We start from the raw sequence: 144,179 nt of genomic DNA on the forward strand, positions 1-144,179 counted from the left end.
ATATATGCCCAAGAGTGGGGTTGCTGGGTCATATGGTAGTTCTATGCATAGTTTTCTAAGGTACCTCCCTACTGGTCTCCATAGTGTTGTACCAGTTTACATTCCCACCAACAGTGCAGGAGGGTTCCCTTTTCTCCACACCCCCTCCAGCACTTGTTATTGGTGGACTTATGAATGATGGTCATTCTGACTGGGGTGAGGTGGTAGCTCATGGTAGTTTTGATTTGCATTTCTCTAATAATCAGGGATGCTGAGCATTGTTTCATGTGCTTGTTTGCCATATGTATATCTTCCTTGGAGAACAGTCTATTCAGGTCCTTTGCCCATTTTTCCACTGGGTTGTTGGCTTTTTTGCTGTTGAGTTGTATAAGTTGTTTGTATATTTTAGAGATTAGGCCCTTGTCCATTGCATCATTTGAAACTATTTTCTCCCATTCTGTAAGTTGTCTTTTTGGTTCCCTTTGTTGTGCAAAAGCTTGTCATTTTGATTAGGTCCCATTGGTTTATTTTTGCTCTTGTTTCTGTTGCTTTGGGAGACTGACCTGAGAAAGCATTTCTAAGGTTGATGTCAGAGAATGTTCTAATCAAATAAAAAGTAACCAGCTTATGTATTTAGTCTTAATTTGAAAACCGCTAAGCTCAAATGAAAGAATTCTTTTGACTAAGAAAGGTCTGGGTTAATTTTTTTCCCTAAGTTTCCGGCAAAAATCGTAAGATTATGTCCTATAATATGCGTAGGGAAAGAGGTCTTCTATTCAGACCATGTTCTATGCTACAGTCAAGTCGATTTCAGAAAAATCACCTAAATCTCTACTGATCATATCCAGTTAGAGATCAGACCTAAATGGTTTGGAAAGTTCAGGCTCTTATGTAACATGAAAAATATCTCTCCCTCTGCTTTATATTTTCTTTCAAGGCCAGCATTTTTATGCCTTAATTTGAGAGGATGACTAATAGGACATGCTCTTCTTCCACATAAATCCATGAAGAAATAATGAAACCAGATCTTGAAACATGATCCCTTATAGTGCTCCACAAATCTGTGGTGAGAGATGACCATGAAATTTTGTTTGTATCAAAAAGAAATTCTCATTCATAATGTAATTTAAAAACCAAGAGTATGAGATTTTCACTTCTTGAAATGGCAAGTAGATAACAAAAGTTTTTAAGTAGTTTCTCAAAAAACATCAAAGGGACAACATGACAGTCATGAAAATAAAGGAAAAATTAAAAGCCCAGAAAGGTTAACTAAACTTCCAAAGCTGTATTGCCTTGATGACATTTTCTAATATAGAAAAAAATCTGAGAAATTAAGCTGCAGTTTGGGTAATCTCATAGGGCAACAGGAAAAAAAAAAAGTCCAGGACCTTTCTAATGTAGGAATCTGACAGTCTGCTCATTGAGAAAAAAAATATGCTTAGGTATATGCAGAATGAATGACAAAAATGATAAAAGAGACAGAAAGGAGGCATTCAAATTATTTTGTTATAAGGTATTTGCACTACCCATGAAATTGTATACAGTTACATGAAAATGGACTAGATTCATTTTAAATATATATTGCAAATTCTAGAGAAACAACTTATAAAAGCAATAATGTACAATTGATATGCTAGGCTAAAACAAAAGAAAATAGGATCATGAAACATGCTCAATTAGAACCACAAAAGGCAGAAAAGGAGTGAAAGGCAAAATTAGGAACAAAAAACAAGCAAATATGGTAGGTATTAATCCAACTATATCAATAATTACTTTGAATATCAATGGTCTAAATGCACCATTTAAAAGAGATTGTTAGACACAGAAAACAATCATATGGTTATAAAAGGGGAAGGGGAGAGAGATAAATTAGGAGTTTGGGATTAAAAGACACACACTACTATATATAAAATAGATAAATAACAAGGACCTATTGTAGAGCACAAGGAACTATAGTCCATATCTTGTAATAACCTATAATGGAAAAGAATCTGAAAAAGAATTCATAAACACACACACACACACACATATATATATCTGAATCACTTTGCTGAACACTTGAAGCTAACACAATTGTAAATCAACTATACTTCTATTAAAAAAAAAAGAGACTGCCAGAGAGGATAAAAGAATAAGACTGAGCTGTATACCAGAAGCCCACTTTAAATATAAAGATATATACAGATTAAAAGTAAATGGATGGAGCAAAATACATCATGTTAACACTAATCAATAGAAAGCAGGAATAGGTATATTAATTTTAGGCAGAGCATAGTTCAGAGTAAGGAAATTTATCAGCAATAAAGAGGGACATTTTGTAATGATAAAGGGTCAATTCTCCAATAAGACATAACAATCTTAACATGTGTGCCCCTAACAACATAGCATGAAAATAAATGAGGCAAAACTGATAGAACTCCAAGGAGAAATAGATGAATCCACCATTATAGTTGGTGACTTTCAACATCCCTCTTAGAAATGGGCAGACTCAGCAGGCAAAAGTCAGTAAGGATATAGTTGAATTCAACAACATAATCATTCAACTGTATATAATAGACATCTTCAGATTATTTCATCCAACAACAACAGAATACAAATTCTTCTCAAGCTCACATAGAACATTTGTCAAGACAGACCACATTCTGCACCATAAAACACAACTTCGCAAATTAATTAATTAATTATTCTTTATAGGAATGCACCTGTCCCATATGGAGGTTTCTGGGTTATAGGTCAAATTGGAGCTGCAGCTGCTGGCCTTCACCATAGCCACAGCAGTGCCAGATCCAAGTCATGTCTGTGACCTACACGAGACTCACATCAATGCCAGATCCTTTAACCCACTGAACAAGGCCAGCGATCAAATCTCCATCCTCATGAATATTAATCAGATTCTTAACCTGCTGAGCCACAACAGGAACTCCCAACTCAACAAATTTAAAAGATTGATCATACAATGTCTGCTCACAGACCACAATGGAATTAAACTAGAAATCAATAACAGAAAGATAGCCGGAAAATCCAACAAACTTGAAGATTAAACAACATGGTTCTAAATAACATATGGGTCAAAGAAGATATTTCAAGAGAAATTTAAAAGTATTTTAAATTAAATGAAAATTAAAAACTACTTATCAAAATTTGTGTGATCCAGTGAAAGGAGTGTTTAGAGGGAAATCTGTAGCCTTGAATAAATATATTATAAAATAAGAGGTTTAAAATTATTCTCTAAGCTTCCTTTTAGTAAACCAGAAAAAGAAGAGCAAATTAAATCCAAAGTAAACAGCAGAAAAGCAGAAAAGTGAAACCAATCAGGAGTTCCTCTGTGGCTCGGCAGGCTAAAGACCTGGCATTGTCGCTGCAGCTGCTCAGGTTGCTGTTGTGTTGCTGGTTTGATCCCTGACCTTGGAACTTCCACATGCCATGGGTGCAGAAAAAAAACAAAAAAAAAGTGAAACCAATCAAGAAAAACAGAAAAACAACAAAACTGAAAGATGGTTCTTTGAAAAGATCAATAAAATCCATAAACCTCTAGCCAGGCCAACTAAGAGAGAGAGAAAACACATTAATAATATCAGAAATGAAAAAAAAAAAGGACCTCACGAGAAAGAGTCAACGGACATTAAAAGTATAATCAAGGAATACCATGAACAACACTGTGCCCTCAAATTTGATAACTTAAACGAAACGGACCACTTCCTTGAAAGAAACAATCTGTATTAACTTACTCAATAAGAAATAGAATAACCTGAAGTGAAGTTAGTTTATTCACACAAGAAGAAATAGTCTGAATAGGCCTGTATTTATTAAACAAATTGAATCAATAATAAATAATCTTCTAAAACAGAAAGAACCAGGACCAGATAAGTTCACTGGTGAATTCTACCAAACATTTAAGTAAGTTATATCTATTCACTATAATCTTTTCCAGAAGACAGAAGCAGAGGGAATAATTCCTAACTCAATAAATGATGCTGGAATAAGATACACACACACACAAAGAATCTCGACACGGACCTTACACCACTTATAAAAATTAACTCCAAATGGATCACAGACTTAAATGTAAAATGCTAAACTATTAAGAGTCCTAGAAGATAACACAGGAGAAATCTAGATGACACTGAATATGGTAAGGACTTTTTAGATACAACATCAAAAGCATGATCTACGTAAGAAAGAATTGATAAACTGCACTTCATGACAAGTACGCAGTTCTGCTCTGTCAAAGACAATGTCAATAGCATGAAATGACAACCCCTGGATTGGGAGAAAATATTTGCAAAAGACACATCTGATAAAGGACTTTCATCAAAATATACAAAGAATTTAAAAAACTCAACAATAAGAAAATAAACTACCTGATTAAAAAATGGGCCAAAGACCTTAACAGAACCTCTCACCCTCACAGATGGAAAATAAGCATACGAATAGATGCTAAATATAGTATATTATCAGGGAAATGCAAATTAAAACAAGATAGTACTACAAACTCACTAGAATGGCCAAAATCTAGAACACTGACAACATTAAATACTGGCAAGGATATGAAGCAACATGAATTGTCATCCATTGTTGCTAGGAATGCAAAGTGTACCACCACTCTGAAAGACAGTTTTATAGTTCCTTATCAAATTAGACATACTCTTATGTAAGACATACTCTTATGATCCAGCTACGGTGCCCCTTGGTATTTACCCAAATGAAGTGAAAACTTATATCCATACAAAAACCCGCACATGGACATTTACAGCAACTTCATTCATAACTGCCAACATTTGGAAGCAACCAAGACACCCTTCAGTTGGTGAATTGATAAATGAACTGTGGCATGTCCAGACAATGGGATATTTTCAGCATTAAAAAGAAATGACCTATTAATCCACTACAAGCTATGGAGGAAAATTTCCTGCATATTACTAAGTGAAAAAATCTGAAAAAGGTACATACTACATTATTCCAACTGTATAACATTCTGGAAAAGGCAAAACTATAGAGACAGTAAAAAGATTTGTTTTTGCCAGGGTTAGGGAAGAGGGGTGTGTAAATAATCAATGGCAATCAAAGTACTCTGTATAATAGTAAGATGGTAGATACATGTCATTATATATTTCTTAAAATCCACAGAATATACAACACCAAGAGAGAACTCTTATGTAAAGTATGGACTTTGGATGATCATGATTTATTAATCTATGCTCATTGATTGCACAAAATGAATCATTGTCATGTGGGATGTTGATATGAGGAGGCTGTGTGTGGGGAGGCTATTTATAAACTCTCTGTACTTCCCACTCAATTTTGCTATGAACCTAAAACTATTGTAAAAATAAAATGTATTCATTTTAAAAGATTACATGATTTTTAAAAAAGATTATACGTGAAGAAGTATTTGTAAGGCTAACTTTTTTCCTGTAATAAGCAGTGTGCTTATAGCTAGTTAGTAAGTAATCCAACTAACTCCCCTCCAAAATGAAGGAATAAAACATATTCATGTTCAAAAAAACAATGTAGGAATTGATTTTTATGGATATAGAAGAAATACGCTGCATTTTGATAATATTTACTTATTGCATTTTTATTGTAATTTCAACAGATAAGACTGACAAACAACATCTTAATAAAATGTCCAGATTATACACACATGTTGTAAAATATAAGCGAGAACAAACTGAATAAGTAGATAGCCCACAAACAAAACACAAAATTTTCAGCTATTGGAATTGGCATATACTATGGGAGCTTCATATTTGTAACAGAAATGAAATCCAAGCTGGAAAGTACGTATGAGAAACAGAATTCTAAAAAGTGATGGAGTAAGTATGGAAAAAAAACTAAGTAGATATTTTAAAAATTTAAATAAAATAAATGAAATTAAAAATTCAATGGATAGTCAGGCATACCTTGGAGATATTGTGGGTTCAGTTCCAGAGTGCTTCAATAAAGTAAATCACACAATTTTTTTGGTTTCCCAGTGCATATAAAATTATGTTTACACTCTACTGCAGTCTATCAAGTATGCAATAGCATTATGTCTAAAACAATGCATACACCTTAATTAAAAATACTTTATTGCTATCACCTGACCATCATCTGTCAAGGCAGGGTTGCCACAAACCTTCTACTTGTAAAAAACACATTATCTGCAAAATGCAATAAAGCAAGATGTGATAAAAAGAAGTATGCCTATAGATAGATACAACTGAAGATAGAGTTAATTATTAAGAAAATAATCCATACTTCAGTCACAAATGACAAAATAGATAGAAAATATAGAAGAGGAGATATGGAGATAAAATGAGAAGACCTAACATATTTTGTTGCTGTCTCAGAATGAGAGAAAAATAATGGAGCAGGGACAACTTTTAGGACATAATGACAAATATCCAAAACTTAGGAAAGACAGTGATCTACAGCAAGAAATCCACATCAACGCACACACACAAACGTTCATAGAACCATTTTAACAGGCTCAAACAGAAAACATCACAAATGTCCATCAAAAGTAGAATGCATAAACAATTGAGGTATATACAGTTAGTGGGTACTACAAAGCAACACAAATGAATAGATATCTACTCCAAGCCATAACCATTAAGGATCTTGTAAACACAATGCAAATGAGAAAGACAACCATACAATGTGATTAAACTTGCACAAAGTTCAAGCAAACAAAACTTACTTGCGTATAGAAGACGAAATTACAAAGTAAAGTAAGTAGGTATTTTAGCCAGCAAATGGGGTTCAAATCCTTCTCTCTGACCTCTTCCATTGCCACATCTCTTACTTTCACTTTTAGAGACCTATTACACTTTTGGTTTTTTGGGGTTTTTTTTGTTTGTTTGTTTGTTTTGGTTTTTCAGGGCCACGCTTGCAACATATGGAAGTTCCCAGGATAGGAGTCAAATCAGAGCTGCAGCTGCAGTCCTATGCCACAGCCACAGCAATACAGGATCTGAGCCATGTCTGTGACTTACACCATAGCTTAAGGCAATGACGGATCCTTAACCCACTGAGTCAGGCCAGGGATCAAACCCGTATCCTCATGGTTACTAGTTAGGTTTGAAACCTACTGAGTCACAACCAGAACTCCCTATTCCACTTTCAGGGAGCCTTCTGATTACACTGGGCCCGCCTGGGCAATTTAGGATAATGTCTTTATCTTAAGGTCATGAGATTAGCAAACTTAACTTCATCTGCAATTTTAATTCTGCTATGCCATTTAACATAACATATTTATAGGTTCTAGGGGTTAGGATGTAGTTATTTCTGGGAGGGCTGTTATTAATCAACAAGTTACATTATTTATTTAAGTTTTGAAATACATTTTTATGTTACTAAGTCTCTTTTCACCTAAAGTCACATTTTGACTTGGAACAGATATTTATGTCACTAAGTCTCTTTACAATTCACCTAAAGCCACATCTTGAAGTTAAATTCATATTTGAAATTGATATAAAATATAATGCCAAATTTCATTATCATTCTTCCAGTGGTTTTACACATTTACTATGCCAATGTGGAAATTAAGTTAAATAATTTTCTCTTCCAGCTCAAAGCCAAATATAAAATCAAATTAAATATGTAGATATTTTGTAAAAGCATCGTGAAAATCTGGCATAGGTATAATATATACTGATATTATTATGATTCCTTAATTATAATCAAATTCTATATAGACAGTCATTGAACCAATTCAATAAAGAATTTTACTATGAAAAATGAAAGCAGTGGGACATAGGTATATACCTACATACATACATACATACAAATACACATAATCCAATGCTTATTAGTTTATAAATCTCCCTACATCTGCTATTCTCAAACAGCTGAAGTTCTTCTAGTCTTACTAAAATGAGTTAGAAAGTAACGGCCACATTATAATTTAAGACTCTAAGTTTAGAATCAGTTTGTTTCCCACATTTACTATGAATAATCATTGGAATAGCACTTAAGAACCCATCTCATTTGATAGTTCCAATCAAAAAGATTTTATCAAAAGCCTTTTTCCACAAAGTTTATGATTCTTCATAATAATATGAACTGCATCTCTGATTACTGATGAGACATCTCTAATATTATCCTGAATTTCTACATAAAAATATTAGTGCAACCCTAAATCTGAAATTCCTGATATTCCCAAATCCTTAACTAGCATTTAAAAAAATCTCCCTTTTAATATACTTGTACCTCATTTAAAACTTTATCACCTCTCAAACAAAAATATCAGTTTGTAGTTGACTTAGAACTCCAATTTGATAATGATTTTTCTCTTGAACTTAGTTTGAATCTCACATAAAAAAATTGCAAAGATCAGCAATTTAAATACACATTTTAGGTGAAAAATTCCATTTCTAGACCTTGTATTTAACTGTCATTCATGCTTTACTAAGTCATGTACAGAAAACAATAAATAAAGGTGCATGTTTCCATGGATGATGGCAACAAGTGTGCCAAGTTCTATTGTTTGCAGTCTGGGTTGGTGTATTAGGCTGCTTGGGCTGCCATAACAAAATACCTTAGAATGGGTGGCTTCAACAGCAGAAATTTATCTTCTTGTGGTTCTGGAAGCTAAAAGTCCCAGATCAAGATGCCAGCATGATCAGTTTCTGCTGAGAGCTCTCTTCCTGGCTTGTTGATGGCTGCCTATTCAGGCCTTTCCTTGATATGTGCAAGCAAAAGGGTGGATGCAAGCAAAATTATTATATACAATTTATATAATGTATAAATTCTTATATATAATTTATAAATTATTTATAATATAAAAGGGGAAGAGCTCCCATTATGGCAGAGTGGAAACGAAGCCGACTAGTATCCATGAGGATGTGGGTTTGACCCCTGCCCTCACTCAGTGGGTCAAGGGTTCTGCGTTTCTGTGGCTGTGGTGTAGGCCAGCAGCTGGAGATCTAATTCGATCCCCTAGCCTAGGAACTTACATATGTCATGGGTGCAGCCCTAAAAAAGCAAAAAGGCGGGGTAGGGAAGGATGGAGAACAAGTGCATGCCTGCTAGCTTTCTGGTGTCTCTTTCTTATGAGGACACTAATCCTATCAAGATCAGGGCCTCACCATTATGAACTCATTTAACTTTACTTCCTCAGAGGCCGCATCTCTAAATACAGTTACACTGGGCTTAGGGCTTCAGCATGTGAATTTTGGAGGACACAACATTCAGGGCATTAACAGTCAGCCTAAATGGCCATATGTAATGGTAACACATCTTCTAGCATAACCTGGGAGTCTTTTGGAATTATGGCAGGCCCAGGATTCTCTTAAAGTAACCCTGAAACACTGATTCATTAAGTCAGTTGTAGGCATAGTTTGTTAGTAAAGTATATCTCAATAGAGGGTCTCATCCAGAGAAAAAGGCTTCTGAAGATATGTCTCTCCCATAGGCCTTTCCTTCTGGCATGCAATCTATGACAAAGACAAGTCACCAAAAAAGAAGGTGACACACCGTTATGTGGAGAGTCTCCAAGTCCATCAAATTTGTTCAAATTGTATTGGCCTGAGTCACCAGATTGCACAGCATTTTGTGGTCATATTAGTAAACTTTTAAGATGGGTGTGATACACAGAAATTCTCATTCCAAGAGGATAATTGCTGTTTCCGGAGACCAGCAAGTGAAGGAAATAGGCACCAGGACAGAGGTCTGAGGAGCTGGTACTGCCTGGGTCCAAGAGGCTTAGCTGCTGCCGTCAGTTTTGAAGATAAGGATCTAGGGTGGTTTGAGATGAACTTCAGATTTATCTTGGATATAAAAAGAGGTCTTCAGATATGTTTTCTATAGTCAAGACCAAGCCTTTCTTTTGGCAGGGATGTGTGACATTAGAACTACCATATGTACAAAGCCCTGGGCGGAAGTCCCACTAAACTCCTACTGTAATGTGTCATCATCAGGCTTAAGGGAAGCTGGGGCTTCAAGTTTGTAACAGGAAGTGTACCAGCTTAAGGACTCATAGGCCCCTGTTACAAGCTCCATTTTACAGCTGAAGTGCAAATGGCAAGGAGAGAGGGAAAACTTTCCCAAAGCACTATTTTTATCTTTCCAGAATCTTCAGGGAGTTGTGCTGTGATCTGCTTTGTCTGCCAATCAAGAAAACCTAAAGACTACCTGAAGGTAAACTGGAGGGAATTTTTGAGTGTCTATGTGGGGCTTATTGACAACATTCATTACATTTTTGTATCATACAATTATAAGAAAAATGAATGTAAAATATTAAATGAAATATTTTTTATTAAACCTAAGGACAATCTATACTGCCTCCACTGTGAACCTAGAGCATAATCTGATCTTATATAAGTACATATGGAAGGAAAGGAGGATTGAGACCTTAAGTCACTGGTTGATTTTTCCATGAGTAGTTTTCTTGCCATGGTGAGATGGAAGGGAATTTGGTCCAGATTCTGAGACTGTGGAGTTACTCAGCCTGCAGTTGGATTCCTTACCACGGGGAGGCACTGTTAAGCTGTGGCAGTGCTCTGGACTCCACTTTTCAAGGATGCTGGAAAAAGAACCTGTTAAGTTCTCTGTTGGGAGCCCAAGGAGCACAACTGCAAACAACATGCTGCACCCCCACCCCCCAAATAAACCAAAATCAGCAACATCTGGGAGGCAGGTCCCAACAGAAGGCCCTTGGAATCCTTGTGTATTGTCCCACATATAAATAATCACTTAACACTCATGGATAGTTCTAGGCACTGGAGGTTTGTCTGAACAAAACATACCACAAGTCCTGCCCTTCTGAAGCTTCCATTTATCAGGACAAACTTCTGAACCTAAATTTAGCTCTAAGAAAAATAACTCAAACACATATTAGAAGTAGGCAGTGGATTTTAGGGCCAACGTTCACAAATTAGGGTTAGGAAAGTGGGTGGAACTGGGCCATAGCTGCAGGGTTTAGGAAAAGAGGTACAAGTTCATTGAGGTTGGCTTGAGAAACATCTAGAGTCTCAGAAGCATCAAGTTCTAAGGGATGAACTGTCAGGTAAGAACAAGATCAAAAGCTGAGTATGTACATAATACAGATACACAAGGTGCAGTTGGTGGGATGAGGAGGCAGAGCCAGAATAGAGCCTGAGAGAAAATACTGGAAAATAGTTTTTGTTTAATTAGCTATGGCCTTACCATAAGCAGGGGGTGGGGTGGGGGGATGTCATGAAGAAAATCTTGCTCATTTATGCAAGTACAATATTTGTGATTACATTTTATGTTAAAACTGAGCAGCTGCAGAAAGAGAATCTGACTTAGGATCCCACACTTTGAAATGTTCCCAGAGCAAGTTCTAGCCTTAACTGTTCACCTTTATTTGTTCTTTGTTTTGAATTGGATGACTATATTGACAGGAAGTTCCTGTACTTTCTTTATCATAGGACTTACCACTGGTTCCTTTAATTATCAGCCTCCCTTCCTAAACTATAAGTTCTAAAAGAAAAACTGCTTTGATGTCATTGTCCTTATATTCATGGCTGGCACACATCACAGCGCCTGACTTCATATTAGGCAGGGCCACCTTATATAGCTGTGCAGGTTGTGCACTGCCCAACTCCAGGGGCACCATACTCATAAATATGATGTGAATGGCACCCCTGAAGTCATAGAGTTCACAGCCTCACAAGCATTTATGGTGGCCCTAGACCTCATCAATGTTTATTAAATTAATGAAAATATTTTTACTGCTTATGATTTGTTGTCAAATGTCAGATAAATATGCCAGCCTGTGACACACATAAGAGTACATGGCAAGGACAATGTCACACTGTATAATAAATAAAATGGATTTCTATTTTAATCTTATACTAAAAGAGATGCCTTTGAAAATTTGTGATTACTGAGTGAAGTGACAGAACAAGAACACTTCATTTCAAAAGCTCAAAGTTCTAGTTTGAGAATAAGTAGAATCCAGTTTTCTGTGAAATGTATGATTTTAAAAATTAGAACTTCTAATATAGTTAAATGAGCAAGCTAGGAGATTCATTTACTTAGATGAACAAAAAGCCTGGGGAACAAAATTTATTATATTTTAATAGAATTTGATCTCCCTAAAACATCCTTACAAGGTAATTTTTATAGTTATATATACTTTGACAATATGGTCACCATTCTTTTCCCCACATTACACAGGCTACAAAGATAATGTAAAATACTTCATTCATCTAATGAACTTCAAGTTCCCTTTAACAGAAAGAAAATAGCAATGAGGACAAAGTGATAAATGTCCATATGTAATCTTACAAACCATAAACTAGGTGAAGTGACTGAAAACATAATCATTTCTATCTGTACATGAAGTTTGGAAATTTTGATATCTTACCACTTTGGGCTATGATTTCTGGCTCCTTTGATAATTCTAAGTTCATGCAAAATGTTAGCTCAGATATGTGTATCTTTAAAAACAATATCCAGAATTAGTATATTAATTTAATCCAGTAATGCTTATGAATGTTTAAATCTTTCCAAAATAAACCTTCATGGTCTTTTCCAAAATTGTGATTATGAAATGTAATGAGAATAAACTGAAGTTATTTTATTCATAAATACAATATCTGTTAGAACAACTTGACATGGGGAGCTCTTGAAATGTGGTGGCCTCAACTGGCCTATTTGGTGTTGAAGAGAAGTCAAAATATGACTGTAACATTGCATGAAACATTTTCTTTAGTGAATAAATGATGAATGTTATTATGGCTCTAAAATTTCATTTAAAGTATGTGCCTTTTTCAATACAAGTAGAGTGAAATTTAATTACTAAACAATACAAGTAACTGGGAATGAAAAAACTTGATCTCATAGCAAGGATCACTTGAGGCACTGGTGAAAAATTTAGACTTCAGCAATCAAATCCAGAACAAAATCTCAAATGGATGCCGCTGTGATAGGAATGCGATTATCAGGCAAGCTTTTAGGACATTACTGTACATGCTAAATCTTCAGAATTACTGACTTAAGAGAACATTTTTCAAGTTCATTTAATAGTTTTATTTATTTCACATGGCCTGGGAGGTTGACACACCTGCTTTTCAAACATGAAAATTCTAAGGCAGCCATGTGTACTTAAAATGAGACTCAGGTTTAGCTTTATTTAACTTGCAGTTAGATATGTTTGCTAAAATGATTGAATTCAATTTCCAAATGAAGGGTCAGGGTTTCAGGTCCTAGGAAGGGTCTGAGGTTTTACTCTGCTTGCAAGCTAACAAGTTAGCCTGCCAGAGTTTCATGGATGCTGGGAGATAGGGAACTGATGGGTCAGAGACCTCGAGATGGGGAAGCTATTCTGGCTTATCTGGGTGGGCCTGTTTAATTCCAGGATCCTTAAAGTGAAAAAACTTTCCTGGCTGGGGTCTGAGAAAGGGATGTGAGAATGGAATCAGGGCCAGAGAGAGGTTAGTTTACTGGCTTTGAAAATGGAGGAAGGGGATCATGAGCCCAGGAATGAGTTCAGACTTTAGAAGCTGCGAAAGGCAAGGAAATTAATTCTTCCCTTGAGTGCTCAGAGAGAGCACAGCCCTACCGACACCTCGATGTTAGCTGAGTCAGACCTTGGTTGATCTTCTGACATCTAGAACTCTAAGATAAGAAATGTGTGTTATTTTAAGTGACTAACTCTATGGCAATTTTTAAATTGCAACAATAGCAAATGAATACAGACAGTACCCAGACTGTCAGCATTTGGGTAACAGTTCCCCCAAATTCCAGTTCCCACAAAGCAAAGTGGGGAAAGCTAGTGGGGATACTTACACACTGGGTGGCCTTCAGTAGAGGAATCCTGAGTTTAGGAAACCTGTATGCCTGCCCCTAGCTCCAGAGAAACACACTATCTGTATCTCAAGGTCATGTGCTCTATGGCATCCTTGAAAATATTGTCTGAAAAGATTGTCTGTGTCTCATTTGCAAGATATGCAGAAACACAAGCAACCCATAGAGAACCGCTCCCCAACACAAGGTACTATCCAATTCATTACTCAAGCATTGCTGAAATATCAGAGTTTTCATCATTCAAAATGAGGGACATGGTGATCTCTTGTATAACAATAGGTGGTAAAATTAATAAAGATTGATAATAACTGTATAAGAAATGTCTGCTAATGTGATCTTCAAAAAATAAAATTCGTTATTCTAAAACCAAAATTAATATGAGGCTATGCTGTGTTTGTTATATTTATAATGTTAAACAGACACATACAAATATACCATCATTACTGAAACTGATAGAGGGAAGGCAATTAGTATTGCCAGTCTGGAATTTTATGGCAGCAAACCACTTTCCTACTTGAAACAATTGCTTTTATTATGGAATTTTTTTTTAAATAATGTGAAGTTTTTGAATAGTCTCACTACCATTTTATAGCAAAAGCAGACTGTGCTTTTTTACATAAGATTTATTTTTCTGTACAATTAAAAAATATATTTTTATTGAAATTTAGGTTAAAGTGATCCAAGTTGCAAAGGATATGAATTGTGTTTTCCAGTAAAAGCAGCTGAAAATATCAGTGTATGATAAACTTTTATGTTCTTCTCATGTTGATAGGATAAATTAAACCTAATAATTCATTTAAAGGAACTACTTTACATCCTCTAGATATTATTAAATGAAATAGTATCTGTAAATGAAGATATATTCTCAACAGAGGTAGGAAATACACTGGGTCGTGCAGTTTGCCTCATCAACATTATAGTCACCATAGTTACCACTATGATCCCTAAGTTACAAGGTGCTCCATTCTGCTCAGTTTAGCCAATGTTTGTGAAACTCCTTCTAACAAAATATATTCCCTTATCATCCAGGTCTGCTCATGGGGATGTCCAGGCAGCTCCATGCCCTCTATGAATTTAGGAGAAAACTTTCACTTGTCACTTAGACTCTCTGAAGACTAAAATATTTCTCAAGAGAGCAATTTAAGGATTGACCCTTTCTCACTTTAGAAAAGATTAAGGGGGTTGTGTTTCTGAAATTTATTTCTGATACCCTTCCCCCACTGCCACCATGCTGGTTAAGCCAAAACTCAAAACTACCCCTTGGTACTCTGCTTTGTGTTGTTCCCGCTGTGACTGCAGAGCCCATTTCTGCAGTTTTGAGCTGCTCCATGTGAGGATTTACCAATGAAGAGCGCTATCAGGAGACTGCATGGCTCAAAGTAGAAGGAAGAAAGAAGTTTAGAGAAGGAGGAAAGGCCTGTTCTGTGGGAACCCACCCATGAGCCTCTATATTATATTACAGCCTCTATCTTTGTACCCCAGCCATGAAGACGAAAGCTACTTTCTGCACTTACTACCTCTCTGACACCTCAGGTTCCCCTTTCAGTCTTTTCAGTTTTCTAATTATTTAAAAATAATGATTCTTTATTTTAAATTCTTTCTTTTAAAGTAAGCAGTCTACTTCTGTGTTCTGACTTGATCCCAACTTCTACAATTTCCCTATTCAAGTGAAACATCCCAGAGTTAACCATGGGTGGGAACACATAAAATCTTGGGGGAAATGGGCTCTAGGCTAGAGCTCTTCCACAGTCCACAGATTACCTCATGCTTGATACAAGGGGGTCACATGTTCAGTAAACATAAACTGAATACCAACTGCTTCTCAGGCACGATGTTTAATGAAAGGTGGAATTTGTTCCCAAGCAATTCACATCTAGAATAGTGATCGAGGCAAATCTAACAAGGCTATAAAATATAGTAATGTTAAGTTGCTGAGAAAAGCAAAAAGAGTCATGATACAAATACAGGAGACACCTAAAATGATAGAAAGCACCACCAGAGACTTCCCATGGAGTGCAGCCAGGACATAATCAGGCAAAAGATGAGCAGAAGCAATTTCTGGGAGAAAGAACCATGCATGCCTAAGCCAGGAGGTTTGCAAAAGCATGACCACTGAGAGACCTGAAAATCATTTCGCATAGGCTATGAGCTATAAGGCTTTTCTAAAGATGAGTCTGGAGGAGTGGGCAGAGACCAGATTATGAGGGGACTTTTCTGTCTTCCATGGAAGTTTGGTTTCAAATGGACACTATTAAAGACATTCAAGACAACTATGACTCCATTTTACCAATGCTGTTTCAATGAAACTTTTAAACAAAGTACTGTATATACCGAAAAGTATACAAATAATATAAATCTCAGATTGTCAAAAACTGAACATGCCAATATAACCAGAACCCAGAGAAATAAATCAGACATTACCAATATATCCAGAAGACCTCTCCTATACCAAAACCTAGTCATTGTCACCACCAAAGGAACCATTATCTTAACTTCTAAAACCATGGACTAGCTTAGCTTCCTTTTGAATTTCGTGAAAGTTAAATGAAGCAGTATGAAATTCTGTTTCTGGCCTCCTTGGCTCAACATTGCTAGTGAGATTTGTCCATGTTTTATTTATTCATTCTCATTGCTATGTAGTCTTCTATTGTATGAATATTCCACTATTTATTTACATTCTCTTGTTGATGGACAATTAAGTTTTTTCCAGTTTTTAATTATTTTTAAAAAACTGCTATGAAAACTTTGGTCCATGTCTTTTTGGTGGATTCGTGTACACATTTCCACTGGGTGTCTACCAAATAAGCGGACTTTGTGAGTATACATATGTTCAGCTTCAGTACATATTGCCAAAGAAGTTGTAGTAGTTCACATTTCCACTAGCTGTGTTTACTCCACACACTTGCCAAAGTTGCCATTGTCATTACTTTGCATTTTAGCCATTTGACAGGTCTTTAGTTATATCCTATTGTGGTTTTAATATGTGTTTCCCAGATGAATAATAAGGTTGGGCACATTTTTATGTTTTACTGGCTATTTGATTACTTGAACATCCTTCTTTATGAAATGACTAGTCAGGAGTTTCTTATTTGCGAGTATTTTTTTTAATCCATAGATTATTTTGAAGTGTTGTACTTGTCCAAATATTTGGTGATTTTCTAGATATATTATTGTTATTGATTTCTAATTGAATTGCATTGTGATTATAACATGTAACTTGTATGATTTTTCATCCTTTGAAATTTATTGAAACTTCTTGTATGGATCAGAATATATCCAAGTGCATGTTCCATTTGCATTTCTTAAAATGTGTGTTTTCAGGAAAGGAAATCATAAAGAAAACAAAAAGACAACCTACAGAATGTGAAAAAAAATTGCAAACATTGTGAGTGACAAGGCCTTAATCTCCAAAATATACAAACAGCTCACATAACTCAATAACCAAAAAACAAACAACCCAATCAAAAATTGGGCAGAAGATCTAAATAGACATGGCCACAAAGAAGACATACAGATGGCCAACAGGCACATGAGAAGATGCTCAGCATTGCTAATAATTAGAGAAATGTAAATCAAAACAACATTGAGGTATCACCTCACACCAGTTTGAATAGCCATCACCAAGATGTCTATAAAAACAAATACTAGAGAGGGTACGGAGAAAAGGGAACCTCCTACACTGTTGGTGGGAATGTAAATTGGTGCAGCCACTATGGAGAACAGTATGGCATTTTCTTAAAAAAGTAAAAATAGGCATTCCCTTTTGGCACAGTGGGTTAAGGATCCGGCATTGTCAATACAGCAGATCAGGTCACTGATGTGATACAGCTTCTAGCCCTGGCCTAGGAACATCCACATGCCACAGGGGTAACCAAAACAAAACAAACAAACAAACAAAATAAATAAATAAATAAAAATAGAGCTACCATATGGTCAAGCAATCCCATTGCTGGATGTATATCTTGAGAAGACAAAAACTCTAATTCAAAAGATACAAGCACCCCAATGGTCACTGCAGCACTATTTAGAATAGACAAGATGTGGAAGCAACCTACACATCCACTGATAGCTGAGTGGATAAAAAAAATCTGATATATATATATATAATATTTTTATATATACAATAGAATATTACTCAGCCATAAAAAGAATGAAATTAAGCCATTTGCAACAACATGAATGGACCTAGAGATTATTATGCTAAGTGAAGTAAGTCAGAGAAAGACAAATATCACGAGATCACTTATATATGTAATCTAAAAAATGATACAAGTGAATTTATTTACAAAACAGAAACAGACTCACTTCAAAAGAAACTTATGGTTATCAAATGGAAAAGTAAGGAGGGGTGAATTAGAAGTTTGTGATTAACAGGTACATACCACTATATATAAAATAAGTAAATGATAAGCAGTACAGGGAATTATATGCTATATAATTTATGCAATATCTTGTAATAACTATAATGGAAAATAATCTAAAAAAGAGTTTATATATATAATTTATATATATATATATACATATATATATAAAGTTCAATTTGCTGTACACCTGAAACTAACACATTGTAAATTACCTATACTTCAATTTTTTTTTTTTTTAAGGACCACTCCCGTGGCTCATGGAGGTTCTCAGGCTTGGGGTCCAATTTGAGCTGTAGCTGCCAGCCTATGCCACAGCCACAGCAATGCAGGATCAAAGCTGCCTCTGTGACCTATGCCGCAGCTCACGACAATGCCAGATCCTTAACCCCCTGAGTGAGGCCAGGAATTGAACCCGCAACCTGATGGTTCCTAGTCGGATTTGTTTTCGCTGTGCCACGACAGGAACTCCTTCAATTTTTTTGTTTAAATGTGTGTTTTATGGTTTCTGGCTGTAATGTACAAAAATATCAATTAGGAAAAATTTGTTCATAGTGTTTCTCATAGATCAGGTTATCCAAAACCAGATCCTGAGAAGTTTTCCATGTAAATTATTTATTAGATATCAATATCTATGAATAGGGTTAGAGGTGGGTTAAGATTATGCAAAAGGAGAAGTTAGATTGTATTGCAATCCCAACAAAGACTTGGACAATCCCAAAGTACTGCTTGGAATGTACATGGCTCATCAAGATTGTCTCTGGTGGACTGAAAAGACTCGATCAGCCATTAAATGTAGAACCCTTCCATGACCAATTCTTGGATATGGGCTACCCAGGATAACAGATATGCTCTTAGAGTTCTCTGTAGCCAAGGTGAAATATGAGGGAGCTAACACCTGAGGAAACAAGTCCTTCCTTGAATGGGCACTTGGGTGTTGAATCCTTGCATCTACCAGTGTTGTTTAAATCTGCATTCTTACTAATTTTTTATTTTACTTGTGTTAAGTGTTTATTTCATGTGTTTTGAAGTTCTGTTGCTAGGTATATACTACTTGATAAATTGGCCCCTTTATCATTATAAATTTAAGTTTTTAATCTCTAGTAATGCTTCTTTTCTTGGGATTTACTTTGTGAATAAAGCCACAACATCTTTCTCATATCTAAAGATTGTGTGGTATAGAATGGGAGAAAATCTTTGCAAATGAAGCAACTGACAAGGGACTAAACTCCAAAATATACAAATACTTCATATAGCTTTATATTAAAAAATAAAACAGGAGTTCCCATTATGGCTAAGTGGGTTAAAAACCAATATAAACTCCATGAGGATGTGGGTTTGATCCCCCGCCTCATTCAGTGGGTTAAGGATACAGTGTGGCCACAAGCTGAGGCATAGGTTGCAGATGCAGCTTGGATCCAGCATTCCTGTGGCTGTGGCATAGGCCTGTAGCTGCAGCTCCAATTTGACCCCTAGCTTGGGAACTTTCATATGCCACAAGTGCGGTCTTGAAAACAAAACAAAACAGAAAAAAAAAAACAATAAAAAATGGTCAGAAGATCTAAATAGACCTTTCTCCAAATGGATGGAGATGGACAGCCAAAAAGCACATGAAAACATACTCTCTATCACTAATTATTAGAGAAATGCAAGTCAAAATTACAATGAGCTATCATCTTACACTAGTTGAAATGGTCATTATAAAAAAGTCTACAAATGATAAGTTCTGTAGAGGGTGAGGAGAAAAGGAATCCTCCTATACTGTTTGTGGGAATGTAAATTGGAGCAGTCACTATACAGAACAACATGAAGGTTCCTTAAAAAACTAAATTTGGAACTACCATATGATCCAACAGTTCCACTCCTAGGCATATATCCAGAGAAAACTCTAATTCAAAGGGATACACACACCCCAATGTTCATTTCAGCATTATTTATGATAGCCAACACATGGAAGCAACCTAAATGTCCATCAACAAAGGATTAGACAAAGATGTGGAGCATATATTCGATGGAATATTACTCAGCCATAAAAACACATGAAATAATGCTATTTGCAACAATGTGGATGGACCTAGAAATTATCATACTAAGTGAATTAAGTCAGACAAAGACAAATATCATATGAGATCACTATGTAGAACTAATAAATAATGATAGAAGGAAACTTGTTAGAATCAAACTCAAAGATTTTGAAACCAAACTTATGGTTGCCAAATGGAAAATGATGGGGAAAGGTATAAAATAAGAGAATGGAAATGACACATACAAACTACTGTATAGAAAATAGATGAGTAACAAGGACCTACTGACAGCATGGGGAAACCTACTCAATACTCTGTACTGAACCATAGGGGAAAAGAATCTGAAAAGGAATGGATATATGTATGTGTATAACTGATTCACATTGCTGTACACCTGAAACCAACACAGGAATATAAATCAACTATACTCCAATGAAATTTAATTTTAAAATATTGTATGATGTACCTTTTTCAGTTTTTATTTCAACTAGTTTTTGTCTTCAAATTTAAAATGCATTGTTTGAAAATATGTAGTTTTGTCTTGCTTTCTTAGTCTGAAAATTGATCTTTTGAGTTTTTAGACCATTAATAGTTAATGTAATGATTGATATGGTTGAATTTTAAGTCTACCATTTTACTATTTTTTTCTACATATCCTATATATTAATTCCTCCTTTCTTTTTTTCTCTTTTTTTGGATTAGTCAAATATTTTCTTAGTGATCCATATGTCTCCTCTACTGGTATGTCTAAATGCTTACTTTAGTAATAAGTTATAGTCTATATTAAATTAAGGGTATAAAAAACTTATAGTAGTATAATTCCATTTATAACCTCTTTAATACATCGGCCTGATATTTTTTTTTGCTATACTAGACTTAGTATACGAAAAATTGTAAAAGCTCTGGCAGCTATTATCTTTTTCTGGGAGAGTTAAGCATACTTCACAGAGGAAGAAAGAATAAAAACATACTACCCTAATCCAATCACAGGCTGAATTTACTGACAACAAGACTGTTCTTTTTTGAGGTTCCATCTTTCTCTGTTTTATATTAATTTTTTTATTTTTTAGGGCCACACCCATGGCATATGGAAATCCCCAGGCTAGGGGTTCAGTTGGAGCTGCAGTTTCTGGCCTACACCACAGCCATAGCCATAGCAATGCCAGATCTGAGCCGCATCTGCAACCTACACTGTAGCTCATGGCAATGCTGAATCTTTGAACCCACTGAGTAAGGCCAGGAATTGAACCCACATCCTCATGGATACTAGCTGGATTCTTAACCTGCTGAGCCACAACAGGAAGTCTCTACATTAATTTTTAAAGAGTAGCCCAGTGGGGATCCCAAAGTAGAAGCTAGTGGGTTTACTAGTGTGGGCTGCCCCTTTTATAAGATATGAACAAATATCTAAGTGAAACACTGTCAAGTGTTGGGGGTCATTGCTCTGTCCCACTTTTCACCAGGATCTCAGCTCCATAAATACTGGCTGCTTTGTCAGTCCCAGACTCCAATTTTTGTTTCTCAAATCATAAGTTGCCAAACTCTCTGTTGGCTTCTCTGCTTCTTTTGTGTGTGTGTGTGTGTGGTGGGGTGGGGAGGTGGGGAGGTGAGGTTGTAGCCTGAACTTCAGGATTTTTATTTTTTCCCCAGCTTTATTGAGGCATAACTGACAGTTAAAATTCAATGTGTTTTTTTCTGCTTCTTCATTATAACTTTCTGACAGAATTTTCAGTCTTTTGCATAGTGCCAAGAAGTGGCAGATGTCCAATGAGGGATAGGAGCTTGTAAAATGCTGAGTTACCACTCTGTACTTCCTTTTGCTCAGTGATCTTAGCTACTTAATGAATATTTCTTATGAATTTTTTAATTTTTTCCCTGGTTGTTATCAGTGGCAACATTAGTCTTCCACAATAGCTCTATCACAGATAAAAGTGGAAGCTCATATTGCATTTTTAAAGATCTCCCTCGTGTTACTATAGAAAATGAATTTAGGGGAAACCAACTTGGAATAATAGGCAATAACCTGGGTGAGAACCGGTGATGGATAGAGCTATAATACAAGCAGCATGGCTAGAAAAATTCATTAAAATTATTTAATGAATGATTAGAACATGTAATTTTCATGGTTTGGTATGGGTATAAGAAAGAGAGTCTCTGGGAGCCTTGTAGGATTCTTGCATGAACACTGGGGTACATTCAGGTTTTTAACTATGGTAAATAATATTTCACATCTGGGGGTGACAATTACTGTTTTAAGTATGGAACTTGCTATGTTTGAGTTGTCAATAGGATATCTAGGTGGACATGGCCAATTGACAGTGGATTAAGAATTCAGAAAAGAAACTTTGACTAGAAATAGATTTTATTTATTTATTTATTTTGTTTTTTAGGGCTGCACCCAGATATAGAAAGATAATGGGGAGACCAGAGTATGTCAGTATCATTTTAACATACAAAGTGGATTAAAATCACCCAGGAGGAGCACCTACAAAGAAGGAAACAGATCAGCCTCAGATATAACTAACTTGCTCTGGAACCCCTTGGAAGAAAATAAAATGAAATAAAACCACAAGCATCAATTTCATGGTTTTACTTCTCTTAATTTTCTCATATTGCTGTCCTTCTCCATTACAGATTTCAATAACTGTTCCCCAAAATGTAGAACACCCTTTTTTTAATGAAAAGAGGAAAAAAAAATCTCAAAAGTGATGTGAGTCAAAGGAAAAGGGAAGAGTTTCCCATGGTTCTCTATTTTAAACAAAATAAACTGGCTGATATCACTTGGATAAACCATTACATGCCCATATTACAAGCCATGCTTATGACCTGGATTGACAGGGAAAATCAAACACTCTAGAAAACACACTACCATAATTTCAGGAGATTCATTTTAAAAAAGCAAAACTAAGTTAATAGAAATTTCATGAAATATATAGAAAGCAATAATGGCAAATATAGTAAGAATGTGTGACATTATAAAAAAGTGTATTGGTAACAAAAAAAAATTAAAACTTTTTGGTAAATAACAATACAGACTGCATCCCTCAGTGGAGCCAACAACCTCAACCATGTGCTTTGAATTGCTTGATGAAAAATAAATTAAATTCTATTTTAATTCTATTCATAAGGACATGTGGTAATTCTACACAGTACAAAGATGAAAGAAACTACCATTTCTAAAAAAAGATAAAAGTATTTAATCAAATTAGTAGGTGATAAATAGTATGGAAATATATATAGTATACTGTGGATCTCTTTGTTAACCAATTACCTTCTTTTGATAATATAATCTTCATTTTCCTTTAGACAACAAATCTGCCCACCTATCCATTTCTGGAATATGGTGGGCTTATATTGGCCCTAGAGACAAGCAAATGTCCTAGGCTGGCCTGCCAATGTACTGCATCTTCTCTGCCACAGCTTCTGATTCAGGAATGCTCAAGTAACCAGAAATAATAGTCAATTACATTGTTTCTCTGGAATATTAGGGAAGAATTATTTCTAGGGAGGCTGCAAAATGGAAGTACGTAAGCCTGGTTTCACTTGTGTTCATCTTGTCATGGCCCCTATGCATTCCAATTACCCAGAACAGCCCTAGCTCACACCTGTTGTCCCAGCATACTTAGCAATAACATTGTCCGAGTTTGGGTTAAAAAATAATATAATAACTTTATTATCTGAAGGAAACATACCTATGAATAAATTTTAAATGTAAGAAAGCAAGCCTGAGAGATAAAAAACAACCAGCAGATTCTTGACAGCATCATTCTTGCCTCCCTGAGCCAGGTATACCTGAGAATAAGTCTACCCTTAGATTATGCTGTTCTGTGTGTGTGAATAAATAAGTAACTCATTTTAGAATGTGGCTTAAATTGAACTTCTGACACTTGCAACGGAAACAGGACTAATTATTATTATATACTATGCTAGAAGTTTGCTTAATGATAGGACAAGGTATACATTTAACACAGAGATTCACTTACTCTTATCCCCAAGAATAAGAGTCAGAATCTTCTTTATTCTTAATTTCTTTACAAGAAAGTTCTTACAAGAGCCTAGAAACACTAACCATTCTTCTGATATAAAAATCACTAAATTCGGGAAGTTCCCATCATGGTGCAGTGGAAACGAATCCAACTAAGAACCATGAGGTTGCGGGTTCGATCCCTGGCCTCGCTCAGTGGGTTAAGGATCCAGCGTTGCCATGAGCTGTGATGTAGGTCAGATGCAGCTTGGATCTGACATTGCTGTGGCTCTGGTATAGGCCAACAGCTACAGCTCTGATTAGACCCCTAAGCCTGGGAACCTCCATATGCCATAGGTGCAGTGCAGCCCTAAAACGACAAAAAAAAAAAAAAAAAAAAAAAAAGAAAGAAAGAAAAGAAAAAAGAAAAAACCCACCACTAAATTCAAGTTTAAGGGTATTATTTATTTTTAGTGATTTTCAGCAATCTTCTGCCTGAAATATCACTCTGTCTTTCATTATTAAAAACCTATACTCGTCTTTAAAGATTTATAAAATAAACTTTATCTCCTCAAGGATGCCTATTTCAACAGCCAGGTGGGAGAACATGAACTCCTCTGTGCCTCCAAGAATCAGAGTTCTATGATCTCTATCATAACACTTACCATGTTATTTTTTAAATCAGCTTTATTAAGATATGGTTTGCATATATTAAAATTTACCCATTATAAGCATATAGTTCTGACAATACACATACAGTTTTGACAAATGCATAGAGTCATATAAGTACCACCACAATAAATATATAGCACATATCCATCTCCCCAAAGTTTCCTCTGGCCTCTCTGCATTCCATCTCCTCCTTCCACCCCAGTCCCTAGCAAACACTGATCTCTATTTTAGGATGCCTTTTTCCTTCTCTAGACTTCAGATAAATTGAATGAGAAACTACATAGGCTTTTGTGTCTGGATTCTTTCACTTAGCATAATGCTATTTAGTGTTATCCATGTTGTTAAATGCAGTGATTTTTTTTTTGTTCTGAATGATATTCTTTTGTATGGATATATTATGATTTATCTCTTTACCTACTGATTCAATGATGGACTATTGGGTTGTTTCCAGTTTGGGTGTGCTTTACAGAAAAGTAGTTTGCACACTTGAGTATCACTTAATTTTTCATTGCTGAATACCTCACATATGGTACAAAAATGTACCATATTAATAATAGGGAACACCGAATACAGAGGTATATGGGAACTATCCGTATTATATTCAGAACGTTTATGTAAACTATTCTAAAGTAAAACATTCATTTAACAAAATGGGTCAAAGATTCATACATACACTAAATAACATTTAATGTATGTGTATATGTATATATACACACACACACTCACATATATATGTGTGTATATGTATACTTGTATATATACATGCATATGTATACTTGTATCAGAAGAATGGCTAGTGTCTCTAGGTTCTAGAAAGAGAGAGAGAAACTTTCTTTACAAACTGCTGGACTCCATTAGCTAAAATTTTGGTAAGAATTTTTGCATCTAGATGTATGATAAATATTAATCTCTAGTTTTCTTTTTTTATAATATCTTTTTCTCATTTCAGTAACAAGGTAACTGTGCTATGGTTTCAACCAAAGAATCTTCATTATATCCTTGAGATGATAAGGGCCTCTTTCCACTTAAAATTTACCATAAAAAAAAACCACATAGCAAACAATGTAATACAATAACTTCCCTCAAATACCAACTTGTGTAACAAACTTTGTGTAACATCTTACATCAATTTAACCTGAAGGAAAATGCAAAAATTAAGCTGCATAGGTCACTGTCAGTATATAAATCATCCACAGAAGGACTTAGACCACTTGTTTTGTTTTGTGTTTCCTCATTGCTCTTTACTTGTATTCACCCTGCTTCTTCCCTGTTCTTTTTATCATCCATTACCTTCTAAATATTACCACTCTTACATGTAAATTGAAAAAATCATCATGTAATTATTATTTTTAAGGAACTCTTTTTGTTATATCCTCTTTGCAGTAGGGAAATTAAAGAGAAAAAAAGAAGAAGAAACCTATTCAAATAATTTGATAGTACATCTGTTGGTTACAATAGTATCCAGTTATTTTAACTGTGAGTTTTGACTATATAGTTATGTCAAATCTATACTACTGGGTGAAGACTGGAAGGGGGCATAAAAAAATCTAAAAATCTGCTGAGGTTCAGTGTGCTGGAGTTAACACCATTTATATTTTCTCTATTATTATAACCTTGCCTAATAAATGTATAAAAGAAAAAATTGAAAAAATATCCTACAGTTTACAAGTGATTTTATCTTTAATCTAGTTTGTTCTTTTCTAATGATGTTTTTGGCTCATTCCCTTGTTTTCACATCATTTTAAAAAATATCAGTTATAAGGTTAACTATTCTTAACACTTCTTTGATAATTGCATTGACATGAGTCAACAATACGCTTGGACTGATGAAAAAACTGTGCACTGACAATGATTGGGTAAATCAAATAAGGTTTATTTATCATGAAAGGAAATCAGTGCAGAGTAAATGGCCAAATTACCTGAGCTCTAAATCCTTACTAGGCAAATGCACACTAAGGATGAGAATATAAAAATGACAGTAGGTCCCTTCAGACATTACGGAAGTCTATAATTTCCTGTTCTGTGCAGGGTTTTATATACAAAACCTGAATTAAATCTGAATGTAGTTGTGTCTGGATATGTAAGGGTTATAGACCCACTGGGGTCAGGAGTTCCTCATCAAACTTGTGTAATACACAGAAAGTTCAAAGAGACCACTGTAGTACAGGATACTCAGGAATAGACATCTCTGTTACTCCCAAACTCCACAGAATAATTATAGCCATGCCCGAGAATATCCCTCAATTTCATATGCTATGTAATTAAAATAAGGATCAGTTATCTCCGTGTGACATGAACCTGTTCTTAGACCTTATCAAGTATACATCCTCAAATATATTATCTCAGAGTATCCCAACATCAATATTTTTAATTTTTCCTAGGTCAATCCTCAGACTTCATGTTCTAAAAGTTTTTCCTCCCACTAAACTGCTTGATAATAATTCACTTTCTCAATTTCATGATAGTCAATTAGAACAGTTACAGTTTCAAGTAAGCTGAGATAACCAGTTAACATGTGACTTACAAAGACTTCCAGAAACATAAACAAAGGAATGTCAGTTTTCTCTTGAGTACTAAAGCTTCAGCTTATGAAAATGTTGAGATTTACATTTGGTTTTTTAAACAACTAAGCATAACACAAGGACAACCAGTTTTGCTTTTAGTTCACCCAGGGATAGAATCACCCAAGATAAGAAACTCATGCATCAGTTCATACAAAGGATTATTTGGAAAAAAAAATGTTTAAATCAATAAGTTTCAAAATATTCTTAGAGCATTGTCAGTGAGGTAGAAAATCTGAATGAGTAGATGCTGAAAAGTATATAAATATGCATAATCAAAAAGCTTTCAATAATTAATTATAGCAGAGCTGATTAGAATAAAATATTTTTCTTTCTATATAAATGTTATCTTCCTATGTGCTGTGATTCAGGAGAGATTGTTGAATGGGAATACATAAAATAAAGAAAAAACACCGTAGGAAATGTGAATGTAATTAATTCATGTAAGAAAAAAAAAGTAACTTAAAAAAGCAGGCACATGAAAAAATGCTCAACATCACTAATAATTAGAGAATTGCAAATCAAAACTACTATAAGGTATCATCTCACACCTGTCAGAATGGCCATCTTTAACAAGTCAACAAATAACAAATGTTGGAGAGGGTGGGGAGAAAAGGGAACCCTCCTACACTGTTGGTGGGAATGTAAATTGGTATAAACACTATGGAAAACAGTATGGAGGTACCTCAGAAAACTAAATATAGAACTACCATATGACCCAGCAACCCCACTCTTGGACATATAGCCAGACAAAACTTTCATTGAAAATGATACATGTACCCATATGTTCATTGCAGCACTATTCACAATAGCCAAGACATGGCAACAACCTAATTGTTCATCAACAGATTAAGAAGATATGGTATATATACACAACAGAATACTACTCAGCCATCAAAAGAACAAAATAATGCCATTTGTAGCAACATGGATGGAACTAGAGACTCTCATAGTAAGTGAAGTAAGTCAGAAAGAGAAAGACAAATACCATATGATATCACTTATATCTGGAATCTAATATACAGCACAAATGAATCTTTCATAGAAAAGAAATTCATGGACTTGGAGAATAGACTTGTGGTTGCCAAGGAGGGATGGAGAGGGAGTGGAATGGACTGGGAGTCTGCGATTAATAGATGCAAACTATTGCATTTGGAGTGGATAAGCAATGACATCCTGCTGTATAGCACAGAGAACAGTATCTAGTCACTTGTGAGGATAATGTGAGAAAAAGAATCTGTATATGTATGTGTGACTGGGTCACTAAGCTGTACAGGAGAAATTGACAGAACATTAAACCAACTCTAATGGAAAAAAATAAATATTTAAAAAGAAGAAAAGCTGGTATTGCAAATATACACAAATAAAAATAAATAAAAATGCAAAAAAACCCCAAGAATTCATGTAAAGTTTTGCTTATCACAGTAGACGCTCAAAAGATGTATTTTCGTGAGCTAGGATTATCAAATAAAATATTCTATAGTCTGTCGATTAAGTTGACATCAGGTTGGGAATGTGGAAAAGCAACAGTTGAAACTGCTGAAGTCTTATCTGACCACAGTGGAAAGAATGTCCTGCACAGTAAAGGATTTTGATTAGAGGAGTTATGAGGTTAGAGTATTTGTGAAATTCATCTTAGAAAAAAAGGTTTTTATTTAATTAATAAGAAGTAGAGAGGCCAAAAAGAAAAGAACTACACATGATTAAGCTCTTGTCTACCCTGTCTTGAAGACTGAAAAGTGACAAGCATTAGCAAACTTACAGATACAAGAGGAAGCACTTTAGGACGTGTACATAGAAAATATGGAAAAATTTAAGATCCTGCCAAGGTTGCCTGGAAACAGGCAATATTGAGGCCATGGAGTCAGTGAAAATGTATAGGAAAAAAAGTATATCTGCATATCTGCTGAAATGTTAAAAATGCTGCCTCAAAGTACCTTAAAGTTGTTATCTTTTTAAATATTGCATCATTCTAAGTGTAATGCAGGTCTTCATATTTTTATATTTTATCAGTAGGACTTGTGTATATTTTAATGAATCTTATAACTTGTCTCTTCAGTCAAATGGACATTATATTAGAGAAGTTAATTATGAGAGAACTAAAATGCTTCTTCCTTGAGACTTACATTCCTTAGTGCTTTTAAATAATTGAAAAGCATGTTTTCAATATTAATGGCATTTCTTTATAAAAGCCAAAAGCAAATCAAGTTGCAAAAGCCTCAAAAGGAACCAGTGGACAAAAACCATAAATGACTTGGTCAAATTGAACTCCTGGTTGTTCCTGGGATGTTATTAAATTAAATTAGTCCAAGGAAAGAACAAAAGTCAAATCCAATTAAATCAGCAAATATTTCTTAAGAGTTTGTTTTGTACCAGACCCTGTACTGAGCACTAATAACTTCTATAATGTAGAACATTCATTCAGAAATGAGTTGTACTAAAGCAATATTCTGCAAAAGATGCTACTTAACAAGTTTGCTGTTTTGAGTCTCAGATTAAGAACCGCCTTAGCAAGGTAGGAAGTACAGGTCCAGATCCAAAGGGGCCCACCTTCACACTCAACTAAACTATACTTAACTCCTTTATGACTTATAAGACACTGCTAGCATGTACCACAGCTCACTACATTAATTTTTACTATGACCAAATATAAGAAATATTATTTATTCCAAAGTTTTTTAAAAGTGTGAACATAAGGATGAGTAATTTTTAAAAAACTTGCCTATGTAACAGATACTATACACTTAACCTTAGAAGTAAACTATACACCATGGTTTGTTAACACTGACTTTTCTAATACACCATGTTATCTTCCTGACTATATTGAGTGCTTAATATATGCCACATCATTAGTGAAAGAGGAATATGGAATATCCTGAAACAAGTATACTTATAATTGTCTCTCTTTAGTTCTTACCAATTATTTCTCTCATTAGCTATCTCAGTTCAGTTGCTCCTCTTCTCTAGTTTCAAAAAGGCTTTGAATTAGGATATTTATTTATTTTAATAAATATTAAAATATGCAAAAGTTGTACTTTCTACAAATGCAATTTTTCATGTCGACTTTTAAAATAAAATGATAATCAATGATACTATTAATAAGGCTTTACTTGTCTATATTATGCTCTGCACAATCCTTGCTCCAGTTCTTCATGACCATGGAATGAATTCATCCTACAAATATCATAGCATAGTTGCTATGCTCTGTGTTGTATCTTCATCTGCTTATGTAATATGTTTTCTGTGTTCTAATCAAGATCCTTTGATAAGATTGTTTTTATCATACTCTAATTTGGGGGATAAAGTTTCAACTGCAGACTGAATCCTGGGTAAAAACAGATAAGCAGATATACAGAAATGTGAATGTTACCATACTTCTTGGGTACCATAATGTAATATTCCCTCTGGCTATCAGAGCCTGGGTGTTCTCTATTTTTCTGTTTCAATTCCAATATTATGTGAGCCTTGCTATTTCAAAAAAGAACCCACATACCTCTAGGTAAAGATGGCTGAGTATGTACATTTATCTCTGTTCCCTCCTGAAACTCCATTAAAATGACAGTAAAGGAATTGAAAATTCTATAAACCCAGAGAGAAATTGAGAATGGGAGAGGGGATAACAACAGATAAGAAATGGCATCCAATTTTTGAAAGGGAAAGGCAGAAGAAAGTTATACCTCATTAAAGGAAGCTAAGGAAGGTAAAGCCTAAGTGTTATAGAGGGATATATTGATGAGCAACAAGTTTATTTGCAGCATATTGGAGGATATAGGACTGGGTGCTAAGAGCTAGTGCAGAGGACTGAGGTAAAGCAGTCAGGTGAATACCCCAATCATAAAACTTTCAGATGCTAGAGGCTTTTCTATGGAGAAAACAAATATCAGAGAATATACATTCTTAGAAGATAGGAAAGGCATGTAACTTGAACCTGAGAGATGCCTACAGACTACAGATTGAGAAATATAGCTGCCGCTATGAGGGTCTCAAAATACCACCCAAATACTAACAAACAGGAAACTAGACTTTTCTGGAGAAACTGAATATGCACAAATAAAATGCTAACTGATGAGGAAAACACAGTTCCTCACCTAAATTACTCCAGAACTCTGTCCAGTAAACCAAATCTGGCCTGAAGCCTGTTCTGTATATAAATCTTTACTGGAGATCAGTCACGTCCATTCATTTGCAACTGTCTATGGCCGTTCTCATATTACAACAGCATAGTTGGAGTGGTTGTAACAGAGAACATGCTGCCCATGAGACCTAAAATATTTCTCTTTGGCACGTCTCTGAAAATGTTCGCCAACTGCTCTAGAGGAAAGCTCTTTCAATAGTTCCCAGGTATAACAAAATAACAACTGATTTTGTTTAATGCCTTAATATAAAGAGATGAACAAGGATCACCATACATCAGAAACAATTTTCTAACACAGAATATGTAGATTAAAAACAAACTACCTGATTGAAAAAAAGAAAAACTTACCACAAAAAAAGCAAGATGTAAGTGATACAAGAAGAAAACTAAAATTAAAATGCTATCTATATAACACTGTGCTAAAATAAGAGGTGGCATTTCATGAATTAAAGAAGTAGAAGTTGAGCAAAAGGAGTATCAGAAAATAATAAAGAGTTAAAAGTTTTAAATCTGATAGCTATACAGTAAGAGTATTGCTTATCATTCTAAATGTAATAGTTTACATCTACCAACATCAAACTCCCTCTCCACCCCACTCAACACTGTAAATCAACAATACCCTAATAAATTAAAAAAAAAAAAACTGATGGCTAAAGTAAGACAGTAGCTTTTAGTAGATATTATTTTCTCTTTCACTATTTAGGCTGGGATATAGGCAATGTCTCCATGCAAGAAAACTCTTTTGTTCTCATCTTCTTGCCCTTCATTTCCTGCTCTACTCTGTCTACCTTCTTCCTTTTTTCCTGTCTACAAAACAGAGTAGGGTCCTCATTTTAAGAATTGTACCCAAAGAAGATGGAAAAAGCCTCTAAACCTGATGACATCACTGAGCTTGTTTCAGTTTTGGACTGCCTAGACCCAGACCTCATGCACCATGAGACAGAAAAGGAAAAAGAAAGAAAAATAATTTTCGTTTAAGCTACTTTGTTATTTTATTTTATTTGTCTTTTTGCCTTTTCTAGGGCTGCTCCTGCGGCATATGAAGGTTCCCAGGCTAGGGGTCTAATCAGAGTTGTAGCTGCCGGCCTATGCCAGAGCCACAGCAACACAGGATCCAAGCCATGTCTGCAACCTACACCACAGCTCAGGGCAATGCCAGATCCTTAACCCACTGACAAGGTCAGGGATGGAATACGCAACCTCATAGTTCCCAGTCGGATTCGTTAACCACTGAGCCACAAAGGGAACTCCCTAGCTAATTTGTTATCTTTAAAAGAAATGAAGAATGGGTTCCTAAATCATAGATACAGGCTAGAAAAGAAAGTCAAGTAATCTTCTAAAAAGCAAAAAAGAAATACCATGACATGGAAAAGAGAGGGCAAGAAGCTAAGAAAGTTCAAGGATCAATGAGGCTGCCCGATATCTGTTGAATAGGTGTACTACAAAGAAAGAAGTGGGGAAAGTGGGAGATAAATTATTAAAGAAATAAACCAGGGAACATCCCACCTGAAGGGTATGGTCTTTCAAATGAAAGAAGTCTTTGACTGCCCAGAATAGTAAATGAAAATTTTCATAACACCAAAAATTAAATGAAATAAACAGAAAATTCTAAGCATATGAAACCAGAGAAATAGTAATAAGGCTGGAACCACGCTTTTCAACAACACCTAATAAAGTAATGTCATCAAAATGTTAAAAAATTATTTTAAACTATGAATTTTATACAATATGAACATTAAATCATTTTTACACTTGATTTAACAAATAGTACGTACCAAGTTAATTACACTAAAGCTGCAAACAAATAATTTTTAAAGTCTGCTCTCATAAAGATTTTATTTTAGTGGGCAGAATATAAGCAGTAAACAAAATACTTAAGTAAAGCACAGAGAATATCATAGGATGACAGGTAATAAAAAAATCAATCAGGGAATTGAGATTGAGTGGTTTGAGGAACTGTGTGCAGGTTTTCAGGATGTAAATTTATTGTTCAGGAAGACTGTTCTGAGAAGATTACACTTAATCAAGGATTTGAAGTAAGTGATAGTGGCATGAACCCTGAGGTGGGAACATGTCAGAAATGTTCCATCAAGTACAAGGAGGCTGGTATGGCCTAAGAAGGGTAAGCCAGAGGGAAAGGTGTTAGCAGACAAGACCAAGAGCAGATCATGCAGGGCACTGTAGGCTATGGGTGGGATTTTGGCTTTTACTCTGAGTAAAATGGGAAGCCACTGAAAACTTTTGAACAGAAAGACATATTGTGACTTAGGTTTTAAAAGGATTACCCAGCTGCTTTTTTTTGAGAAGTGACTGGACGAGAACAAGGACAGAAACAAGTAGAAGGTGATCAGAATAGTCAAGGTGAAAAATAACAGTGGCTTGTTTGTATCAGAACACTAACCAGTGGGGATGGCATGAAATGGTCAGATTCAAGATCTCTTTAGAAGGCCAGTGGGGTTTGTTTATGGATGGATTGCATGTGGAGCATTAAGACAGAGAGGAGTCCTACATGTATGAACAATGAGAAGAATGGAATTGTCTTTTAATGAATTAGTGGGGAGCACGTTTAGAAAAGGCAGATTAATGATATACCCAGATATGTGAGGATTAGAATAGTCTACCTCCTGGAAGATGTGCTATAGCAAAGGGGAAGAAGTAAAGTGAGAAAGATGGAAATAGGCAATTAGTAAAAAGGAGATTCTAGACAAGGATAAAATAAAGTCCCAGAATGACACGAAGCACAAACATTTGAGAGCAATAGTTGAACCCAAAGAGAAAGGCTAGACAACTGAGGGAGAAAGGAATCTGGGAAAATAAAATGTAATCTATCAAAGTACTGAGAATTATGTTTGATCCCTAGGAGTAAAAAATGAGCAATAGACTCTTGAAAAATCTGTTGAAGCATTTTGGAGAAAAATACTGATATATATTCAGAAAAACAAGCAAATGTAATAACAAGGCCATTATTGGTGTCAGAAAAAAAAAAGTGATATGAGAAAGGATGTTAAAATATACTACTTGATTTAGCTGACAATGTTTTGATTAATTTTATTGAGAAAACGTGAAAAGTATAAACTTCCCATTTCCATCACATTGTGTCCTGTCTACTGCTCTTTTATCATCTGTAGTCCTGTATCATGTATTTCCTCAACTAGAATGTAAGTGTCATGAGAAGACAAGGTTTTGTCTTATAAGTTCCCAGAGCCTAGAAAATACTCAGTACATAGTAGGTGCCCAGAAAATACTTACTGAAAAAAAAAATGAGTAAAGAAGATGTTAGGAAAGCTTAAATGTTAATAAAGTGATGCTGGAAATGTCTTAATGTGATAAATTAAGAAACAGTGTAAGCATATTAATTAGAAATTTGAAGGCAAATTCTAGAGAGAATATGGAAATGGATTAAAAGTGCTGTTTCTGGGGAATGTGACTGCAATGAGAGGTGCATAAGGAAATGAGAATGGGAGAAAAATGAGAACACGGTTTTCATTAAAATATATATTTGATTTTAATGATATGCGTGCATTAACTTGGTAAAAATAAAATGAATTTGGAATTTTTTTAATTTAAAATTTACAAGATTCTAAGTAAGTTGTTAGATCTATAATTATCTACAATCTTCCAATATGGAAAGTTTTCTCTTTTTTTTCCCATGAAAATTCAATTAAAATAATAACAGTAGAATAATCAAGAATTTATACCATTAAGATCTAATTGTTTCATGCTGTAAAATTCTATGGCTATTCACTTAAGATACAACATAATTACTAGGCAAAAGTGTGTAATCGTATGTGTTTATTTTCATATTAGATTGAGTTTCAATCAAATTTATTGGAATTTTTGGTTCCTAAAATTATTCCTTGATACGAGAATTCACTTAGAAGTTTGTAGCTTTCAAGCCCTTTTAATGCAATACCTAATTAGATTAGACTCTTTGACCAATCGTAGGGAGACAGTGTAATAATATTTTGTCACACGGGATTTTGAGTAAGAAACAAGTCTAGTGTTAAGGCTTGCACTTTAAGCAACTTAACATTGCTGTCTTTGTTTCAGATTCATCATTAATAACATGACCATAATACATGTATATTTCTGTTGTAGGGATTAGATGAGAAAATGTATCAAAGAGCACACAGTAGTTATGCACAGAAAACATGTGACAAGTAATATCAAAGAAATTTTCTCAAAAGTTGATAAAGAATGTAATACATACAAATGATAGATGAGGACACTGAATCTCAGAAGTTGTATTTGGTCCATCCTAATGATTTCCCATGGCTAAAGGAAAGCCATATTGTTTTCACTCTTACTGAGCTGTTCCTGTCGTTACAAACCTCTTACAGAAATTTCAATCTAATGGAAAAAAAATAAGTTTTGACACTCACAAGAGGTTGAAACTTGCTGTGTGGGTCAAATAATTTGGTCCACAGAACTGTTTTATCCAGTTTGTTATTATGTTTGTGTAATTTTTAACTCCTTTGGATGAAACCTATTAGTCTCATATTTACCACAGTCCCATTATCCACTTGAATGCTGACTTGACCTTTCTGTCATCTGTCTGGGCCCTGAAGTCATTTAAAATCGTCGCTTACGCTCAAGCAACAGCCCACTTTTATTCTTCTAACTCCAATGCCACTGCTCTTTTATGCCTGTTACATAAGATACATTGGAAAAGTATACTGCTTTCAAGCCTTCTTGTACCCAAAACTGACAGAAATATTTAAGATATGGGCCAGGAATTTTTATCACATAGATAAATCAATAACTTGAATTACCACTAAGTGAAATTAAGCCTGAGGGAAACTTGTTCCCAAAATACTATCAAAATCTTGACCTCATGATATTATTTTCGTTACAGATTGAGGTAGTTTGGTAATGAAAGGCAGCTGTGCTACAATGCTGAGGAAAGCAGAATATAAAACACTTTACCAAATTATCTGCAAATGTTTCTCTTAGTTGTGTGTGGCACTGCTCTGATGTTCATGATACTAACAGTATTTATCAAGAATTCATTACATATGCTAAATGCATCACATAAATCCTCTCATTTAATCTTCTTAACAATCTGAAGAGGCACACACACGAGTGCTGTTAGTCCCATTTTAGAGATGAGAAAACTAATGCTTACACAAGCTAAAAAACTTGCATATAATCATACAGTTGACACGAGCCTCAGTCATTTGAATTCCAAGCCTGTACTTTAACTACTTTGCTAACTTGAAAATATAACAGACACTGTTTGGAGATGTCTATTGTTCACAGTTTCTACAAGTCCAATTTAATGTTTTACTCAGTGGTGAAATGACTAAAGTTACTCTGTGAAAAACATATCTAGAGAAAATAATATCCTATGCTACTTAGTTGAAGGATTATCATCTGTCAACAGCTGTGAAGGATCAGGGTTACTATATTGAGGACTTGCTACAAGATAATGGAACCAATGTAACAAATAGCTGCAGCTTAAAAGTCAACTTAGTACCTAAAACCATTATATGTGAAACAAAACAACATCCTACTGTTACACACAATCCTGTTACCCTTGGACTATTTCTTGCAGTGATACCCAAATAATAGAACTGAAAATGCTTTCAGGTTCCCCAGGCTTTTCTGAATAAAAGCCTAAGGAAAACTGTACTGTGGCTTTTGCAAAAAATAAATTAACTTTTTATTTTTAATGTCCACCCAGAAAAGACAGATTTATTGCAGTAGAGAAAGATTACCAGGAAAATATTCCCTCTTTCTTTTTTTAAATTGCTTTAATTATTTTTTAATTGTTATTTCCCCATATTCCCTTTCTTATTGGCAAAATATGTCCATAAAGCCTTCTTTCAGTGCATTCTTGTCATATATATATATACACACATATATATACACATATATATACACATATATATATACACATATATATACACACATATATATACATATATATGTACATATATATATACATAGAGAGAGAGAGAGAGACTGACTTTATTTTAATAAGGAATTCAGGAGCCCACATTTTCATCCTAGTACTGCCACCAAACAGCTGTGGGATGGCAGGTGTCTCTGGGAATTCCTAGACATCAGTTTTCTCCACTTTTAATTACAAGGTGACTTTGATACCTCTTGGATTCTGTCAATCTCTAAAGGTCAAAAATTCTAATTCCTATAAGAGAACCATCAAAATGATTTAGCAAATCATGATAAAATGATAAAGTAGTTTTTACCTCAGGTTAGAATAAGCTAATCAGGACTCTGGAAGGCTGGGGAGGATATCATTAAAGATTTATTTGAATCATTAAAAATACAAATAAATTAGGAGTTCCCGTCATGGCACAGCAGAAACAAATCTAACTAGGAACCATGAGGTTGACAGTTTGATCCCTGGCCTTGCTCAGTGGGTTAAGGATTTGGCATTGACTTAAGCTGTGGTGTAGGCCACAGACGTGGGTCGGATCTGGCATTGCTGTGGCTGTGGCTGTGGCACAGGCTGGCAGCTGCAGCTCCAATTCGACCTCTAGCCAAGGAACCTCCATATGCTGTGGCTGCGGCCCTACCAAGCAAAAAATAATAATAATAATAATAATTAAAGTATAAAAGGCATTCTCAGATGGTCCACCCACACGCCCTGCATGGATACGGATATCTAATGCTGTACATGGCTAGGGCTTCCTACCTCAAGCATGTTGGTCTTTCCAACCAAGGACTTATGACAACTGGAGTATGCCAAACAGAGGAGATGGAGAGTTAATACCTTCAGAGATATATATAGAGAGAGGATAAACATCCCAAAATCTTCATTCATTGGTGGGACAATTATGAAATGTGTTCTATATAGGCTCTTAGAGGGTACTCAGGGAACTTAAGAACTACTTTCCCATAAGAGTACACCACTCATTAATACATTCTTCACTGGATTTCCTCCTTTGCTTGTTTCGCTTCCCCATGCTCTCTCTGCCTTTCCTAGGATCACATTCCAAATGAATCATTTCTACCCACATCTTTATCTCAGGATCTACACTGAGGTCAACTTCATCTAAGATACATGCTCTGAAAGGCAGTCCTTAATTCCTTAAATGTTGGACAATGTGAGAGAAAAGTAATGTTTCAGATCCAAGGTATAAATCATTAATGGCTGCTAAAACCAGTGTATGAAAGTTTGGTGAGTAGCAAGATATTTACATCATTCTAAACTATCTCCTGCAATACAATGATCAAGTTCAAAGGAGAAAACAGTAACTGTACAATGAAGACATGGCAAACACCACCTTGAGGATGGTAGGTATAACAATGTCCCTCCAAAGATGTCTATGTCCTAATTCCCAGAACCTCTGTGTGTACCTTATATGACAAAGGGGATTTTGCAGATGTGATTAAAGTTAAGAACCTAGAGAAGGGAGATTATACTTGACCCTTGAACAACATAGGAGTTAGGAGTGCTGACCCTTTGCACAGTTTAAAATTCAAAAAAATTTGGAGTTCCCGTCGTGGTCCGCAGATAACGAACCCAACTAGTATCTGTGAGGACATGGGTTTGATCCCTGGCCTTGCTCAGTGGGTTAAGGATCCGTCATTGCAGTGAGCTGTGGTGTATGTCACAGATGCAGCTTGGATCCAGCATCAGTGTGGCTGTGGTGTAGGCCAGCAGTTGCAGCTCCAGTTCAACCCCTAGCTTGGGAACCTCCATATGCTGCAGGTGCAGCCCTAAAAAGACAAAAAATAAAATGAAATAAAATTTAAAAAAATCAAGTATAGCTTAACAGTCAATCCTCCATATCTGTGGTTCTCCATCTGCAGATTCAACCAACTGTGATTCATACAGCTCTGTAGTAAATACTTACTAAAAAAAAATCCATATATAAGTGGACCTGCTCAGTTCAAACCTGTGTTTTTTGAGGCTCCGCTATGTGTTGGATTATCCAGGGTACATTCAATCTAATCATACAAATCCTTAAAAGTGGAGAATCTTTCCCAACTATAAGAAGGAGATATGACTATAGAAAAAAGAACAGAGAGATGCAACGCTGCTGGCTTTGAAGATAAAGAATGGGACCCTAAACCCTTTGGAAGGAAAATTGCCTACCAACACCTGACTCTTAATATACAGAGTTGCAATATAATAAATGTGTATTGTCTTAAGGTACTTATGATGTTAAAACAGCAGTAAAAAAACAAACATATTAAGTGACCAAAGTCAACAAAAGCAGGTGTGGATAAAAATCAACATCATGTGAACCCCAATGTGATATTACTACTATGGTCCTTGTGTTATAAAAGTCATAATGTGAATCTAATCATAAGAAAACAATGACAAACCCAAATCTAGGTACATTCTATAAAATGGCTGATCTGTACTCATCCAAAAAAAAAAAACCAAGGTATTAAAAGACAAGGAAAGATGGAAACTTTTTCATGTTAAAGGAGAGAAAAAGACTTTATAACTTTATGTAACATATGATCTAGGGGTTGATTTTTCTACACAGAATATTATAGGGACTATTGGTGAAATATGAGTAAGATCATCAGAGGAACTAATATGTACCAGTGGTAATTTCTTTTTTGATAATTATAATTGTGAGTGTCCTTTACCCCTAAATATTTCAGTTTTTATATCTACTATATGAATACAGAAAGAGAGTACATGACAATATTTGGGGATTAAAGGATATACAATAATTCTCTGTATTATTGTTGCAATTTATATATCTGAATCTATGTCAAAAATTTTTAAAATAAATTTTTAGATATATTGATTATAAAAATACATGAGATAATATATAATGAATATTTAGAGGTAATCAAGATGTCTGCTAACCCTAAATTGTCCTTCTACAAATATTTAGTACCTGCCATGTACCACATTCACTTCTGTATTAGAAATATAACTATGAAAAAAAAATATCAAAAACCTCAGCCTTTATTAAACTTGCATTTTGTGAGATATTATGGTGTCAGTGCACTGGGCAAGTCATTTATTCAAGTGAATAAATCTCAGGTTCTCAATCACATATTCAGTAGTTTTTAATATTCTTCCAATGAAAATGGAAAGAAATGTTTTGGCCTGAATATTGTCCCTCAACCAGATTCCCACAGTTGTGACCTGTATTTGAATCATTCAAAAATATTTCTGGATATCCAGAGTTCCCATCGTGGCTCAGTGGTTAACGAATCCGACTAGGAACCATGAGGTTGCGGGTTCAATCCCTGCCCTTGCTCAGTGGGTTAAGGATCTGGCGTTGCCGTGAGCTGTGGTGTAATTCACAGACAGGGCTCAGATTCTGCATTGCTGTGGCTCTGGTGTAGGCCAGCAGCTGTAGCTCCGATTCGACCCCTAGCCTGGGAACCTCCATATGCCGTGGGAGCGGCCCTAGAAAAGGCAAAAAGACAAAAAATATATATTTTTTTTCTGGAAATCCAAATTGTGATCTTTTTTTTCAAATTGATTAAAGTAAGAGTATATGTTTTATCATGGTGTTTTCTGCCTTGCATCAAACAGCTAACCCCCAAGTGCATTTGTTCCTTTCTTCTTCTTCTTTTTAATGGCTGCACCCATAGCATATGGAAGTTCCTGGGCCAAGGATTGAATCTGAGCCACTGCTGTGACAATGCTGGCTCCTTTAACCCATTACACTGGGCCAGGCATTGAACCCCCACCTATGCAGTGACCCAAGCCACTGCAGTCAGATTCTTAGCCCACTGGACCAGAGTGGGAACTCCCAAAGGCATTTGTTTCTAATTCTATAATGTATTATATATATCCTGGATTTTTAAAATTAATGTTATTATTAGTTTAGTATTGTTACTTTATTATTACTATCTTTCATTGTGGAAAAATTGCCTCACCATCATGTATAGTTTAAATATTATCCACTTGGCTAAGGAAAAAAAAACAATGCAAATATAATTTTTAAAATGTATTTTTGGGGAAAAGTCATTGCTAGGTATGGAAGAAGCATCCACAACAAAACCAGTGTTACAGAGGGTTCAGAAAAGAAATTGTGAAATTGAGGAAATTATAAGAATAGGTTTTTAAAAGGCCAAGCATACCATAGAAAAGTTAGCTATATATATGTATGACTGGGTTACTATGCTATACAGCCAGAAATTGACACAGCACTGTAAATCAACTATACTCTAAAAAACATTAGATGTGTGAAGCACAAAGGAACTGTGGACAGAAGAAATGAACATGGGCTCTAATAGGTAACGAAAAATGCTTATGCCATTCCTGCCAGGTTACTGCTGAAACCTTTGCTGCCTTCTTTGGACTATGGATGGAGGAGCAGAAGCTATTGCACTTAAACACCAGACAAGCACCTAATGTCTCTACTTACAGAGTGTTTGCATATAAATGTGTATTTAGGGGTAAGTGTGGTAGGGTACTGATTTCTCTAGAAAGAAATATGCAACCTTCTACTGTTGACACAAAGGTGAATGCCATTTCTCTGTCCACATCGTCTCCCACAGGACACAAATCTATCTAAATCCTCAGAGTGACATCATCAGAGCCATTATCATCACTGCCACGATTTGGGAGAGATTTGACAGTCACTGTGTTCAGCCCTTTACATGTATATCTTTGTATTATAAAGCTGAAGAGGACACCAACTTCGTTTTTTTTTTTTTTTTTTTTTTTTTTTTGCTTTTAGGGCCGCACCCATGGCATACGGGGGTTTCCAGGCTAGGGGCTGAGTAGGAGCTGTAGCCACTGGCCTATGCCACAGCCACAGCAACATGGGATCTGAGCCATGTCTGTGACCTACACCACAGCTAATGGCAACGCCAGGTCCTTAACCCACTGAGTGAGGCCAGGGATCAAACTCGCAACCTCAGATTAGTTTCTGCTGTGCCACAATGGGAACTCCACCATCTTCAGTTTTGAGCAGAGAAACCTGACCTGCAGAGAAATTAAATAATTTACCCAGTGTCACACATCTACTGAGAGCCAGAGTCAAGAGCCAAACAGGCATCTAAGAGGTATAAAGAGATTCTTCATACACTGCCCTTCAACAACAGTGTGTTCTGAGGGTATTAGAGGAAATGTACCAGGTGAATCTCTAAGCCACTGATCTGGAGCCCTGGCATACCAAGCCTTGAGTTGGGCCTGTATATGAGTTCCACATCACGTGAGATAGTAAATTTGCTTATTGTCTTCCTTCATTTGCATTTATGCAAGGTTTTTATCACCTGCAGCTGAAGATAATTACTCTTCCTAGATTTCCCTCATCATCCTTTCTTGCCTTCCCTCAACTCTTCCTTCTCTGTAGAGATGAAAATGTAGATATGGTCTGGACATCCAGTCAGGGTTACCGAGAATAATTTTGATTTCTTTTACCCATGTTTCAATTCCCTTGTGTATTAATAGCACACAGTAATATTTTACAGCATTGGAGCATGTTCTTCACTTACTATGGACACCATCTGCTCCTGCTCCCATCGCCAATCTGCATGCTGCTCTCTATAATACAATGCGCATGGTTCACTTTCAATACTATCATTATTCCCTTCTTATTTTATTCTCTGCAACATGGTAAGATTTTACAATGTTTTATCATTCTACTAGCACATCTTGAAAAATGAGAAACTCCTTTGAGTAAGAGCATATAAAGTTTTAATGCTTTTAAAATTTTTATTTTATTTTGATTTCTTGGCTGACATTATCTTACTGGGTTTTATTATAGACTTTAGTCTTATTCAGTGCTGACACACATTGCAGTGTGGAGACTTTTCATTGCAGAATCCTAGTTAACAACAGAAACTCACCATACATTTCATTAAAGGATTACAAACATTTGCATGCTTCATATAGTTCGCTAACTTTTCCAGGTTTCTTCATAAACACATAAAATGTTTACAGACAGATCTTTCAAAGGATTTTGGTTGTGGGGTGATTTTTTTCCCTAAATTTTCATAACATCTTATAAACATATAATTTTCTATATTTGGTAAACAAAGTAGAAATATATGGGCTGTTATGCAAGTAGTAGAGTCATGCCAGACAACTGTGTAACTTTTAAAGCAAAATCACACCACCTACCTACTACTAACACCTTATAAGTAAATAAAAGTATTATTTTTTCATACTCAGCAAACACTGAAAATTAATTTCAAATTATTTATGAACAAAAGCATGCACTGATAACTCAAACCCTGAGTAATTAGATGACAATTCTGCAAAAAGCAACCTTCAAACTATTTTCTCTTTGTGAAACTTCATTCTGACAAAGATAATGATTGATCAAATTCTTCTCTTCAAAGGTGAATTCTAATAACACAATTGTTATACAGTGAGGCTACACCACCTATTCGAAATTCTAAGCTCAAGATCCAAACATGATTTTAAAGAATTATTGTATAGTGTACCTCGACCATAGGGTATTTACAACTTCTTGCTTGATTTTTAAATAGCCTTTCTGATCTCCCTGTGAGAGTTTAAAACATTTAGAATGAGAGCTGTGAAGCCGGTGCTTCTCGGCTCTTCCCAGCAGACTATGATCTGAGCTAGTGGTTTTCAAAGTGTGGCCCCCAGAGAGTGTCATCAGTGTTTCCTGGAAACTTGTCAGATATGGAAATTCTCTGACCCCATTTCAGACCTATTGAATTTGAAGCTAGAGGATGGAGCCCAGCAACTTGTATTTTAACAAGTCTTCTAGGGATTATGATGCACCTTCAAATTTGAGAACCTCTGATGTTAGACAACTTAATTAGTCTTTGTCCATTGTCTTGAATTCCAAATCTGTTTAACTCCGAAAAGCTGTTAGAAATCTGCAGTCTGCATTCAACTTGAGGTATTGCTGACTAGTTAGATTTTGATTATAGTTTATTGAGTTTTAGAGTATTCTTAGTAAATGTCATCCCTATCCTTAATTACGTGTATTATTTAATTGCTTCTTATAACTGCCGGCAAGAATCAGTCTCAAAATTTCCTTCTAGAACTTTTAAATTATCCATATGTTGCACATTCGCTTGTGCTGCTACATAAATGGAATATACACACAGCAGATAAATCTGCCTTTTCTCCCTACCGCCTATTTCTTAAAGGCAAATTCATCTGCCATTTTTCTACAAAAAATAATTCAAAACTGCTTTGCGTTACAAGTTACTTTTACTTTGCTTCTCACCATATTCCTAATAGCCCAACAGTGCAGGATTTGGAGTGATGTTACCACATTTTGAACCTCAGCCAGGCTGCCCACTTGAGCTCTGAACAGTAAATTCTTTTTATCAGGTTTTGCTCCTTGATTTCAGTCCATAGTATTCTACATTCTGAGAGCCTCACACATATTTTCATCGAATTACCAGTTTTAACATTATAGACATTGATTTTACTTTTCCCGGAATGATTTGATCACAGTAACAATTTATGAGTGTAGAATTAAGGACAAATTGCCTCTCAAAGCCACAAATTAATACAGTCATACCTATTGAATTTAGGCATGTTTAGAGAACTTGAAATCAAGTATGTATAGATTCACGAGGTTAATGTACTTTACTTCTTATTGGAGACTTCTACTTCCATAAACAGTTACTTACTAGTAAGGGGTGTCATGTGCTACTTACTAGTAAGGGGTGTCATGTGTTTCAAAAATCCATATTTTCTTTTTTCTTCATATCCTGAATAAAAGAGAAATCAAAAGAGTAGCAAACTTGGAATACAAATATCTGATTGTTCTTCCATATTGTATACACATGTTTAAATACACACACACTCAAAGAAAATTTTGCAAAATACTGCCACCCTGGAATTTCCTTTAAATGCTTAGTCACTTATATTAACTCACTGCTTACAAAAGAATTTAACCAAAAATAAATAAACATTGGCATGGACAAGAAAATCATAAGGACATTGATACAGTCTGTACTTTTTTTTTTTTTTTAGATTTACCTTCAAGGTTCTCACACATTTCTTAATCAAATAAGGTAGAGGGATGCTGTCAAATTAAACTTGTTAGGAATTATTCAGCTAACTTACACTTAACTCAATTACACCTGCATTACTACTGAGTAGTGAAATGACCTGTTACTGTTGGTAATAAAAGAGGGGACACTTTAAATTCAAAATGTAATGGAGTTAAATTTCATGAGCAGGAAAGTATAAAATAATTATTAGAGAAATGCAAATCAAAGCTGCTATGAAATACCACCTCACACCAGTCAGAATGGCCATCATTAGTAAGTCTACAAATAACAAATCATGGAGAGGGTGTGGAGAAAAAAGTGTACCCTCCTATAATGTTGGTGAGAATGTAAATTGGTACAATCACTATGGAAAACAGTATGGAGGTACCATATGATCCAGCAGTCCCACTTCTGGGCATATATCCAGACAAAACTTTCATTGAAAAAGATATATGCAACCCCTATGTTAATTTCAGCCCTATTCACAATGGCCAAGACATGTCAACAACCAAAATGTCCATCAACAGATGATTGGATTAGGAAGATGTGTTATATATACACAAAGGAATACTACTCAGCCATAAAAAGGAATGAAATAATGCCATTTGCAGCAACATGGATAGAACTAGATACTCTTTTCCTGAGTGAAGTAAGTCAGAAAGAGAAAGACAAATACCGTATGATATCACTTATATTTGGAATCTAATACATGGCACAATGAACCTATCTATAGAAAAGAAAAAAACTCACAGACATGGAGAACATACTTGTGGTTGCCAAGGGAGAGGGGAAGGGAGTGAGATAGACTGGGAGTTTGGGGTTAGTAGATGCAAACTATTGCATTTGGAGTGGATAGGCAATGAAGTCCTGCTGGGTGGCACAGGGAACTCTATTTAGTCACTTGTGATGGAACATGATGGAAGATATAATGAGAAAAAGAATAGTATATGTATATATAACTGTGTCACTTTGCTGTACAGAAGAAATTGACAGAACACTGTAAATCAACTACAATAAAGATAATAAAATGACATTTATGTTTATGTATTATACTTATATTTTTATATTTTATAAAGTGACATGCACACATGAATAACGTATATTACATATCAAACACCTGAAACTTAGGAGTGAAGGGTCCTTTTATAAATTTTCTAGTTTTTCCCCAAACGCATTCATCCTTACACATTAATTTATCCCTTACATGATTCTCTCACCCAATATTTATTATTGATCCTTAAAACTTGGACATGAATTCCATGTGTAGTACTGACTAGTTAGTCATCACTATTTAAAAATAGAATAAAAACAAGGAAAAGTATCACTTTAAGATGGAACCATTGAAAACACGTAGAATAAGTTTAGAAATGTCTTAATGGTATTAACATGATGTTTCCTTTTTAGGTAAATGTTTTACCTAAAAAATGTTTTACCTAAAAAAAAATGTTTCCTTTTTAGGTAAAAAAAGGTCTTTTTACCTTTGTTTCTTTTTTTTTTTTTTTTTTTGTCTTTTGTCTTTTTGTCTTTTGTTGTTGTTGTTGCTATTTCTTGGGCCGCTCCCACGGCACATGGAGGTTCCCAGGCTAGGGGTTGAATCAGAGCTGTAGCCACCGGACTACGCCAGAGCCACAGCAACGCAGGATCCAAGCCGCGTCTGCAACCTACACCACAGCTCACGGCAACGCCGGATCGTTAACCCACTGAGCAAGGGCAGGGATGGAACCCGCAACCTCATGGTTCCTAGTTGGATTCGTTAACCACTGTGCCACGACGGGAACTCCTACCTTTGTTTCTAAATGAGATAAACTTCATTTTAAATTATAAAAAAAGGAAACTGAATACAAAAGAAAACTTGTTTCATGTCAAATAGATGATTCTTTTCTATAGGAATTATCATATCCTGAAAGAGTCCTCTAAACTTAATAGATCATGGAAAACAGAAAGAGGCTGGAGTTATGTATTTTTTAACTGTGCTTCAATTAAGACGATATTGATCCACTCCTTGCTGTGAAAGATGAGACTACTAGTGTTGATTTTCTCCCACATATCCATGATATCTATATTATTTTTATATTATAATGATTTATAAATTTTATGTTTTTCCTGTAACTATAACTCCCACAATTTGGTATTAATTTCATGATAAAGTGATTTAATAATTGTATTTATTTATCCACTTCTTTTCAGGAATCTTCATTTTAATCTTTTAAACTGTCTGAATTTCAAAATTGTAATGAGATGCAAACTATCTTCCCAATACATAACAGAACAAAAAGGACTTACAGGTATTCTACTTAGGTGTTTTATGATTGAAACAGCTGCTTGATATTGAAATGATCCCTTGTACCTAACAATACATTTTTCAGTTAAAACTTCCTTCAGAAATGTGTGGGCACTGGTCTGAATTTTTCTTCTTCAAAGTGATTTAATTTTCCTCCCTGGATGACGAAAGACTTATTTTTTATGCTTCCATTTCAATCATTTAACCAGGATATGTGTTTCCTAGAATATGGTGCTTTTTTCCAACTTTAGATTGTTCCTTCATTTCAGGGGGAAAAAATTATATATTTAAATCCTTGTTAATTTGGATTCTCTACTTTGGTATAGAAATTATTTTTATTTCGAATCATAGTTATCTACCTTCTCTGTACAGCAAAGGAAATCATAAAAAAAGACAACCTACAGAATGGGAGAAAATAGTCGTAAACAAAGCAAACAACAAAGACTTAATCTCTAAAACATACAAACTCATACAACTCAACAACAACAAAAAAAACAAAAAACCCAATTGGAAAATGGGCAGAAGATCTAAACAGACATTTCTCCAAAGAAGACAGCCAAAAAGCACATGAAAAAATGCTAAACATCACTAATAATTAGAGATATGCAAATAAAGATTACAATGAGGCACCACCTCAAACCAGTCAGAAAGGCCGTCATCAGAAAGTCTACGAAAAATAAATGGTGGAGAGGGCATGGAGAAAGGGAACTCTCCTACACTGTTGGTGGGAATGTAAATTGGTACAACCACTATTGAAAACAGTATGGAGGTTCCTTAGAAAACTGAATTTAGAACTAACATACCATCTAGCAATCCCACTCCTGTGCATATATCTGGACAAAACTATAATTCAAAAATATACATGCACCCCTATGTTCATAGCAGCACTATTCACAAAAGCCAAGTCTTGGAAACAACCTAAATGTTCATAGAAAGATGAAATGATAAAGAAGTGGTATGTATATGCAATGGAATACTACTCAGCCATAAAAAATAATGGAAGAGTGCCATTCACAGCAGCATGGATGCAACTAGAGATTACCATACTAAGTAAATTAAGTCAGAAAAAGAAGGACAAATATAATATGATTTCATTTATATGTGAGATCTAAAATATGGCACAAAGGAACCTCTCTACAAAACAGAAACAGACTCATAGGCATAGGGAACAGACTTGTGGTTGCCAGGATGGGGAGGGAAGTGGGATGGACTAGAAGTTTGGGGTTAGTAGATGCAAACTATTACATTTAGAATGGATAAGCAATGAGGTCCTACTTTACAGCACAAGGAACTATATCCAACCTCCTGTGATACACCATGATGGAAGATAATATATAAAAAAGACTGTATATACATGAGTAGAAATTTGCATATTATAATCAACTATACTTTAATAAAAATAAAAATTAAAAAGTTGTCTACTCTCTACATCTACTAGGTTTTCTGTAATTGTTGTAATCTTTTTGTAGTTTTATCTGCATTGACTATGATTCTTTCAGCCACCCCTCCATGTTAGTAATTTCATTTTTCAGTCATTTTGATTTTCTCCCTTTAGGATAGTTATTCTTAATTTAATCTGTTCTGTTTGGTTCCCAATATGTTTATTTTTTTATGATCTGCAACCTTTATTTATTTATCTTTTTAGGGCTACAACTGTGGCGTGTGGAAGTTCACAGGCTAGGGCTTGAGTCAGAGCTGCAGCTGCCAGCCTACATCACAGTCACAGCAACATGGGATCCAAGCCATGTCTGTGACATTTACCACCACAGCTCAGGGCAACACCAGATCCTTAACCCACTGAGCAAGGCCAGGGATTGAAACCATGTCCTCATGGATACTAGGCAGGTTCATTAACACTGAGCCACAACAGGAACTCCTGCTACCTCCATTTTAATCATGTATTATTTAATCATCTCATCTCTGAGATCTAGTTTTTTTGAATACATAAATTTATAATGTAAAACATACATGGGGAATGATATTCCCTCCTTGGGTTATGGTTTATTCTAAGTTGGTTAACTTATTTCTTGTGTCACCTCCTTCCTGCCTTTCTTCCTTCCTTTTCTTCCTTTTTCCCCATGGTTACCATGCCATTTCTTTTCATCTTTTTAGTACTCAGTTTCTCTAGATGTGTTTTTTTTTTCTAGTATTGTATAGGTGACTTCTTGTCTGTCTCTGCTCTCACCATGCCAAAGACATATCTATTCAACTTCGAGCAGCTGCAGTCACAAGACAGGTTATATTCTGCCTTCTCACACCACTCTATCCCTTACCTCCTCCTGCTACCATAACTTGAGATCATAGAAGAGGAAGAAAAGTTTAATTCCTCCAGTGATCTGTTTTTGTTAAAATTACTCAGCCTCCACTCACTCTTGGGAGAGTTTGTTAAATGATGCCTTGTTAGGGTCCACTCCTAGAAGACAAAACTTATCAAAGATAAGCAAAGCTGGACATCTGTTAAAGCAGTAAAAACATATTTATTATCTACTGACAGTAGGGAAAAGAGCTGAGCTCAATTCTGATTTGTGCAAGGGTGACTGGGTCTTTTAAATAGAGATTGAGGGAGAGGGAAGGGGAACAAATGAAGGTGGAGGCAGGCACAGGTAAAATCACAGAAGTAAAATTACAAAGGGTTAGTAAGTGAAAATGTGTGAGGGCCTCTTTAATTGTTACCTGGCACTTATGAAAGTGAGGATTCTACCCTCCTACAGAGGCTGGGAGACAGAGTCCCTATCCTTCCTGATGGTCACATTTCAAAGAAATGATTTTCAGGTCACTGATAAAGGTACTTCTGAGGCATAGGAGACATATATACATTGCCAAGGGATAGAGGAAGGAATCACAACCACATATCCTTTTTAGTAAATGTTCTAAGAGAAGTAGGTCAGGGGCCTATCTTTAGGTATTGGCTAGGACAATCCGTTAATTCATTTGACAGCCCTGAGATTTCTAAGACTAAAACTCAAAAGGGGGGTTGGGTCATTCCAGGAACCACCTTGGGCTGCTAGAAGCCAGGGTTAGGGTTGGCCAAGTCTTTTAGTTTGGGGATTTGGATGGAGGGCTGTGCTCAGTGTTTTTGCAGTTCTCAAACTTCAGAATTCAAACTGCTCTCAGTTTAGCAAGGCCTGGAAATTTCATTCCCATTAAGAAGGGTCAGCTCTCTGTTTCTCTTTCCTCTCCTTGAGGAGCATTCTTCCTAAGTCCATAGTCACAAGATGGTCACAATAAGAATACTCACTTTCTTTATTTCCAATCTGGGGAAAAATATTTCCCAGAATAGTTTTCAACTTACCAGTGTAAATAGAGTGCCTTCAGGATGGCAGATGGGTTTCTGGAATAAAAGTTGTCCCCCTCAGAGCTGACCCAGAATTCTCTTTTTCTTTCTTTGGCTAGCACTGGATTATGCCTCAGATAATACTGAAATTTACCTGATTCTTGTTCTCCCAGAAAACAATGCTTAAGAAACCCTCTATACTTTTGGGACCCTAGAAATGGCTAACTGCAAAGTACCAAGCAGCCTTTGACTTTCGAAGATAAGACTCACTTTCATAAAGACTTTCCTTAACAACACTCCTGTTTTATAGAAACCCAGGTTTTCTCTCGGTTGAGAAGGTCCTCTCTCATACATGTTTCCCCATTGCAAAAGGGTGAATACAATTGTCTTAGTTCATTTTGCCTTTCACATTCTCAACTTATACATAATACTATTTGTAACTTTCTGTTCTTAAGGTTTTGTATTTTACCTTAAATATTTCAGGGAAAGATTATGTGCAGAGGTAACCTGGAAATCTAGTTGTAGCATTTGAATTGTTATGTTCTACACTGGCAAACAACCTTTGAAGATGCAATGTCAACCAGCCAGGCAACCCTAACTGTTAGCCTGGAACATGTGCTCTTAATACATACTTAAATCTTGTTAATGATGAGTCACTCAGGCATTCAATTATTAGAAATAAAAAAATACACTGATGTAATGCAGTGAGTGTCATAAATGAAGGGGCAGGAGGACTTGGGGAGAGAGCAATGAGTATCATCAATGAAGGGGTTTCTTTCCCATATATTATGAGAAGCGTGATTCACATTTGTCTCCTCTCCTCTCTCCCAGCTTATATTGCTCCTACTGCAGTGGCTTGCTCAATGTAAGTACCACAAACATATTTCTAGCTCAGATATTCCCCATTTGTTGTTCAGCTCCTGGAATTCTCTCCCCTGGATATCTACAGAGCTGTGCTCTCTGAATTTCTATACCCAGTTTAGAAAGATATTTCCTTATGTCATAAAGAAAATAGAGACATTTCCTTACCATCAAAATCCCTTTCTCATTTACCCTGACTTTTTATCTCTTCCATAGTAGGCACTAAACGAATGTTTGTTGAATGAATACATCTTTTGTACTTACCATCTGTCTTTTCATCTCCATTAAAACTTCTCGAAGTCAAATAAAGGACACTGGGGTGATTAAGCATTTAAATTGGAGTAGTATTTCTGTATCCTATAAACCCAATTAAAAGAAAAACTCTAGAAACTAAAAGTGATAGGTAGTGAGGATCTATTTCTTAAGGATGATTTAAAGCTTACACCAAAAATCTAATTTTAACCCTACGCAACTTTTATGTAATGACAGAAAATCTGGATTTGTAGGAAAGTATTTAGGTAGATAAGAATTTGATAGCGGGTTCTATTCAGTCTGGCTTTCTCTATTTAACATATTTATTTCTCCTTATGGAATTATTAATATTTTAAGATTAACAAACCATCAATAAAATGAAAAGGCAAGCTACTGAATGGGAGAAAATATTTTAAAAATCACAAATTTGAGAAGGAGTTAATATCCTAAATTTATAAAGAACTCATATAGCTCAATAGCAAAAAAAAAAAAAAAAAAAAATCCAATATTTAAAATGTGCAAAAGATCTGACACCTTTTTAGATATTTTTCTAAAGAAGGCATACAGGAGTTCCCGTTGTGGCGCAGTGGTTAATGAATTCAACTAGGAACCATGAAGTTGCGGGTTCAATCCCTGCCCTTGCTCACTGGGTTAACGATCCGGTGTTGCCTTGAGCTGTGGTGTAGGTTGCAGACACAGGCCGGCAGCTACAGCTCTGATTTGACCCCTAGCCTGGGAACCTCCATATGCCGCAGGAGCGGCCCAAGAAATGGCAAAAAGACAAAAAAAAAAAAAAAAAAAGAAGGCGTATAATGGCCAACAAGTACATGAAAAGATGCTTGATATCAATAATCACTGGAAAAATGTAAATAAGAAGCACAATGAGATATTAACTTCATGGTCTTTAGAACGGCCATTCTCAAAAAGACAAGAAATAACAAGTGTTGGCAAGGATGTGTAGAAAGGGAAACCCTTATGCACTGCTGGGAATATAATCTGATGCAGCCACTATGGAAGAAAGTATGGAGATTCCCCCAAAATTAAAAACAAAACTACCATATGATCTAGCAATTTTGTTCCTGGATATTTATCTGAAGAAAATGAAAACACTACATCAAAAAGATATATGTACTCCACGTTCACTGTGGTACCATTTACACTAGCAAAGACATGGAAACAAAGTAAGTGTTCACTGATGGATGAATAGATAAGGAAAGTGTGGTATATCGATATAATCAAGTATTATTCTGCCATTAAAAAAAAAAATGAAATCTTGCCATCTGTGACAACATGGATGGACCTTGAGGGCATTATGCTAAGTGAAGTAAGTCAAAGACAAATATTATATCACTTATATGTGTAATCTAAAACAAAACCAAAAGTAAACAAACAAAAAAAACTCATATATAAAGAGAACAGAATGGTGTTAGCCAGAGGCAGGGAGTAGAGAGTGGGAGAAATGGGCAAAGGGGGTCCAAAGGTACAAACTTCCGATTATAAAATAAGTAAATTACGGGTATGTAGCGCACAGCACAGTGACTATAGTTAATAATACTGTACTGCATAATTGAAAGTTGCTAAGAGAGTAAATCTTAAAAGTTCTCACCATAAGAAAAAAAAAAGTTGTAATTAAGTTTATGGATAGTAACTAGATTTATTGTGGTGATCATTTCACAATGTATACAAAGATCAGATCATTATGTTGTACACCTGAGATTAAACTAATACAATGTATAGTATAATATCAATTATACCTTAACTTTAAAGTAAATAAATAAATAAAGGACAAAGGACAACAATAAACATTTTGAGAAGTAGGGTTGTTCAGCTTTCATGGCATTTCATCCCAAAATAACACTCTGGGATATCTCATAATCACAGACATCCTTGATTAACTCGGCAGTGGGCAATGCCAAAGATCTGGCACTGCAACATCACTAAAAGGGATGTCGTAAGCTGTCCTCCCTCATTCTACATTTACAGAGAACTGTCTACGATTTAAAGTTTATAGCCAAAATCTAATTTTAACCACATATAACTTTCAGAAAATAACAGAAAATCTTTGTTTCTAGGAGAATATCCAGAAAGCCAAAAGTGTGATAGAGAATTCCATTCAGTCTCTTTTTCTCTATTTAACATATTCATTTTTCCTTCTGATATTATTGGTATTTTAAGATAATTTTTTTCTAAATCTAGGAAAAAATCATAGTGAATGTAAACTAATTTTTGGAGAGAAGAAAAAGTAGGTGACATTTTTCTTTCTTCAAAGACAGAAAGACATGATCACTCATATTAAGTGTAATACATTTCTAATTACAGTTTTCCTTGATGTAGGCTACCTGATGCAACTAAATTTCTTTTATTTATTTATTTTTTTGGCCATGGCGTGCAGTTGCTTGATGTGGAATCACAGTTCTCAGGGATTGAACCCAGGTTGCAGCAGTAAAAGGCCTGAGTCCTAACCGCTAGACATCAGGGAACTCCCATTAAGACCATTTTTTAAACTTTATGGTAAATTTCACATATTTTATGAAGAGTAAAAATGCATCATAAAAAAGTTTTACTAACAGAACACTTGCCAAGATAAAATTGTCGAATGATTCCTTGTAATTTCAATGTTGCTATCAGTATTAACTGAACTCCTGAAATCTAAGAAGCAAGGAAGATTTTGAAATAGCAGTGCGTCCGTTTTAAAGGACATACTTTTTATTTTTCTCTGAACAAGTCTGTTGTAGGAATTAATGAGGGCATTTGTAATGCAATTTGTTCTTCCTCAGAGAAGGTATTATCTCTTAAAGGAGCAAGAATAAGATGTAACTCTATTCATTAGTTCCAATTCTCACAAAAGTTGTGAGAACTCTTTAGACAAGGGTTTACAGAAAGAACATTACATGGATAAAAGATTTTATATCCCAAAGTGATTGAGGATATAATACAGGCTATAATTTTCATCCCTTAATAGGACTTGTCATTCAGGAATATAAATTCTATACAAATATGAACTAACTAAAACTTTTAAGCTACTCTTACGGGATCCTCAAGTGCTTTGGCCTTTGTTTAGAGCTATGCAAACTAATGATATTAAGGTAAGAGAAAAATCCATGGCTACTTACTATACAGCTGCCAAAAATGGTCTCCATTATGTTTTATTAACTTTAAGGAGGCACAGCTTATATACTATAAAATTCATCCATTTAATATGTATGATTCCATGATTTTAGTAAATTAACAGTGTTGTATCCAATCATTTGTGATAGAACATGATGGAAAATAATATGATAATATAACTGGTTCATGTTGCTGTACAGCATTAATTGACAAAACATTATAAATCAACTATACTTCAATAAAAAAAATTTTTAAAAATGCTATATAACCATCTCCATATTCAATGTTAGACATTTCTATAACTCAAGGTTTACTTCATTCCCATTCACAATTAACCCCAACTCCCATTCCCAGTCTAAGGTAACCATTGACCTGTTTTCTGTCTCTGTCAAATTGTTCTTTAAATATTTTATATAAATTCAATTATACAACATGTAATCTTTTGCACCTGCCTTCTTTTACTTAGCATGATGTGTTTGAGGTTCATTCATGTTGCATGTAAGTGTAGTTTCTTCCTTTTCATTGTTGAGTTTCATTGTTCCATTACATGAATATACTACACATCTGTCCTTTCACCGGTCTGTGGACATTTGAGTTATTTCCAGTTGTTGCTATTATGACTAATGCTTTGAATACCTACTTACATATCTTTGTGCAGATTTTCATTTCCCCTGGGTAGATCCTTAGGAGTGCAACTGCTAGGGTATATGGTAAGTTTATGTTTAACTTTTTAAGAAATTATTTTCCAAAAACTGGAAACCACCAATCACAAAGGTTCCGGTTTCTGTAAATAGTATTTTCTGACTTTCGTGCTATATGCATTCTAGAAGGTGTCAAGTATTATTTTGTTGTGATTTTAATTTTTATTTTCCTAATGAGTAACGATGATAAGCACCTTTTCATCAGCCCATTTGTATTCTTTGGTGAAATGTCTATACAATGTTTTTGCCCATCTTCAAATGGGTTATTTGTCTTGGTATTAAGTTCTAAGATTAGATATATAAATACAAGTCCCTTATCAGATATATGATTTTCAAATATTTTCTCCCAGCCTGTAGCTTGTCTTTTCATTTTTTCAATGGTCTCTTTTGAAGCAATAAAGTTTTGATTTTATGAAGCCAATTTATGATTTCTTTTTCTTTTATGGATTAAGCTTTTACTGTTCTATTGAGAACTCTACCTAATTTAAGGTCAAACATTTTTTCTATGTTTTGTTGTAGAAGCTTAATAATTTTAGCTCTGAAATTTAGATATATGTGTCATCTTGAATGAATTTTTATACATGGTGTGAAGTTCATTCTTGGCATGGGGATATTCAATTTTCCCAGCCCTGTTTATTGAAAATATTTTTCTTTCTCAGTGAAATGTCTTGAGATCTTTGTTAAAAATCAATTAGCCATGAATCTAACAGTTTATTTCTGAAATCTCACTTATATTCCAATGGTCTATATGTCTAGCCTTATGCCAGTACCACACAGTTTTGTTTTTTTTTTTTAAGGCTGCATGTGTCACAGGAATGCCAGATCTGGGATCTGAGCCGCAACTGCAAACTACACCACAGCTTACAGCAATGCCAGATCCTTAACCCACTGAGCAAGGATTGAACCCATATCCTCACAGACACCATATTGGGTTCTTAACCTGCTGAGCCACAACAGGAATTCCAACACAGTCTTGATTACTGCTGTCTTGTAGTAAGTTTTGAAATAGAGAAGTGTGAGTCCTCCAACTTTGTTCTTTTTCAGTAATGTTTTGGCTATTCAGGATCTCTCACATTTCCAAATGAGTTTTAGAATTAGCTTGTCAAGTTCTAAAATGATTCCTGCTGAGAGAGTCATAAAGACTTCACTGAATTTGTAGATCAATTTGGGGAGAATTGCCATCTTTACCATATAGAATATACTCATCCTTGAATGTGAACTGTCTTTCAATTGACTCAGATATTCTTTGTTTTTATTTTTTTATTTGTTTTTTAGGGCCATGCCCATGGCATATGGAAGTTCCCAGGCTAGGGTCGAAACGGAGCTACACCTGCCGCCCTGCACCACAGCCACAGCACCACAGGATCTGAGCCACGTCTGCGACCTACACCACAACTCATGGCAATGCTGGATCCCTTACCCAAAGAGCAAGGCCAGGGACCAAATTCACCTCTTCATGGATACTAGTCAGGCTCCTTACTGCTGAGCCACAATGGGAACTGCCTGATTCAAATATTCTCTCTGCAGATATTCTCTCTGTATGGTTTTTGGTCTACAAGTCTTGTGCTTTTTTTGTTAAAATTTATTTCTATATATTTTATTAACTTTGATAATATTGTGAATGGAATCATTTTCTTAATTTCATTTTGTATTGTTTGTTATTAGTATATAGCAATACACTTCAGGTTTTTATTTAATCTTATATCTGACCGCCTTGCCATTCTCATTTCTTAGTTCTAGAAGTTTTTTGTTGACTCCTTTGGGTTCTATAGAGAGAAAATATTTTCTACATAGACAATTATGTTACTTGTGAATAAACATAGCTTTATAGCTTTACTTCTTTTCCAATCTGATTTTTTTGTTTTGTTTTGTTTCACCTTATTGCATTAGCTAGAACTTCTAGTGCAAAGAAATGATGAGAACAAGCATCTTGTTCTGTATCTCCTCTTAGAGAGAGGGCATTCTATCTTTTACAATTAAGGATTATGTTAGCTATGGGGTTTTCATAGATGCCCTTTATCTCCCTTATTGTTTGAAGCCACCATGGCACATAAAATATATATTCTTGTCTAGACTTACTTTTCTCTCTTGCCCTTAAAATCATCTGTCAGTGCCAGCCCAGGCAGTTACCATGGGCTTTTTGAAAACATGGGTAGATATTTGATGAGAAGGAAAAGGGATGTTGCTACAAGGCCAATGGAAAAGATTACTAAAGTCCAAATGTTTTTTTTAATATATTTTGGTATATATCACTGTAACAACTTGCTATATTACAAAATCTGAATGACTTTGTTAAGAACTTGGGGCTTTTTAGAACACTATCCATAGCATTGTATTTAGTCATGTGCCTCAACTAACTCTTCATTGAATATTATATAAGCTGGATTTACTTAGCTTTTTCCAAAATTTATAGTTATAAGTATTATTTTAAAATATATAAAAAACATTTATTATTATAAAGCTGAAAAACAAGGCACATATGTACAAAAACAAATATGACTTCATTTACATTTGTAAAACTAGGACCCTTAATACACACAGAGACATACACACATGCATAAAAATATCTATAATTTTTTGTGTTATTCTTTACAACTATGCTTAAAATGTATAATTTATTTTAAATGGCTTTAAATGACAACACTTTAAAAAAATCAAACAAGATATAAGTACATACTGTGAAAATTAAATAGACAGTGCTAGTTGTTTATATTACCCTGACTCTCATACTTTTCTTGTGAAGACAAGCTCTTTTATTCAAGATACCCATGTATACTTTAAGAATGCCTACATCCCCAGGCTCCTTTGCAGCTCAATGAGCCCTTGTGGCTTACCTCCCACAAACAAGACAAAAGCAGAAGTTACTGGGTGGGTTTCCAAGAAATTACTTCCTAGATAAAAAGAAAGAGTCTCAGAGAGGAGGCAAATTTGCCCTACAGTTTCACTCATTTTTCTGCTGCTTGGAATGTAAACTAAATTTGGTGAGGTAGCCATCTTCATACTGACAAAAACTAAGCCTGCACTTCAAGAGATGCAGAGCAGGGAGGAAAAAGCACCTCAGTTCCTTGAGCAGATGCACTGGCTCTTGCTTGCCATTAATCAGCTCCTGTTTTGTGAAAACAAAGAAGCAAATCTACTTACAAGAAATAAAATCTTGCCTGCCCTATCAGTAAACAAAGGATCATTATAGTCACCTCCAAGCCAGTGAGCCCTGAGGGAACTCAGGAAGAAAACAAAGAATACCTGCCATCTTGCAGCCACCAGACTGCAGCCACTCCCTATGGTGTACCCTGAGGGAACTCAGAATGTGGAAACACAGGACACTGGCCCCAGAGAGCTGAGGTGCATATCAAAGGAATGATTTCAGTGAGCCCAGACGCTTGGATCTTCCCACAACTAGAAAAGAACTAAATTCCTTAATTTGAGATACCTGGTTTCTTTCAGTAACAGTATTTTTTTGTTCCTACTATTTGCTCTTTGTTACAAAACCCATATATTCTAGTGCCTCCCCTGACCCCCTTGCCTCCTGGGAAAGGTTTCCTCAGGGTTACCTGAGATGCTGCCTCCCAGGCTTAAGTCCTCATCTTTCCCCAAATAAAACTTAACTCTCGACTTTTAGGTTGTACATGTATTTTTTTTTTTTTTTTTTAGTGGACATACTTCAGATTTGGTTAAGGAACCATAGTAAACTTCTGTTACATGCAATTGAATATTCTCCTTAAATAAGACACCTTCCGTCAACTGGCCCTCGGTACCCCAGTCTCCCTTCCCAGAAATAACTGAGACTATGTGTTATTACTGTAGTCTTCCAAAGAAATTTTATGCATTTTATTTCATTTTAAAGTGATGATAAGAATTTTATTTATATCTTCAAATTCATGGTGCATTTTGAGGACACTGGATTACCTCCCAGAAATGTTTAATATAACTTAAATCTTATTTACTTTCTATATAAAATTTAAAATGGAAATATATCAGGCAATTATATCTTGATTTGGAATATGATCAATGAGTTTCCTAGTATTTTTTAAGTCTTCCTTTTTTAATCTAAAAGGAAGGCCTAGTGAACAACTCAGAAGATAGTTAACAACACAGAGAACTTTTTTCAAGACCAAAATCTTTGGGAAGAAAAATTTAGTACTAAGGACTTGAAGAAAATATACTAATTCTGTAATATTTAGGACTTTAAAACATTCTAGCAATAATGATTTCTGCTACCGGCTATGCAAAAAGTACCTGTGTATCAGACTAACCTTCCAACAAACTATACAGGCTAGATAAAATATATAGAAAGCAATTTTATGAAAGCATCAAAGAACAATAAAGACAGACAAAGAGGAATCAAGATCCAGGAAACAAGAGACAAGGAAAGAGACTGGACATGCATTTGCTACTATTTTTCCTCTAGAGGACTTTGCTTATCTTCTTTGGGTCTCAAGGCCTAATCAAACTGCGGTGGCAACTTGCATTAGTCTCACTAGGATGAAGAGGCAAACAGTGGAGTCCAGACCTATAAAGACAATCAATACTCCAGATGCCAAGACCCCAGAATTTGAGAATATCAAAGAACTCTAATCCATAAGGTTGTTGATCTGCACTCAACTTTTCCTTGAGAAATGAGTGGAGTGAGAGTCCTTAAAAACCAATGAAAAAGCAGAGACAAAGATGATGTCAAGCATATATTTGGGCACTCTCACATTGCTTGGGAGACAAATATGGGAGTCTAGGGCCTCTGAAATGTTATACCCTAAGAATAAGGCAAACAAATGTAAATCAAAATTTCCAAAGCTTAAAATACAGCCTTGAGTCATAACGATATATGATGAGATTGAGATTGTGTCCCAGGCTGAACAAATGTAATCTGTTCCCTGTGAACAGATACCTTCAAGATAAAAGCTGCATCCTGCTTGGATAAAAGATAGAGACCATCTATTTTTCACTCTTGAGGTCAAGGAGACCCCTGGAACTACACACTCACAGAAAGGTTCCTCAGGGGTCAGAGAAAGGAGGGGCATCAGACCATAGTACATCCTCTCAACCTCCCAGAGACCCTTGTGCTAAAATCCATCCTTAGGGCAGGGCCCTGAGGCAGGTCCAAGCAAGATGAAGAAAGAAGAAAGACCAGGAAGCCAGGAAGGACTGCCCTCATCCAAGTGATTTAATCCACTTCCAAAGTGTATGTAGCTCTCTCTCTGTTGCTTTTTCCATCTCTTTCTCTCTATCCCCCTCCACCATACTCCCCAGCCTGCCTGTGCGTTCTTTGCACCTATCTTCTTTCTTATTTCTTTATAAACCTTGCCTGTGCAATTTCCACACCTATCTTCTCTCTCTTCTATCTTTAAATAAATACTTATTTGCCTCACTACCCTCAGTCTTTCTGCCAAGTTATTTCTCCAAAGGGACAAAGTTCTGTAGACTTACATCAAGTGGTTAGGGTTCAGCATTCTCACCTGACAGCCACCCAAGAACAAGATGATATGCTTTGATTCTAACTGCATGTTAGAAAACACCAAATTCATTGAGTGGCATTTCACCCAATATTATGACTCATTTTAGGAAATAAGACAAAAATGACCAAAAGCCAAGAGAAAAAATTGTATACAAACAAATAAAAGTGATATTGACTTTAGCAGATACAGATTTTAAAATAACTATGATTAATATATTCAATAAAATAAAGGAAAATGTGGAAATTTTCACTAGCAAGCTGGCACATATAAAAAGGTGAATCATATAGCAGTTTTATAACTGAAATATACTAAAATTAGTTAATAGATGGCTTAACTACAGAATAAACAATCCAGAAGAAAATATAAGTGAACTAGAAGATAAATCATATTTTAGATGAAAGCACAGTGAAGAAAAAGTATGTAAACATGGAAAAGAACATGAGGCATAAAGGATATGATTATTTCAAAGAAAAAAAAAGAGAGAATGGAACAGAATTATTATAGACAGGATGTTGATTTTCCTACCCTGTTTCATAAACTAACAAATGAGGCTCAAAGATATTAAGCATTATTCCAAAATTACATAAAATTAGCATCTGAAACAGTCTAGTTTCAAAACAAGGTCTTACTCCAAAGTTATGCTCTATTCTAAGCCATGGTACTGTGATAGATTTGAAAGTGATTTTTGCAGTTTTGCATTCTACCAGACTCCCTGATGTGTCATACTTTTAAATAATTTGCACATGAATATATGCTCTGGGAAAAAAGCATACACACAAAAAGTATCTCTCTGCCCCCCCCCCAAAAAAATTCCATGTCCTGTTAGGGTCTACCCCTCTCTTGGTACTTCCCTCTAATTTAGCCCTGACAAACCCTATTGCCATGGAATCTCTTCAATTTACTTGAATCTAGTGTTTCCCAAGCTTGTTTGAATTCAGATTTACCCTCTGACCCCCTACACAAATTTTAATGACATAAATCCAATAAGTAAACAATGTATCATGAAAGTTAAAGGCTTATTTTTTCTTTTAATCTATCTTGAGACTCCCTTAACAGCAACTTCTTTTTCAGTGTAACTCTGTCACTTTACTTCAGAGACTCTCCAAATTTCTCCAATGAAGCAATTTTTATTTTTCCAAGAATTATGATATCTTGGGGTAAAGCAAAATGGGGGAGAGGAGACAAGAAAATAATATTGACTAGAAAATCTATTTAGGCGGAAGCCATGGATTCATGACTCTCTCCACTGATAGTCTTGACAGCTGGTAAGGAAAGAAGATTTTAAAAGAACAGTGTCAAGTTAGACAAGTGGATTGCAATTAACTTGATGGTTATGTCTTTGCTAGTCTTCAAACTGCCTATGTCTCTCTGTCCCACCCTCGATCTTTCATTATAATTTTGCACAACATTTTAAATCCTCTGGAAAAATATACCTGAATAATAGAGATGACCTGAGATGTTTCTGTACTCATACTACCTCTCTACACAAACACACAGCCAGCCTTGGGACTCCCTTTTAATTCATTTGTTTAACAGAGGAAGAAATTACTGTAAAAATCTTGACCATGTGTCAGAATTTTTTAAATTAAAATTTCAACTATTTTTTTAAAAGTTAAAGTTATCATTTATAAGAGAGATTACATTTTAAAATTCAATTATCACAAAATAATCCAAAGCTTCAAATGAGAGTCATGAAAAAAGAAAGTATGGTCTTGCCGAAATGAATTTCAATAGACACACATTAAAAAGTCTAAATTAAAACCTGTCTAGGTAAGACAAAAGGTCTAAATTAAAACCTTTCTAGGTAAAGAGAAAAGTTGATATTCAAAGTCAGAAAAGGTAGTCTTTCCTCAAACACATTTTTAAAAATGTATCAGTCAAAAAAGAGTCAAATCCAGAAAATAGCTTCAAATGCATTGTAATCCACAGGAAAATCATGAGCAGAATCATTCAAATTGACTCCCTTTCAACTCATAAGACAAAATAATTATTAGTGATGAATAGTCTGAGTCACCTGTTCTCCTAAATTAAACACAATGGCCTACTTAAGGGGTACATGCATGCACGCACACACACACGCACACACGCACACACACACACACACACACACACCCTAGCAAAAAGATTTGAAATTTTTATCTGCCGTTGAAAGACGTAGTGAGGAGGATAATATATAATTGACAGTTAGGAAAAGTCAATGAACCATATCATGATTGTTGGTAATGAAACCCCTCTGCAATTCATTCTTTCAATTTAATTATGTGCACTTTCTCAATAAATACTAGTTTATTACCCACATCTAGGAAACAAGCATTTCTCAACTAAATTAGATTCTATACTGAGCTTTCTTTGCATCTCTATTATATCAAACTCATTCAATAATATTTAGAAACAGCTATGTTTCAAGCCCCATGCTCTCTGTTGGGGGATTCAAAGAAAAACAAGACATGGGTGCTGCCAGCAAGGAGTCCTGATCTGCTGAAATCTACTGAGTTAATCTTAATTGGAATTGAGGTCACACTGCATTAGAAAATGTTTTAAGAGGATGTTAAATATAAAAGGAAACCTTCACTTTTAGAAAATTTTTGTTTCATGAATATTGCCTAACAATTTTTTTAAAAGATATTCATGGGCTTTCAAAGTATGAGTTGGTGCAAGTATTTAGTATATTTTGTAATCTGAATTACAGAGGAATGCTTGATTCTTACTTTTTTCCCCAGCTATCATGGAAAAAGGCATTTGAAGGTGAATGACTAGCATCATGAATAAACTCAATTGTTCAGCAGACAGTTCTTTAATTATAAATCTTTAAATGTTTGGGAGGACTGCATTTTACTTGAGTTCCTTTCACACAAAGACAAATTATAAAAATACAACTTTTGTGTCCTAAAATTAGGGGAAGATATTGCTAAAGAAGGCCAAATAGCAAATTCTTTTTTAAAAAGTATACATAATGGTACATGTTTATATGGTGTCTTTTCCATAACATTTAAAATCATATTTATGCAGTGAAGATGGCAAAGTGTCTGACTATTAAAAATATATTCTTTCTGCAGTACAAACCACTTCTACAAAGTAATGCTGGATATGTTTCAAGTCAGTAACTCTAATGGCATTCTTCAATTTCTCATATTACCAAGCCCTCAGAACAAAAGTGCCACTATCAATAGGGTGCAGATTTTCTCACCAACTCATTTTGATTTCCACTGAAACTTTTTCTTCACACTTTCATGGACTTTCTAAAAAGTCTTCAAGCTTTTAAAACATTGGATGTGAAGACTAAAGCCAGCAGCTATTTATTTGGGAAATAAGTTATCCTAATCTCTTACAGCCATTTCCACACCACAAAAATGAAGAGAAGAAATGAATAACAACAATGAGAGGGACAACTGAGCAGTGAAAAAATGAAGCCCAGTTTGGAGGGAGATAGTTTTAGATGTCCAAATGAGGATTTAATGGAAAATTCAGGAGTGTCCCAAACTAGGTATCTAGTGTGCAGTTGTTAAAATGTAATAGGCTGGCCTAGTGATACTGGCTTAGGAATATATAATATCAAAGTCTTAACAATGCAAACTTATATAGGGAACACATATTTCTAACCAAAGTATCAAATGCATTCCTCATATCCTTCAATACTTACTAACACATACTCCCTGCTTGCATCAGAGTCCCTAGGAGGGCATGTCACAAAACAGACCCGTCATCTTCAACTCCAGAGCTTCTGTTCTGGGATGGGGCCCCCAAACTTGCATTTCTAACAAGCTTCCAGGTGTACTGATTGGTTGACATTACAAAATACTACCGTGAATGGGTGGCTTAAACAAATAGAAATTCACTTCTGGAGTCTGGGAAATACACATAAAGGTGCCAGTAAGGTAGGTTTCATTCTGAGACCTCATCTGTTGGCCTGTAGGCAGCCACCATCTCACCGTGTGCTCATATGACTACTTTGGGCACATTCAGAGAGAGAGAGAGAGATCTCATCTGTCTGTTTCTCTTCTTATAAGGACACAAGTTACAGCATATTAGAGCCCCAACCTTAAGACCTAATTTAACCTTAATTACTATCTAAGAATCCTACCTCCAAATAGAGTCAGAATGGGTGTTAGGGCTTCAAGATATGAATGGGGGAAGGGGGACATGGTTAAGTCCCTAATACCATATGCTGCTGTTGCTACCATGGTTTAAGAAACCACACTCTGAGAATACGTTAGGTACTGCAATGAATATAAAAGTATGTTTGCAAAGGATATTGCCCTCAGTAAGTTTCCACCACAGCATTTTCAGGACACAGGTCCAACAAACATTAAATATTTAGAAAGCACAGTAAGACCATATAAAATACTTAATGTTGTGCATGTGTCAAAAAGTAAATTATATATATGAAAATACCCAGGTTATTACTCTTTCTTGGGTGTGTTCCAGGGTTAAGACTTTATTATTTTTTTTTTTTTGTAGAGTTTTTGGATCACAGTGATATAAAGGGAGAAGTTACAGAGATTTTTTTTTGACATACTCCCTGTGCCAACGCATTTATCACCTCCCTTATTATCAATATCCCCCACCAGAGTAGGGCACTTGTTATAACTGACACTCACAAACCATTATTCCCCATAGTTTACCTTAGAGTTCACTCTGTAAATATGTAAAATGTAAAATAACACATATCCATTATAACAGCATAAAGAGTATTTTATTTTTTTTGTCTTTTTGCCATTTCTAGGGCCACTCCCACGGCACATGGAGGTTCCCAGGCTAGGGGTCGAATCGGAGCTGTAGCCACTGGCCTATGCCAGAGCCACAGCAATGCAGGATCCAAGCCACGTCTGCAACTTACACCACAGCTCACAGCAATGCCAGATCCTTAACCCACTGAGCAAGGCCAGGGATCGAACCTGCGTTCTCATGGATTCTAGTTGGATTCGTTAACAACGGGAACTCCGAGTATTTTAACTGCTCTAAAAATCCTATGTGCTCTGCCTATTCATCTCTCCACCTCACCACCCCTGATCTTTTTACCATCTTCATACTTTTGCCTTTTCCAGAACGTCACGTAGTTGGAACCATACAGTATGTAGACTTTTCAGACTGGCTTCTTTCACTTAGTAACATGTACTTAAGTTTCCTCCATGTCTTTTCATGGTTTGATAGCTCATTTCTTTTTTAGCACTGAATAATATTCCATTGTCTGGATGTATTACAGTTTACTTACACATTCACCTACTATAGGACATTCTGGTTGCTTCCACGTTTTAACAATTTTGAATGGTGCTGTTATAAAGATCTGCATGGACCTTTTGGTGTAGACATAAATTTACAACTCCTCTGGGTAAATACAAAGGAGTGTGATTTCTGGATCCTATGATAAAAGTATGTTAGCTTTTTAAGAAACCATTCAACTATATTCCAAAATAGTTGTGCCATTACATGTGAAGCAGCAGTGTGTAAGAGCTCCTGCTTCTCCATTGCCTCACGAGCATTTGGTGCTGTCAGTGTTCTGGAGTTTGGCCACTCTAAACAATGTGTGGTAGCACTGAATTGTTGTTTTAAGTTATATTGCCTTAATGACATATGATGTGGAAACATCTTTTGATATACTTATTTGCCATCTGTGTATCTTCTTTGATGAAGGGTCTGTTATGGTCTTTGGCTCATTTTAATCAGGTTGTTTGTTTTCTTACTGCTGAGTTTTTAGATTCCATTGTCTATTTTGGATAACAGTGCTTTGTCAGATATGTCATTTGCAAATATTTTCTCCCAGTCTGTGGTCTGCTTTCTTCTCTTGACATTGTCTTTCACAGAACAGACATTTTTAATTTTAAGAAGTCTTTCTTTTATGGATTGTGTCTTTGGTGTTATATCTTAAATGTCATCACCATACCTAAGGTAATCTAGATTTTCTCCTATATCATGCCTAGGTATTTCATAGTTTTATATTTATGTCTATGATTTGCTTTGAGTTCCTTTTTGTGAAAGGTGTAAGGTCTGTGTTTAGATTCATTTTTTTTTTACACTGGATATCTAGTTCTCACAACACCATTTCTTGAAAAGATGATCTTTGTTCCATTGTACTGCCTTTATTTCTTTTCCAAAGATGAGTTGAATATTTATGTTGGTCTATTTCTGAGCTGTCTTTTCTGTACCATTAATTTGTCTATTCTTTCATCAATAGCAAACTTTGATTACTATAACTTTATAGAAAGTCTTTAAATGGGATAGTGTCAGTCCTCCAATATTTTCTCTCCTTCAATACTGTGTTGACTATTTTGTCTTTAGCCTTTCCATATAAACTTAAGAATCAGATTATCAATATCTGTAAAAAACTTCTATAGATTTAATGTAATCTAAGTCAAAATCTCGAGATCAAATTGGTAAGAACTGACATCTTGACAATAACAAGTATTCCTATCCACAAACATGGAACCTATCTTTATTTCTTTGATTTTGTTCAGAATTTGTAGTTTCTTTTATAAATATGACAAAATATCTAAGATCTACATGTAAATACTTCACTTTTGGGGGTGCAAATGTAAATGCTACTTCATTTTTCATCAAATTCCACTTGTTCATTGCTGTTTGGGGGGATTTTAATTGTAAAATATTGGTGACCACTGACATTAATTATTTCTTAGAATCCTAATGCAGGAAAATCTTTAATTTTTGGCTTACAAATAAGAATCTACAATCACCCTCCATATTACAAACTGTTAGTGCCAAATAGCAAAGCTCAAATGAGTTATGGACAGAAGTTTTTCTAGTTAGATGTGTATTCTGTGCATTTATTCAATATCATCAAGAAATCATTTGTCAGAATTTTGCACTTTAGAAGATTATTTAATTTGTATAACAGTTTAACTGTAAGTACTTCTGGTGTATATAAATATGCTTTTATGATGCTTTATTTCCCTTTTGTCCACTCTTAGCAGAAAGAACAGATATGATTTTCCTTGCAGTATTATTTTAGTATAATAAATAACATCTATGATTTTATAGTTATGACGTACATATACGAATTACTTTTTTAAGGTAAACCTTAAATATATACTAATGCACCCCAAGGATTATATCAGTAAACTTTATTTTGTAGCCTTAGTTCATAATGAGTAAAAGTAGGTATGTCTTATTTATTCTACTTCATAATTAAAAGAATAACCTATCTTGCAAATGACATATAAAATTAAAAAAAATGACACTCAAGACTTTTATGGGGTGGGGGAGGAGAGGATAATATGTTAATCTATGTGCTCAGAAAAAATCCTCATCTCATTTTAATGGGAACACTTTTACAAGGCATGAAGAAAACCTGTGCTTCTTGGAATTCCTCCTGGAATATATTTCCTGAGGTGGTTAACTTCTATAAACAAGTTTCTACTGAAGATGCTATCATAAACAAAATGTTTGTGAAGGGAGCCGTGATGGTACAAAAATGTATAGATGTTTATTCAACATGAGAATACAACTGATAACATTATTGCCAGGCAAAAGCATAGGGACTAACATGTTTAGCACCAATACTGACTGAGCTTGTTCACTAGGAAGGCATATTGTAATGATATGATAGTAGGTCTATAAAACAAAATATGAAGTGTCTCTTGTTTTCAGCTGTGAGATTGTAAGAATGCCATTGGAATTATCTGTTTCTAAAGGCTAGGAAGATCTCATCCCTGGATATCCATTTAAGCACTATTCCATGAGGGTTTTTTCTTAGAAATCTCACTCATTTTCTGCTGTAATATAGAATTCTGCATTTTGGGGTTTTCTTCAGTCAGTTTTATTAATTTTTTCCCCTAGAAAATGTCATTGCTAGAAAGAGGGATTCAAATTTGTGGCCATAAGAACTTCTTTTTATATTTAAAAACTCCTTTGTGTATGTGGTTATATATTTTTCTTACTCATAATCTCACATACTTCAACTTTAGTTCTTCATTCTAGGCCAGCACTGGCAGTTTTGTATAATTTATTGTTCTTTTAAAGTTTTAAGTTCTATTAATTTCCCATTTTCCAAGTTATTTATTTTAATTCTATCATAGCATTATCTGCTCTTTCAAAAAATTTTACTATTCTTCTTAGTAATATATATTTTAACATTTTCAAAAATTTTGGAATTAATTTTTTTTACTTGGGTCAAAAATTTAAATTTGCATAGGATAGAGTTGTACAGTGAAAAATCTTCCTCTTTCCCATGTGGTTCACAACCCACTTCCTCCCTGAATGCCGCTGTTAATAATTCTTGTGTATCCTTCCAAAGATTTAAAGGCAAAGAGTAATAAATATAATTATCTCCTCCCTTATCTAACAAAGGAACTTCAATACACTGTTTTTCAGTTTGCTTTTACTTAATATTATTTCTTAGTGATCTTTCTGTATCAATATATAAAGAACCTCTTTATCCTTTTATCCAGTTTTATATTACTTATGGGTTTCCATGATTAGTTTAACCAGTATTCCATGGACAGATGTTTTTATTGTTTACTGTAAACAATGGACAAATAAAATCTTTTAACATAGTATATCTGTAGGACAATTCAACAAAGTGGGGCTTGATCTCCAAAATGTACAAACAACTCTTACAACTCAACAATAAAAAAAACTACCCAATCAAAAAATGGGTAGAAGACCTAAGTAGACATTCTTCAAAAGAAGACATACGGATGGCTAGCTGGCACATAAAAAAAAATGCTCAACATCACTATTAGAGAACTGTAAATCAAAGCTGCAATGAGGTACCACCTCACACTGTTCAGAATGGTTATCATTAATAAACCTACAAATAACAAATGCTGGAGAGGATGTGGAGAAAAGGGAACCCTCCCATACTGGTGGTGTGAATATAAATTGGTAAACCACTATGGAAAACAGTATGGTGGTTCCTCAGAAAACTCAGTATAGAACTACCATATCATCTAGCAATCCCACTCCTGGGCATATATCTAGACAAAACTACAATTCAAAAAGATGCATGCATCTCTTCCCTATGTTCATAGCAGCACTATCCACAATAGCCAAGATGTGGAAACACCCTAAATGTCCATTGACAGATGAACGGAGTAAGAAAATGTGGTACAAATAGAATACTATTAAGCCATAAAAATGAATGAAATAATGCCATTTGCAGCAACATGGATGCAACTAGAGCTTATCATACTAAGTGAAATAAGAAAGAGAAAGACAAACAGCATATGATATTACTTATATGTGAAATCTAAAATGTGACACAAATGAACCTATTTACAGAACAGAAACAGACTCACAGTCATGGAGAACAGACTTGTGGTTGCTGAGGAGGTGAGGGGAGGGGTGGGATGGACTAAGAGTTTGGAGTTAGCAGGTGCAAACTATTACATTTAGAATGGATAAACAATGAGGTCCTATATAGCACAGGGAACTATATCCAATCTCTGGTGATAGAACATGTTAGAAGATAACATGATAAAAAGAATGTATACAGAAGTATGAGTGGGTCACTTTACTGCACAGCAGAAATTGATACAGTGTTGTAAACTGACTATAATTTTACAAAATTAAAAATTCAGGAAAGTGAAATTGCTGATACTGTCAAATTGTCCTCCAGTGAATTATATAAATTCCAACCAAAAATGAATGAGAGTGTATATTTCCAAATAGCCTTGCCAAAACTATGTATTTTCATTTTTTCCAAACCAGGAGGTAAAACGGATATTATTTCAGTGCATTTTAATTTACGTATCATTTTAGTGGTTAAAAAAAGAGTATGTTTCCATGTATTTAAAATCCACTTGCATTTCCTTTTCTATGAATTATCTGTTTAAGTCCATTAGCCATTTCATGGCAGTGGTTAGGATTTAGATATTAAGGAGAATTCCTGTTACTTGTGAAAATAACATGCAAATATTTTTCATAGTCTGCTGTCTTTTAACTTTGCTTATGGTATTTTTTATCTGTTATGCAGATATTTTAACGGTATGTACTTGAATTGCAGTTCTATGGGGTTTCTAAGATTTGGCCAAAGTAGAAATAGCGTGCCCAATGCTTGGTTGTAAAAAAATTCTCCCAAGTGTTTGTCAAGTTTGTTTTGGGTTATATTTTGCATATTTAAAACTGTTTTCTTTCAGAAATTGGTGTATAGTATGAGCTAGAAAGTTATTTCTTCCTCCACAAAATTGCTGCCTTATCAAAACATAATTTTTGCTTCTTTTATTTTATATGAAATCCCTACTGGCATTTTTGTCGTCCTCCTCCATTTTCAGGCTGTATCTGGTTCCTCTGGTAATAAGGGAGGAGAGGGCAAGAGTAATAAGGGATCCAGAAAGGCTTCACTTGACAAGTACCCATGTGTCACTGGTTTTCCCCGGCCGTGACAAGTACTTAAGTCTGACTCTATCTAGGATGTATTTTCTGTAGCTCTCCTTTAACTTTGAAGCTGGTAAGTGCTTCTTCACATTTGTCATCTTAATATCTTTCCCATCCTCCTATACTATATTTCTTTTTTCTTTCTTTTTTTTTTTTTTTTTTTTTTTTGGCTTTTTGGGCTGCACTTGTGGTATATGGAGATTCCCAGGCTAGGGGTCTAATCGGAGCTACAGCTGCTGGCCTACACCACAGCCACAGCAACACCAGATCAGAGAAGCATCTGTGACCTATACCACAGCTCACAGCAATGCCGGATCCTTAACCCACTGAGAGAGGCCAGGGATCAAACCCATAATCTCATGGTTCCTTGTCTGATTCATTTCCACTGAGCCATGATGGGAACTCCTATACTATACTTCTGCTTAGGTTTTCTTGCCTGTCCAGAAGGTTCTTTAAATTCAGAAATTTTGTTCTCCTTATGTTGCCCATATCTGTTCCTCTGATAAAGCAGATGGGTTCAAAAGCAAAACATCAACAATTGTCTTTTTATTGGATGAGAGGCTACAAGTAATACAACTCATTTTTTGAAAGTTTCTTCTCCCCAAACCCTGTGTGCTCATTTTGAAACTTATTTTGGGAATAAGTGACATTGAAATTGCATAGTTCCATTTAATGACCTTTTAATGTCCTATAGTATAAACTATTTATCATCTTATTTCCTGTATTCCCTTTTTACCTGAGCATTCAAAACTTATTGATACATTTTAAATATTCTACCATGACTGTGGTTTTCTCCATTTTTATCTTCTATTTATTTACTAGTTCCCTACTGCCGCTGTAACAAATCACCCACGAACTTAGTAACTTAAAAAAATACAATTTTATTATCTTAAAGGCTCAAAAAACTGCTGTTTTTTCAATTCTTTCCTATTCTCAGAAGACCTTTCCCACTTGAAGTTCAATTTTTTCCTATGTTCATGAAACTTTTTTTTTTTTTTTTTGCTTTTTCCTTTCCTTTGACTTGGCTTATTCTCTCTTTATGGAATTATTATACATATTGGATTTCCTGGATCTGTCCTCCAGCTCTCTTATCTTTTCATTCATCACCTTCATTTCATTAAATTTTTCCTCTGACTTCTGAGAAAATGTCTCAGGTCAACATTTTAAGTTAATTATATGGACTTCTGCAGCATTGAGTTTGTTGCTTCCTGCCTATTGTATTTTTAAATTTAATCAGCATGTCTACTGATTTGTAAAGGCTTACAGAGGTATATTAAAATCTCTCACTGTGGTTGTGGTTTTGTCAATTACCTTGAAAATAATTATTTTGGATTTCTGATTGATTCCCTTCCACAGTAAAAAAAAAAATAACATGGTTCATTTTAGGCTAAACATTAGAGATTTTAAAATGTTTTTCCTCTTTTCTAATAGGAGAATATCATGTTGGACTCAGCAACATGATGGAATATTTACACTTTTCCTTTTCTCCTTGCTCATGCTTCAGATGAGAGATTTTACACAAAATCTTTGTGTCTATTATTCAAATGTTGTAGTACTAGACAAATGAGAAAGAAGTTCATGTTTTGTTATTGTTTTGCTTAAGTGGAACTTCGAAAGAAATCTAATGCAGATAATTGTATTACTGTGGAGTGCAATTTATTTTCAGTATTTTATATGTAGGCACCAAGGGATGAAATTCCCTAAAACTTCTTGGGATCAAGATTTCCTCTTTGCCAACCATTCCAGGTGAAACTGTCTCTTGGCTCACCTAAGTCTGCGTTTAGGAGACCTGCATTTGGACAAAACGCCAATATCCTTTAGAAATGTGGAGGTAGTAATCACACAGGGGCAGTATCTTTTATTTTCTTTTGTGCATTTGTGTGTGTGTGTGTGTAGTTTTGTTACGGAAGCCTCACACTGAAACGGTCTCATTGTCTGGGTTTCTACAAGGGCTCTTTGAACAACGTGACCATCATCTTTGTGAGGGAAACAATAGCATTCTCTGTACCATGTGGACTTGAGAATGCTACGCACTCGTTTTGTTTTGTTTTTGAGGGCTGCACCTGTAGCATACAGAAGTTCCCAGGCTAGGGGTCAAATTGGAGCTATAACTGCCAGCCTACACCATAGCCACATGGGATCTGAGCAGTGTATGTGACCTACACCACAGTTCATCCTGAACTCCCTGAGCAAGGCCAAAGATTGAACTCACATCCTCATGGATTCTAGTTGGTTCATTACCACTGAGTCACAACAGGAACTCCAGAACACTACCCACTCTTACTGTGTGGTACCTTAAAGTTATTCCTGAGGGTGTTCCTTTATTCAAACTAATGGCTAGAAGCAAATTCGTATGCTCTGCTGAGTCCATTATGGAATCTTGTCCACTCTATATATTGGCAAAACTTTGACTGTATTGAAATTTTAGCTCATTACTAACCAAGCAGCATCAAATCTTCAGAAATTACTCAATATTTCTGGCCTTTAAATGGCAGAATTTGCTGTTTTCATATTTCTTGTATAATTTAAGCAGAATTTTAAAAGGGAGGCGAGGTAAACATGGGCTCAAATATATACTGAAACCTAAACTAATTTGTTTTAAAAGTTTAAATTTTCTTCACAAGTGTGTTTTCATGTCAATAAATATTTATTCTAATATTTTAATGGTGTACAGAGAATCTAATTTGTCATTTAAAAAATCCAGGCTAATGAGTTAATGATTATTTTTATGAATTTTCAACAAGCCAAGAAGGACTTGGATAGTTATAAACAATGTATCACCTCTCTGCAACAGTGTCAACAGAATAAAAAAGTGACTCACACAAATTGTTTCCTTCCACAACAAATTTCATTCTCTTTCTATGCAACTGTATGTTTGAGTAAAGCTGTAGCTAGAATATAAGTTGTATTGGCCCTTATTTTTAAAAATACTGCTCAGATAGAGAAATTTGAAATAATTATCATTAATAGCAACAAACGTATATTGCCCCAACTATTAGGGATGTGCCACTAAGGTAGAGGGACTGGATCTGGATGAATCATCTTGCTACAATCAAATGTATTGAGAGCATAAGCCATTAATCCAAACTTTCTTTGACAGGTTAAAAAAAAGGATATATGCCAAAAAAAATCATCTTCCCAATGCCTTCTAAATTTAAAAAAAAAAAAAAGGATAGCAATAGAGGTATTTGGAATAAACAATGCACACTAGGATTACAGCACTGTGACTGTTTGTAAAAGACAAGATTTCAGACTGATTAGGATAGTGGGGCTGAGGAAAGTGACCTATTTGCAGATACTGGTTCATTATGGGAGTTGAAATTGGGATCACATTATAAAGAGCCAAGAAAAGAGCAGCTTGGCAAACTGTTGTGTGCATGTGTTTCACATGTGTATATGAATACTATGACCAGGCCTTATGGTAAAAAGAAAAGGGGTAGGGGCAGAGGAGGAAGAAGAAAAGGAAGGGAAAGGGTAAAAAGGATGGAGGGAAGCAATACTTATCTCCCTTTATTTACATTACAAAGCATGTTTTACTATTTCCAATGGCTAGCTATATTTATAATGTTTCTAACATGTTTGATCAATTCTACTTTTTTATTATATCTAAATTTTAGATACAAAATATCCAATCAAAGCAGAGCCTGCATTAGAGAATTTGAAACAGATATTTCTTGTAGCAGTTGCCTGGATGAACTTCCAGGACTCTGCTTTCTTTAAAAACTGCCTGACTGCTGGCAACTTCCCCATATGTTATGACCTCAACTTTTTAGTAATACTTGAATGATCTTGGGGTGGAACCAGAATCAAAACTAGGCCAACCAAATACTTTTCCCCTAGTGGTTACCAGAGGGAAAGAAGGTTGAGTTACGCAAATTGAAGCACTCATATTGATGAAGTGCCTAAACTCTTTCTGCAGGGGTCCACTGTGCTCCATGGTTTTGCTCTATGCTCTTTCTGCATCCTGCTAATTAATTACCTTCTATTGGTGATGCTAGCCAGAGTTATTTTCTGTTACTTTTAACTGAAAGATTCAGAATTCAATTTACTTTATATCGCTGATGTTCAGAACATTTTGTGGCAAAACTGTAGTCTGTGTATAGTTGCAAATTATAAAATGACAAAGAAATCAAATGGTAAGATTTGGTTCAAAGAAATATATAAACTCTAGAACGTATCACTAAACTAAGCACTTCTAAGAATCTCAAACATTTTGCTTTGTTTCTCTCTGAGGATTCAACACCTACTTGTAAATCAATGACTGCTGGGGACCCAGTCAAAATGTATTTCAAATATGTTATCACTGGATTTTTTAGGGGAAAAATCCATCCCTTTAGGAATCTTAGGACATCAAAATACATTTTTGTATTACTTCATATTTTCAAAACCCTTAACCATAACTTATAAGTTAATCATGACTGTGCTAGTTAATATCGTCTCAAATAAGTAACTGCATACACAGAAACAAGAAGAGAGAAGTGTCTTTAACCCAGGTTTTTTGTTTTGTTTTGTTCTGTTTTTGTCTTTTTGCCTTTTTAAGACTGCACCAGAGGCATACGGAAATTCCCAGGCTAGGGGTGGAATTGGAGTTGTCCAGACTCAGGGGTTAACGAACCTGACTTAGCCCAGGTTTTTAATCACGATCACTGCTGCCAAGAGAACTCCTAGCATGTACCTGCTAGGCCTGTTAAATTGAATCTCAATTATAACAGTTTCCTTAGAACTTGACAAATACCCTCAGTTAAAATTCAAGATCACATAATATCATGGGAGTCACTTGTCCAAATGTATTTTAACATGACCTAACACACAAGGTGCTCTGAAGAACATGGGGGTGGTGAGTCAAGAGCAGATACAGTGTGTGAGAATTACAGGCACTCCTTTGTCTCCAGCACTGACTTGTTCTCAGAGAAAAATACTCACGAGACTCTGCCTACCTATATCCAGCATTATACTGGGGGGAGTTACCAAAGAGTCTCTAAAAGAGCTTGCTTCCTTTGTGATTTGGTATTATGGACTTTGAAACTAGAGAAATGAGAAAGGGAGGGAGGGAGGGAGAAGGAGAGAAAGAGGGAAATTTTATTAAATACTTGGACTAGTCACACAAATAGATAGCAAGGCCATTGTCCTTTTACCATATATAACTATTTCCATTTTTCTCAACTTGTGAAGAAAACATTACTTGTGTGACATATCCAAGCTCTATGTAACTGCTAGTGTGACTGTGGGAATTCCAAGATCATCCTTAGACTGACACTCCTCACTCTCCTTATATTCTGTAAAAGCTTTTGCTATTATAATTCTGAATAATATTCAACTCAAAAATCTCACTGTTTCGCAAGAAATGTCTATTTCGTGACCATGAATCTATAGGTTAGCTAAAGGTAGTTTTCAGGTTCAAGTGACTTATCTGGGGACCCAGAGTGAAGAAACATCCCCTACCTATAATGAAGTGTTCTCATGCAGAGGCAGGAGTATAACAAGGCTGACAGAAACTCTCGGTGCCTCTTGAAGCATCCCTTCAGGACTGCCTCCACTTAAAACTGGCACATTGTCATTCCCCTCCACATTTCATAGGTCCCTCGGTCAAAGTAAATGACATGGTGAACCCATCATCAATGGGGCAGTGAAGTACACTCTTCCTACAATGGGGTGAGGGAGAAGAGAAAAGATCTTCTAAACAGGAATGCAATCTGTCATAGATTTTCTGCCCAAGACACTCCAGAAACCTAATATCCTGCTGAATTTTCAGGTGAAGACCGGGAACCATAGGCAATTGACAGATGTGAAATGATACTTTTCAACAAAGGAAAATGATAAGAGGATTTGGAAAGTTGTGTGAGCTTTGGTAAGATTATGAAATGTTACAAGTTGAAGGGATCGGTGTACATGTAAATGACTAAAGCCTCCTCTCATTCTGGTATCCCGATCTGATAGCTCCTCAATGTAAAGTTTATTTTCTTTAGCATATTATCAATGGTGTTTATCGAGTACATCCTAAGTAATAACCCAGAGTATTTTGAAACTTGAAATTTAAACAAAAATAAGTGACATGTATTCAGCATCTTATCATGCCTCCTTTCTGAATGATCAAATTGACATTGGCATTCATTTCCTCAAAAGGTGATGTTCAGGTCCCAGGCATTTTTCTCGGAAGTGTGTCAGTTAACAGGACAAGCATACAGAGCTGAAGTTTAGTATGCCACTTATTGCCATTTTTATTTTTCCCTGGTTTAATTAAAGCTTTCATTGATGGTGAAATTATTGGTCCTGGAATGATCCTTGACAATGTCTGAAAAGAACACTTAAATGCATTGTTATATAGAGCTTTTGCACTAGCTAGCAAGAAAAGAATAGCTATTACATTGCACACGACAACTAAAATTTTATTTGGTAGCAGCCTCAAGGAATCTAACTCAGAAGATACTAAAATGTCTTTAGAGTCCTAGTTTACTGACAATTTATCTTTCCCTTTTTGTGTGTGCAGACTACTACATCTATCACTTTATTATATGTTTTATATCTACGGAAGAGAAAAAAATACTGTGCATTATCTCTACTTTGTTAGTAGAATTTTTAGAGTTATTTTCATTTCAACAACAAGGCAGTGTTATTGAATTTTATTTTTTGTCATACTGCAGTGTTTTTGTTTTCAGTAACAGATTTTTAAAAATTAGTTTGACTGGTTGAGGGTTTTTTGAATGTTGTTACAGCCACTCCACCCCAAGGTGCTACTTTTTCCTTTGGTGAGCTTAAAAAATATTTTCTGGCTCAGATTTACATTCAAAACCCCAGTTATCTTCCAATTCCAAGTATATTGTTATTAAATATTTCAGTGAATTTCTCTGAACTCTACATATTGTCTCTTGAGACTGGAACATTCTAAGCAAAGTTAGAGTTTGCTACTGGATTTGTAGTGAAGCAAAGCAGAATGACTGTGGTTTAAAAAGACACATGGAACGCCACCAAATTAAAAATGTGAAGCTGCCAACCTCCTGCTCTCCTTTTCAGAAACATGTGCGGCAGGATTAGATAAGCTACTGTCACCTGAGTGGTTTCTTCTAATTAAGGCAGAAGTCCCCAAAGGCCACAAGTGGCCATTTCTGTAAGGAAACCAGGAACAGAAAAGCTCCATCATATCTTCAGAGTACTGACTTCCTTTGTGTTCCACTAATTTATTTGGAGACCCAGCTCGGCATGTCCAGAGAGCTTGTCTGACAAACCTACCCCTTGTTCAAACTACCTTGGCTGGTTTTCCTAACACATCTTTAGTCAGAAAGAGAGGCAAGAATGTAAAGTTTAAAGTAAGGGGTTTGGGTTGAGATCCTAACATTTCCGCTTTACATATCCTTTTTTAGAAAACATGTTGGGGCAAGGCTCACAGCTGCAAAATCCAAACGTCTGCCTTGAACGGCTGTTTAACGTATGGAGTATAGAAAATAGATTCTAAGCTTGACTGTGAACTCTGCCAATGCGTGATCTTTATCATACTGCTTATCTGTGCCTCAGAGTCCATGTTAATAGAAGCAATGTTTTAACAGTATTCACTTTATAGAGCTGTGATGAGGATTCAATGAAATGTTATATAAAGCATTTCAAATACGTGAAGAAGTGAATAAGTCCTAACTTAGATTAAGTGAAATTATAACCCATCCAGGAAGGAAGAACAAAATGCAATAAACAACAAAAATATTTGTCTCTAAGTTATATATTTCACTTAATGAGAATTGAGTTGGTCAGGGCAAAGGGAGATAAATTATATTCTTGGCTGACCATCTTTTCTCCTTTGAGTATGGTGTTCATAACATCATGCATGAACTTTTTGACAAGTTTGCAGCTTGCAGGTGCTTTTATTCTGAAAAACAGTGAAAGGACTAGAGCCATGCAGTTCAATAGAAATATAGCATGAGCCATGAAGGCTCATGCTGTATTTTAAATATTTTAGTAGACACATTTAAAAAAGTATAAAGGACAGGTGAAGTTTATTTTAGTGTATTTTGTTCAATCTAATATATCTAAAATATCATACCTCCATGTAACTCATAGAACTCATAAAAATTGTCAGGGTATTTTACATTTTTTTCCTCTTCAGAATCTTATGTGACAAGACACCATCAAACTCCTGGAAGAGAACATAGGCAAAACATTCTCTGACATCAACCTTACAAATGTTTTCTCAGGTCAGTCTCCCAAAGCAACAGAAACAAGAGCAAAAATAAACCAATGGGACCTAATCAAAATGACAACCTTTTGCACAACAAAGGGAACCAAAAAGAAAACAAAAAGACAACTTACAGAATGGGAGAAAATAGTTTCAAATGATGCAATGGACAAGGGCCTAATCTCTAAAATATACAAACAACTTATACAACTCAACAGCAAAAAAGCCAACAACCCAGTGGAAAAATGGGCAAAGGACCTGAATAGACTGTTCTCCAAGGAAGATATACATATGGCAAACAAGCACATGAAACAATGCTCAGCATCCCTGATTATTAGAGAAATGTAAATCAAAACTACCATGAGCTACCACCTCACCCCAGTCAGAATGACCATCATTCATAAGTCCACCAATAACAAGTGCTGGAGGGGGCGTGGAGAAAAGGGAACCCTCCTGCACTGTTGGTGGGAATGTAAGCTGGTACAACCACTATGGAGACCAGTAGGGAGGTACCTTAGAAAACTATGCATAGAACTACCATATGACCCAGCAACCCCACTCTTGGGCATATATCGGAACAAAACTTTCCTTACAAAAGACACATGCACCCACATGTTCATTGCAGCTCCATTCACAATAGCCAAGACATGGAAATAACCCAAATGTCCATGGACAGATGATTGGATTAGGAAGATGTGGTATATATACACAAGGGAATACTACTCAGCCATCAAAAAGAACAAAATAATGCCATTTGCAGCAACATGGATGGAACTAGAGCCTCTCATCCTGAGTGAAGTAAGTCAGAAAGAGAAAGACAAATACCATATGATATCACTTATATCTGGTATCTAATATACAGCACAAAGGAACCTTTCCACAGAGAAGAAAATCATGGACTTGGAGAATAGACTTATGGTTGCCTGGGGGAAGGGGAAGGAGTGGGATGGAGCTTGGGGTTAATGGATACAAACTATTGCTTTTGGAATGAATTAGCAATGAGATCCTGCTGTGTAGCACTGAGAACTATGTCTAGTTACTTATGATGGAGTATGATAATGGGAGAAAAAAGAATGTATACATGTATGTATAACTGGAAAAAAAATTGTGTTGGGGAAATAATAAAAAAATATATAAAAAAATAAAAATTAAGACTTCATGAATGGTAGATTTATCAAAAGCAAAACATTATAATAAATTTTAATCAGATAGTTACACACCTAAATTATTAATTTATGCAATAATCAATATTCAGACTTTGTATTAAGCTAATTTGTTATCAAGAACCTTAATTCATAAATGGTCAACTTTGTATCCCTTGTCATAATATTTTGCCTTCATGTAGACCTAAGGAGGAGTTCATCATTAAAGATGAGTGCTGTAAAATTAAAAAAAAAAAAAAGAATCTTATGTGTATTTTCCACTTATAGCACACCTCCATTCTGACCAACCAGCCTCACTGAAAGTGCTCAAGAGCCACATTTGGACAATGGTTACCATATTGGACATTGAAGCAATGGAGGATGAGGAAGAAGAGTTGGGGTGAGAAAAGGAATATGAGCCCATCCAGTGGTATTCACATAATTTTGTAACCAAATACTTGCCTACAAGCTGACTAATATCAGAGGATCACTTTCAAGGTTGCTGTAAACCATATTGACCAAAGATTTATGTATATCTCCAAAGAAAATTTGACCATCTTATAAGACACTGATTAGTTGCAAGGAAAATCGGAGAATGTTGCCTAGTTAATAAAATCATTTGTAAGAGGTATAACAGCTTGAAACTCCTCACTTTTACCATGAAGAGTCTAATTAAAAGGGAAGACATTTCCTTCAACACAATTTATTAAAACTGTTGAATTCTCTTCTAGCCTTATCTTAGCATTCTATTCAAAATGTACCAATGAGGATGGCTCTGTATCTGAGGCTGTGTACTGGGTGTTGCATATAGGGATATTGATCAGTTTTATCTTGTACTCTTAAGAATTGCACATTTTATTGTATTAATGCTTCTTACAGTAACTATCATATTAAATCAGAACTTTAACATTATGATTCATAAATAGTATGAAACTTGGCATCCATAAATCATAGCACTAAATTGGAAGTTTAAAGATAAGATTTATAAACTAACATACTAAATCACAACTTTAAAATTTAGGATTCATTAATAAGAACTTTTACATGCATGATGTATAAATCAAAGCACTGTACCTGATTCTTGGAAGTTAATGCATGTAAATCAGAATTCTGAAAGTTAATATTAATAAATCAAGGAAATGCATTTTACTTGGTAAATTCCTTTTTTAATGGAATAGTTCCTACATTACATAATGGACACTATCTTCTGAAAAATATGTATCTCAAGACTTCCTTTGAGAGCCATTTCCAGAACATCTTTCTTGTTTTATTTAAGCTCCTTTCTCTTGTGTGGGCATGGAAATATCTGATATGTGTCTTGTTTTTACAAATTCTCATACTCTAGAAAATAGTAATTAAGTCATACTACAAGTTTTACATCTCTAGGCTAAAAATAGTCACAAAATTTAGCCTTTGTTCACAGGAGTTTTTTTATACATCTTTGATCAATTTTAACATGTGTCTGTAAGTCCTTTTGAAGGTAATGTGAGCAAACCTGGACAAAAATGTTCTTACGCGGGCCCTATTAACACAGAGTGTAGTGGGTGAATTACTTCTGGACCCTCATATGTCATGGCTGTTTGTAACAGTCCATTTATATCTCATGGCCAAACAACAGGAGCAGCTTGGGTCTCCTAGAGTAATGTGTTATTGTGACCTCAAAGAAAGTATTGCTTCACTCTCTTCATGCTTAGATTCCCTGGGCTTGTGAGCAGCCCAAAGCAAACTGAATTATATCTTTTCCACTCTATTATAACAGTTCTTATTAAAGTTACTAAAGACCTCCACGCTGCCAAAGACCAAAAATCATGTTGAGTTATCTTAACATGAATTTTCACCAACAGTTGGCACTGTTGGTCCCTACATCATCAATATCTGTGACACCTCCTTCCTCCTACCTCTTAAGCAACTCCTAATCTTTATGGCACCTCCTATCATAAGACTTGTTAGCTTAAGTATTATTGATTCACATCTCATTCTCTCACTCTATACATCTTCTCATCTTGTCCCATAGGATCCACTACCACTTACATGTTGATTACTTATGGAGCTCTTTTCAAAAATCTAGGAATATTTGCTCAGTATTTCTTCCTTGATATACTATTGGCCCTTTGAAATCAACATGCTCAAAATGAGATTCCTTATTTCTTTCACCAAAGCAACTTCACTTTTTAAAATCCTAACACCAATCCTTAAGTCTAATCAGCTAAGATTTTCTGATTTCTTCCATCCATTCCTGCTCTCAGTTTAGGTCTCCCCTCCCTACCCCACCCCCATTAATTCTTCCTTGGACTATCCTAAAATTTCATAACTGCTACTCGGCATTCCAGAATGGAAATCTGATCACGTAACTCCTTGTTTAGACATTTCCTCTTCCATCCTCTGTTTCTTATATAGATGGCCCTAATGAGCCATCTGCTTCCCACCATTTTCTACACTTGAGTGGTTTTCAATCTGGGGAATTTTGCTCCCCAGAGAATATTCGGCAATGTTGGAAGATATTTTTGGTTGTCACAACCAGGAGACAGTAGTGCTATTGGCATCTAGTGGATAGAGACCCTTCAGTATACAAAAGAGGCCCCCACAGCAAATAATAATCCAGTTCCAAATGTCAACAGTACAGAGGTTCAGGAATCTTGAGCCTCACCAATAGATTGGAACTACTGTGTAGATCTGAGCCTTTGAATATGCCATATATATATATATATATATATATGCTATGTCCTTTGCCTGAAATGCCCTTTTCTCACTTAGACTCAGATGCAGTTACTACCTTCTACAAGCATAAGTTCAATGTTTCTTTCCAAGCATCAGTGACCTGCCAACACAATTTTGTGGAAACAACATACATGGGATTCAGAGTCAGAATGATGTTGGTTTGAAATATGAATCCACCTTACTAGTGGTATGTACTTAGGCAAACTAGCCCCTTTGAATCTCAGTTCCTTCTTCTCAGAATTGAGAGTAGAAAATATTAAACCAACAATTTTATCATTAAGATTTACTCAGATATTGATGCAAAGGAAATCTAGCTTCCCATAACCTAGTTTTACAGGTTATCATCTACACATTAAGTAAACAGGAAGGAGCAGCTCACAAAAAGGAAGAGCATTCTTCAATAAAGGGGATACAAATAACTGGACTCCCAAACTAGACCCTCCTAAGATGCTTTCAAGGTCTATTTGCAGGGCATTACAAAGTAAGGGACTAGTAAATTGTGTCTAATATCTATCATGATCTATACTTGGATAATTGGGTTGTTCCAGCAAGGGAGCTGCATGACATCTGATACATCTACTTTTGAAAATATGCTAGTTTATGTGTATTATATAATGAAACATAAGAATTCACAGTTTAGTTGGAAACCCAGGACTAGAATTCTAAAATAAGGAGAAAATAGAACACTATAGCTTATAATCAGCTGCTAAAATGATTGCACAGAAAAGTACTATACACTTTTCCATACATTTTTTTTAAGGTGAAAAGGTAGTACTTGCAACTAGTACATGAAATGGAAGATAGTATAGTCATCATTATGTCATTACTTGAGTGTGTTTGTGTGTTTGTCTTTCCTCTCCAACAGATCTTTTTCCAGCTAATCTTATAGCATGGAAGATGCAATATGCACACTTTAGAGCATTCTTATTTACCAGAGTTACAAATATAAATTAATCAGAATGATGCAGAACTACTAGGAAGACATGTACAAGTGTATTTGAAGTAATTCTCAAAAATGTGATCATGATTAATTCTTCCACTGAAGCTCCCACAACAAATATCTACTTGAGAATTTTGGAGTTTTTTTAAAAAAAACAAAAAAAAAAAAACTTGTGATGAATTCAACATTACAGTAAGCAGAGCCGTCCTGTCTGCAGTAATGCTCTTGCATCATCTGAGCTATTCCCAGAGGAAATAATGGGTGAAAGGAAAACCAAGTAAAAAATAACTTTTTATCAGATCTACTGTAAAAGGCTTTCCTGACATCAGGGCATATGCAGATTTCCTTGATAACTAAATCACTTGGAGTTAGGCTTAGTAATTTTCTTTCTTCCCACCACTTATTTTCTCTAAGTAATTTGACATCTGAATATATACTTTTATGCATAAAATTACACATATTATAAGGAAATACAGCCTTCTTACCATTTTGAACACATCACAAGGTATGCCTCTTGAGAGTTTAATAACATATTTGTGACTCCAAGATAATCATTTATTATAAAATTTGAAAAAGGATCAGTTCTCATACTTAAGTACTTTTTATTTTATATCAATTAAGTAATGAAACTTTGAAACATGTATAATATTACTATGTGAAACTGTCTGAAGCTATCTGATTTTTATCTTTAAAAATGGCATTTCTTATTATCAAATGAGAAAAAAAAATTAAATTTCCCACCCTGAAGATTTTGTCATTTAACAGACTCATACAGTCTAGAATCTCAAAATATAAAGTGACATGCTTCTATATAAATTTATAAAAAGCCTTTTGCCATAAACATTATTTTTAAATGAAAGGTGAATTAAAATTCAGGAGAAAAAATTAAATATTAGTACAAACAAAGGGTTACTGGTTTACTACATAGATGTTCTTAAAAAATAGATGAAAATTACATTTTTAGAAATACTGTATGGGGATATGAATAGGTAATTCAAAAAGAAAATAAATACGGATGGTTAATAATGTAATAGTCTTAAATTTACCACTTATTTAATAAGTTGCAATTGAAGCAATAACATCATTTAATCTTCCAAATTGTTAATTTTTAAATTCAATTGTACTACTCAGTATTGATGGGGATGTGAATATAAGTGAATGGTAATTTTATGTATTTCTGATAAGCATATAAATTAGTACATCTTTCTAGGGAGAAATTTTTCTTTAAAATGATCATATCTTTTGACATACAAAGTTCCTAGGAATTTATCCTAAGAAAATAATGATATCCACAAGATGTTCATTGCAACATTTAGTATCCACAATCACAATGTAAATATCCAAGAAAAGGTGATGATTTGAATGAATATGGTATATCCATGAGAAGAACTACTATGCAGACAGGAAAAAAGATATTATAGAAATTAACTGACATAATAAGATGCTCATAATTCACAGCTATATGTGTAGAAAAATATCCAAAAAATGTGCTCCATGATCTTGTGTTAGAATCTTTGAGTCATAAGAACTGCTTAAATTTAGATAGGTAATAAAATGGTATTACAATGCATTCCCAGTGAAATGAAGAGTCACAGAAAACCTCTCTTCTCAACAGCTCCTGTTCAGGACTTAGGAATTAACTGGACAATAGTCCTTTACAACTCAGGACGGGCAACCAGCTTCAAGGAATCAGTTATTGCATCATTCCTCCAGAAGTAGGCACCTATTCTCTTCTGTAATAATTCTGCCTTTCCAGCCTTCCCTCTTTCTCTTGTTGATATTCACTTTTATGTGTAATTCATTCAAAACTAGTTTGTTTTATTTTTTAGATTCCTCATGTAAGTAATATCATACAATATTTCTCTTTCTCTGACTTACTCCACTTAGTATAATACCCTCCAAGTTCATCCATGTTGTTGCACATGGAAAAATTTCATTATTTTTTAAATAGCTGAGTAGTATCCTATAGTGTATACACACCACATCTTTATCCATTCACCTGTTGATGGACACTTAGGGTACTTCCATCCCTCTCTATTTCTATTTCTTATTTGTTGTTTCATTTTCTATATCCTCTACTTCTATTGCTATTACTGCTTTTGTTTATGTGTCCCTTGGTGTGTATATTTTTGTGTTACAAACAAAACTCCCTAAGTGAGAGGATCCTACTGAGCCTGGCAGTTAGCAATCAGGATAGCATGCCCATATAGGGTAGAGTTCTTATGGCAAGCTACCTATTCAGCTCCTGGTCCAATCTTTAGCTGGTTACCTTTGGTTTCAGCATTAATTTATGATTCAATTAGTTTTGTCTAGGACAATAAAGTCACATGACTCAAAGCATGGTGGTTTATGCAGAAGAAGCTATTTTTTCTCTTTTTCTTTTTCTTTTTTTTTTCTTTTTTTTTCTTTTTAAGGCTACACCTGTGGCATATGGAGATGCCCAGGCTAGGGGTCCAATTGTTGCTACAGCTGCCAGCCTACACCACAGCCACAGCAATGCCAGATCCGAGCTGTGTCTGTGACCTACACCACGGCTCACAGCAATACCAGATCCTTAACCCACTGAGCAAGGCCAGGGATTGAACCAGCAACCTCAGAGTTCATTGTCGGATTTGTCTGCTATGCCATGATGGGAACTCCTAAGGTATTTTTTCTTGCTTCTTTCAAAAGAGAGTTGTAGACCTGGGGACACTTAGAGTTATCTTTCTATGTTAAAATTACAGAATCCATAATATAAAATCTATAACACAGATCAATTTTGTTCTTATTAACGGTACACTTTTCTAATATTAACCATTTTCATTATTTGCCTTTACAGAAAAAAAATCAGTAAAAGTAAGTTTTGTTTTAGATTTTAAATGAGTTGTTCTAGTCTCCTGCCTAAAGGCTACTACATACCCACTAGCGATTATTTGCAAATACATGCTTCTTCAAAAACATCCACTCTTATCTCCCATGTTATTCTATCAGCTATATCTCCCTCCCTTTCCATCCTGATCCCATTAAGAACCTTGTAATTAATTCTTGGTAAAGTCAGAGACTTCTAAACCCTAAAACACTCCCTTTATCTACTTGTATTATGTTTCATTCTTCCTTTCTCTAAAAAAAAAATGTATGTATTACAACTAAGCAATTACCTAGGTTGTATGCATAATCTTAACAGAACTCAGTTTTGAGGCCATATATGCTAAGAGTACTTTATCTTTTCAAAATTTGATGGTGCTTTTCTATTTTAACTGTTTCTTCATTCTCAGAACTTGGTCTTTCTAACTTTCTGTCCTGGCTTCAGAAATGTCTCTAAAAATTCCTTTATCTGTAGGGATATTATTTAATGTCCTACCTAATAACTACCCTAGTCTTTTTGTTTGTTTGTTTGGTCTTTTTAGGGCCGCACCCACAGCATATGGGAGTTCGCAGGCTAGGAATCTAATCAGAGCTGTATCCCCCAGCCTATATAACAGGCACAGCAATGTGGGATCTGAGCAGAGCCTGTGACCTACACCATAGCTCATGGCAATACCGGATCCTTACCCACTGAGCGAGGCCAGCAATGGAACCCACATATTCATGGATACTAATTGGGTTCATTAACCACTGAGCCACAACAGGAACGCCTATTTTCATTTCTTAAGCCTGCTATTGTGGTTCATTTTCTTCTACTTTAACATACAATGAGTGGTGTTTTTTTTTTTTTTTTTTACCTTTTTCCCCAATTAAATTGATCTTGATCTTTATAGACTTTCCATAATTCAGATCACATATATTAGCATCAACTCTACACAAAAGTAACACTTTGAACTAGAAACTCTGAGGCATAATGGTCCTGCTCCCTGCCCATTAGAGGCGGCAAGGAATGTATACAATTATAATGGGGGAAGGGGACAAAGAAGAGAACAGAGAGCTAAGGGTGTACTAGAAATACCAGGAGAAAGTGGCAGAATTAGTGAGGGAGGCAGCATAGAAGAATCTGAATACAAAAATTATTGATAAGGAATATTGTATTTCTTATTTATATCTCACGTATATAATGAGAGGTATTAAATAAATTACTTTAAATTGAAATTCACTGATCCAGAAAAATGTCTTATCAGAATGTCAGTATGGGGAGAGAGTATAGAAAACTGTTTAGGATGGAGTGAGTCATAGTCAAATGCAACAGAATGAAGACTAAATAAGGAAAGCTCCTCAGAGAAGCCATTAAGAAGAAACTTCAGGAATATACATTCAGTGGAATGCAGATATACAAATGCCATGTTGCCATGTTGTAAGACAAATGAGGGAAGAATTGTTCCCCAAGCAACTGAGTACATTGATAGTGAAAAGAGACAAGAAAGCATAGGGGAGGGAGTAGATAAATGGCATGAGAATGCCCTAAGAATAAGAATGATGAAAATCAGGGTGACCAACAGTTTTGGATAGCTTAAAGAACGAACTGAGGTTTTTGGAAAAATACTATCAATAATAAAAACTTTGTTTATCAACATATTCAAAGTATGTATATAAATAAAAATAATAAAGAAAATTAATAAAGAAATGAAAGAGAGGCGATTTCAAGAATCTTCATATTTATTGTGAAATAAAATTAAAAACTTCATCCTGGGGAAAATACAGTCTTTTAAACATACATTACTGCAAAAAGTGGACACCCACATGTAAAAGAATGAAAAGAGAGTGCATCATAAAAAACTAAGTTGAAATGGATCAAAGACTTAAATGTAAGAGCTAAAACTATAAATGTCTTAGTAGAAAAGATAAAAGCTTCATGACAATGAATTTGGCAATGATTTCCTGGCTAGGACACCAATAACAGAGGCAACAAGAATACAGAGAAGCAAATTGGACTATATTGACACCAAAAACTTTTATGTTTTAAAGGACACAATCAACAGATAAGGACATGCAAGGAATGGTAGTATTATTTGCAAATTATATATCTGATAAGGAATTAATATGCAAAATATATAAAGATGCCTAGAAAAAATTAAAATAGGCAAATGACTAGACATTTCTCCAAAGAAGGCATATAAATGGCCAATAAGCACACAAAAAGAAGCTCAACATTACTAATCATTAGGGAAATGCAAATCAAAACCACAATGAAAATTATCTCACATCCATTAAGATGACTATTATCACGGAAACAGAAAACAAGTTTTATTAAGGCTGTGGAGTAACTGGAAACTTAGGCACTGCAAACAGAAATAAGAATGGTGCAGACATTATAGGAAATGGTATGATATTTCTTCAAGAAATTAAAAACAGAATTACCATATGATCCAGCTATTCCACATAGCTGTGTATATACATAAAACACAGCTGTCTGTGTATATACGTAAAACATGTGGAGAAATTGCCACCCTTGTGCCCTGTAAGTAGGAATGTAAAATGGTGCAGCCATTTTGGAAAACAGCTTGGCAGTTCTTAAGACAGTTCAACACAGAACTACTGTATGTGTATGTGCACAAAATAATTCTAAGCAGGATCTCAAAAAATAGTTTTACATTCACATTTATGGCAGCATTATTCACAATAGCCAAGATGTAGAAGCAAACCAAGTGTTCATCCGCTACTGAATGGATAAGCAAAATGTGGTATATAAATACAATGGACTACTACTCAGTCTTTAAAATGAAGGAAATTTTGACACAGCTTACAATATGGATGAAATGTGAGGATATTATGCTAAGTGAAATAAGCCAGTCACAAAAGAACCAATAAGTAAAATGATGGTTATCAGGGCCTCAGAGGAGGGGAGAATGGGGAGTTGTTTTTCATGGTCTTAGAGTTTCAGTTGGGAAGATGAAAAAGTTCTGGACGTTGGTTGCATAACACTGTATGTATTTAACACTGCCAAAGTGTACACCTAAAAGTGGTTAAGATAGTAAATTTTACGTTTCATGTATTTTACCACAATTAAAAATAAAAATCTATGAAAAATGATTAAGATGGTAAGTTTCATGTTCTGTATACTTTATAACAATTGAAGAAAGAAAAAAACACAATTCATCCACCTTGGAAAAACCTTTCCACCCTTCCTTAGCCAGAAATCTTCTTATAATCCCATCAAAATTCCAGAATTTTTTTATCTCCAGACTTCCCTCTTGTTCTCTTGGCCTACAAACCTCTTTCCCCCAGTTCACCCCCTTGGTGTTTTCGGAACTTTCAGGTCATGTTACTTACAAAAAAAAAAAAAAAAAGAACTTTTCTTGCCCACCCAAATCAGTATTACATTTCCGTGTTGTGATGTTCTATCATACATCCTACTTTTCCCTTCAGTAATTTTAAGCACACATTTTGGGACGGTCATTTCTTACAGACCATCTTCCCTGATAGACTATAAATTTCTTGAAGACAAGTAGCATAGTATACTCAACACAGAGCTGTATCCTCAACAGCTATGAACTAGCATGGCACAGTCAGTTTTCAGTAGATCTGTTCAAGAAGTAAGGTAAGCTAGTTACTAATAATACATATTTAGTATTTAGGTTAAATATAGTTATACAATTTATTGTTAAGGCTAATCAAATCCTAGGAAAGTATTAGTAAAATTAGTAAAATACATTTGAAAAATAAAAGTGAAAACAAAACTATTTATTGGTACCTTTTATTTCCATTCCTTTCTATATAACTTCATATTTTATAATGTAGAAAGCTAAAATTATATTACTATATTCTCTTCAATCTAGGTCTTTTAATGGTAATTAGTTTCCATCAGTGAGACCCTCTCTGAGGATCAAATGGCTTGGAGGCTATCTTCCTGCTGTGACTACTTGTCACTGCTTGCAAAGCATTCATAAAAATATGTCTGTCTGTGGCCTGACTCAGGGTCCTGGCGACAAGTCATTAACTTGTGGGTATGAGAGACAGATGTGACACAGCAGGTATAGTGCCAACAACATCTTCCTTCTCTTTGAAGCTCAACTATAGTGAGCCCAGTTTCAGGTTGCTAACTTTCATTCCTCCATTTGTAAACACTTAAGTCCCTATATTAAATCCCTTCTGCTTAAAATACTTAAAATAATTCATTATTACACATAGACTTTTGAAAAGACTAGAACTGGAAAAATGGTAATTTTTCATGTTATTGACATATAGCTTTAAACTCAAGATTGACAGTGCAAAATTCTGGAATAAATGAAGTCATTGTGAAGATTTTAAATAGAACAAAATTGATCACACAAAGTTAGCACAGAATCACTAAATGAATGCTATGGCAAAAGTTAACTTTGTTTCTTGGTTGAGACTTTTCACTAGAAAATCAGTATGATCCCATACTTAATAGGTGCACTTGCATCTCAGAGAGCTTTTACAAAAACCCTTTATGTAACCTCCTCTGAGAATCCTGTCCTAGATCCCTCAAGTACACTTGATAACTGTCCTCTATGCTCCTATATCATTTTATGTATTCTCATATGATAATTACTATTACATCAGTTTGTAGTTACATTTTCACACACCTCTCATCTCCCTACATTTGGAGCTTCTGAACATCAATAACCATATATTATTTTTCTATACAGCACTAAGACCTAGTACAATGCTTGTCATATGTAGGTGTGCTCAAAGAAATGGAATATTTGATACTGAATTATGACATACTAGGTAAACTCATAAATGACTGAAAAAATTAACCTCAAATGCACTGATTAATGGGTCTATATAAACTAGAGAAAGGTCTCAATTGGAATCACTTGAGCCTTTTCAACTCTAATTGAATAATTTTTTTAATCCTAGAAAGAACTGTTGCCTTATCCTCTGCGTGTCTCATAATATATTAAGTTGGTACAGTGTCATTTTTTATTCTGACTTGCAATTGAGCTCATCATTCTGTTTGGATGGTATTCAGCCTCATCAATTAGATTAACAAGTTTCTTAAAGGTTCAGGCTTTTATCTAACTCTTTCCCTCTGTCCACACCATTACCTTCAGTGCTGGGACCACAGTGGATGTGCAGGGGGACCATTTTAGGTGACCATTTTGTTCTAAACAGGTTCCCTCCCTCTTAAGCTGATTCATCTCCTGGCCTTCAAGCCTCTATGGCAGGTCTTTTTCAATCCGAGAATTAGTAGAGGATCAACAGAAGCTATTGTTTGTTGCTTCTCATTTCATCCTTTAGAAATAAACTGACTTTTTTTTTGGACAACAGCCATATATTTAAGACACCCACATATTTGGAGTAAATCACTGTAAATAGGCCATCAGCAAAAAACAACAGCCTGTAGAACACATTACCAAGGAGTAGCAAGCAGCCAAGTTTTTCGTAACTGGGCTACTAGCCACCAATTTAAAGCTTTCCTCTGAACACACTTTCACCACACAGAAGTCTGTTTTTCTGCACAACATAAATGGAAGGGGACAAAACACTGCTGCTCTAAGTTATATTAAATTGATATTTTTAAACACAATTCTGGCTTTGAGTTGGTAAACATGCTTAGGAAAAGGCATATCCCCCCCCCCAAAAGAAAATGCTAAAGATGCTAAAAATAAGAGAATTATGTAAATAAACATGAAAAGAAATCTTTTTTTTTTTTTTTTTTTGGTAAATTACTTTCACTAACATCATTACCTCATCCCAGCACCTCTTAACATAAGATTAACTGACAACTAATTGGCTCTGGAGGTATGAGAGTCTGTCCTTACATAATGCCACTGTTTTCTCTGTTCAGTCTCCAATAACCCTATCTGCCAAAGGAAAGGCAAACAACTACATTCTACTTCATCTGAATGATGGAAGAGCCTTTTTAAATTTTGATATTTTCAGTTCCCAACAGAAAATAAGCATTTTCCAGGGGGGAAAAATACTATTCTGGGGATGAGTTATTGAGAGTGTTCTATTCTACTAAGGCTAGGCTATTCTATCACAGAGCAATGAATGTGAGCTAATAGTCACAACAAAACTTGATGATGCCTTTCTATCTGAATATTCCAGAGCATTAAAGGAAATTAAAACTCTATACATTTGCATGCTACTTCTGACAGAGAATAAAATAAACAAACTGGCAGAAAATTGTTTAAGGAGTTTCTGAGCAATTAGTAGTATCAAAGTCATCGACAGGATTATTCCTGATTCCCTGCCACTAAATATAACCAAACAGGCCATTTTTCATCGAAAACTTACATTCAACCTAAAATCTATACTCCAACCTTAGTCGTCAGCTCATTATGTCCATTTTGCACTTAAGAAAAATCCTTTGTAAGCATCATTCCTTTATACCTCTTTTTCTATCCCTCTACTCTCACAGTTTCTAAACCTTCTCCTGAGAAGTACCTTCATTGGGCTTTACATACAAAACCTTTGGAGACTGCAAAGAAGCGGTTAACCGAGTCCACGTTACACCCATGCACAAGTAAAATCTTTTTAAATTAATGAAAAGAATGACTTAGTTGGCAAAAAGAGTAACATCATAAATTGTAACTTACTAGTGTAGAGGGAGATCAATGCCATGGGAGTGAGGTGGCCCTGGCTCTGGTCCCACCAGAGACTTACCCTTCGTTTGGTTTCTAGTCCCTCCATCCACAGAAAAGAGGTATCCGTAGCGTTCAAAGCCAGGAGGCTTGCACAAACACCAAGATCTGCAAAAACCACTGAAGATTCAAGCGCTAATCATGAAGCTCTTTCAGGCTCATTGAGACCACTTGTTCCCTTTAGCTCCGCTCTAGGCCGTTGTTCCACAAAGTGTTGCCAGCATCACTGGTATCACCTGGGAACTTGTTAGAACTGGCTCAAACTCTGACCTCTAAATCAGAACTGGATTTTTAACAAGATCCCCAGGTGGTCCAAATTCACGTTAAAATTGGAGCATCACTGGCGTCAAAGTACGGTCAGCTTTTGTACAATTTGGCAAAATGGTCCTTTTAAAAAAAGTTTTATTGAAGTGAAGTTAATTTACAAGGTTGTAATAATTTCTGCTGTACAACGAAGTGACCCAGTCATACATATACACATATCCATTTTATTTCAGATTCTTTTCCCACAGAATACTGGGTAGATTATCACAGAATACTGGGTAGAGCTCTGTACTATACAGCAGGTTCCCAATGGCCAATCATTCCATATACCTCAGTGTGCATATGCCAGTTCCAACCCTCAGTCCATCCCTCCCCTTGCTAACCATAAGTTTTTCAAAGTCTGAAGACATTTGAAGAACTTTTTAGCTCTGAGAGATTTGGGCTCAATACATTCAAGTCCTAAATTGTGGCAAACTCTATGATGCTTAAAAGGGTTTTGGTTTTTCAATTCTAGACATAAGGATTTTTATCTTTGTTTTCTTTTTTTTTTTTCCTTTTGACAAAATGTCATCTTCATTGCTTATAAGGATTTCAGCCAATGAAGCTGAAGTGTGAGGGCCAAATGGGCTTGTGAAATTCCCCTGGCCCTGCTTCTAACTCTCTCCTCTCCAATTCACACTTCTGCACAATAATTTTAAGAAACATTTTCAGACCAGAAACACCAAAAAACACAGTCTCACATGATGGAAGGAAAGAAAACAAGGCCCAAGGCTTACATATGTCTAATCAATTATCTTCATTAATTAAAAAAACATGGAGTAAAGGTTCAGCTTTTTCAACTAGTGGGGAGAAAGGGGTCTGGGGGCATGATTTTGGAAATGTTACCCTGGGAAAGTCCTTCCAAGTAAGCTTACTGATGCCCTTTAGAATATCTTCCTCTTTTTAAAAAAATCATTTGTCAAACTATATTTTTGAATGCACAAAATTCCAATTACTACCAGAAATTAAGGACTGCATAACAATTTTTACTTAGAAATGTATTAGGAACACACACACACACACACACATACAGATGTGTTTCACAGAGTTTAAAACATCTCTACAGAGAACAAAATACATATTTTTCAAACTAAATAGGTAATAAATGTTTCTCAAAATGAACTATTGTAGCAAAACACAAGTGTAAAAGATGTTGGTATATTCTTGTTTAGAGGTTTAAAATACAAAATTATAGATTGTGTTGGGAAGGTCAAAAGAATGGAGTTCAAGTACTAAGAATCATGACTTCTCAACATCTAAGTTGGGCCTTTATCCTGCGAATCAAAAGAACAATGGGTTATAAACGCAGACATTTTAATTCCTGTTCCGCCTTTGCTGCTTAATGACTATCTAACCTCATCATGTTGGCTGATTTCCCATCTGTGTCTGAAGAAGGGCAACTAGTTTAAGAGACCTTTCACGTCCCAGCCTGATTGAAAATTCTGCTCCCAATGGCTTAGAAGCCATAACTATTATTAGCTGTGTTATACATAAAAAAGTGATTTTTTGGATTAGTAAATTTCTTTGGGTTGCTTTGTTCATTTGTTTTCAATTTTTGAGAACTAGCAACTGCCACAAAGTTAGCATTATGGAAGGGGATGCTTAGATGATGGCTCCATCTCATTAAATTCCATGAGGCATTCCCTCATGGGTTAAGGAGCAGACCTTATCTCTGTGAGGATGCAGGTTCGATCCCTAGTCTCACTCAGTGGGTTAAGGATCCAGCATTGCTACAAGCTGTGGCATAGGTCACAGATGTGGCTCTGATCCAGTGTTGCTGTGGCTGTGGTGGAGGCTGGCAGCTGCAGCTCAGATTGGATTCCTAGCCCGGGAACTTCCATAGATGGCAACTATGGCCATAGAAAGAAAAAAAAAATCAGAGTTCCCATTGTGGCTCAGTGGTAATGAATATGACTAGTATTCATGAGGATGCAGGTTCACTCCCTGGCCTTGCTCAGTGGGTCAGGGATCTGGCGTTGCCGAGAGCTGTGGTGTAGGTCACAGATGCGGCTTGGATCCCAACTGCTATGGCTGTGGTGCAGGCTGGCAGCTGTAGCTCTGCTTTAACCCCTAGCCTGGGAACTTTCATATGCTGTGGCTGCAGCCCTAAAAAAGCCAAAAAGAAAAAAAAAAATCACAGCGAATTTTTAAAAGCACATTTTCCAAGCTTTCCTTAATATTGTAATAAATGCTACGTGTAAAAAACAAATGGATTCCATTATCATATCAGTTAGAAAGTACTGGGTTAAACAAGTGAAAAAGAGCTATCGTTATGCAATGCTAATTAGGAATTTAGCATATTAATGAGAATTGGGAATCTACAAGAATTGAGGTTTGATACAGTTGCAAAGTTGCCCAAATTTATTTGGCTGTGGGATGCTATGGGGGTGAAATATCCCAGGGGACTGGTGTTCTAAGGGAAGTGCTGAACTCAAAGTGGAAGTTGGACCTTAACACATACAGAGTTTTTTAAGTGGAGATCTAACAAAACAGAGAGGAAAAAGCTATCATAATTGAAATCCACTTATGCCTGGAGAAGATTTCTTGCCCATGTCAGAAAACCTGACCTTTCCAAACATGAAGAAAAGGATTACCATGGAGAATTTCTTGCCTATATAAAGGGCCATGCTGCAGAGGATTTATCCCTAGTGGCTAAACCAATGCTGTTCCAATACATAAGAAGGATGACCTGCAGATTTGGGACTTTAACAGTAGAGATATTTTTAGATATAATTCAATACTTGAATTAAACACAAAACATAGCTGACTATATAGAAGTGTTGAAAACTCAGCATTTATACTCAAGTAAGCAAATTGTAGCATTCTGCACCAGCATCAAATTCTGAATGTGTTTCACCCAGATATTCTTTGGCAATCCAGCTTAAAATGGTAGAAAATTAAATGTTACATCTTCCCAGATAAAGGTGAACACATGAGAAGGCAAGAATGCCAAAGAGATTATCAGAAATCCATGAGGACCAATAGGTCAAATTATACCAAAATTTTTATTCTCAAACATATGTTTAGATAAATATTTGTGTCATGCTAAACATTTATGTACTCTTTTAGAAAGTGAAGAGATTATTTACAGGAAAACCTTCTGAAATGGAATCGTATGTTTTGATCTTTGCAGGGTAAAAAAAAAATTTTTAAATTAAAATGTTGCCTTAAGGCCCTAAAGACGGCCATATGCTTTTGCATACATTTTCACAACTCAGCAGCTGCTCACTGAACCTCTTCCATTTCAAGTTTTCCTGTTGACCACTCTCTTCTGTAAGGCTTCTGTGACTGCCGGATGGAAATATTTATGAAAACACTGGGGCAGCCAGGATCGTCCAAGTGTTTTCAAAATGTTTGCTTGGCAAAGAGTTGCTGGCAGGCAAAATGTGCTCCTACAAGGGCTTCAGTAAGTGTTTATGCCTCCTCAGTGTATTCCATTTGTAAATGTGGGCAGAGACCTAAACTGTGATCTCTACAACTTTAAATGAAGAAGCTCAAATTCATTTTGCCTTAGAGAGCCTTTGCACCTGCCAATCCTACCCTTTCCAAATCATTTTAATGGATTCATAGGCAGGCTCCTTTTAAAATCACTTCCATAATCACAGACACAAACTGGGAAACTTTGAGGATCCCCATGATCTCTCTGAAAAAAATCAGTGAATTTGTTTCAGAGGAGTTGTTTCTTGAATGCTTGGCTTAGAACTCTAAGTGCTAAGAAGGACGATGAGGTGGTTGGGGAGGGATAAGGGTTTTCAGACAAGAGGGAAAGACATTGAAGAGCTGGAGAGGACAATGAATGCAAGGAACTATAGTAATGTGGTGAGGACTATTAGAATGTTGGTGATCAGATGGGTGAGGCAGGGGATTAGTCTGGAGAAGTAAGCAAGACCCACATCATAAAGAACTTTCTAAATCATATGCAAGACTTTTCAGAATCATTGAAATGATTTAAGCAGCTCTCTGGTATGATTTGATTGATGCTATTAAAAAACCATTTGATTCAAAATGCCCGAAGCTATATTGAAAACTGGAGCAACACTGGACTTGAAGTAAATAGGAAGGGATTAGAAAATGCTAGCAAAGAGTGATATGATATAAATGGAATCATACAACATGCAACCTTTTGAGACTAGCCTCTTTCACTCAGCACAATAATTATGAGATTCGCCCAAGTTGTTACTTGTATCAGTAGTTCCACCTTTTTTATTGCAAAGTAATATTTCATTGTATGGATGTATTTACTTTGTTATCCATTCACCCACTGAAGGGCATTTGTGTTACTTCTAATTTTTTGAAATTATGAATAGACTGCTTTAAACGTTCAGGCACAGATGGAGATATATTTTTTTTTTATTATGGTGGTAGTTTTACAAATCTACATATGGGTGAAATTTTGTAGAACTATAGACTATAAATGTTAATTTTAGTCTATGTTAATTTAAAAATAAGATTTTAAAAAGTGATAATGAACCGAACTGCAGAAGAAAGATTTGAGTTAATCCCAAATTTGATTCAACAGATCATTTAAGTTTTACTATGAAATAGAAATTTCAAGGGAGTAGATTTTTAGCAATTCCAGAGACAACAGTGAGCTTCATCCATTCATTCATCATTTGTTTTCTAAACTTGATGAGATCTTAAAGAAGAAAACAATAAAAGATAAATAAAACCAACACAGACAGAAAAGACAGTCTCTTCAATAAGGGGTGTTGGGAAAACTGGACAGTTACATGTAAACCAATGAAATTAAAACATTCCCTCACACCATATACAAAAATAAACTCAAATGGTCCAAAGACCTAAATATAAGACATGGCATCAAAAATTCCCAGAAGAGAACATAGGCAAAACATTCTCATTCATAAATCATAGCAATATTTTCTTAGATTTCTTAGATCAGTCTCCCAAGGCAAAATAAACAAAAGGAAAAATAAACAAATGGAACCTAATTAAATTTAAAAGCTTTTGCATAGCAAAGGAAACCATAAACAAAATGAAAAGATAAATGGGCTGGGAGAAAGTATTTCTGAGTAATGCACCTGACAAGGGGTTAATTTCCAAAATACACATACAACTCAATATACAAAAAAAAAAGAAGAAGAAAAATAAAATAAATGGGCCTTAGACCTAAACAGACATTTCTCCAAAGAATACATACAGAGGGCTAACAGGCATATGAAAAGAAGCTCAATATCATTAATTATTAGGGAAATACGAATCAAAACTACAATGACCTATTACCTCACACTAGTCAAAATAGCCATCATCTAAAAGTCTACAAATAATAAATGCTAGAGAGGATGTGGAGAAAGGGAACCCTCCTGTAATGCTGGTGAGAATGTAAATTGGTGCATCCCCTATGGAAGGCTGTATGGAGTTTCCTCAAAAAAAATAAAAGTAGAGCTACTACATGATCTAGAAATTCCATTTCTGGGCATATATCCAGAAAAGATGAAAAATCTAATTTGAAAAGATACACATACCCCAATGTTCACAGCAGCATTATTTAAAATAGCCAAGACATGGAAACAACCCAAGTGCCCACCAACAAAGACAAAGACTGGTTTAAGAAAGATGTGGTTTTATATATATATATACATAACATTTCTACATACAGACACACAATGGTACATTACTCAGCCATGAAAAAGAATGAAATATTTCCATTTGCAACAACATGGATGGATCTAGAGAATATTATGCTCAGTGAAATAAGTCAAATAAAGACAAATATTATATGGTATCATTTACATGTGGAATCTAAAATATAATACAAATAAATCTATATAGAAAACATAAACAGAGATAAGTCTTCTGTCTCCAGCTAAGGCCTCCCTTGATCAGCCAGCACACATCAGCCAGGTAACACTGGCATTGTGACCTGAGATGCAGCAGGAAGCCCATATGAGATCACCTATTCCCAGACCTGATCAGCAGAACCCTACAGCTGATCCAAAAACCTGGGAGGTAAATAAATACCCATTAATCTTATGATTGTTAATGATTTAGGGCAGTTTATTACACGACACTAACCAGCAGATACAGACCTCAAATATCATCTCTACCTGTATTAGTTTCGTGTTGCCACTGATTGACACAAACTTAGTGGTTTAAAACAACATAATTGTATTCTCTGCCTGTTCCATAGGTCAGAAGTCTGAAATAGTTTCACTGAATTAAAGTCTAGGTGTTGGCAAGGCTGGTCCCTTCTGGAGGCTTTAGAGGAGAATTTATTCCCTCGCCTTTTTCAATTGCTAATGGCTGCCTATACTCATTGGCTTCTTGTACCTTCCTCCACCTTCAAAGCATATCATTCCAGTCTCTGCTTCTATCATCACATCACCATATGCTCTAAATCTGACTCCTCCTTTGCCTTCTGATAAGTACTCTTGTGAGTACATCTGGGTACTCCAGGATAACTCCTCCTGGCAAAGTCCTTAATCAGATCAACAGAGTCCCTTTGGCCATAAAGTTAACATATTCAGATTTTGGAGATTAGAACATGGACATATTTGAGGACCATTCTTAAGGTGACACACTGCCTTATCCGTAAAGCCACCACAGCCATGTTCTTTTCCTTTTATAAATTAGCAGTGGAAAGTTCATACATGGGAAGAAAAATGAATACAGAGTTCAACTACAGCAAGATGGGGGGAAAGAAGAGATTATGATACCAGATTTAGTTGGAAGAAAAGTAAACAATGATTACAATATTAACTACTATTTATTGACCTTTGCTGCAAGCTGGAAGCTTTGCTAGGCATTTTACATTTTATTTTCATATTTAAGTCTTTCAAAGTAGTACCTTGCCTACCTGAGGCTAATGCTGAGAAATTTATATAGCTTGTCTGCAGCTTCTAAGTGACTGAGCTGGGATGTGACCTCAGATCCTTTTTGCCTACAAAGAACATTATCCACATTACTCGATTAAAATCTCTCTTACTCCTTGATACTGGTCCCTTAACTTGCAAATCTAACAGTCTACAGGCAAGATTTGTACAACAGAAATCTCTCAAGTCAAGAATGAAACATATTCTCTAGTTTTAGGGTACAGAAGGTTCTACTCTAGTGCTGTATAACTAGAAGTCAAATGTTTCTTAAGTCAATTTTTAATGTTTCTGGATTTTGGCCTAATAGTCTATCAGTAACTAAAACTCTTTGGGTATTTTTGAACAAATTTTTAAATTGTGACCCATGGCAGAACTTGTTTTAGTTGTTCTAGGAATCATATTTATTATTATTATAAAATTTTACTATGCTTAATTTATTTTCACATTGGCCTAATTTTTATTCAAGCAACAACTTCTAAGTTTGGGTTACTTTATAATTTCTCTGAAACTTTTACTTTGAGAAATAAATTTGAAGAGTCTTTCTGTTAATGAGGAGAAACTGCTGCTTCACTCAAAAACATTTCATTTGTAACTGAAAAGTTAAGAGCTTTTCTGACTGGATATGTGTCAGTGGCAAAGAACACAAAGGGCAAATGCATGGTTAAGTGAAAACAATTTAAATATGTGCATACTAAATGTATCCTTATTTGAAATACTTGTTAATAAAATATTCATGCTCTATTGTTATCAAATACCTGACTTCAGTGTATCCTTAGGACTTGAAGCTATTTTGGAACTTCACAAGATCATTATAAGGAAAGAGGGTACCTTCTGCTACATTGCAAACTAAAGCCCACTGATTTACTTTGAGGTAAGGTCAAATTTCTTCACATCTCTTTGTATATAAGTATGCTACAGCTACCACAACAAAGTACTACAAACTGGGTGACTTAAACACCAAATATTTATTGTCTCACAGCTCTGGAGGCTGAAAGTCTAAGACCAAGGTGTCAACAGGGTTAGTTCCTTCTGAGGTCTGTGAGGCACAATCTGTTCCATGACTCTGCCCAGCTTCTAACGGTTTGCTGGCAATCTTTTGGCATAGAGTGGCTTGTAGACACATTACCCCAATCTCTGCTTTTTTCTTCCCCACACCTACAGCATGTGGAAGTTCCCAGGCCAGGGATCAAACCCATGCCACAGCAGTTACAATGCCAGGTTCTTAACCAATAGGCCACCAGGGAATTCCCCAGGTCTCTGCTTTTATGTCCATATGATACTTTCCTTGTGTATATGTCTATGTTCCAATATCCCCTTCTTATAAGGATAACAGTCATATCAGATTAGAGGCCCACGCTACTCCAGTATGATCTCAACTATTTACATCTGTATCTGAAACCAAGTTCCCCTAATACTAAGTTCCTCTGCCAAGTTTATGATTAACCTCTTTATCCAAACCTTTATTCCCTTTCTTGTCCCACACCTTTTTTGCTCAAGATCAAGGAGTGCCAAAGAAAAGGAAGAGGAGTTCACATCATGGTTCAGTGGTAACAAACCCAACTAGTACCCATGAGGGTGTGGGTTCAATCCCTGGCCTTGCTCAGTGGGTTAAGAATCTGGCATTGCTAGAGTTCCCACTGTGGCACAGTGGTTAACCAATCTGACTAGGAACCATGGGGTTGCAGGTTTGCTCCCTGGCCTTGCTCAGTGGGTTGGGGCTCCGGCATTGCCATGAGCTGTGGTGTAGGTCGCAGGCGTGGCTCAGATCTGGTGTTGCTGTGGTGTAGGCCAGTGGCTACAGCTCCGATTGGACCCCTAGCCTGGGAACCTCCATGTGCCGTGGGAGTGGCCCTAGAAAAGGCAAAAAGACAAAAAAAAAACAAGAAAAAAAGAATCTGGTATTGCCGTGACCTGTGGTGTAGGTCAAAGATGCAGCTAGGATCACACGTTGCTAAGGCTGTGGCCGGCAGCAGCAGCTGCTGCTTCTCCAAATGGACCCCTAGCCCATGAACCTCCATATGCTGCAGGTGTAGCCCTAAAGAGCAGCAAAAAAAAAAAAGAAAGAAAGAAAGAAAAAGAAAAACAGCAAAAAGGGGGGATTGTAACTATTGTAACTGAGCAGGAACTGTGGGGCCTTGCCAGGACAGATTCCCATGTCCTCTGCCAGTCTCTTTTTGGTAAAGCTTTAGTCTCCCAGACCTTCCCTGAGTCACAAAAGGCTAGTTCAGGAATTAATGATTGAAAGAATATGAACATGTAGTAACAAAAAATAGCAGTTGGACCATGAGAACTGGTAAGAATTTAAACAATAGATCAGCCATATAGCAGTAACAGAGTCTTTAGTTCCTCCCTGAAGGACATAGATAACAGTGTCTGGTGCACATTCCTGAGGGTTTTTCTTTTTTTTTTAAGGGCCACACCAAAGCGTATGTAAGTTCCCAGGCTAGGGGTTGAATTGCAGCTACAGCTGCCAGCCTATGCCACAGGAACAGCAACACCAGATCTGAGCCACATATGTAACCTATGCCGGAACTCGTGGCAATGCCAGATCGTTTAACCCATTGAACGAGGCCAGGGATTGAACCTGCATCGTCATGGATACTATTTGGATTCTTAACCCAATGAGCAGCAATGGGACTTTCCATTCCTGAGTTGTTTTATAGATATTAAAACCCCCACCAGATGGAAGATGCTAACTGTATGATGACCAGGAACACATGGCCCCCAGATCAGCTGGAACCCGAGGACTGATAATGTTAAACCATATGATATCACCCTGTTACCTCTCCATAAATCAATTGGAGAACTGTGCAGGATCACCTACTTTCTGATTCTCTCCCTCACCATGCCTTTAAAAATGCTTCCCTGAAATCCATTGGGGAGTGTGGGTCTTTGGAGCATAAGTCGGCCAGACTCCTGGTTTGGCCTTGCAGTAAACTCTGCACTTTCTTTCACCACAACTTGGTATGGGTAGGCTGGTTTTACTGCATGCAGACAAGTGGATCCAAGTTTGCTTTACTCATACATCTACACTATAGCCAAGGAGGGTCACATTTTGCAGTACTGGGACTTCAAAATATGAATTCAGGGGAGATAAAATTCAGCCTATGGCACTTAGCATTAAATAAGTTTCAAAGCTGTCACTTAAGTGTGGCTCTAAAAATGTAACCAGAAATACACATGGAAGCATTATAATAGTGAGAAAAAGACTATCTGCCTTTGAAAAGGGAAGGGACATTTCAGAAACAAAAAATTTTAATTGGGGCACAAAAAGAATCAAAAAGGGAGTTCCTGTTGTGCATCAGTGGGTTACAAACCCAACTAGGATCCATGAGGACACAGGTTTGATCCCTGGCCTCATTCAGTGGGTTACGATCTGTCATTGCAGTGACCTATGGTGTAGGTTGCAAACGTGGCTCGGATCCTAAGTTACTGTGGCTGTGGTATAGGCCAGCAGCTATAGCTCTGATTTGACTCCTAGCCTGGGAACTTCCATATGCCATGGATGAGGCCCTAAAAAGAAAAAAAAATCAATTTTTTAATATAATGATTTTTATTTTTTTCCATTATAGCTGGTTTACAGTGTTCTGTCAATTTTCTAAGCTAGACTTCCAAACATTTTTTGACATAACAGGGAAATTTAAATTTATAAATTTCTGTGGCCCTAGGTTTCATACAGGCTAGATAGTATATCCATCTAAACTAAGAGGAGGAGTAGTAATAAGGAACAGAACAATGGCAGAGATAAAGTAATATTAGAATGATTAGCTCATATATTCAAAGTCTTTAGCCCTCAACTTCTACTTTACAAAAATCTATAGCTACCTGTCTATGTTAACCATTAGCAAATCTCCCACTTCTAGGCATACATCCAGACAAAACTTTCCCCGAAAAAGATACATGAACTGACATGTTCACTGCAGCACTATTCACAATAGCCAAGACATGGAAACAACCCAGATGTCCATGGACAGATGATTGGATTACGAAGATGTGGTATATATACACAAGGGAATACTACTCAGCCATCAAAAAAAACAAAATAATGCCATTTGCAGCAACATGGATGGAACTAGAGCCTCTCATCCTGAGTGAAGTAAGTCAGAAAGAGAAAGACATACACCATATGATATCACTTCTATCTGGAATCTAATATATGGCACAAAGGAACCTTTCCACAGAAAAGACAATGGTGGACTTGGAAAATAGACTTGTGGTTGCCTGGGGGCAGGGGGAGGGAGTGGGATGGATAGGGTGCTTGGGGTAATAGATGTAGACTATTGCCTTTGGAATGGATTAGCAATGAGATCCTACTGTGCAGCGCTAAGAACTATGTCTGCTCACTTATAATGGAGCATGATAATGTGAGAAAAAATAATGTGTACATGTATGTGTAACTGGGTCACTTTGCTATACAGTAGAAAATTGACAGAACACTGTAAACCAGCTATAGTGGAAAAAATAAAAATCATTATATAAATGCTGAAAAGCAAAAACAAAACAAAACAAAAAACCCCACATCTCCCACCAATTCATGGTACTAAAATGCAATAATAGAAAGTCTTCAAGATGTGGGGACTTCATAGAAAAAAAAAGAATGTTTGATTTGAAAGAAGCATGAAAAACTATCTAGTTCAAATTTCCTCCGGTGCCAAAATCTTCTTAGAGCACTTGTGACAAAGCTACAGTTCTTCCAAAGCTGATTATTACCAAAGACAAGTCATTTCATTTGTGACAGTTTGTATTCTGCTTTGTATTCTGTTTACATTTTATAAATGTACCCATTGGAACTTAGATGGCACTCCAGAACACGTTAGAGTAAATTAAGTCATGTTCCACACAGCGACACATAAAACATTTGAAAACAGAGGGCATGTGCCTGTAAGATTTCTCTCCTGGAGTTAAGCATCCTCATTGCCTGCCGACCATATACTATTCCATTTGCTAATGTTCCAGGAGTATCTCCCCAATGCAGCATATACTAGGATGATCACTACCATTGATTGCTAACACTTTGTCAGTGCACAGCAAGACTGAAATAGCTATTGTATATCCTACATTAAATTCTTGGCTTAATCTAATTTTATATACGAGAGAAAAGAAATGTCAGCTGAAAGAATGGTTACAATTTAAGCTGGGAACTCTAAAAGTGGGAGAAAGGCAGTTAGATGTTCTGGTCTTTAGTTGGAAGATGACCTTCATAAGGCTTTCGGAGAAGATTCATTTAGAAGGTAGCAAATATAACAAAACGAAAACTAAATCAGTTTTCATGACCCAGTAACTGAAATGTGGAGCTAGTCCTTTGGCACTTTAAGAGGAAGATCATTAAGCTCATTGTGGAAAGATAACAACTAAGATTGAGAAAAAAAAAATCAAAAACAAAACTGTAAAATCACTTGGGAATGCTGGCTACAACAACAACAGCAAAGTAACACGGAGGATTTCATGCGAAAGCGTCATCTCCCATCCTGGTTGTCAGAAATAAAGAGGGAAATGAAGTGCTAATTGTTTCAGATGTTATTGCTGTTGCTACTCTGAGAGAGGGTGATTGGATGCAAAAACCAAGGTCTTAGGCTCTATGACACATAGAACATGACATGAAGGACATGTATGAGATCAGAAATTAGAAGGGAAGCCTCAGGAAATATCAAAGACATCTACAAAACTGCATCCTCTGTTAAAGTGAGTACTAGGGAAAAAAAGTCACTAACCAGCAAGGAAATTTTGGCTGTCTACTGGGTGTTACAAACAAACAAACAAACAAACAAACAAAAAAACTCCTCTAAAAAGTTAAAACCTCTTCCTTGGGGAAATACAGATATGGAAAAATAAAAATGAAACTTAGATTTACAATTTTGTGATACCAAAAATATGATCACAATTAAATGTCCCTTTGTGTTCAAAAGCAAATTAGACTCAGCTGAAGAGACAATAGTGATCTGGATGGTAGGTGTGAGGAATAATTGCTCAAGATGCAGTATAGAGAAAAAAAGAAATGGGAAATAGAAAGTAAAGCTTAAGAGCAATTGGGGATGAAATGTAAGTTTAATATATTTATTTATTTTTAAATTTTTTGTCTTTTTGCTATATCTTGGGCTGCTCCCGTGGCATATGGAGTTTCCTGGGCTAGGGGTCGAATCGGAGCTGTAGCCGCCAGCCTACCCCAGAGCCACAGCAACGCCGGATCCGAGCCGGGTCTGTGACCTACACCACAGCTCACGGCAACGCCGGATCCTTAACCCACTGAGCAAGGCCAGGGATCAAACCTGCAACCTCATGGTTCCTAGTCGGATTCCTCAACCACTGAGCCATGACAGGAACTCCCTTAATATATTTTTAGTATTTGTTCCTGAAGAAGAGTATAAACACTGTGCATTAGGTGATACTAGAAGGGAAAATAGCTGAGAGTCTTCCAGTACCACTGAAGATATTAATGCTTAAAGAAATAAAAGCATAAGTCCTAAACAGAATACATAAAAATTCCTTGGCAGTAATACGAATAATATGAAATTCCAGGCTGCCAGTGCAAATTCCACATATCAATACTTTGATGATGAAGCTAAAAAGCACATAAAGGCCCATTTTTAAAACTAAACACATTGGAGTTCCCGTTGTGGCGCAGTGGAAACAAATCTGACTGGTAACTGTGAGGTTGCGAGTTGATCGCCGATCTCACTCGGTTGGTTAAGGATCCGGCGTTGCCTGTGAGCTGTGGTGTAGGTCACAGACATGGCTTGGATCCTGTATTGCTGTGACTACGGCTGTGGTTGGCAGCTGTACCTCTGATTCGACCCCTAGCCTGGGAACCTCCATATGCCATGAGTGCAGCCCTAAAAAGCAAAAATAAATAAATAAATAAATAAAATAAAAATTAAACACATATATTAGAAAAAAAGAAATGTCTAATAAACAGCAACAAAGTTTGAAAAAAGAAAAACAAAAGCAGAACAAAACCAACAAAATAAACATTAACAAAAGAGAAAACCAATAGAAAAAATTAACAAAAACAGTTGGCTGTCTGAATAAGCTAAAAATATAAAGAGCTATGAAAAGGTTGATAAATAAAGGAAAAGAGAGTGTGTGTGTGTGTGTGTGTGTGTGTGTGTGTGTGTATGAGAGAGAGAGAGGAAGATGGTACATATCCAATATTAAAAGTGAAAAGGAATACATGACTGTGGTAGTTATGGAAAAACTTTTTGCACATTATATTTGATAAGGGGCTAGTATGCAGAATATAGGAAAACTCCTACAACTCAAAAAAAATCAACCCAGTTAAAACATGGGCAAAGGACCCGAATAGACACATCTCTCAAAATGATATACAAATGGCCATCAAACATAGAAAGTATGCTCAATACCACTAGTCATTAGGGAAATACAAATCAAAACCGCAATGATAAAAAAAAAAAAAAAAAAAAAAAAAAAACACGAGATACCACCTCATACCCATTAGGATGGCTACCATCAAACAAAATAACAAGCAAACAAATAAAAACAGAAAATAAGTGTTGGTGACAATGTGAAGAAAATGGAATACTTGTGTACTGCTGGTAGGAATGTAAAATGACGCAGCTTCTATGGAAAACCGCATGGTAATTCCTCAAAAAAGTAAAAAATAGAATTACCATGATCCAACAATTCCACTGGATATATATCCAAAAGGACTGAAAGCAGAATTTTAGAGATATCTGCACACCCAAGTACGTAGCAGCACAATTCACAATAACCAAGAGTTGGAAGTGCCCCATAATGCATAAATGAATAAGCATAAAACACAATGGAATATATTCAGCCTTATAAAGGAAAGAAATTCTGACACAAACTACAGCATGGATGAACCTTGAAGACATTATGCTAAGTGAAATGAGCCAGTTACAAAAAAGCAAATACTGGCTGATTCTACTTACGTGTTCTATCTAGAGTAACCAAATTTGTAGAAACAGAAAATGGAATGGTGGTTGCTGGGAGCTGGGGAGAGGGGGACTTGTTTTTAATGGATGTAGAGTTTTAGTTTTGCAAGATATAAAAGTTCTGGAGATTGGTTGTACAATAATATAAATACACTTAACACTACTGAACTGAACACTTAAGAAACTTATAATGGTAAGTTTTATATTATTTGTTTTTTACAACAATAAAATTATAAATAAAAAAGCAAATTTAATAAGAAATTTTTAAAAATCTAAAAAGAACTATAACTCTTAAAGAAATTGAATCACCAGTTAACTTAGTAGATAATGGGTGAAACGAGCCCAAAATTTTCAAATGACAGTCTAACAAATCTTCAGGGACTAGATCTTTCTTATATTAAACAAACAGTTCCAAATAATGGAAAAGAGAGAAACCATCCAGATCATTGTATTTAGTGAGTAGAACCTTCATATCAAAATCAGCCATGGCAATATGAGAAAGAAAAATTAACACAAATCCTGTTTATGAAAAAAAATAGAAAACCAAATTTAACTATATATTTTTAAAGAAATCAAAGTTTTAAATTGTTTTATATCAGAAATAGGAGGATGGTTTTAAATTGGAAAATGTGATCATAATTCACATTCCTATCTCAAAATATATTGAGTCAAAACTTTGCACATGGATAAAAATATAATTTGCCAAATTATGAAATTAAGAATTACAAAGGATATATTTTTGCAGGCACTTACATTAATAGTAAAAGTACAAAAAGGTGTTTGGATAGAATATATAATGACTTCACAGTAGTAGTATTTTTTGGGTAAGAAGAGGATGGGAGTAGAAGGGTTTGACAATTTAGTTGTATTTATTATAATTTATTTCTTTATAAAAAGGAGATCTAGAATAATAAAGTAAGATATCATTACCTCTTTTGTGCCAATTACATGCATATCTATTGTGGGAAAACAACTGCATTTAAATGGAAAATTATACATTTTATATAGTACATTGTTCGGAGTTATCAGATTCTAGCCCTGCTCATTGTCTCTGTTCCTTTTTATAACTTGTAGGTAACTGATAGACACAGAGCTCAAATAAAGTTCAACAATGTCACATTAAATTTCTGCAATCTATGAAACTGGACTAGCTGATAGAGATTTAATTGCCTCCCTCTCCCATAGCCCAAAATAAAAACCGCAGTTTGCTGGCATTCACGATTAATCTCAACTTTACTTCACTCCATACAGATGTGTGCTATTGTGACTTTTCCTTTTTTAAAAACCACTTTATAGAGGTATGATTGACATAGAAAAAGCTGTACATATTTAATGTATAAAACATGATGATGAGTTTAGAGACAAGTATACACCCATGAAAACCATCAACACAATATATGCAATAAACAAACTTAGGCCTTGAACTGGTTATAACATCTGCCTGGTTCCCTCATAACATAGGAATAAAATGAATTATTTAACAAGTGTTCACTTTTATATCTGTATAAAAGTCATGATTTTACCTTTTCTGAAAATTGTCTTTTAATACTACATTCTGTGTGTTTGTCATATTTCACAGTTTTTAACAATTAAGTGATAGAAGTTTAGAAAGGCCTAAGATCTGGAAGCAGAATAGCGAGGAACCAGAGTTATGCTAATGGCAAGGAGCACTGGGAAGCAGCAGCACAGCCGGCAGGGGTTTCCCAGAGTGTGACCACAGAGAAACTATGGAGCAATAATTTTACTATATGTTTTAAATTTATTTTCCTTTTTCGCAAGTGAAATTTATTTTAAAAATTTTATTGGAGTATAGTTGGCTTACAATGTTGTATTAGTTTCAGGTTATAGCAAAGTTAATCAGTTATACCTATATATATATCCATTCTTTTTTCCCATATAGGTTGTTACAGAATATTAAGTAGAGTTCCCGTGCTATACAATAGGTCATTGTTAATTATCTATTTTATTTTATTTCTTCTTCTCTGTTTTGTTTTATTCTCTCTCTCTCCATTTTCCCAAGACTTTAGCAAATGCTTTACTCAAAAGAGATTTGTAGTAGTGCTTTTAGGGGAAACAGAAGGCCAAAACTAGTTAGAGAGACCTGCAAACACTATACAAACATTCCTGAAAGCCCATTGGTAATTTCCCCATGGTGAGTTCCCCAATTTTCAGCTATTTGTAGTGATGATCACTTCCTTTTTGTCCACTGGGATGATTAAAGGACAGGTAAAGTATTTTAAGCCACAAGCGGAAAATAATTTAGTTCATACTTCAGTGAATTATTTCACAATACTTATTAGATCTGTTGGGTTATTACAGACTCCTATGAATATTTTTTCTGATAAACCTCATGGCCCAAATTAGTAAAGGTATTATTTTCTACCTAAGAGTCTTCACTCTTGCTTATGAAATAAAATGACTGTCACTTTATTGGATCCTGATGGAGATGGAGAGTGATTTTATCTGAGTCATCGAGGAAGACTGGAGGTGGGTCTTATTTCAGAATATGGGAAAGCAAGGAGGTCCTTTGTGATTAGCCCATTCTCAGAACACATAAGGGTGGTATATTTTTTAACCATCACTGATTCCCAGGAGCATGGGGCTCAGATAAATTTCAACAATATTAGTCCCCTCTTTTGTTCATGATGAGTAAGTATCATTGCTGTTGAACAACTCAGAATGTTCATAAGCATCCTGAGTGGGGCAAATCAGTGGTTAAGAAACAGCCCCTCAAGGATTCTTGTTGGCCTTGTTCCTGTAAAACCAGTTGAATGATCTCTTGAAAGTTAGTGGCAAAGGTCAGTTGTTTTAGAGTTCTGAGGATCAAGCATATTAAAAGAAGTTTGTCAAAATGAAGAATGAGGAATATATAAATGGTCATTAAAGTATAAAGCCATAAATTGAACTCTGAGAGTGACTAGTCTAGTGGATTCAAAGAGATTGGTGGAATAAAAATTTTCAGTTATGCAGAACCACTCACTGAATTTCCTAAAACTCTCAACTAGGATGTCAAAGTTCTTAGTAATGTCCACAGTCCTCGTTACATTTTACATAAGGACATGAATGATCCAAGCACTTTGCTAGACTTCCTTGGTGGCCCAGGCAGTAGTTTTCCCAGAGAGAATTCTAGACCATGCATAGTCTGCTGTGGTGATGAATTCTTAGAAGCTTGTAGAAAGTTACTGAACTTTAGCTGGCAAGGTTTCTTTCAGATCTTGGAGGAAATGGTCAGCTGTAAGTTACCCTAGAGTTCCAATAATGGTCTGGGTAGTGAGGTTTTAGTTCTAAGTGATTCCAATTCAGGTGGTTGGGAGAAAAATAAAAAATTTTGGTTTGGAGGATTATAACCAGATAGTAATGGAAACATGAAAAATTGAAAATTTGGTTAGGGTTTGACAACCTGGGTAAGATAACAGAATCCAGTCCAATTTGGAGATAGATTCCAAAACTGGGGTTTTCATGGTAGGAGAAGTTAATACAGTCTCTACCAGGCAAACCAGGAAAGTATCCATAGTTACCCACAATTTACAAAAAGGAGCAAAATAGTTCAGAGACAATGAATATAATTTAAACCTGATAACCCAGAAGGTTATGCTACAGATAATGCATAATTTCCCACTGAAACACAAAATTTCTCTCTATACACCTTTTTCTCCAAAAATAATCTCAAAGAAAGATTATTCTTAATCACAAAATAAGATTGGTCTAACTATATTTGGCCTAATTACTTACATAGGTATAGCAAGAATGCTGATCTATGATAAAGGTCCTTTTAAGTTTTTTTCCTGGAAATTTTCATAAGGAAACCCAGATTAGACTCCCCCCCCAAGCTTTTTTGAGAAATAATTGACATACATTACTGTATAATATTAAGGTGTACGGCATGATAGTTTGATTTTGTGTATCATGAAATGACTACAACAATAGGTTCAGCTAATTTAAAACTTATAATAAAAAGCAATGAAAAAGAGAAAAAAAATTTTTCCTTGTGATGAGAACTCTTAGGATTTACTCACTTGACATCTTTCTTGTATACCATTAAGCAGTGTTAGCTACAGTAATCATGATGTACATTACATCCCTAATATTTATTTATAACAAAGTTTTTACATTTTGACCACCTTCCATCAATTCCTCCTCCTCCCCACACTCCGCAAGGTCTAATTCCACATGGGTTATGGTATTAAACTTTCAAAGACTAAATAAACTGGACAATTAAAGAGATTATTTTATACAGGCTATTGCAATAGGGAGCACATCTCTATTGCATTAATGACGCACATCTCAAAGAAAAAGAAGAAAACCTAAGGTTTATGGAAGCAGGTAAACAAAGAAGACATCAGTAGATCTTATGGGAGCCATCAAGAAAGATGGAGATGGGTCTCGTATGAGTCATTGAGGAAGAGTGGGAGTAAATCTCATCTCAGACATTCAAGGGCAGTGTGGTCCTTTAAAGGTTTATCAGAAAAAAAAATAGTAAGGAAATTTCCGAACCACCTCTACTTTTTGGGAACACAGGGTTAAGTTCAGCCTTGTTACATTAAATCTCTGCAGCTTATTAAAATTAAATCATATAAATACAGATTACTTTGACCTGTAATTTGATTTGTAATTATCATTAAATGTTCAAATGTTACTCTATCAGACTAGGAGGTGCTATCTAGTGAAAATTACAAATACCAGAGTTCCGGTCATGGCTCAGTGGAAACGAATCTGACTGGCATCCATGAGGACACAGGTTCGGAACCCTGGCCTTTCTCAGTGGGTTAAGAATCTGGCATTTCCACGAGCTGTGGCATAGGTCGCAGACATGGCTTGGATCCCGCATTGCTGTGGCTATGGCTGTGGTGTAGGCCAGCAGCTGCAGCTCCAATTTGACCCCTAGCTTGGGAAGCTCCATATGCCATGGGTGCAGCCCTAAAAAGACAAATAATAAAAAAATTTTTAGAAAAAGAAAACTACAAATCCCTTAATGTCATGTTATGTACATCGTTTAAGTTTAATAAGTACTATGAGCTTATCTATGGGCTAAACGCTTTAGTTTCTTCTTAATGATCAACTTTGACCAATTTTATGGATTTTCAATTCCATAAATTGGCTGGTTGGTTATTTTCTTGTTAATAGAAACCATACTTTACTTCATATATGTAGATATAATGCAAGAAGATTCCTATTTTAGTTTTATGGCAAAGAAAAGCCAATGTTATATTTCAAAGTAGGAAATCATTCTATGGAAACTTAATATATAAGTTGGCAGGTCAGACATGCATATATGGTTTCTTTCCCCTTGAACAATACTAATACTGTGCTAAACTACTAGCAAATACCTTTCCTGCCAATTACTTTATAATATGCCTTACCCAAGAAGACATCATTTTTGCCCATTCCATGGACTTTATAGATCACCTAAGATGAAATTCTGCCCTAAGAGCAGATCTCAGTCTTTTCAAAATTTGCAATTTATTCTGGTTCCTAATTATAGGACACCATTCAGTCCAGGAATAGAAAAATGCTGGAGGACATTTTTTTCTACCTATACATATATCATTAAAATTAATTGAATTAATTTTATTTAAAAAATGGTTTACTTGACATATTTTCTTTATATAGGAGACTAAGGAAGGATGATTAAAAAGTAAGAAAGTAGAGGGGCAAGGGAATCCAAAACATAAATTGCCAGTCCTTGAGGAAATAATGATACATATAAAGAAAACTCTTATTTTCTAGCTCTTCAAACAGTAATTAGCTTTATGAAAATCTGTTTTATTCAGTTATGAGTCTTCCAATTGACTCTACTTGAATTAATTCAATTTGTGATTTGTTCATCTGCAGTTTAATAACAACTTATTATTTTTAAAGTTTGCCAAGATGTTCTCCTGATAGATAAATTTGGAATTTACAATGTTATCTTAAATGTAAACATATAAGTTTCAGATGATTATAAAGATTTGTGGTAAAGCCCCATAGTATTTTCTGTCAAAAATCTTTTGAGCACCTGTAATGATGAATGAAATGTAAGACTCGTGTGGATATTCATTTTTTAATGCATAGGTACAATATATACTTTATACCCATATTAAAATTTGTCTTTTAAGAAGAAAATATACAATAGACTGGTATTTTATTTTTTTTATTCTATGGGAAAATTTTCCCTAAGAATGTTCTTAGAGATTCTCGCCCACCTAAATGTATGCTTTAAGGACATAATGGACGCCTTGTGGTAAATCACAAACTCCCAGAACTTTCCTTTTTCATGACTTCTATTTATGCCTTTGCATTAATAAACTTTTCTTTTGAAATTTCTGAGTGAATGGTGAGTTTTACCCCTCCCAACCAGCCTAATGAGTTAATTTAAAATTTTCTCACCTCTTTGGCTTAGTGGCCAAGATCCATAAATTTTGTGGTGATGTGATTTGATCCAATTAAAAGGTCCCTTCTTCCCTACTGTGAGGTAAGCTGCACCTCTTTTTTGTTCCAGTTTTTTGGTATTCTTCCCAAAGGGTGCCAGCCCTAGATTAATTAACAACTTTGTAAAGCCTTCCTTCACTGATGCGACTTCGGGACAACATGCTGATTCTTTCTAAGGTCAGTGGACTAAGAATCCAATCTTTTTTGTCATATTGAAAATTTGGAGTTATGCATAGGTTTTTCCCCCTGTCATTAGATATCATAAGTCTGTACATAAAGATTATTCAAATATGTCATGGAGTATCTTTCCTACTTGCCACTAAACTTATTCAATAATACTGGGAGCCAATTATGGTTTATGATGATGAAAGAGGATCTTCCCAAGAAGTTACAGGGAAGTATTTTATCTACACTAATTTGCTAAGTTATAGCTTTGGTGAGAAATGTCTGCTGGCATTCAAAAAGTCAAGAATGTGGTTGTTTACAGTGATCTATTTATTCTAACTGAAAGGAAGATACAGCTCTACAAGGCACAAGATTTGAAGAGTTGCTAAGTCTCTGCTCCCTAAGAATATATGATCTTACCTAAAGTGGTAATCCTTAGACAAGGATAAGGACTTTCTCAAGTCTTGTCAAAGGTGAGAGTGCTTTATAAAATGTATCCCCTACTCATAATGTTAAAGTTAATGCTTTTTGTTTGTTTGATAATGTTAAAAGATGATGTTGAGAAAAAGTAAAATTACGACTCTCCTACGGATATAAGCATAACCATGTGGTAAAGATTTTCTCACTCCTATGAGGGAATCAGGAAGATGTTACAATGAGGTCAAAGGAAAAGTCAAAAAGCACAAATATATATGGTGTAGAGGAATTGAAATGCAAGTGGAGGCAAAGCTAGTTTGTCTAGGGCTGAGGGTATGTATATGTGTGGTGGGAATGGGGACGTCATTTAAACCTCTATCAGAGGAGTTCCTGTTGTGGCTCAGGAGTAATAAACCTGACTAGTATCCATGAGGATGCAGGTTCAATCTCTGGCCTCACTCAGTGGGTTAAGGATACAGTGTTTCTGTGAGCTGTGGTGTAGGCCGGCAGGTCCAATTCAACCCCTAGCCTGGGAACTTCCATATGCCACAAGTGTGGCCCTAAAAAAGAAGAAATAAAAATAAATAAATAAATCTCTATCAGAGAGGATAAATTTTACATATATATCAGTTATCTACAGCTTAAAAGGTTGTAAAATGGCTCAAAGGTAAGGAACAAGGTTAGAATCCAATAACCTAGTAGTATGTATGGTTTTCCATGGAAACATACATTTTTTCTACAGTAACTTCCTGATCCTACTTGCTTTTGATAATTTTCTTACTGGGTTTATATATCATGCTCCACTTATTGGAGTTGGAATGAAAAGCAAGAATTATATATTCAATACTGGGCTCTAATCCCTTATGTTACTTATTAAACCTAGCATAAAAAGGAGAGCTGTTTCCAGAGATTATGACAATTCCTTGAACAAATCTTTTTATAAAAGGATTAATACTATGAAAATAATATCAAGCAAAAGAAGCATGACATAAAGGAATACATTCAGTATGATTTCATTTTTATAGTTCTAAAAACAGGTAAAAGAAAACTATTTTGTTTATCAATGCCTCTATGTGAGATTTAATTATAAAGACAGCCAAGGATATCAGTATCATAAAAACCATACATGAGGGAAGTTCTTATTTGACAAAATTTTCCTACTGATAAAATATTATTTTTAAATAGTATATCAAACTAAAGTGGCATATGAACAACACAGATGAACTGCTTCCCATTTCCATACCCAGGTACCATGGTTTCCTTAAGTGTTTTTATATTATTTCAGATCCTATGCATGTCTGATGCTCAAGCGTTTATGTGTAGGGATAGAAGAGACGTTTTTTACCCAGTCAAGAAGCATTCTAAAGGCTTCCCCTTTCCTCACACATTATAACAGACCATTATAACAGAAATCATATAAATGCAAATGCCCTAAAGCTTTGTGCTGTAGCCTTTTCCTCTACAAAGAGTAGAGGCTTAGATCCAGGTATATAGGTAAGGGCCTTATCATGCACGTTAGGTGAAGACCAGCTGCATACTGGCTTTAAAATTCACTGAATTCTGGGGGGGTTTATTTCAACACATTAACAACCACTTGACTTATTTAGAATTTCTCAATGGGGGTGCTATTGGCATTTTGAGCAGGATAGTTCTTTAATATGAATCATCCGTGTTCTAAATATTGCATGATATTTAGCATTCTCGCCAGTTGGGCACAAAATGCCAGTAGCACCCAAGTCACTGTGACATCCCAAAACCTCCCACATATTTTCAGTTGCCCTTGGGGGAATGTATCACCTCTTGCAGAAAATACTACCATCTACATGGCAGCATTACTCACAATAGCCAAGAGGTGGAAGCAACCCAAATGTCTATCAACGGATAAACAAACAAATCATGTTATATACGTATGTTATTCAGCTTTAAAATGAGTGGTAACTCTGATACAGGCTACAACATGGATGAACCTTGAGGACATCATGTTAACTGAAATAAGCCAGCTACAAAAAGGCAAATATAGTATGATTCCACCCATATGAGTTGTCTAGAGTGTAGGCATACCTCATTTTACTGTGCTTTGAAAATACTGCTTTTTTAAAAAACAAATTAAGGGTTTGTGACAACCCTGCATTGTCAGATGATGGTTAGCATTTTTAGCAATGAAGTGTTTTATTATTTATTTATTTTAGTGATAAAGTATTTTTTTTTTTTTGTCTTTTTTTTTTTGTTGTTGTTGTTGTTGTTGCTATTTCTTGGGCCGCTCCCGCGGCACATGGAGGTTCCCAGGCTAGGGGTTGAATCGGAGCTGCAGCCACCGGCCTACGCCAGAGCCACAGCAACGCGGGATCCGAGCCGCGTCTGCAACCTACACCACAGCTCACGGCAACGCCGGATCGTTAACCCACTGAGCAAGGGCAGGGACCGAACCCGCAACCTCATGGTTCCTAGTCGGATTCGTTAACCACTGCGCCACGACGGGAACTCCGATAAAGTATTTTTAATTAAGGTAGGTATGTTGTTTAAATGCAATGCGATGGAACATTCAAAAGACTACAGTATAGTGTAGACATAACTTTTATATGCACTTGGAAACAAAAAAATTCTTGTGACTCGCTTTATTGCAATATTAGCTTTATTGCAACAGTCGGGAACCCAGTCCAGATATGACTATAGTCAAACTCACAGAAAGAGAAAGTAGAATGGTGGTTGTCAGGGACTAGGAGAGAAGGGGAAATGTGGAGTAGTTGTTTAATGGGTATAGAGTTTAAGTTCAGCAAGATGAAAAGGTTCTTGAGATTGGTTGCATGACAATAGGAATATACTTAACACTACTGAATTGTTCACTTAAGCATGGTTTGGATGGTAAAATTTATGTTATGTGTATTTTATCACAATTTAAAAGATACTACCACCAACCTGAAATTCTAAGGAAAACATCATTTTAATATATGTGATATTAAAAAGCATCATGTAATGCATCACCAAAATGGTGACTTTTATGAATAAATTACAACTTTAAAATTTACAAAGGAAAATGATTACTCATATTTTCAGTATGTGAGAAAAAATCCTTTAAAATATATTCTTTGCAATTACAGTTCTCCACTTTGTGGAGCAGCTGGGAAAAATATTTTATAAAGTCCTGGGGGGTTTTGATAAAAGTTATTTCACAGGACTTTTGCCAAATAAATGTATGCAGGGCTAGATCTGGGCAGAAATGTGAAGTTACATTAAATTTAAAATCTAATAACATAATTTTCAGAACTTAAAATAATTATTAATAAGGTTATAGACCTGGACAGTCCTGGATAATTTTTTTTTCATGCCTCAGATCTTATCACAAGTTGTTCTGTGTACTTACAAGCCAGCTCTGCATGCATAATATTGCTTGTAGGGAAACATGCTAAGGAGTAATATTTCTTTAGGATGAAACTTACTCATCAATTCATTGCCAGGTCTCCCAATTAGTATTTCTTTTAACCAAATAATGTCAAATCTTGAGTTCTTTATATGTCACATTATGAGAAAAACAGAGCTCATTTAAAAAAACATTAACTGGCCTCAAGAGATTCAAGTTTGCTTAAGTAAGATTAAGCTAGGTTAAGGTTTAGGCTGAAAGCAAATTAAAGGCTAACTTAAAATATCGGTGTCTGAGAGAGATAGAGCCAAGATAACTCTGTTGTGTCCAATATTGATATATGAGCTTGGCCCTAACAAAGTACTAAAACATGTACAAGGTCTTCTGAGAGAAAAATTTTTATCTGCTCTATCTGGGTCTTATCCTCCATTGATGTATAGAATATCCTTCTTCGTGTTTACCCTGATTCTTTCTTTTGCTATATTCCTCTCTTCAAGGAGTGATGCAAAAATGTGGATTTAGGGGAAGGTGGCATGTGATCATAAATGTTGTTATTTATAAGAAGTCATTGAGTTAAGAACAGAGAGCCAATGTAGTGCCAAATAAAAAAATTCTGAATTTAGGTAAGGAGAGATTTTATTTGGAAAAAACAAGAATGTTATAATAGGAGAAGGGGAACTATTGCATTAGGGAAAATACTGACCGAATGATCTGTGAGCATCTCAAATATCAGGCACATGGCTTTTCTTTTACAGGGAGAAAGAAACAAGTCTTCAAACAACTGGGTATGGAGACATGGGATAAGCTGGTGGAATGAAGGGGCAATGAAGCAGAAAATGTTTTTCTTGAGGTCAGCTGATTCCCTAGGAGGGACCGTTAAGGGAAATGGGTTATGCATTCAATACTTGCTTAAGCTCGAAAACAAGCCAAAATTCAGGGGCCTGGGTGAAAGAGAGAGGCCTAAATAAAGTATGGTCATGTCAAGTTAGTAAGCGTTTGTCTATTCATCAATGGGGACCAATAGTTCAGCTAGCTAGTCATTTCTGAGATTAAAAAAATGGGAAACTGGAGGGTCTTGCTATAGGTGAACAAGGGGAAGGGCATCTGGGAGCGGTTATCTAAGTGTCGGGGAGGGTGGTTCTATGTAATAAGCTTTTCCCAGAACACAAAAGAAAGGAATTTCTTTTCTTCTTTTTATGGCTGCACCTGCGGCATATGGAAGTTCCTGGGCTAGGCTCTAATTGGAGCTGCATATGCAACCTACTCCACAACCACAGAAACACTAGATCTGTAACCTACTGAGTGAGGCCACTGATGGAAACTGCATCCTCATGGAGACTATGGTGGGTTCTTAACCTGCTGAGCCACAATGGGAACTCCAGAAAGGAATTTTTTTAACTGTCACTGTTTTCCCTAGCACAGGCCCAGGGAAAAGTCAACACTGTCAGTAGCATAGAGGAAGGTATACAGATTGTTAAATCAGTGGGGTGAAGTCTTAGTTCTCCAATCCACTGGGAAAATTTTTAATAGTCTTTATGGGCTTAACTGTAGCACATGTCACCTGTGGATTAAGCATTCTTTATTCCTTTAAAATGTGCTTTATCCTTATTCAGTCTGCTTACTGACCTCCAATTTTTGGTCCAGTCTACTCTTATAACTCTTCACCACATAGATGACACAGGCATAGATCTTCTTCTCATTCACAATTACATTCCTGAAACTTCTGCTAACCAGGTCTAATTGAAGCCTGGTCTGGTATGCAAGTTACAGTGTTTATAACATCATAGAGTGTTCACCCACAGCCAGAACCGATCAACCTCAGAAACATAAGTGTGGTGCTCAGGAGAATCTCCACCTTTGTTGCTTGTTTTCCTCTTCCTTTTATTTCATACACCCTGGATGGTTAGGTCCTGCCCAATCTACTTGCTATTTTTGGGCTTCAGTCTCACTAAAGATAATGATACATGCTCAACTTAATTCCACAATTGTTGAAAGGATCAAAGGAGAAGAAAAGCAGATGCATTTTAATGGGCTAAATATAGCTGCTACCATTAAGTCATGCCTTTTGAGATACAACTGCTTCACAGTTATCAATTGTATCTGAAAAAATCAATTTGCACTTGTTCAAGCTCTATACTGCTACTATGAAACCCAATCCAGACATCATTATTATAGACTACCAGTGTTTCGGCTAATCCCACGTGTTCACTGTGCAGTGAAACTCTTATAGGACTATAAACACTAATCATCCATCATTCAATTATCATACTTTTATTGTTTCTGGGGAGAAAGGTCCCAGACACTCAGGAAAGAAATGAGCTCAACATCTCATTGGTTTGGGAAGAAAGAGCAGCACTATAGGTTTAATGGTGAGAACTCGCCATATCCATGGGATAAAGTTTTGTAAAATTTGTACATAATATTTACAGCATAACACCTAAAAGGAAGCACTGTAATAATTTGAGATGAAAATATCTAAGGCCATGATATCTTTTAAAATAAAATCAAATCCTATCAAATTTTAAAGTAAAAATTACTTTGTTTTCTCTGCAGAACTGACAGAATTTCAGTAATCAATTCACTCAAAACTTAATCTAGTGCTATAAAAGTTAATTATCTCAGTATATCTTGGGTCACTTGGGGCCCTATTTTTTTTTTTTTTTTTTTTTTTTTTATTAAATTTTATTTTCCCACTGTACAGCAAGGGGGTCAGGTTATCCTTACATGTATACATTACAATTACAGTTTTTCCCCCACCATTTCTTCTGTTGCAACATGAGTATCTAGACATAGTTCTCAATGCTATTCAGCGGGATCTCCTTGTAAATCTATTCTACGTTGTGACTGATAAGCCCAAGCTCCCGATCCCTCCCACTCCCTCCCCCTCCCATCAGGCAACCACAAGTCTCTTCTCCAAGTCCATGATTGATTTTCTTTTCTGAGGAGATGTTCATTTGTGCTGGATATTAGATTCCAGTTATAAGTGATGTCATATGGTATTTGTCTTTGTCTTTCTGGCTCATTTCACTCAGGATGAGATTCTCTAGTTCCATCCATGTTGCTGCAAATGGCATGATGTCATCCTTTTTAATGGCTGAGTAGTATTCCATCGTGTATATATACCACATCTTCCGAATCCAATCCTCTGTCGATGGACATTTGGATTGTTTCCATGTCCTGGCTATTGTGAATAGTGCTGCAATGAACATGCGGGTGCATGTGTCTCTTTTAAGTAGAGCTTTGTCCGGATAGATGCCCAAGAGTGGGATTGCAGGGTCATATGGAAGTTCTATGTATAGATTTCTAAGGTATCTCCAAACTGTTCTCCATAGTGGCTGTACCAGTTTACATTCCCACCAACAGTGCAGGAGGGTTCCCTTTTCTCCACAGCCCCTCCAGCACTTGTTATTTGTGGATTTATTAATGATGGCCATTCTGACTGGTGTGAGGTGGTATCTCATGGTAGTTTTGATTTGCATTTCTCTTATAATCAGCGATGTTGAGCATTTTTTCATGTGTTTGTTGGCCATCTGTATATCTTCTTTGGAGAAATGTCTATTCAGGTCTTTTGCCCATTTTTCCATTGATTGATTGGTTTTTTTGCTGTTGAGTTGTATAAGTTGCTTGTATATTCTAGAGATTAAGCCCTTGTCAGTTGCATCATTTGAAACTATTTTCTCCCATTCTGTAAGTTGTCTTTTTGTTTTCTTTTGGGTTTCCTTTGCTGTGCAAAAGCTTTTCAGTTTGATGAGGTCCCATGGGTTTATTTTTGCTCTAGTTTCTATTGCTTTGGGAGACTGACCTGAGAAAATATTCATGATGTTGATGTCAGAGAGTGTTTTGCCTATGTTTTCTTCTAGGAGTTTGATGGTGTCCTGTCGTATATTTAAGTCTTTCAGCCATTTGGAGTTTATTTTTGTGCATGGTGTGAGGGTGTGTTCTAGTTTCATTGCTTTGCATACAGCTGTCCAGGTTTCCCAGCAATGCTTGCTGAATAGACTTTCTTTTTCCCATTTTATGTTCTTGCCTCCCTTGTCAAAGATTAATTGACCATAGGTGTCAGGCTTTATTTCTGCATTCTCTATTCTGTTCCATTGGTCTGTCTGTCTGTTTTGATACCAGTACCACACTGTTTTGATGACTGTGGCTTTGTAGTATTTCTTGAAGTCTGGGAGAGTTATGCCTCCTGCTTGGTTTTTGTTTCTCAGGATTGCTTTGGCGATTCTGGGTCTTTTGTTGTTCCATATAAATGTTTGGATTGTTTGTTCTAGTTCTGTGAAAAATGTCATGGGTAATTTGATAGGGATTGCATTGAATCTGTAGATTGCTTTGGGTAGGATGGCCATTTTCACAATATTGATTTTTCCAATCCAGGAACATGGAATATCTTTCCATTTTTTTACATCTTCTTTGATTTCTTTGATTAAGGTTTTATAGTTCTCAGCATATAGGTCCTTTACCTCTTTGGTTAGGTGTATTCCGAGGTATTTGATTTTGTGAGGTACAATTTTAAAAGGTATCGTATTTTTGTATTCCTTTTCTAATGCTTCATTGCTGGTATACAGAAATGCAACTGACTTCTGAATGTTAATCTTATATCCTGCCACTTTGCTGAATTTATTAATCAGTTCAAGGAGTTTTGGGGTTGAGTCCTTAGGGTTTTCTAGGTATAGAATCATGTCATCTGCATACAGTGACAGTTTGATCTCTTCTCTTCCTATATGGATGCCTTTGATTTCTTTTGTTTGTCTAATTGCTGTGGCTAAGACTTCCAAAACTATGTTGAAGAGCAGTGGTGAGAGTGGGCATCCCTGTCTTGTTCCAGATTTGAGTGAGAAGGCTTTCAGTTTTTCCCCATTGAGGATTATATTTGCTGTGGGTTTATCATAAATGGCTTTGATTATATTCAGGAATGTTCCCTCTATACCCACTTTGGCGAGGGTCTTGATCATGAATGGATGTTGAACTTTGTCAAATGCTTTTTCTGCATCTATTGAGATGATCATATGATTTTTGACCTTTTTTTTGTTAATGTGGTGTATGATGTTGATTGATTTGCGTATGTTGAACCATCCTTGTGAACCTGGGATGAACCCAACCTGGTCATGGTGTATAATTTTTTTGATATGTTGTTGGATTCGGTTGGCTAAGATTTTGTTGAGAAGTTTTGCATCTATATTCATCAATGATATTGGGCGATAGTTTTCTTTTTTGGTGGTATCTCTGCCTGGTTTTGGAATGAGGGTGATGGTGGCCTCATAGAATGTCTTTGGGAGTATTCCTTCTTCTTCAACCTTTTGAAAGAGTTTAAGGAGGATGGGCACCAATTCCTCTTTATATGTTTGATAGAATTCACCTGTGAAGCCATCTGGTCCTGGGCTTTTATTTGTAGGGAGTGATTTTATGACCTCTTCAATTTCATTTCTAGTGATTGGTCTGTTCAGTTGGTCTGTTTCTGCTTGATTCAGTTTTGGCAGGCTGTAAGATTCTAGAAAATTGTCCATTTCTTCCAGATTGTCAAACTTATTGCCATATAGTTGTTCATAGTATTCTCTTATGGTTTTTTGTATTTCTGCTGTATCCGTTGTGATTTCTCCTTTTTCATTTATAATTTTGGTGATTTGGGTTCTTTCTCTCCTCTTTTTAGTGAGTCTGGCCAGGGGTTTATCAATTTTGTTCACCTTTTCAAAGAACCAGCTCTTGGTTTTATTAATTTTCTCTATTGTTTTTTGAGTCTCTATTTTATTGATTTCTTCTTTGATCTTTACAATTTCCTTCCTTCTGCTGACTTTAGGACTTCTTTGTTCTTCTTTTTCTAATTCATTTAGGTGGAGGGTTAAGTTGTCAATTTGGGATCTTTCTTCTTTTTTGAGAAAGGCCTGGATTGCTATAAATTTCCCTCTGAGCACTGCTTTCGCAGCATCCCATAGATTTTGAGAGGTTGTGTCTTCATTATCATTTGTTTCAAGATAGTTTTTAATTTCCTTCTTGATTTCCTCATTGACCCATTGGTTTTTTAGTAGCATGTTGTTTAGTCTCCATGGAGTAGGTTTTTTCTCTTTCCTTTTCCCATGGTTGATTTCTAATTTCATGGCATTGTGGTCAGAGAAGATACTTGAGATAATTTCTATGCTCCTAAATTTATTGAGATTCGCTTTATGTCCCAATATGTGGTCGATTCTTGAGAATGTTCCATGAGCATTTGAGAAGAATGTGTATTCTGCTTTTTTTGGATGTAGTGTCCTGAAGATATCAATTAAGTCTAACTTTTCTATTGTTTCCTTTAGGATCTCTGTTGCTTTATTGGTTTTCTGTCTAGAGGATCTGTCCATTGATGTGAGGGGGGTATTTAGGTCTCCTACTATGATTGTATTCTCATCAATATCTCCCTTTATGTCTGTTAATATTTGTTGTATGTATCTGGGTGCTCCTATGTTTGGGGCATATATGTTGATGATAGTAACATCCTCTCCTTGGATGGATCCCTTAATCATTAAATAGTGTCCTTCTTTGTCTTTCTTTATGTCTTTTGTTTTAAAGTCTATTTTGTCTGATATGAGCGTTGCAACTCCTGCTTTTCTGTCATGTCTATTGGCATGAAATACTTTTCCCCAGCCTTTCACTTTCAATCTATATGTATCTTTTGTCCTAAGGTGAGTTTCTTGTAGGCAGCATATTGAAGGTTTTTGCCGTTTTATCCACTCAGCCATTCTGTGTCTTTTGATTGGGGCATTCAGTCCATTGACATTTAAGGTGATAATTGATAGGTGATTATTTATTGCCATTTGATCCTCGTGTTCCAGTTGATTCTATGGTTCTCCATTCTTCTTTTTTTTTTTTTTTTTTTTTTTTTGGTTGGATGGTCTCCTGTTATTATCTGCTTGAGTGTATTTTTTTTTTTCATTTTTTGCAAATGCAATATTTGGTTTTGGCTTGTGGTTGCCCTGTTTTTTAAGTATGCTAACCCCTTCCCATAATTGTGTGTTTTAGCCTGATGGTCCTGTAAGTTCAAACACTTCATTATTATATTAAAATTAAGAAGAGAGACATACATACAAACAAAAAGGATTATTTACCTCCTAACATCCCTTGCCCACATTTTATGGTTTTGATGACTCTTTTATTTTTTTTCTTTTTAATTTTATTTTGTTTGAAGCATGTTCATGATTAAATCTGTATGCTGGCTTATTTGAGTGACTGCTCTCTGATTGTATCATCCTCAGTCCTAGTTCTTCCTCTTCTTCTTCTTCTTCTTTTTTTTTTTTTTTTTTCTTTTCTTTTTTCTTCCCTTTCCTTCCTTTCTTTTTGGTTTAGAGAAGCCCTTTCAATATTTCCTTTAACCTGGGTTTTGTGTTGCTGTATTCTTTAAGTTTTTGTTTGTTGGGAAAAATTCTTATTTCCCCTTCTATTTTAAATGATATTCTTGCTGGATAAAGTATTCTAGGTTGCATATTTTTTCCTTTGAGCACTTTAAATATCTCTTGCCATTCCCTCCTGGCCTGTAGTGTTTCTGTAGAGAAATCAGCTGATATTCTTATGGGGGTTCCCTTGTAGGTAACATTCTGTTTTTCTCTTGCTGCCTTTAGGATCCTCTCTTTATCACTAACTTTTGCCATTTTTATTATGATGTGTCTTGGTGTGGGTCTGTTTGGGTTCAGTTTGTTTGGGGCCCTCTGTGCTTCTTGTATCTTGAATCCAGTATCCTTTAGATTTGGGAAGTTTCCAGCGATAATTTCTTCAAATATATTTTCCATTCCTTTATCTTTTTCTACTCCTTCTGGAATTCCTATTATGCGTAGATTGGCCCGTTTTATATTATCCCATAGGTCTCTTATATTGCTTTCCAGTTTTTTGATTCGGTTTTCTGTCTGTTGACCAGATTGAGTGATTTCCATTATTCTATCTTCCATATCACTGATTCGTTCTTCTGCATTATTCATTCTGGTTTTTACTGCCCCTAGTTCAGTTTGCATCTCTGCAAATGAATGTTCTAGTTTTTCTTGGCTCCTCCTTATATTTTCTAGCTCCTTTCTGAGGGTATCTGCATTGCTGTTCATATCTTCTCTTAATTCCTTCAGTATTTTCACTATTTCTCTTTTGAACTCCAGGTCTGTCAGACTGCAGAGATCAGTTTCATTGTTGACTGTTTTAGGTGAGTTCTCCTGTTGGTTTGACTGGGGGTGGTTTCTCAGCTTCTTCATCTTGCTTGTTGTCTTCTTTCTCCTGAGGGAGTTGTACTCTCCGTTATCGGGTAGTGTTTGCCTTGTCACTGCCCTGGAATATTTCCTGAGGGCTGTCGTTGTTGGTCAATCTTTTTTTTGAGGCAGTGTGGCTTTTCTGGAGTGTTGATGGGACTAACAGTGTTTCTTTGAAGCAAAGGAGGACTTCCTGAGGGCAGACAGGACTGGGAGGTCCACCCCACGATGGTAGCAGATTTCACTTGGTTCTCAGCACCCCCTGGGGTCTTGGGCGGGTAGCAGGGCCCTTGGAGACTCAAGAGGTTCCTCCCCAGGGCAGCCCGACTCAGAAAGACCGTCTGAGATCTTTTCCCGATTCCGCCAGGCTTGTTGCAGCTTTTCTGGGCTGCAGGGGGTCCTGCCTGGAGCTGGCAGTCCTATGCAGCTGGTCCACTAGGTCTCAGCACCCCTTGGGGTCTTGGGCGGGTAGCAGGGCCTTTGGAGACTCAAGAGGCTCCTCCCCAGAACAGCCCGACTCAGAAAGACCGTCTGAGATCTTTTCCCAAGTCGGCCAGGCTTGTTGCAGCTTTTCTGGGCTGCAGGGGGTCCTGCCTGGAGCTGGCAGTCCTATGCAGCTGGTCCACTAGGTCTCAGCACCCCCTGGGGTCTTGGGCGGGTAGCAGGGCCCTTGGAGACTCAAGAGGCTCCTCCCCAGGACAGCCCGACTCAGAAAGACCGTCTGGGATCTTTTCCCAAGTCGGCCAGGCTTGTTGCAGCTTTTCTGGGCTGCAGGGGGTCCTGCCTGGAGCTGGCAGTCCTATGCAGCTGGTCCACTAGGTCTCAGCACCCCCTGGGGTCTTGGGCGGGTAGCAGGGCCCTTGGAGGCTCAAGAGGCTCCTCCCCAGGACAGCCCGACTCAGAAAGACCGTCTGAGATCTTTTCCCGATTCGGCCAGGCTTGTTGCAGCTTTTCTGGGCTGCAGGGGGTCCTGCCTGGAGCTGGCAGTCCTATGCAGCTGGTCCACTAGGTCTCAGCACCCCCTGGGGTCTTGGGCGGGTAGCAGGGCCCTTGGAGGCTCAAGAGGCTCCTCCCCAGGACAGCCCGACTCAGAAAGACCGTCTGAGATCTTTTCCCGATTCCGCCAGGCTTGTTGCAGCTTTTCTGGGCTGCAGGGGGTCCTGCCTGGAGCTGGCAGTCCTATGCAGCTGGTCCACTAGGTCTCAGCACCCCCTGGGGTCTTGGGCGGGTAGCAGGGCCCTTGGAGACTCAAGAGGCTCCTCCCCAGGACAGCCCGACTCAGAAAGACCGTCTGGGATCTTTTCCCAAGTCGGCCAGGCTTGTTGCAGCTTTTCTGGGCTGCAGGGGGTCCTGCCTGGAGCTGGCAGTCCTATGCAGCTGGTCCACTAGGTCTCAGCACCCCCTGGGGTCTTGGGGGCCCTATTTTTTTTTTCTTTCCTATCAGTAAGCACCAATAAGTCTCTTGAACGTATTATGCGCCGGAAATAAATTTTATGGAAACTTGGCAATGCAGGGTAGCAGAATATGCCTCTCCAAAATATGCCACTTTGGCATATTGATTATTTTGAGACAAAGACAATTGAGAAAAAGCAGATATAAGAAAAGCTCTTGCCCCTCTTCTATTTGCCTAAAAGCAAGACATAAATTTGTAAAGATGTCCTTCCTCCTTTTTCTATTATGAAGTACAGAAGTTAATTACCAGAGACAATTTTAGTCCTTTGTCAGTCCAGAAACATCATCAGAGAAATGTACATAATAAACCTTGCTAAAACTAGCTCTTATCTACCATTAGTTTTCCCATATATTTGCCTTCCCACAATTCGCCATCCTCAGAAGCCCAAAGTCCTTTTCCTCTGTCTTGTTACTTCTCTACAAAGTAGTTTTTCTTTGTGAGTTTCCACTGTGGCACAGCAGGTTAAGGATCCAGGGTTGTCACTGCCACAGCTTGGGTTGCTGCTGTGGCACAGGTTCATTCTCTGGCCTGGGAGCTTCCACATGTTATAGGCATGGCAAAATTTTTCATTGATATGACACTAAAGAAGCTCAAGTTCTTTCTTTTTTTTTGTCTTTTTTAGGGCCACATCCACAGCATATGTAAGTTTCCAGGCTAGGGGGTTGAATCAGAGCTATAGCTGCTGGCCTACACCACAGCCACAGCAACACCAGATCTGAACTGTGTCTGCAACCCACACTACACCTCATGGCAACACAGGATCCTTAACCCACTGTGTGAGGCCAGGGATCAAACCTGCATCCTTATGGATACTAGTCAAATTCGTTTCCGCGGAGCGACAAAAGGATTTCCCAAGAAGCTCAAGTTCTAACCCCTCCTTCAAGTTACTCATCATGGAGTATTCCCATGCATACATGTAATGTGTACATTAAATACACTTCCGTTCTTCCGTTTGTTTTTCTTCTGTTAATTTTCATTCAGCCTAATTTTCAGGGCTCTGGCCAATAAAGCTAAAATGAGTAGAAGAAAAATACATTTTTCCTCCCCTACAGCAGAAAGAGAGCTCAGAATAATGAGAAAAATTACATATGTGATCATGATATACTGTGGCACTTTTGGCATTCACTACTGGATCAGCCACCTCCAGGTATATTCTGCCTTAGATCTTGAATCATCAGCTCTTCCCAGAAGGGATAATCTGTCTCTTCTTCCTATGACTCATGAAACAACCTAGTACTTCTCCCTTCTCAAACCCATTCCAAGAAATGAGAAAGTATTTTTTCCTAAATCTTAATATGACCTTTTCTGTACTTTGCCCAAGTCAAAATATAATTGCTACTTCAAAAAGAATAAAAGGGAAGTCAAGTCCATTCCAAACATTTCTCCTTATGCAGCATGGTTCCTACAGCGCATTATTACAACCGACTTCTTAAATATGCTACCAACTCTGTTATGCTTTCTCACTCTCTTAAATACTCTTACTTGGCATATCAATCTCAAACCTTCAACTATTTTCACCCAAGCAGCTTAAAGTTTCTTGGAAAAATAAAATCCACACAATAATTTTACTGACCATTCCTACCTTAAATTTATAATAGCAATCCAAGAAAGCCTAATATACTGAAGGCTCATATATTTTCCTACTAAGTTTATTTTCCCACTTTCCAAAAAGGCCAGTTTACAGATCCTTCTTTATCTTTAAATCTCCTACTCTCACAGCCCACCACATTCTTAGCTGCTAAGGTTGCCTCCTACTTCAAGAGTAAAAGAAGAGCAATCAGACAGTATCTTATTCATCCTCTGCATTGACCAACATCTCAGTGTCTTCACTCTTGTTACAAGGCAGCAGTGCCTCTGCTCCCATTCAAAGCCATCACTTCTACTTGAGCATTTAGTGGCATCCCTTATGCCTTGCAAGTCAATTCGTGCAAGGTCAATCCCATCAATATAAAAAAAGACTTTGTATCTCCCTACTTATAAAATGGGTGAATTCCCTGTCTTATATCCTCTTCCAACCAACACTCATTTCCTCTGCTCTTCTTCACATAAAAACTTGTCAAATACATTGTGATTTGGGGTGCCTCCACTTTCTCACCACCCATCCCACCAGCTCATCAAGACATCTCTCAAGGCTTCTGACAACTTCTATACTCCTTTATCCAAAGGTTTTCATCTTACTCAACCTCTTTGTATCTCTTAATTCTGCTGACCTTTCTTGAAACAGGTCTATCCTTCTTAAAACACTTTCTTTTCTGGAATCTGCACTCTTAGCTTCTATCATTGTTTGCTCCTATTCCTAAACCAGTGGGTCTCAAGGCTGGCTACTCTTTTAAAGAATTTACAGAGGTATTTAAAAATATGGTTCAGGGTTCATCTCCTCAAAGATTCTAATTTAACTGGCTTCAGATAGAGCATGGAATCTTTATTTTTGAAAATCTTCCTAGATGAGTCAAAAGTACAGTCAGTATTGAGGAACACTGCCCTAGAAAACATCAACGTTGGGAGTTCCCACCATAGGTCAGTGGAAACAAATCTGACAGGCATCCATGAGGATGCAGATTCTATCCCTGGCCTTGCTCAGTGGGTTAAGGATTCGGCATTGCTATGAGCTATGGTGTAGATCACAGATGTGGCTCAGATCCCGTGTTGCTGTGGCTGTGGTGTAAGCCAGCAGCTACAGCTCTGATTTGACCCCTAACCTGGGAAACTTCATATGCCATGCATGCAGCCCTAAAACAAGACAAGGTAAAGAAAACATTGATGCCCATAGCTTTAATCACCAATTACAAGCTAGTGATTCCAAATAGATCATCAGCTCAGACCTTTCCCCTGAGCTTTAGACTGCATCTGTCTCTTTGATATCTTCTCTTAGACATCAAGCAAAAGGAACATATTCAAAATAGAATGATCTCTTGCTTAATCTTCAGTCCTACACAGCCAATCAATCAAGTATCACTGACTTACTATCCAAAAGATATCTAAAATATATTGTTTTCTTTCCATTCCCATTACCACTTACATAGTTCAAAGTGCCTTGATTTCATTCCTTGACTATCATCATAGTCTTTCAACTGTTCTTGTTCCCATATCCCACTCCCCTTCATCCCCCATACAGTAAGTAGACTTTGTTAATGTCAATCAAATCATGTATCTCCTTTGTTTTAATGTCCTCTGATTGCTTTGTATTGCTCTGACAATAAAGTACAAACCTCTTATTATTGTTTAAAAGGCCCTATGTGATATACTTACTGCTAGATGCTTCTCAAAGTAATTTTTACATGACTTTTTAATTACTCACTATAATCCAACACTCCTACCTTCTGTTCTGCAAATACATCATGATTTTTCTTGCCTTAAGTCCTTTTCATGTGTTGTTTTCTCTGTCTCTAATTTGCCCCTTCCTATGCTTTGTAACTCATCTATCTACCGTGAGGCAACATGCAATTTCCTCAAAAATAGCATAATGGTTAATACTACTACTTCTGTGTCAAACCACATAGTTTAAAATCCCATCTTCATAATTTCTTAATAGTGTGATTTTTCAAAGAGTAAGGTAAATTATGTATTTAAGTATCTGCATACTTAAAATTAAGATGACAATGGTACCTATATCATAAACTTATGTTATGAAATAGCCTAATCCATGTGAAGGTCAACAGAGAAGTACTTGGTACATAACAAGCATTCAATAAATGTTAACTATTATAATTCTCTGTCTTATGTAACTGTAGGATACCTAATCTACAGGGCTTCTAGTCTATCACTTTTTTTTTACTTCAAAAATCATTTCTTTAGGTAATTTTGTTTATTAATTTTTCTTTTCTATCTTCCCAAACCACACCCACCACTACAACCCAGGCCCTGAAAGAGCTTAAGTTCCATGAAGGCAGGGATCTTATCTGATCACACAGAACATAGAAATGAACCTGGCACAGAGCACACATTCAGTAAATATTTATTAAATTAGTGGGGACTGGTACAAATAGAACATATTTTTAATTCATGTTCTTTTTAAGAGAGGAATATGTGGGAATGAAATCTGTAAATATCAATGAGCACAGATATTCTAAAGATTGACAGCTAGTTTTTTGAGTATATACCCAACTGTGTACATATTTATAAGAGAAGACTTTCGATAACTTAAAAGTAGAATATGACATATTATCTCCACAGGGAAAACATAAATTTTTCAAAAAGTCGTTATATTATTTTCCACAATCACAGTAAAACCAATTGTACTTTATTTAAAAGGAACAATATTGGGGAAAAAAATCAGTTTGGATAATCAAAACAAAGTATTTGTAAAGTAATACTTTTGTCTAAAAGTTGTAAGATCAATTCATTTTTGAATACAAATATGTTCATCCAATCCACAACCATTTCATTGGAAGAGAATGACCTATAGCTTTTTCTTCTTAACAATATCAAGATAAATGTAATCTTTAAATGTCTTTATAAGGCATTTTTAAAAAATAATGTAAATTTATTTTGATTACCACTATTTCACCAATAGAAACCATATTTTATCTGCTTAGAAAAGGATATGAACAGAATAAAGCAAGTTCAAAGACTCTCAGAAGTTCAAATGAATAGAGAATCAGTCAAGCTGAAGGGGGCACATAATGCACAAATGAGTTTTTAAGACACAGCATATTCTTCATCATATTCTCACCATTTAGTTTGAGTACATTCTGAAAAATCATAAGCAGGGAGTTCCCGACATGGCGCAGCAGAAACGAATCCAACTAGGAACCATGAGGTTGCGGGTTTGATCCCTGGCCTCACTCAGTGGTTTGGGGATCTGGTGTTGCTGTGAGCTATGGTGTAGGTCTCGGACATGGCTTGATCTGGTGTTGCTGTGGCTCTGGCGTAGGCTGGCAGCTGTAGCTCAGATTGGACCCCTAGCCTGGGAACCTCCATATGCCATGGGTGTGGTCCTAAAAAGACAAAGAAGACAAAAAAAAATCATATGGGAATTTCAAGAGCAAATATCCCTTTTCATACTTTGTAAAAAACCTATAAATTCATTCCAAAACATCATTCTATATTTTTATTGAACTTGAAAACGTGAAATAAAAGAATAAAAATTTCTTTGTTGTGGTGCTAATATTTCAAACCTAGGTTTATAAACTGTTACCACACCTCAGCATTGAGACTAATGAATCTCTGCCCTCCTCAGTTCACTCTTTGTGAAATAAGGTTGAAAATAGAAGTAGCCTCAACTGTTTATTTATTTGAATCACAATAGCTGCCTAAGAAAATCCTAAGTAAAGATAAGTTAATGCATAGGTTTTCTGTTCCCATATTGTTTTCTTGGATTCTCAGTGCTCCAGTAATTTTTGCTAAAAGGAAAGCACAAAAAGAGTTTGAATCACATTGCAGATTTCATTTCATTTCAAGGACTTGTCATCTCACTAAAAGCCATGCAATCCTACCTTACCATTAGTTCTGTATTTCTAATGACCTGTGAAAGGTGGATTACCCATTGTGTACATACATGAAATGATTCTCTTATATCAAAGTTGTTTTACAAGCTTTTAAAACACCAGACTTTACTGCAATACATTGATGACAGTTGAGAAGAGACTAGTTCATACAGTTTTGGTTATTAATTTTCCAACTATAACAATTAAATGTTGTTCTGGAAGGACTCATTTATTAGAATAACTTTATAAGTGGGTTACCTTTCTAAATACTCTTTTGAGAAGAAAATCAACTTTAAAATAACTAAAAATTTTACAAATATATATATAAAATATTTGCAGGGGAATATACCATTCACTTGATTCTAAATATAGCTGATACTTGGGCAACATGGGTTTGAATTGAAAAAATAAACAGATTTTTTTCACTAAATACATGTTACTTATTTAGTAGTTGGGTGAACCTACAAATGTGCAGCTGCCGATATAGAGGGCTAACTATAAAGTTATATACCACAAACCCACAACTTCTTCAAGGGTCAACTGTAATGAATTGACTAAGTTCCTCACCCATCTCCCTCCACTTGATCCATCTACTATTTAGTAAATGTATACTTGAACATCAATGTTAAATAGCACAAGTCAACCCATAGCAGGCATTACATGTGAGCAGACTTAATGGAAAGATGCCAAAAGACATGTTCTGCCTCCAAAGATAATCCCATTTTACCTCACCTGAAGCATGAATTACTGATAGTTTAATTTTGTCTACAAAAGAACATAGTTACATTCACTTATTGCCCTTTGAAATCAAGAACATGACTTAACTAGTTTAAAAAAGGTACATCTCTCAAATTAGTTAATTTGAAAATCCATGGAACCAATCCAAAAGATGTGATACTGGAATAGCAAAGTTTCCAATATGGATAGCATGATGGAAGGTCAACATTCCTGGTTTACATACTGAGTTCTGATCCAGAAAAGAAAACAGAATGGAGCATTCCAGGCCATGCTAATATCCATTGGGGAGGTTTACAAGAGTTTCTTCGGTGACCTAATTAGAAAAATGAGTTACCAGATATTCAGTAGAAACAAGTGTAAGTATAGGAAGGAGGGAGCAAAGAAGAAAAGGCTTGGGTGGGAAGAAGGAACAGAGAGAAACTAAAAATCTGGACGAGTTCAGAGAAGAGCTGTTTCTGGAAAAGTTCAGAAAAATCAGGAATCTTGCTGACATTGAGTTTCAGCCACCCTACTTTTGAGTACTTGTGCATGCATCTCCTGAAAAGGAGAAGAATTTTTTTTTTTTTTTTTTTTGGTAAGGAGGAGATTTCTGGGAGGGACAAACTTTTTAGAGAATTTGGAGGTTATGCTGGAATATTGATTCCCAACATTTAGACTATGGACTCTTGGGTGGAATTGAGTTAATTTTTCAATAACTGAATCCTAAAATCATCACTATATCAATTGGGAAGCTATGAACAAATTTGATATTAAGAATAAAAATATGCACAATCAAGGAGAGGATTTCTAAAGGAACATGGCAAAAATAAAGACTGGGTTGACGTGCTTGTAGATACATAGTGGGCTAGGTGTTACAGATATTTGTTAAAAGTGAGTTAATGGCACACAGACACAATAATATCTAGAAGAAAATCAGCATATTTGTTTGAAATGTTTAAAAACTTGAACTGTGGCTTTGTTATGGGTTGAATTGTATCTTTCCACAAAAAGTGATGTTGAAGTTGTAACTCCCAGTACCTCACTGAAGATATATTAGCTAAGATGATGCTGGAGTAGCTTAGGCACCTAATCCAATATAACTGATGTCCTTATAAGAAACTTTATAAGACAAGAGACCCATGGGGAGAATCCCACTTGACAATACAGGCAGAGATTGGAGTGATGCACGTACAAGCCAAGGAGGACCAAAGACTGACTACCAGCAATCACCAGCAGGTAGGGAGAAGTGAGGAAGGAATCTCTCCTACAGGTTTCAAAGGTAGCATGGCCCTGTCAACAACTTGATTTTGGACTTTTAGCCTCCATATCTGAGGGATAATAAATTAATGCTATTCTAAGCCACCTCGGTGTGGTACTTGGTTAAGGCAGCCCTAGGAAAGGAAAGCACCCTCCTATGCTGGAGAAGGAGAGGTCTTCTGGCCCTCTGCTCCAAGCACCTTAGCATATCTTCCAGATTATGCTCACAATGTCCTTGAGGTTCTAACAGAATGAAAAAGGTAGGGAAGTAATTTTCAAAAGGTCATCATTTTCTAAGTAGTCTCATCTTGCCTAACTCTCCTCGCTCACTTTATGCTCCAAAAATTCATCTCTACCTCTGGTTCCTGGCCATGGGGTAGGTTCCTTCATGCTTTTCAACTTTGTGCATATTAATCCTGCTAAATGAAATGCCCTCTGCATCCACCTGGGTCTCCCCCAACCCAATCTTACCACAACTGAGTCTTCCCTTAAGGCTCATTTCTTCATAGCGTTTGTTGAATGAAGAAATGAATATATCCTGTCAAAATCTATGATACTCACATAGAAAGCCTTATAGTATAAATATTCACTGTTTATGAGCCAGTAAAAGTATAAATAAATCAGAAAGTGACCAAAATAAATTCTTGGATTTTAGGAAAAAATGGAAAGGAAAAAAATAGAAATTAAAAAGCTATCTAGGGAATTCCCATTGTGGCTCATCGGAAATGAATCCAACTAGTACCCATGAAGATGAGGGTTAGATCCCTGGCCTTGCTCAATGGGTAAAGGATCTGCGTTGCCATGAGCTGCAGTGTAGGTTGCAAAGGTGGCTTGGATTTGGCCATTGCTGGGACTGTGGTGTAGGCCAGCAGCTGTGGCTCTGATTGGACCCCTAGCCTGGGAACTTCCATATGCTGTAGGTGTGGCCCTAAAAAGCAAAAAATAAAATAAAATAAAAAAATAAAAAGCTATCTAGGAGTTCCCACTGTGGTAGAGTGGGTTAAGAATCCCACTGCAGTGGCACAAGTCATTTAGGATCCCCAGCCTGGCTCAGTGAATTATGGCATAAATGACCCTATCTACAAAATACAAACAGACTCACACACATAGAGAACAGACATATAGTTGCCAAGGGGAAGGGGAGGGATGGGATAAATGGGGAGTTTGGGGCTAATAGATGCAAATTATTACATTTAGAATGGATAAGCAAAGAGGTCCTACTGTGTAGCACAGGGAATATACCCAGTCTCTTGGGATACTGTGATGGAAGATTATACAAGAAAAGTATATATGTGTGTGTGTAAGTGTGAGACTGGGTCACTTTGCTGTACAGCACAAATTAACACAACACTGTAAATAAACAATGTTTTAATAAAAATTTTTAAAAAGGAGAAATTAAAAAGTGGCCAGCACTGCCACAACTGCAACATAAGTTGTGGCTCTGATTCTATCCCTGGCCCGGGAACTTCTTACGCCACAAGTGTGGCCATAAAATTAAAAAAAAAAAAAGCTATCTAAAAGGCAAAGAAAAGAAAAAGACTCCATATAAAAACAAATGGGAGTCATTCTAAAGTCATACTCTCTTTCTGTGTATGTATATGCATATGAATGTGTGTGTATATATATATATACTTAATATCCTTAAATGCTTTCATTATTATTAAATTTCAATAATATTCCATTATTTTGAAAAACCTTTTTAAAGGACTATTAATGCTTATGGAAAGAAATTTAGGGAGTTCCCGTCATGGCACAGCAGAAACTAATCCAACTAGGAACCATAAGGTTGCAGGTTCGATCCCTGGCCTCACTCAGTGGGTTAAGGATCTGGCGTTGCCGTGAGCTGTGGTGTAGGTCACAGATGCGTCTCAGATCTGGTGTTGCTGTGGCTCTGGTGTAGGCTGGCTGGCGGCTACAGCTCTGATTAGACCCCTAGCCTGGGAACCTCCATATACCTTGGGTGCAGCCCTAAAAAGACAAAAATAAATAAATAAATAAATAATTTAAAAAATTAAAAAAAAAAAGAAATTTAAAAACAGAAAGGAAACACATGAACTAGAAAAAGGAAATGAATATAGATAAAATGTAGTTGGGTTTAAATTAATTAAATAAAAATAAATAAAAACTAAAATTAAGGATAAAGAAATTCTCTACAAAGATTTTCTTTGTCTTACAAGTCTGAATAAAGAAAACATAGAAAGACATTATAGGTAAATTTAAGAATGAAAATGGTGATATAACACACAGATGAGTGATTAAAATAATTATAATTTTATAACATGTAGTTCTATAGCAACAAATTTGAAAATCTAGAGGAATTACATGATTGCTAACAAAATATAATGTCAAAAACTTAAACAGACCTATTACTGTTAACATAAATAAAAATGCCATTAAAAATGCCATCAAGATAAGTTAATTTATAACTTCTAAACTTCTGAAGAATAACTCACTTTAGTACTGTTTAAAATTTCCAATTTTTAGGAAAAAAATCTCAGTTCAATTTATTAGAACTGAAAAACTTTGAGAGCAAAATCTTTCAAAGATATCATGAAAGTATAGACTACAAATTATAAAATTGCGAAGAAAATATTAACATGTAGAATAAACGTGTAAAAATAATGATACATTATGACCAAATACAGTTTGTTCCAGTAAATCAGTAATTATATGTGACTATTTAATATGGTTTGTAACATAATTTAATTTCTGGAAAGGTAAATCTCATCACTTTAATATTCATTTTTCAAAATTGCTTTGACTTTTCATGAACCATTACACTTCAATAAAAGAACAGAATCTATCTGTCACATTTTCCAAAATCTTCTACTTGGATTTTAAATGGCATTCCATAAAATATTAATTTAAAAATATCAATCTAGCTTTTACAATGCTATTTTATCATTCATTAACCTAGTATATCTTTCCATTTATTATTGCTTTTATACTCTATTTAGGAGAGGTCTAAAATTTTCTCTATAAATGTTCTGTGAATTCATGGCTAGATTAATTGCTGGTTACGTTTTGGATCTGCTTGTCACGTATCCTGGTTTTGATTATATTTTCTAGTTTGATGTTGCTGTTTTACAGGAATTTTTTAACCATATTATTTGAGAAAGATGACAAAGCTCTCTCTTTTAAATCTTTTTTTTTGGTCTTAATTCAGTTTGCCAGAGGCACTAGATTAAGATGAACTGTAACACTTTATGTAGTACCCTTGTCTTTTTTTCTTTAAGATGTTTTTATTAGAGTTGATTTAAAATGTACTGTCAATTTCTGTTATATAGCAAAGTGACCCAGTCATATATATATATGTATATACACATACATTTTTTTTTCTCACATTATCTTCCATCGTGTTCCATTCTTAATGACCACCGGAGAGTTGGGTACATGTTACCTCGATCCATTAAATGTAATATCAGCCACTGAGTTTTGGAGTTACTATGCATTAGCTACTATCTAACTTAAAAATATCCCTCCATTCCTCATTATTTAAATAAAAATGCATAGGATTTAACAAATGCTTTGCCCGCATATATTGAAACTGCATGACTTTTTTTTCTTTAGTTCAAAAGGTGTTTAATGTGTATGAGAGTTTTTATGATACTAAACCACCTGTACTTAATTATAAGATTTTTTAAATAATTACTATTGGATTCAGGTGCCAATATTTTGTTTCCGATTTTTCAAAATGTGTTGTTAACTGAAATCAACCAATAATTTTATTTTTTGCACTTTTTTTGTTGTTTGTGAATTGGGCAGTGTTTCTCTTTGTATTTTGTGAAATAAATTATATATTTCTTGAAATTTTGGTAGAACTCATGTGCAAAGTTACCTATCTGAGGCTTTGGGGAAGAGGGATTATGAGTGAATGTAAGGGGAAAAGTAGATAAACATTTTCATTTCTTTACGAACTTTTGGTCTACGCACATTTTCTACATTTCATTAGATTTCCAACTATATTTGCTTATGGTTGTTTATAACATTTTAAAATGATTTTATTGTGTATTATAGCTGGAGTTATTTTCCTTTTTTATTCTATATTTACTTATTTACATATTTGTTTACTTTTATTAATCTCATTTAAGACATCTTTTCAGAGAGCCAGATTTTGGTTTTGGGTTTTTTTTTCCCGCTCTTTAGGGCCACACGTGCAGCATATGGAAGTTCCCAGGCTAGGGGTCTAATTGGTGCTACAGGTGCCAGCCTACACCACAGCCACAATGACGTGGGATCCAAGCTGTGTCTGTGACCTACACCACAGCTCCTAGCAATGGCGGATCGTGGCCCACTGAGTGAGGGCAGGGATGGAACCCGCATCCTCATGGATACTGGTCAGATTCGTTTCTGCTGCACCACAATGGGAATTCTGCTTTTTGGGTTTCGTTAGCATTTTCATCACTGGTTTTTGTTTCTGAAATTCATTAATTTATGCCTTTGTTTTTATTATTTCTTCTTCTGATTTTTCTTGTTTAATTCCTTTTTTAGGTTATTGAGCTGAACACCTAGATCATTAAAGTATTTTAGTGTTTACCAAATTTTTTCTTTACTAAAGGATTTATATAGCAATTTTTCTAAAAATTAGAAATTTATAAGCTTTTAAAAATATACTTTTGTCATACTTTAAAATTTTTATTTTATTATAGGCAGAGAATGTTGTCTCTGAATACAAGTCCTAGACATTAACCAAGGCTTCTATTGAAGCCTAGAACAAGGTTGAATTTTGTACATGTTTCATGTATGCTTCAAAAGAGCATGTATTCTCTGCTTGTTGAAAGTAAAATTCCCTCCAAGTATATGTATCTTATTCCAGGCTTAATAATCATATTTCAGTTAACCTTTATTGCTTGCTTAATCTACCACTGTATAATAGAAAAGTGTATAATAAAATCTACAATCACAATAGTTGATTTCTGCATTTCTTTGCTTAGTTCTGTCAAATGAAGCCCTATATATTTGATACTGTTGTCTATGTAAAGATGTTCAAGATTGTTTTATCTTCTTGAATTATGTTTTTTAATAAACATATTCAACTTAAAAATCTTTTTCGTTTGAGGTTAAAATTACCTCCCTAGCTTGCCTTTCTTCCTATATATCTGTTATATCTTTTTTCTCCATTTTTATTTCAATAAATAGCTAGATCTGATCTTAGTGCTTATTTGTTTGCTTTTTAATCCAATTTTATAGCCTCTATCTGTACATGGATTTAACATATTCATATATGCCATAATCTGTTATTAGGATTCATTTCTGCATCTTATTCCATGTTTTTAAAATTTTTTTTTTTTAGGGCCATACCCACAGCATATGGATGTTCCCAGGATAGGGGTCAAATCAAAGCTGTAGCTGCCATCTATACCACAGCCACAGCAACACAGGATCTGAGCTGTGTCTGTGACCTAAACCACAGCTCAAGGCAATGCTGGATCCTTAACTTGGTGAGCAGAGCCAGGGATCAAACCTGTGTCCTCATGGATACTAATTGGGTTTGTTAACTGCTGAGCCATGATGGGAACCCCACATGTTTTTAATTTAAAAGTCATTTTTTAACATACAGCATCCTCCTTTTTATCTTTCATTGGACACCTCAAATTATTGTCTGGATTGAATTTTCAATGTTAGGGTTTTTTTCATCAGATAATTGATAACTAATATTTATGTTTACATTTACCAATATATTTCCAAAGCTTCTCAACATCTAGGGGTCCCCTCCTATAAATAAAAGAAGCAGTTAAGCACAATCTCTTCTCCCTCTGCTCTTTTTTCCTAGGCTAGCACCCTCCCTCACAACATTAGCATCTTTCAGGGCAGCCGTATTCAAAGTATGGTCCACAGAGTTTTGGGGGTTCCCAAGATGCTTTCAAAACATCTGAAAGGTTAAAATTACTTTCACAGTAATGCAAAGTATTCATTTGTCTTTTGCACTTTGCTTCTTTCATGAGTATACAGATTTTACGGTAGATTTTGCAGAGGTCATGTGACACTGTATCACAAAACAGATGAAGTACAGAAGCACAGGTGACAATCTAGCTGTTTCTCACTATTCTAAACATTAGATTTGCAAAAACATAGAGCAGATTCGGTCCCAAATTGTTTTTGTTTTAGAATTTTTTTCATAAAAGAGATATCATTTAGGTGAACTTGTAGTAGCTCATTAGTCTTACTTTTAACAAAGTTTTAAATTTTCAGTTTTTAATATGGTAAATATTGATGGACAAAACCTACATAAACAAAAGTTCTTTGAGCATTCTTAACAACTTTTAAGAATGTAAATAGATCCTGTGACTGAAATATTTGAGAACTGCTGCGTTAGAATTTTGTTTCCAGACATATGAGAATTAGTTTTAAAATCCTTTTTTGCAGACAATAAATCATATCAAGTTATTTGCTTCTAATCATATTGATCATTTATTTTTTCACTGAAATGCTTCCTCCAAGAGTGCACTGAAATAATGTTTCTGGGGAGTAAGTGCTACGAACATTTCATTTCCAAGAAATTTTTTTACACTTTTATATTTATATATTTCAGTGCAGGTAAAATTCTAGGGCCAGGTTTTTTCTTGAGCTCTTGCCCCTTATCACCTAGCATTTCTTCTGTGAAGCTTGATATCAACCTAAATTTTTATCCTTTAAAAACTTATATTATGCAAATCAGATCTTTAAAAATTGATCTTAATATTGTTAAAATACAAAAGTACTTATGTATGCATAAAAGATGGAGAAGATACACAAAGTTATCACAAGTTTTCGTCTTTGGTTAGAAATAAGTGTATGAATTTAACACTTTTTTAAGCTGTTCTTTAATCCAAAGTATATATAATGAATATAAATTTCCTTTATAATCAGAAAAAGTAAATTTCTCTACAACCTTCCTGAACAAGAGCAGAAAAAGAGAAGAGAGGAAAACAACCATTATTTACTGCATAGCTACAATGTATCTTATGCTCTATTCTGGATCCTTTTAAGTTCTACATCATTTCATCTTTAAGTGAACATTATGAAACAGACATTATGAAGTGACAGCACTGTCATCTCCTATACTTGGGATTTTGCAGGTTTTTGATGCAAAGTAATTATTTTTCCTTTAACTCACAAAAGAAGTGTAATTTTGGAAAAAAATTTAAGACTTGTTTTTAGAAACAATTATTCTGATAATGATAATTTTAGCGATTGTGTTTCCTGTTTTGTATTTCTCTTAATCTAACACTACTGTTTCCAGTGAATTATGATAATGTATATTCATGCCCCCAAAAGGGAAGTTTTAAAATACCTTGAAAATGACAAGGATATAACTGTTAAATATAATTTTGCATTCCTCAAACTGTAATTGTTATTGTGTAACTGAAAGGAAAAGGAATCAGAAAATAAGATCAATAACCCCACAAATGTAAATAGAACTTTACTAAATTATTTTTTAAAACAGCAATGAATGACAAAAATGGGGGTAGAGATGTAAAGCCCCCAGTCAGCAGTTATGGATCATATTTATGTTGGTTTATATATAGGATCATAAGATTGACAAAGAAAAGTGATTATAGCTGCAAAAATGCAGCGAAAACTTCTCACATGTCAAAGCAAACTTAGGAAATTAGCAGCTCTTAAAACAGAAGTAAAGGTTGCTAGAATCTTGAAGAGCAATCTTTACATGATAATTAGGCAGTGAAATATATACAGAAGAGGAAAAAAATAAAAAATTAAATTCTCTCACTCAAGTGTCAATG

At 35.7% G+C, this 144,179-nt stretch overlaps 1 long non-coding RNA gene across 1 annotated transcript; it reads right to left on the reverse strand.

The window, feature by feature from the left end:
• Positions 1–5,536: 5,536 nt before the first annotated feature.
• On the reverse strand, positions 5,537–94,138 carry LOC146394522 (uncharacterized). Its single transcript, XR_014835855.1, has 3 exons — positions 94,039–94,138; positions 44,997–45,050; positions 5,537–8,643 (listed from the first exon to the last, which is right to left on the reverse strand). It is a non-coding gene; the product is annotated as an uncharacterized LOC146394522 (long non-coding RNA).
• Positions 94,139–144,179: the final 50,041 nt, after the last annotated feature.

Source organism: Sus scrofa, chromosome X, assembly GCF_054392235.1.
Source record: "Sus scrofa isolate SSC_HxYL_T2T_F1_AM1 chromosome X, Sscrofa_HxYL_maternal_Yorkshire_Landrace_v2.0, whole genome shotgun sequence".
Classification (NCBI taxonomy): Eukaryota; Metazoa; Chordata; class Mammalia; order Artiodactyla; family Suidae; genus Sus; species Sus scrofa.